General features: G+C 39.3%; 1 protein-coding gene and 2 long non-coding RNA genes across 7 annotated transcripts; 1 reads left to right on the top strand and 2 right to left on the bottom strand.

Annotated features, from left to right (window-relative positions):
* Positions 1-17,346: 17,346 nt before the first annotated feature.
* LOC119702372 lies at positions 17,347-30,839 on the bottom strand. 5 transcript variants are annotated; one of them, XR_005257341.1, is made up of 5 exons: positions 30,704-30,839; positions 25,412-25,570; positions 25,180-25,323; positions 23,742-23,902; positions 17,347-22,559 (listed from the first exon to the last, which is right to left on the bottom strand). It is a non-coding gene; the product is annotated as an uncharacterized LOC119702372 (long non-coding RNA). The 5 variants fall into 5 exon arrangements; XR_005257340.1 differs by having other exon boundaries at positions 30,672-30,807; XR_005257342.1 differs by having other exon boundaries at positions 17,347-20,356; positions 30,672-30,807.
* Positions 30,808-72,148, top strand: LOC119702373. The gene is made up of 3 exons (XR_005257345.1): positions 30,808-30,900; positions 71,194-71,272; positions 72,025-72,148. It is a non-coding gene; the product is annotated as an uncharacterized LOC119702373 (long non-coding RNA).
* An 18,249-nt stretch (positions 72,149-90,397) lies between these two features.
* TMEM26 (transmembrane protein 26) lies at positions 90,398-108,903 on the bottom strand. Its single transcript, XM_038140322.1, has 6 exons — positions 108,536-108,903; positions 105,367-105,445; positions 100,060-100,173; positions 99,283-99,503; positions 98,216-98,292; positions 90,398-95,973 (listed from the first exon to the last, which is right to left on the bottom strand). The coding sequence occupies exons 1-6, from the start codon at positions 108,724-108,726 to the stop codon at positions 95,558-95,560; spliced, it is 1,098 nt and encodes a 365-aa protein (XP_037996250.1). The 5' UTR covers positions 108,727-108,903; the 3' UTR covers positions 90,398-95,557.
* Positions 108,904-112,853: the final 3,950 nt, after the last annotated feature.

Here is a 112,853-nt window from a genome sequence, read left to right as displayed (position 1 = left end):
AGCTTCACTTGGGCTTAAGATATGTGTCTTGATAACCACAGAAAAGTTGTCTTCTGGATACATTACTAGCTCCTGTAGCTCAAAAAAAGAAACATGTGAAGACAATTTTAGTACATACAGAACATTTTGGCAATGTCCTGTGCTTTGTTACCAATTACTTACTCTTTTCAGACTGAGTGCATATGGCACTAAACCCAAGGAAATTTTTCATCGTCTCTAACATGATAAATCACTGTCAGCGATCCATCACTGTTTCTAGATACTGATTGTTCTTTTGCTAGAACTTTCAGAAAACACCAGAGCATTTGAAGAATCATAGTTTGAAATATTTAAGGAAAGTCCAAATGTCTTGAAACCTGAGAAAGGAGTTGACCAGTTGGTGTAGGCAATGTTGTTACTTGTTACTTGAACGACTTGCTCTTAAGCAGGTGCTTTCACCGGTTCATAAAGAGTTGATAGACATCTTTACAAGTATTTGATAGTCTATTTAAGCCTTTAAAGGATAATACTTTGTCCATGACATGTTTAGGACATATGTAAATAATTCAAAGAACTTTTAAGTATTGTATTGGAATTTCTATATAGTTCATAGACTATGAACTATTTTTTTTTCCATTTAGGGACTTCTATAAATTTAGTGGTAAATGTCTAAGTATTTTTTACCCCTTCAGTTAGAGTCTATTATGGAGAATGTGAGTTTTGAAAACTTCTTGACAACTTCCATAAAGAGTTCTTGGCTGTATTTTCGTGTTATGATGATGCAGAACACTGTCTGTGATGCGACTCACTCTTTGTAGCCTGGCATTTGTCAGTGTTTAGGGTTAACCCAATCCACTGGCATAAAAACCATAAATGGACATTTGTGCCTCTCAATATAAGAGTGCATCATTTTATAGAGTTGGGAGTGTACACTAACCAATCCACAGAAGATACAGGGCAAAAAAAGAATTAGATCTGGGCAGAAATGCTGAAACAGCAAAATAATAATAGAATCATAGAATAGTTTGTGTTAGAAGTGACCTTTAAAGTTGCAACCCACCTGCAGTGAGCAGGGACATCTTGAAATAGATTAGGATGTTCAGAGCTCTCTCCAGCCTGACCATGAATGTTTCCAGGGATGGCACAGCCATCACCTGTGGCAGCATTTGACCACCCTCATTGTAAAAAATATCTTCCTTGTACGTAGTCCAAATCTTCCGTCTTTCAGTTTAAAAACATTACCCCTTGTCCTCTCATACAAGCCCTAATAAAATGTTTCTCCCCATTTTTCTTATAAGTTCCATGTAAGTTTTCAAAAGCTACAATAGGGTGTCCCCAAAACCATTTCTTCTCCAGACCAAACAACAACAACTCCCTCAGCTTTTCCTCATAGGAGAGGTGTTCCATCCTTCTGATTATTTTTGTGGCCCTCTTCTGGACCCACTCGAGCACATCCATGTCTTTCCTGTGCTGAAAAACCTAAAAGAAGCGTCCTACCTACCAGTTTAGATGGCAGCACCTAGAGTTGCTGTGAGAAACTTACAAATTATCTGCATAGATGTCAGTTATCCTGCCGTCCCTAAATAAACTGAGTCACAGAGACAAAGGGCTTTTAAGGCTGCCAGTGAACCTTCAACACAGTCAGATTCCAAGCTTCAAGGACCAGGCATCTCTGGTGCTACAGTCACCAGCAGCACCTACAGGGCATCAAGATTCAGTTCTATAGAAAGGGATTTGAACTTGCAGTGATATGCACTTTCCCTACCTACTACAGACAAGCAGCACTTCTTCAGGGTCTCATGTTGAGACTCCTCATTTCATCTCATCAGCAGGTCAGAGACCCTGTTACTGGTAGCAAATCAGTTGCAAGGTCCTAGCCTGGCAAGTAAGGCAGAAGCAGGAAGTCAGTGTCAATACTTCAGACTACAGAAATTTCCTTCCTTTCTAACCCTGAATCTATTTTGGCTTTTGAAAAATAACATGGTAATCTGTCCTGTCATCTGTTTATCACAGCACTTGTACTGTTACATATTGTGGCTCCTAATACCAGAATAGAAAGTGGAAAAACTTGACAAAATCTATAGTTAAAAGCCAGGCTATTTTTAAATTTGGGATTTGTTCTGTGGAAAATAGATGACTTCATATTTTCTTAGTCCAAAGTTGATCTGTGAGGCATAAAAAAAGAAAAAAAAAAAAGGTGTAGCCTTACTGATGTGACTGACTTTCTGAATTACCCGGCAAGGGCATTTGTATTTTGGTATAAGTCTGGTCCATTAGAGAAGTAAACAGCAGTTTGTGACTGGTGACTGCAAAATTTGATTCAGAGTTCATGCATTCATCTGAAAATATTTTAGTTCTTAGGCTGTATTTCTGAGCTTTCAAGCACTCTTAATATTTTTTTCATTGATATTTGATCCTGTCAGGAAATAAAAGCAAAGACACTGCTGCCCAGATAGTGAGAATGAAAGGGATTCATATCTACTTTTCAGTGGCAGAATAAAGCAATGAAAGTGAAAAATCCCGTAGCACAAATGGGTGTAAATCTGATAAATTCTGGAACATGGGGATTTTTTTGTCTGGAATGACTCTCCTTGATCAACTCAATGTCTTCAGAAGTTGCTGTATCTAGCACCTGGAGAACTGTAGTTTTTGAAACTAGAAGGCTACCAAGGGAGAAAGTTGGTGAGAACTTTGGTGGATCTGCCAGGGTAACTTGTCTAGTTTATGTCTCTTGGATTACAAATAGATCTGCGAGTAGCAGAGCTGAGGAAGATCCAATTTCATGTTAGCATGTTCTGGGGATCTAAAAGTGTCCGTACCATGGCTAAACTTTACTCAGCAGTTGGCATAGGCTGAAATGGTGAGATATTTGGGTAGGACAAGGTATGTGCATATAAAGCAATCCTCATGCCACAAGAGTGATTGTTTATTAAGGAGTTCTTTTCTTTCTAGCCTGGTTTTCTGTGAAATACACTATGTCTTACTTCTCTGCTGCATAATGGATTTGGGCATCTGGGATAAAGCTTTTTTTTTTTCCTTCTGTCCCCTCTTAGAATGCAGCAGCAGCAGCCTGCCAAGTAGTTTAGGTATTAATAAGGGTACTGCCATAGGCTCCATTTGCCATTAGTTCAAATGCTGTCTTGGGCCAATGGAGTTACATTGCTTTTGGTTCTGGAACAGTGTAGCCTTCCTGGAAATGTGTGGTGCTGATTTCCTGTCCAGGTTCTGTGGGGAAAACTGGCCTGTTCTTAAGGCTTTTTTTTTTTTTTTTTCAGTTGGTGCACAATTGCAGGCATTGTTTCAGCCCTAAAAGATTTAGCAGGACAACTTTCTTAAGGAAAGATTTACCAATATGAATAAATGAAATACATTGGGTTTGTAAGAATTTATGTCCAGAGTTTACAAATGAAGTGTGATAAAGTCACTGTGGGTTGAAGGTAAAATAAGGTGTATCATAAACAAGGACTTTACTGTTCAGCAATGCCTGCATATATGAAACATTTCATTTCAGTTCATTTTAAGCTCTGCACTTTGCTGCCTCAGTGTTCACTTTTTGCTGACCTGTAAATCATATGGTGAGTGTTTGAAGAAGATCATATGTCTCAGAGCATGCAGGTGAATGGAAGGTTAAACATTGTGACTGGCGTTCAGGTGACTCTTGTGCAATCAATCCCAGTGATATGATACTCAGTCAAAAGAACTGACAGTCATGGGGAGAAAATAAGGGAGGAGGAAGATGAAGACAAGGCTCTTGAATATGTTTTCAAACATTGCATTGAAATTAAAAAAAAATAGCTGGTTTTAATTCTTGGCTGCAGCTAGGTCTCTGGCAGGTATTAGGTTGTGCTGAGTGCTTGCCCAAATGTTCAGGAACGCAGGGAACAGGGCTGCAGTCCAGGATCCCCCTGTTCCCATTCTTCCTGAGGTGGAAGGCCAAGGAGGAGGGAGCCAGGACCATGGCTGTATCCTATGAAACAGTGACTGTTTCTTTGCATGGTCACAGAAGAGCCAAATGTATTTGCTTTATGCATCTTGTGCTATCTGGCAAAGCAAAACAGTATAACACGAAAGAAAACATGGTATTTTTTCTGCAGTAAGGTGCTGAAATGCATCAAAGATTTTGATCTTCATAAATACACAAGGAAGCCAATGTTTAAATAGTCCAAGGAAGATTCTAAGTGGGATTTATAAATTTGGCTCAGCATGGAGCTCAGGGTTTAATGGGCCAGTTCTAGCAATGGTATCCACACAGGTATCTTTGTACAGTAGTGGAAAGAAATTAGTTTAAACCTTAACCTGAGACACAGAAAATCCCTTTACATTCTTTTCCAGTTACTGTTTCAGTGAAGTGCTCTCAGCATATTGGTAGCTTCCTGATGATTAGCACAGATTTCATATTCTTGCCATTATGTTCACAAATGTATACTTGATTGGGAAAAAGTCTTTCTGAAAGAGAAGAGGTAGTCGAGGGTGTTAATAGAGGAGGCATGAAACTTCATATTTCCGTAGGCCTTTGGAGGGATACCAAGAGGGATTTAAAATCTGAGTAAAGGTAGGACACAGAGACAGAGGCAGCTGTGGATGACAATGCACTCCTAAGCAGTTTCACAGTTCTGTACAAGAAGTAAGAGGTACAAACATAAAGGCATGGACGCAAAGTGATGGATCATCAAGTATATTGTCCTCTTAAAAGTGAAGGATGGCCTATGCCCTCCTTTGCTTTCTATCTTGCTGCACCAGTGAGTGCAGCTATCTGAGTACCTCTGCTGTCACACATGACACAGTTACTGTGAGAACAGTCAGGCTTCAAGGTCACTGCACACCAGACACTGGGGAAATGTAAATACAGTTTATCTTAGAAAGATGGTAGAGTGGCTTGTACCCCTCAACCTGCCCTGCCTATCCCCACCCTCCAGTAATCCACTTACCTTTTTAGCACCATCACAGAGGAAGTCTTTGATTGCATTTATTTTATCTAGTTGAACATGATCGCTAGGCACAGCACAGCAGAAAGGACACACAAACTAGCTAGGGGAATGACAGTATTCTCCTCTATGTAGGTCTTGTGACACCTACTGTAGCTGTTGCTGTAGCTGTTTTAAGGCAGCTTTATGAAAAGTTCTGTCTACTTCAATGGACCCAGCAAGGGAGAGTGTCCTCTAAATACAGAAGTTTCCACCTATTAATAAAGGTACTTTATGTAAAATTTACTTTTGGATTTCATAGCTGTCCATTTCCTTACAGCTGCCTCTCCTCATACAATCATTAAATCATGTAAGCTTTGCAAATGCTGGCAAGGTTTTCAAGTGCATAATGCAAAATGGAAAAAGGACATTTGTCCTTAAAAATTTTTACTTCTTGGAATAAAGCGTTTATTTTCCAAGATTTACTGGCTCATTGCTTTTGGTGGCACTCAAGCTACCTTCTTTTTGAAAACAGTGGATCACTTGTCCTTTTAAACCCCAGGCTTTTATGATGTGTCTAATTTGACATCCCAAAATAAGGCTACCCTACATAATCCTGGCTGTTATCTTTACTCAGCCCAGGTGACCTCACATTGCACCATGGGGAATTTCCTTATCAGGAATTTCTAGTTAAGTCTTGAATCTCTCAGGCAGAGCTGATACATTATTGTTAAAATACAAAACCACGTTAACCAAACCTAAGGCAATGCTTATGAATCCAGAATGAACATGGCAAGTTGACTCCATAAGCTTGAAATTACATATCAAATCAAATTTTTCCAAGTGCTGCTCTATAAAACAGCATGTAATTTCCTCTCTTACACATTTGATACTTCGTGAGCTTGGACAGAAATAACATTACCTGTTATAAGTATAACATAAGGAACCTTGTTCAAAATAATGAGGAAGGGAACTCTTGCAGTAGTAGGTCAGAAAGCACTTGTGGCTGCGGGGATCTCTGATCAACCTTATTTTTTTCTCAACATTATTAATATGTATGAAGCTAATTAAATATCTTTGGTGCACTGGAGATATATAGAACTACAGGTACATGTTTTGTACCTGTAGTAGCCTTCTCCTCACTTGCTTCATCACTGATACTAAAGTATAATTGTTCAGACTCACAAAGTCCATTTTTACGCAAAATAGCAAATTACTTTGAGCCCAGGAGCAGAACAAGTGAAATATAGTCCTATTCCAATAAAATATGGCCTTTGGGATCCACTGGAAACAGGAATGTCAAACTAAGAACATAGCTTGTACTTTCCTTGAGATGCAGGTCTTGCATCTAATTCTGTTAGAAGTTAAGATGACCATTTTCTACTTCTGTCATAGTGAAGAGGCCATTTCAAGGAAGAAATTGAATGTGGTCTCCTCCACCACAAAGCGTGGCTGTGGGATCCCTCGATACTGACACAATCACTAATTCCTGGCTGAGATTCTTAGGGCTGATCTTCTGTGCCTGGTTCTGCCATTTGCATATGAACACATGTGTTCTATGTATGCCTGTATGGAATCTCCTGCTGTACTCATTTGAGGTTCTACTACCTACACTGTTATGTAGAAATAGACATACTGTAAGATCACAAGTGCATTAAGCCTTTAAGAGAAATTATATGGAAAGACATAGTTCAGTGAACAGGCAGTGGAAAATGGAGCAAAATTATCAGATCAGAATGTGAGTTTTGTGAAACACAGTGTGTAGCTGCAGTATCTAGCAACTTCTTCCAAAAAACTACATTTGAAGTAATTATGTAAAAGAAAATATATTCAGACACAGAGAATCCAGAGCTTGCTGGAAAGAAACACCTGCAATGCCGCCTTTTCCTTTGCCAGTTTTAGTCACTGTATTCTGGCTGTGCAGGTGTGCCATAAGTCATTCCTGACATTCCCACCTGCCACAATTAATATTGACCGAGTATAAAGGCAAACTGGCTGTTTGGCAGCTTGCACAAACGTTGCAGCAGGGCAGTCCAGAGTCTGGCTGCAGCTGGCAGAAAGCTCCACTCTGTGGCTGCAGAGCTGTGCCTGTCCCAGTGTCACCAGCACACGTGGTAATAGCCATGGCCCTTGGGATCTGTGCCAGCAGGGAGTGCACACTCTCTGCTCCTAGCTGGGCCTCTTGCTAGAAAAGAGGCCCATTGGAGGAGATGGTGAAAGAAGCTACTCTTTGGCAGCTCGATGCCTTCTTGGGGATTTCCTCCATACGACAGAGACCACTCAGTCAAATTCAGCAGACTTCAGGATGTTTTGAGCATCCCAGATAACAAATTGTTCAGTAACCCAGTTCTTACATTCCATTCGATTGCTTTATTGAGCTGGGATTCCTGATGCCAAAGGGATCCCTGAGGTCTGATAAATTTGGTGTGAAAAGAGATGTTTGAATTAAGCACTTCATGGATGAAGAGGGCACAACAGATCTATTTAGAAACTGCAGTAGTAGATTCTGCCTGCAGGTTTTAAATGGAAGGATCGCCTTTCTCTGCTGTAGTGTAACATTTAATACCTATATATAGTCAGCATATGATGCAGTTATGATACTGTTATGTGTAATTCACCTCTGTAAGCAAAGATAAAGAAAGCAAGCTCCTACTTCTGTCATGTTTGTTATTCAAAGTGTATCAAAAACCTAGCAGCAAAAAAAAATTTGCAGGCCTATGAGTAAAAGTGGCTGTAGGAGTGTGTCCTCCACGTGCGGGGTGGAATGTGAGAAATTTTCAGTGTTTTCAAAAGAAGTGATTGATAAAGCTTTGCACTTTTATTAGTGGTGCCCATATTTGCTGAACGGTATGTTTACTGGCTTTATTTGTGATAGCAAATATTTGTATCTTGCAATCATATTCCTCAAGTGTGGATCATTCTCCCTCAGTTCATAAACAATCCTCTATCCAGAGGCCCTCTGACACAACCCCTGCAATGGGGAAATTTTGTTTTTCGTTTGTCTACCTCTGTACTGTTCCCATACACTAAACTTCATGAAGTGTAGACTGTTGCTGGTATGCTTAGGAAGTAGCTGCAGTATTATGAATGTCACTGCAAACTACTGATTTCAATGAAATCTTCAATCATCCAAATGCATTAGCAGCCTTACATATACAAGAGTAGTCCCAGTTGAGTGAGAATAAGAGTCTAATGAGACCATTCACGTGTACATAGTGATGGTGATCATGATTATGCAGAACACTAGCTTTTCCAGAAATTCATTGTTCTGCCATCAAAAGATATTAATACTTTCGTAGTAATTTTCTGCAGCAAGCACTAACAAGAAAGCAGTTTGAAAAAAAATGGCTAAAAGGCCCATTTTACAACTTGGGAATGTGAGAGATTACATCTGTCTGGAAGTTTCTGATGATTACACATAGCAGTTGAAAACCCAAAATGTAAAGGTTAATACCAAGTCATTAACAAATCACAAATGCTCATTGTTTTCAGGCTTTCCTGTGAATTGCTTACAGCTTCTTCTAATTCTTCAGGACTTACTCATGGATGACTTATAACTCACGTTGGAATGAATACTGTGTACAGTAAATTATGTAAGAAGATTGCACAAGGTGCCTCTCCCATGATGTAACTAGCATTAAATTGTTAATCATAAACCTAGACCTTCTCAGCTTTCACGGAAATGCAGCTGTTATACAGCCAGGTGAAACACTCTCCGAGGAGTCTGGTGAAGTTGTTCTGTTCTTGCTGACATTTATTGAAAGCATATGGCTGCACATAAACCAACAAGACAGCGCAGCCTTGCTACAAAAAATAAAACCTTTGTGTATGGAAAGGATGCTGAATTTTGAAAAACTGCTTTATTTTAGCAAGGACATGTTTTTATTTGGTCTTTTCCGGACACATGGCAAAAACAAACCCTAAGGGAAATCATTTGCTACAGCTTAGTGGTGTGTTGTATTATTCTCTGACAAGATTTGTTTGTCAGTTTTTAAAAGCAGTTTATAAACCAGTCATGTAGATCAAATGCAGAAAACTGAAACGTTCTTAAACATTCATCGTGCAAGAGGTTTTTTTCCCTTAAAACAAATCCTCTTTCCTTTTTGCTAGCTTGGCTAACATAAACTTTTACTCTAATGATGACTGGGGAAAAAAAAGGTAATCTTTTAAGCTGGAGTTGTGCATGTCAGCTGGAGTGTACCATTCCTGGAGTGCTATTAATCATAAGCCAGTCTATAAAACAATGTTTCTCTGCATGGGGTATGCTAACTAGCTTGCAATGTCACTGGGTCTAGCCTAGCTTTATTCTCTAGTGATCAAAATCTACAAATAATGCCTATTTCACCTTGAGAGGTGTTTTTCACATCCCATCTTCCATTTTACTGCATGTTTTTTTGGTGCTCTGACATTCTTGTCCTTCTGTAGATACCTGTTATATCATGTTTATGGAAGGCAAATGCAGAAACTGGGAAAGTACCAGCATGTTGCAAATTACCAAATAATAACACGGTACCTTACACTATAGGGAATCATGAGAAATATGTAGGAGTGGTCTGGATCAGTTGCTAACAACCTGAATGTTCTGATAAGAAACTCATTAGATAGTAACTGTGTCTCTATTTACTGCTACAGTCACTGGATGAATAAAATACTGTTCCATTAAATCTGTAGACCCAAGGTTTTAGGGCTTGCCAGTGAAAATGTAATGAAGAATAAGACAGTTACTTGTTAAAGACAGTTACTTGTTATGGTAACAGTTTCTTGTTATGGTGCTCATAACGATGAACAAGGCATTTCCACAATTCATGCACTGAATTATACTGAAGGGAGCAAGGGTCATGTGTCTCAGTGATTAGCATAACACCTTAAGAAAGGAAGAGGATAATTCCATTTTGGAGTGTAATGACTATTTCTGACTACCGTGTCATCTTTGAGTTACAAATAGTAAAAGAGTGAATCCACCTCTATGGAGTTTATTTTGTGTAGGGTCCAGGTTCTCCAGTCCAGATGCCTCATAATGCTTCAGTGACAGAAAATTTGTTCTTTACTCCTGTGAATTTTCTAAATTTCACTTCTATTTCCACAGTATGTCTTCCCAAGATGAGCTGTTTACCCCACAGGACTAGAGGAAAGAGTATGAAGTAGCCCATGAACCAAATATTTTTGGCTGTATTTCTCTGAAAGAGACTGACAATAATTGATGAAGCAGTAGATTTTTTATGTCTGCTCTTGTGTTTTGTAAGGCCTGATAGAGAGTTTGGAATTCTGCTTTCAGGATGAGGATATGAGGAGTGGGATAAATCACTTCCTCCTCTGTGCTCACATAACCTGACAGAAAGCTGAGCACTGTTCTCTTTCTACTCTGGTGGTACCCAAACTACCTAAATTGAGAAATTTACGTTTTTAGAGAATAATTAAAATCTCTCATGCAATATATCTGCTTTAAGAATCCATTAGCAAAGAGAGGATTATACGCAAGTTTCTATCAGCAGTAAACTATGGTTGAAACTTGCTGTTTCTCCTTTCTGTATCCTGCTGGGTGTTGAGTTTTCTTTGGTAGCACATCCTTACCTGTCAGTCCCTTGCCCAGGCAGAGCTGAGTCAGACCTCAGCTCACAAGTTCATGTCTAGAGTTGCCCCCAGTGTCCCAGTCCTCTTTGTCTGGCACTGGCACTGGCACATTTTGCCTGGGGCTGCTGATGGCTGAACTCTGTACTTGATGACATGGTGGAAAGAGGCTTAAAATATTGCCGTAGGTGCAAAAGCCAATGTGTCACTGTGGCTGCCTGTAATGGCCTTACGTCAGTGCAATGTTATGACACGCCACACTGTTTTCTTCCACTGCAGGCCATATATAGCCAGTTACACTTTGATCTGCTCAGCAAAACAGAGTGGATTCCTTTTGTCTGTAAACAGCAGCTGGGTGAAAGGAAAGGGTAATGGAGCCTGAAGGTATTTGATGGATTGGCATTAACTCTGAATATATTTGCTGACCAGACAACAACCCATATGTGTATTGCCAGAGTCAGTTTGTAGTTGTTACTGCTTCTAGAGCACAGTTGTGGTGTAAGACAATCTGCTCTGATTTCACCTTGGGAGGTGTGATTCTGGAGGAAAAATGTGGCCTGGCTAAACTGGTATGCTGTGCCTTCCTGTGACCCTCTTGTCACTTGAGCTATTTCAAATAAGACTCTCCTTGTTCTTGGCAAAAAGGACATATTCTTTGGTGGGTGGCTTGCAAGTCCTGTTACTGCTCAATATGGATATTCACATTTCAGACGTTCCAACTATGCAAATGGAGTGTCTGTACTGTTCATCAGATGCAAAGCTAACTTAAAATGAGCATATGGAGGCATATGAAAGGTTTGCACTGCAGTTAAATCAGTCTGAGGATCAAGAAGCACCAAATAATTTAGAATAAACACTTGCATTTTAAAACATCTATTCTTAATCTGGGCAAGCGTGCCTGAATCTTTACAGATAGCATCATCTTATCCTGCCTCATCTCACATTTTCTAAGCAAGTGATCATGGTTCACATCTGCTTTACTTGCTTCCTGTTAGATTTAATGCATTCTTATATATTAGAAAATGAATATATCTTCAGATAAACATGATTTTAAAATGGGATTATAATCCCAGGGGCCTCAAACACTCATGTTTCAGTGAGTAAAAGCAGACTTTTCTGATACAGTTGGGGCAGAAATGCTTATTATATGGCTCATACTGTGTAAAATGATATAAAGCAGTTCTCTCAGTATTAAATCACATACTTAGTTACAAGCATGGATTTTGAGTGTGGAATTTGTTAACTCTTACAGTAAAGTGTAGAATGTGAGACATATTAAAATTCTTATCATACCAAAGGGTGTGAACCAGATTTGGAAACAGGACAGTGGTTTTTAGCACCTCTTTTAAAATGAGGCAGATGCAGAATAATCTAATCAAGATGTGTATCCAGAGTATGAAATATAATCTCTTCTGAACCCAACTTGCTGCAGTCAGGAAGTGTACATCTATGAAACTCTCAAATAAAGCAATGTGCAACCCATGCTTCTTCCTCTTAGAGAGCAGAGAAAATGTGAACTATTTATTATTCAACTGTACTCCTTTTTGTGTGTGTACTGTGAACACAATCCTGTGGTTTTTGCAAAATCCTGCTCTAAAAGTAAACCTTGAAAGCAATTGCAAGTGCAGAGGCAAATGTGCCATCTCATGTGCATTCACATCAGGTCAGCTGATTACATGTGATTATAAACATGCTGTTGATTGTGGTGGAGGGGCCAGGCCTCAGGAAGGCTTCGTGTGGAGTTGTGGATTTGCAAATGCAAATTGTCTGAAACCACTTGAAGTGACAGAGAGACTGCTGCAGGACACAAACACAAATTTTGTCCTACTGCTGCGAAATTGCAGGCATTCCTCTCTTTGGTTTGACCCTGGTTAAAGCAGGTTGAAACAAGGAAAGCTCTTTCCTTAGCATCCAAAGTAGGGAGTGCTGGGGTGAAAGGCAGGTTTAAGCCTAGAAGTGGTAGGGGAAAAAGGCCTTTTGCCTTAGCAGGAAGAGAAGGAGCCACCTCTATTGCTTTCTATGCTTTTATCTGTCTCATCTTTGTACCATTTACTTGAAGATCTTTCAACATCACTAAATTCACTAATTTTTCCTGTTGCTGAAATTTTATTTAATTTAGCTTCTTTTAGTTAGATATCTGTAGCAGTAATCAATTGCCTAAACAGAGACCTGTATTGCCATTTGAAATGCCCTATGGTCCTGCCATAGGACTGGCAGGTATGACACAGGATCTAAAGGCAGATTGTTGCTCTTCTGGGGCAGCAGTGGTTAAATTAAGGCATCTCACATGGAACCAGACCCTTGCATTTAGTCCATAGCCTACACAATTTTCTTGGCTTCTTGTGTGGTCACAGAAGAGAGAGGCTCTTTCAGCAGATGGTTGTGAGTGCCTGCCTTAGGCGTGGAGACAAGGTAGTCATCCCTGCAAAGTAGTTGTCTGTTCTTTTACCAGGGAGTCCAGGCAATGAGGTGAGTTTAGGATTTCTAATTTGTGGAAGACAGAAGTCAGTTATAGTTAATCTTGTCCTTTCAGAACAAAAAAAAAAAAAAAAAAATAGAAATTAGGGGCCTTTAAAATGAAGAGCTTGATTTCATAGTATTACTATGATTTTTTGCTATAGATGAACTGTGGGAAGTCCGAAGGATGAAACTAGCTAAATCTCATCTTTAATTAAAGGTGCAACTGAAAACTGAATTATTATTTTTCCTAGAATTAGTTGGTACTTAAAGAATTATGGAAAGGCTTTTACTGCAGTGTAGCTGGAAGATAAAGATATTTCTTTATATTAAGCCATTGCTCTCTGTTTTAAACTGGCTTCTCAGCTGTCACCTTTCTAAAGTAGATTTTTTGCAGTTGTGATGATCTAGGGATACAAATGAAGCATAGTTTGTGAGTGGTAACATTATATTATCTTTTTATTAAACTGCTACTGTAGCAGGAGAAAACAGAGCCGTATTCAGCACACAACCCACTCCTTTAGGGTCTGCAAGCTTCTCTGTTTTCTTCCATTATTTCAGTACAGCTATTAAAAGATACTACTCTCCTTACAAGACTAGCCTCATTTATTACTGTCTTAAGGAATGTAAATCTATTAATAGTGGAAATGAGGTAAGGAGGTCAGGGTTGTGAACAGAACACAAGATATGACCTTTAGAGTTCTCCCTGTCTCATTTCAATTAGACACAAAATGATAAAAAGATTCCTTTGACATTCTAAAGCAGCTCAGGAAACACAGCAGTGCAGTTTAGTGTGATATGGTTTTCAGTGCCATTTGAATGCCAACAGCAGGATTCTGAGGTTCAGCCAAGTTGTTCAGCACAAAGCTCCAAGAGGTAGGAAAGGACTGTTTATGTCCCTGTCATATATCACAACAGGTTCACACAGGGTGGACAGGCACATCCTGTGCCAGCGAAAAGTCCCTTCAATGTCTTATGCTGCAAGTGAAGGCCTGTGGAGTGCAAAGCATAATGCAGTCCAAAGCTGGAACTTTCCCAGTTGTATAAATGTAACTCATAGCTTTATTTCATATCGCCTTGGTTTACCCTTTGAAATAGACATCATTGCTTATACAGAACCCTGTATTGCTGTAGATTTAGGGTATGCTGGCATTTTGAAACAAAACAAGACTGGAAGCAATGTATTTCTTGGCTTTGATTTTAAAAGCTTAGGGACCCTTTTAAAAACAAATTTTACAGTGACCAGCTTTTGAGTTAGCTCTGCCAACAAAGAATTTACAAGTAAGGAGACTGAAGGCATTACCTGGTGAGGCTCATCCTGCAACACTGAGAGAAGCCTGTACAAAGCCATCTGTAGGATGTTAGACATTAAGATGAGATTTAATCAACATGTAATGGCTTAATAACTGTCTTTTGGGCATGGGAACTAAAGTGATTTTCTGCCCTTTGGCTGTTTTGACATTGGTATTTTGATGCTGGTATTTTAAATGTGTGCAACGATAACGTTATTCTCTTCATACTGGAAAATCTTCTGTATAATGGCCACAACCTGCTGAACTATGAATATTTATTATGTTTCTTCCCTGTGCTTCTTTGCTTGCTTTCTTGTACATGTGAGAATATGTATGTATAGTTTCTTTTGTAGTCTTTTCATAAACTCCTTTAGGGCAAGTTCTGGTCTGCCAGTGATTTCTGGCTCACAGGGTGAAGAAGATTTTGAACCATGAATACTGTCTTGTTGTGCTGTGAAAGTTCTGAAAAATGTAACTTTTTTTTTGTTAAAGTGAATTCACAAGGTTATTTGCTGTTGAAAAAATAATTTCAACTAATAATAGTATGGCATGTTAAAGAAAATACACCTTCCCTAAAATGTGCCACATAATAAAACATAATTTATTATTTTTAGCTGGCTCATATATGGCTATTTATGTTTATTTCTATTTATTTGTATTGCTGTTTCTTCTCTAGAAAAGAGCTTGTCACCGTGTCTTGATATTCTTCAAGTACAACCCTTAGATAATAAAGGAAACAATTTGAGAAAAGTGACATATCTTTTAAGTGTAACCATTTCAGCTGAGATCAGTGCTGTGCACCTGGAAAATCTTAAAGATTTCTTGATAACAGTAATGTAAAAAAAAGTTTAGGTAAAATAATATATAGCATTATGAATAATATAATAATGATGTAAGCATTCTGCTGTTATTTGCCTCCTTGCTTTCTCAAGCAGGAGCATCTGAATATTTTGATTTCTTAAACAATGTTGCCTTTCTGGAGAAGTCTTTCCTTGACCACTGTAGCTGTGGGGCTTCATGATTCCATTAGAAACCATATCAGGGCATGAGAGTTTATATACAGCCAGTCTAAAAGGTCACTTCACAAAAATCTCTCTCGCATGAGGTCAATATAGTAGAGACTTGCTGTGGCAGGAAGAGTACAAACCACTGAGTAGTGATTGTGCTCATGCATTTTCTCTTATAAAAGTCAGTAAGTTTTGATCTAAGATTGGTAGGACTATTTCCCTTATGTGTGTGTGTGTGTATGTATATATATATATATATATATATATATATATATATAAAATTTTATTTTTGTGCGTATATATATATAGATAGATAGATATAGATATGTAATAATCCTGGTGAATCTGCTTCTTGTATTTGAATGTGCTAAACAAGCAGTTCAAGCCAACTATAAGTAATCAGAATAGCAGGTTTGTATTGCATGTCCATATGAAAACCTTCATCAGATTTTTTGTGCTCACTCAGATGACACAGTGAAATCTGAAGAAATATTGATGTTGGTTGTGTATTGCTTAGGTAAAGTTAACTTATTGTCTTTTGGAGAAATTGTCTAATCAATATATTTAATAATAGACCAATGACCAAATGATCCTAACACATAATTTGCTCAAAACCTCTGAAGAGTTAAATTGGCACTTGCCTAACACACTTACCTTCTAATCCATGATCGGCGATATAATTGAGCAGAAAGTTTAAGTTTCTGCAGAATCAGTAAAGTGATATAAATATAATGGCTATTTGTAGTTTTTGTGTCAAAAATATTGGCACAAATAAAATCTTCCTTTATTATTGCAATTTCTTGGTAGCAAATGTATCAATTAAAGCTTAGGAATCTTCAAGAAAAGTCATCTCCTGGATAATGAGAATACATTTCTCTGTCTCCTGGCATAGAAGACAGCTCAGCAGTGACATGGAAGCTATTGTTATCCCACATCTTCATCCAGCTCTGATGAGGATAGATGGAACAATCAATGACTTGGTGAGCTGGAAACAAACTTTAAAAACTAAAGTGAGCCAAATACAGTAAAATACTGAGTAAAGTGATGGGTTCTCTATATCTTGGCAAATTTAATCAATCTGAATGCCTTCTGGGATATATTTGAGCAAACACCAGTGTTCATAGCAACATAGAGGTAGGAGGGGAACTGTATGATTATTTCAGTTTATTTCAGTTACGTATTAACTGATCTTTGACACTGCAGTCATGAACATTATGTACGTCAGAAAAAAGAAAAGCTCAGCTGCTTCTGGAAATCCATCTGTAAAATGCACAGTAGTACAGCAGATAATATCTCAGTATGGGGCACCTTGTTCTCATTCACAATTGACTGTTCCCATGTATCATCCTCAAAATCTCATGGGCATAATAGAAATAGCAGGAGTCAGAACTTATCATAGCATAAAACCATGGTCTTGTGGTCATGACTAATAAACTACCTGTATGAGAGCACTGAGTCATAACCTCTGCAAGGCTCTGCAAGACAAGTGGTTGTTTGCATCATAGCAACTGCCATGTAGCCAGCACAAAACAGAACAACACAGTTGTCATCTTAACTGCCACCAGAATAACTTTTTTTGATGTGCTGAAGGTGCCAGCAGAGCTGTGTTTAGGGGAAAAGTAATAGATTGTGTCATGGAAGACAAGCCTGGCTGTAATTACTTTATTTAAACCTATGAAAATATGAAAGGTAGCATCAAAGCTGTTCATTTTTTACAAAAAGAAAACACAGTCTGCTCTCATCAAAACTTTCATAGGCTCAGTGACAACTGCTTGGCTACTGGACTGGTTCTAGCAAAAGCTTTGTCTTTTTCTTTAATGTATGATCCGTAATATCCAGGAGTTTTTCTAGGGAATTCATGGTGGCATGGGTGGTTTAGTGCTTTTGACCTTTGTGGCATTGCCAATGAGATAAACACTGCTTAGGCAGACTTCAGATAGAGCTTTGTATCCCATTTTATGGCTTTTTTGTCTCCAGTCATTATGTATTTTTTGTTTTGTTTTTCTTGCCACTGGCTGGGGAACCTGAACTCCTCTAGTGACAGCTATGTCAGCTGCAGGTTGTTGGCTACACCTGCCGAGATACTTGCATAGAGGGACAGGAACTCAACATTGTGTCAAAATCTCATCGGTACTTTAAGAGAAATACCTCTATCTGGAAAATCAGATATTTATCCCAATTTTACGTGCTCCAGGAGAGTCCCTGGAGAGGGAATGAAGGTCTGCAAGATTGCAGCAGTACTTGATTTGCTTTCATTATCTACAGGAGTGCAGACTTTTTCAGAACAACCAAACGCCAGCTACATAACTGCCCGTGGTGCAGGTTCTTAGGGCATCCCCTGAATTATTACTTATCCTGTAATAGTACCCAGTCTCCTTCCACAGCACTGTTCTTTTGATCAAAGAAATCATATGCTAGTAGAGAAACAGTTCCAGGAGCTTACTAGAAGTGGCACATTTTTGATGGCTTTAATAGAGTGTTCATGCGTTACATATCTATGCAGTGCTTTACTCAGAGGTTTTTCTTGGTGCAGCTTGCAGAAGTAGTGATTGTTTAAAACTGTGCCAAGTATGTTTGAATTAATTTCTTCTCTAAGGAAGCCACTCTGTAGTTGTACAAAAGAACTGAACTTTCCCATAATACCTCAATAAGAAAAAATGCTGTTTCTCTACTTATTACCCAGCTGTAAGTTGCTAAAGATGTTATTTGCAATTTTGTGTATAACTCTTGCCTTTAGGAAAATTTTCCCATCTTTCTTCTGTTACACAGCTGAGAAGCATGGAAAAAAATGAAGAATACATTTGGTATCAATTCCCTGCTACTAAGATATTAGTTTTGTAACATACTCTATTTACTTCTCAAAGTTTAGCATTCATTGAGCTAGCAAGAGTGGTTATAAATATGCTTTACTGAGTATTTATGATCTCATGGATGGATTTCATATGTATAGATGCATATGCAATATGCCTATGTATAAATTTTGACTGAAATATAGATGCTCTGGTATTTGTTCAGATACTTAAAAATCCGAGAAAATTCATATATTCCTGTTAATATTGTTTCATCTGTTTCTATACCTTACTGTAGATTGTTCTATTGATGTTGTTCCACATTGTGAAAGCAGCATATATTGCTTAGACAGCTGCTGCAGCAATCATCTAAATGTGGATCAAACAATGACTGCCCTATCTAAGTGCTAAATAGAAAATTATTACTCACACGCAGCCTAGCGTGTGAAGTTGACCCAGGCTGGATACCAGGAGCCCACCAAAGCTGCTCTATCCTCCCCTCAGAAAATATAATGAAACACACATGGGTCAAGATGTGGGGAGAGATCTCTCAGCAGTTACTGACACAGGCAAAACAGACTTGACTTGGGAAATAATTTTAATTGATTACCAATCAAACCAGAGCAGGATAATGATAAATAGAACCTGAATCTGTTATCACCTCTTCCCCATCCCTCCCTTCATCCTCACGTCAGCTTCATCTCTGAATTTTCTAATCTACTGCTGCCCCAGTGGCAGAGTGGGATAGGTAATGGGGGTTGTGGTCAACTCGTTACACATTGCTTCTGCTGCTTCTTCCTTCTCAGGGGGACAACTCCTCACACTCTTCCCCTGCTCCAGCATGGGTCCCCTACGGGGTCACAAGTCCTAGCAGCAAACCTAATCCAGGGTCGGCTCCTTTCTCCATGGAGCCACGGGTCCTGCCAGGAACCTCCCCCAGCATGGGCTTCCTATGGGGTCACAGCCTCCTCTGGGCATCCCCTTGCTCTGACCTGGGGTCCTCCAAGGGCTGTTTCACCATGGAGCTCCATGGACTGTAGGGGGACAGCCGGTCACCACAGGCTGCTGGAGAAGCTCAGCTCTGACACCTGGAGCATCTCCTCCACCTCCTTTTCCACAACTCTTGTGTCAGGGTTGTTTCTTTCACATATTCTCGTTCCTCTCTCTGCCTGCAGTTGCTGCTGCAGTTTTTCTTCTCAAATTTGTTATCCCAGAGGTGCTACCACCATGGCTGATGGGCTTGGGGTTGGCCAGGAGTGGGTCCATCTTGAAGCTGGCTGGCATGGCAGGTAAGGGAGAAGATCCTGGCAGCTCCTCATGGAGCCACCCCTGCAGACTCTGTCACTGGTAGCCATAGCTACCAAAACCTTGACACGCAAACCCAAGACACTGAGTTAAGCTGTATTTTGATAGAAGACAATTTTAGTGTTGGCCTCTGGTCTTTAATTTATTTATTCTTGTTTTTCCAAGACATTACACATCAGAGAGGTTCCCTCCATGTGCCATCTGTTTCCTTGCAATTGGGAATGGTAGAATAATTTTCTGAAGAATTGCTGACAAGATGTGGCAGGGGAACGGTAATCCATAAGAACGAGATTTCTCATTAAAGTCACTCAGCTCATCTGTGATACAGTAAGCTCTTGATTTACACTGGTCACCTCTGGAGCAGGGAGGACAGTGACTGCTAAGTTACATTTTTTATTGCACAGGCTTATGGTGACATTCTTGACAGTAACTGGGATTGCTGTCAGATCAGTTTTCATGGCATAGACACTCTTATCTAAGTGAGATTATTCTAGTTAGACAGTTTCTCATAATAACAGATGTCATCATAAATGCCTCTTGACCTTAGTTACTTCATGATGTCTTAATGTTGGCTGGCTGTTGTCATATCATTCCTTAGGCTTCTGCTAGGAAGAGCAGGTGGACTGCACGAGATCCCTCATGAATTATAGCAGACCTCTTTTTTTGGCCTCTTAAATTTCTTTCCTGTGTATGCCTTCTGGTCTTCTCTCATGAACAGAACCTTAGTGCAGATCACTGCTGCTATTCTTGCTGAGCAGCCAGTTTATGACATACTGGCACACTGGACATGTGTGATGATATTAGTTGCAAGATGATAAAAGTTGCAAGCAGACAAAGGAAATTGCTCTAGGACAATTTAAAAATTAAATATCTGCCATAGAAGCTTGGGTGGGGTGAAGAGGGTAAGGAATAATATGATAGAAATGAGAGACAAGGTCGCAGAGCTGGTGGTCAGAAGGGGTGTTGCAGGTCACTTTGTTTGGCTTCTTGCTTAAAGCAGCACCCTGGAGGCCTCAGACCACAGGGAGCATACATGGATAGGAAGTATACCTGGACTTAAACAGGAAACAGAGGAGTCCTCTTCCAATTGCAGAACCAGGCCTTTCCACGGTACCATGAGATCTACTTTTAAGTCATGATCAGCTCTTCCCAGCCCCTCTATTTATGTACATTATTTCATAATAAATGCCACCTCTCTTTTCAAGAGAGTCCTCAAAGTATTTGAAAATACAGAGAAAGTTAAGCCTCTATATAATGTGAAAAAAGAAGAATCTTATGCAATATGAAAACAAGAAAGAAGAATCCATGATTATTGTCAACCCATCAGCTGGAAGAAAGAATTTAATTTTCTGATAAATGGCAACTCCTATTCCATTTTTTTTATTCTTAGTGAATACTGAGCCTTGAGGTAAATATCTTTTCCTATCTTACACAAATCTGAGTAAAGAAGTGTAGAAGCTCATCAGCTTTCAAGCAGAATCATGTTTAGTCTTGAGCTGCCAGTATTGTCAGGTGAATTTCAGAATGTAAGTCTATGTGCCTTCTGGCTTAGCCACTGTTAATGGGAGAAAAATGAAAAATCTAAAGTTGGACTTCTATCCCAAGCCCTGAAGAGACTAAGAGATGTGCTTAGTTTCATATAGAAATGTAGTTAAATGATCTCAGGACATTATTTCAGCTGAATTCATGTGTTTGGAGTAGCTCTTCCCTAATTATCCATGCCAAGGTTTGGTAATGGTGTGCTACACAGGTTTTAACAAGAGTGAGTGTCTGTTTAAGGTAAGATAGTCTGTCTTACCCGTCAGATCTGAAAAATAAAATTTTCTTCATAATGTTTCACTCCAAATTTTGCCTTTAAAGTTGGTTATATTACCCCTTCCTTCTCACAAATGCTTCAAGGAAAATGTGAAAATACATCTGGAGACTATTAAGTAAATGAAGATCACAGCACAAGGTAGAATGTCTAATCAGAGTAGCTGTTTGGTAGATAAAAGGGTACACACCTTAAAGCAGTGAGAGCTCCAGCTCTGTCATGAGGTGGTGGATGTACCGACCCATATTAGGATGTTCTGCTTTGCATCCTGGCATGGAGATGTGCTTTGGTTTTGTTGCACACCCTCTAGTTGGGATCCTCTGGAAACAGGAGCCTAGAGGATCAGCATGATTGGCTTCAAAGATTATTTTGTTGTGATTGCTAAACCAGCTGCATTTTTCCACTAGCTCACCATGTCAGATTCACATAAGCATGCTCCAGTGCCTAAGCACACTTGTAAGATGCTAAGTTCAGCCAACCATCTCTTCACTCCTGAGGGGCTGAAAGAGGAGTGTGAATGGCAGACTGTGGAGGAAAAGACTAGCAGATCACACAAAGCCAGACTGACTGCTGAGTTTCCAGTCACTTAGTCAGAACCCCTTAGAACCACCTTAATAATTCAATAAGGCAGATCATATTTTGAACTAGGTGAATAGTAGTGAAAGATTCTATAGTAGTCACCTCATTAGCCTTTTTTGACAAGTATGAAACATTAGAGCAAACTGTGGTTTTGTAACTCCAAGTAACTCCCAATGAAGCAACTTGAGAAAATGCTCCCAGAGAAAGTTCTGTGGTCCACCTACGCAGCATAGTCTTGCTGCTGGCTAATAACTTCTTGCTGGCTCTTCCTCTAAGCAAAGTGCCCATATGTGTGACCTCAGTCTGAATCTATGCTCTCAGTTTTCCAGTGTACAAGCACCTTGAATTGACATCCATAACTCTCTCAAAAGATAATAATACAAAAATCTGAGTCATCCCAATAACTTCACTTGGATAACACCATGTAAACAGAAAAATACTTCTTTTTTGGCTGAAATATTTCCTAGAATCATTAGAGTCAGTGCACACACACTTGAATATGCTGTTAACATGTGGCTTTGAAAGACTAGTAATTTTTTTAACAAAAAATATGCAAAACACTTAAGATATTGTATATGAAAATGAAAGATGTGTGGTTTAACTTGAAAGCTATGGGAGTAACACTGGAATGAAGGTACTGTGTCTAAAGAATGAATTAATCAAATGATTTTTGCCAACTGTTGACTTTTTTCCAGAAATAAAAAGCAAAACTATCTACTTGCAAACAGACAATTCTAACTTGTCCATAAATGCTATTTGTGTAAATTACATATGGGCTGTTCAAAACCAAATTCTTCTTGTGTCTTTGTTCACTTGCTTTTTCAATCCTCAGTATTTCCAATGAGTCTGCTAAGGAAGCCTCCGGCCTGAAAGAATATGAGTTTTAACTCATAATTGTGAAAGAAGAATAAATTTAAAACTATCTTCAGCTTTTTTTTTCATCATGAACATAATGTGAAAATTTACTACTTCTTATGTGATCACAGCTATGTGGATATTTGCAAGTTACATGAGGTCTCAGCAGCCTTGAAATCATCATACATGTGAAATTGTAAGAAAAAAGCAGTGGTCATTGACAATATATTTATCACCATGAATCCTTTTACTATTTCTTACATTGCATATTGTCTTGCATAGGCAATGACAAGGCTGAGAAGAGCAGTTGGTGATTTCTCTTCATCTCTGTACCTGGGCCTCTCATCATGACAGAATTGTTTTCTACACAAACAGAGGGAAAGCTACTGCTGTTACAAATGTGCTCATTAAATCAGAATTATGCTTTCATTCAAAAAAATATTTGCATTTATTTGGATGCTTTTCTTGATGCATTTTTTTCTGTCTATGTTGGTGGATGCATACACTTCAATACTTGCAAAACATAAATGGACTGAGTGGAAGCCCTCAAAAATGCAAATCTTACACTTTTTGAAGCTAGATGTTAGTCTCATATTTGACAGTGAGTATTTAGATACATACCCAACAGGAACACATTCACATTGCCTTTTGTCTTAATAAACATGGTCATTCTTATCCTGTGATTTGTGACGATTATAAAATGATAAGACAAATGTCTGCATCCTGAGAACATACTGAATAGCTGATGCAAGAAAAAGCAGTTTTGGAGAGATTTGCAACTGGAAGGTCACCTGGCAGTATGGCAACATGTTTAACGAACCAAGAGTAAGATAGTTTAACATGCTATTCAAGGATTCAGAAAAAAGGCCTAGAGTTCCTCTATGCCTGGTATCATGGCACTGTATTTGGAGGCCTTTTAAAACAGACAAAGCCCAAGCATTATTAAAGCAAAACTGCCCCATCCTGGTGTTCTTCACAAAGATAACTAACAGGATTACATCACAAATGGACATGGACTAGAACAAGCATTTAAGGTTTATGTAGAAAGCTTTGCCTCATACCAAGCATGTACAGTGACAAATACATTGTGGCATCAGCATATTACCATATCTAGGAGTTTGGACTTTGATAGCTGCTGGAGAGAAGGACTCTGGCTTTTATACCCTAAACAGCAGAAGGATTTTGAGTGTTACCTTTGGCACTTGCTAAAGCATTGACTGCCTCCTGCTTTGATAGCCCATGGAAGAGAGAAGGTGTTCATCCCATGCTGCAGCTTCATTTAGATTCTTCCAGTCCTTCAGTTTTCAACTCAGGGGCTTAAAGGGAGCCTCTCTTTCCTTTTACCAGGACATGCCTGCAAGAGATTTATAATGCTTTCTCAGGTATTTTTTTTCTCAAATGGGTGAGGCAAAGAATGTCTTGCTAAATAATAGACTAAGAAAAGGCTTTGTCACAAGTGCAAGCTAAGTATTATTCACTTAAGTTGTTGTCCCAAGGAGAGACTTTTATCCGAAATGCACCTCCTTAGACTGATGTTGCTAGACATCCTTTATGAGTGTTTCCTTATCAGATAGGCACCCTGTGCTGGTTTGATTATTGGATATGGGGACTGGGATTGCTTGCACTTTGCATAATGCAACTACAGTTACTTGCTGAAACCAGTGCTATTGTCTTTGCTCACTGGCTTCTTGTTGTCAGCCTTAATAAAACTCTTGCAGAAATACTCCATAGAAATTAATCTACTGGCTGAGGCAGAACATTTTAATTCATTGCAAAGAAATCTTTCAGAAATCAAATCTTTATACAACCATGAAAGATACACAACAAAAGGTAAAGGATCACACCTCCTTAAAATCCCGCTTTAAATTGTATTTTCTATGCTTAGCCAAAGAAGTATTGATAGCTTCTGATGAGTTTTCAGAAGAACAACAAATAAAAAGTTGAATTAACAACCATGGTCCAAATGATGCCACGGAAAATATTTGCAGTTTGAGCACTGTAGAACTTTCTGTATTCAGTATTTTCTTCTTAGTTGTTCCACTGGGTGGCACAACTCCTACATTGCCTTTTTCAAAGATATCACTCAATACTTGAGTATGTTAAATTATTATACTGTATTATTTTGTGTTGACAGCTGCAGCCTTGAGTTGTGATCACATTGCCTAGCCAGAGGAAATAGGGAATTAAAGTAATTGGGAGGCAATTGCTACTGTACTGTCTTTAATCCAAGACATAACCTACACCCCCTCATCCTCTCTCTCCTCCCATCCCCCCTCTTCCCTCTTCCAAATTGTGGTTATCTGACTTGGAACAATATCCAATGTGTTAGGAAAACACACAGATCAGACCTTAGGAGCAACTAAAGCTTTCCACAAAGTGCATTGGTTTCCACACAGAAAACAAAAATGTTTGCCCCCTTAATTAGAACTGTTTGTCAACCTGTATTTTAAAAATTTCTCCTGAGACCCTCATGCTTCCAGGGTGGAAGGATAAGGAAATTGTCCTGCATTCTGGATGCATCGACCCACAGTCTTTTATTTAATCCTCACTAATGGCAAGGAAGAATTCTAGACTTCCAAATCCTGTCTGCTCAGAGAAATGGCACTTAGGACTCATGACAGCATTTCTCACCACGTGGTTGCCTTGCTGATGCAGATTATCTGGGTTTGGCCTTCAATGTTATAAAATGTTCTGACAGACTCACAAGACTCTGTTGCTTCACAGCTTCTCTGATTGTTATTTGCTCTCCAGTTCTTCATCTCCTTAAGGCTTTTCCTCAAAAATAAAATTTTAAAAATCAGTGTATTCCTCACCAATGAGCCCACTGCAATTCCCATTTCTAACCCCATGAAGGACTTCAAACCTTTGAACTGGATGACTCCTGACGTGGCCAGGCTATCCTGTTACCACAGCTTGTCCTCAGGCAGGGGACGTGCAGTGGCACCAGCAGCACAAGCAACACTTTTGTAGTTACACATTTGCTGCCTCTCTTTATGGTTGAGTGTGATTAAGGACAGAAATCCTGCAGTGTTTAAATGAAGCATTTTGTTGTAGTGACAGGGATTCTGAGGTATTTCCACATGTTATCTTTTATATTTGTTCATCAGGTGCCCAAGGAAAACCCTTCCATTGTGCAGTGATTGTCTCTCTGTCAGTTGTGCCTCCTCCACCTGTATTGAGCCCAGGGGTTAATTTCAGTGAAAACTGAAAGAGGAATAGGTAGGATACAAAGGTGTCTAAATGGATAAAAAATCTGGGAGACTGTGACTAGAAAAGAGCTGTCCAAAGAAAGATAGCCCTGACAGAATTCCCATTATGTATAACATTTGGCTGTAGCTAATCAGTCAAAAGGTACCTGACCATCCAATTAGCATTTGTGCACTGTCAGATTAACTATAACTCTGCTTTCTAGCTGTCTCCTGCAGGATGCAGCTGGAAATATTGCTGCAGGAACTGGGTCATGACAGTAGGGGACAAATCTATAAGAAAACCATTTCATTAGTTATGCTACTCATGCAGCAGCTAATTTTAAATGAAGAAAATGTCTTGCTAGTCAGGTTTATGTAAATCTTTTGTGCAGGAGGTTTATGCTTTTATCTTTAAATACACTGTGTTTAAATTTTCAAATAAATATGTTTGGGCTTTGTAGATTTAATTTTCATTTGCTGAAATCCCACTACAGTAGGGTTAGCTCCTTTGTAACTATAAGACAAGCAAGGCTGTAAGGATATTCTATATGGCAGGTGACAGCTCCAGAGCAGTAAATCAGGATTATATACTGAAGCTCATTAATTTACCCATTTAAGAAAACTTCTAAAATTCATTTTTGTGTCTAGAGTGCTTTAAATTTTCTGCTTTCTTTTTAAGCTACAGCTGTGCCCCCAGATCTTTATACGCATGGGATAAATTCCTCTTGACTTCAGTGGAGTTCTACCAGCCAGAAATTTTGCTTCTGGCCTTCTTTGGGATTTAAATGGTGTGTGTTTGGAAGAAAATGTCAGATTAGACTCAGGAGAAAAAGAAATATGAAGAATACCCACATGTCTAAGCTATGAACAAAAAAAAAAGGAAAGTAGAAACTGGTGCTGAATTATTTTAACTTAAGTTACATTTTATATTTGCTTGGAAATTCAAATGTGTCTTTAGCTTTCCCAGGTTAGATAACATATCTGAAGCATTGTTTAGGAGAGCAGATATTTATGAGAAAGCTGATTGGAATAGAAATTTTTATCATCTTTTGTGGTATGTGTGGGTTTTTTTGTCCTAAAATAAAACATGGCACTTTTAGGAGAAATAAGGAGATTATTTTTTAAAAAAATCCAGTAAGAAAGTATTTTTCTTTCTTTTCAGTGAGAAAGTCTCAAAGGACAGTTTTGCTTTCCTTTTACGGAAAAAAAAATTTGCTACAAATGTGAATTTTCTTGGCAAAGATCTTTGTTTCCTTAATTGTATTTAATATCTGTGTTGCTCCTGCAGTTCCAATCATACCGATGTATGCTGATGCAATGTCTGTTAATCAATGTCCTTGCTAGTTCTTACATAATTAGTTCCCAGTTCCTTATTAGTGTTATTCACAGTTCATTATTAGTGCTGCAGCTCCTGCTGAAGAGCTGGGGCTCTGGAGGACTTGCACTTGGTCAGGTTGCCCTTGCAGATGCCAGGCAGAAATGTGGCTCTGTGAGGGCTCTGAGAAATGACAGAAATGAAGTTGTTAGGACATGTGTGTCTGTGCAGTGGTGAATGATTAAAGGTGACCAAGGGGTGGGGCAGATGGCACCCTAGCTCACAATGCATGTCTGTGGAACAGGAGTGTGGCTGGGTTGCCAAGGGACTGTAGTAAGGGGAAGAGTATTTCCCCCGTGAGCACACCAAGGCTGTAGATACTCTGGACAACCTTGTTTCTCTTTTAAAAGCAGGACTTGTAACAGTGAGAAACAAGGATATGTGTATGAAAGGAGAAGTTCTGGATGAATGAGAACCAGCAGGTAACATGAGAGTTCCTCTCGCTCACAGAGGAAAACAGGAGATAAAGTTGCTTGCCACATGTTTTCTTTGATCTATTCTGGTCTGGATTTTTCTCTCTTATTCTTTCTGAGAGAGAACAGAGCTTTCTCATCCCCTTTGTTTTTCAAAACACATTTTTCCTGCTGGCAAGTACCAACTGTGAGCATGATTATACCAGTAGAATCCCCTTTTAGTGATAGCTTTTCATGATGTTTACAGAAAAGATCAAAACTATGCTGGCCAAAACACTCTTTCCAAGGAAAAGTATGTCTCTACTAATTGATCTTCTGAGCACTATCTGCAGCTTAGTTTCTTCCTTTAGAATCTTTGTTGGTTTGGAAAGGAGGATCGGGCTTTTGCTCAGTGCATACAGCAATCCTAATGACTGTAACTTGGAGCTTTTTTTCTGCTCCTAAGAAAATGAAACACTTTGTTTTATTTACTACACAAGACATTTTCTTTATGAACTATTATATAAAATAGCACATATCTTATCCAACAGAACAGCAATGAATGCTCATAAAACAAAGTGAGAGTTCATGATTATTTGCAGCTTCTCATTAGGGTGTGAATCAAATCCTTTAAACCCTAAATTGTTGATTTATTTCTTCAAGCTGTTTCTCTGATACTCACACGCCTAGCTAGATGCATCCTTGGCTTCAGCATAAGAAGGACTTAAAATAAGGCAGTGCTCTGAACTGGGTTGTCTGGTTCCTTCTAAATGCTTGTCTACTTCAAAACACAGAAAGTGTAGGGGTTTTCCTTCAGATTTTCACTTTACACTCTGAGTTGCACAGGTGGCTTTAGTATCAGTAGTAACAAAGAAAAGCATTAGATGATTAAAAATTATTTTTAAAGAGAAAATTGCACAGAATCAAACTCTGTTTAAGAATAGTTATTGAAGTGCTTCTGCTACGTAGTTCCAAGTATGCAATATTCAACAGCAGAATTTTTATCAATTACAGAGGAAGGAGCAAGTAATGAAAATTTCATACAATTAAGAATAACTTTTTAGAGAATTTTCTGTGTGGAACTGAGCCATTGGCTTACGTTCTCTTGGGCTGCTCTAGAATCATCCATAAGGAAGGAGGGTTCAGGGTCTAAGAATGTCTGTCATGAAAAGTGAGAGTTTAGGGTATGTTGGGTATGTTATGTCTATAGGCTATGTTGGGTTTGCAGTTAAATATAGAAATTTCTGCTATTTTCTCATTAATACTGTTGTTCTTCAGGTGATCTACCTCAAAGCTAATTTTATCTACACCGTGTCTTTGATGGCAAGCATTTCCAAGCAGAAAGTCTATTTCTCAATTTAAGTAAGTGAAATTATAAAGCAAAGATACAGAAGGCACATGGTAAACCTTAGAATAAATCCAGCCTCTGTTGCAGCAAACATGTGGTATCTAGATGTCTTATCTGCTGTATTGTCCTGTAGAAGGCTTTTAATGCCTACATCTTCACAAAGTACAAAGTGAAGACTGAAACAGGGCTGTGGCAAAAAGTCCAGCAAACAAACAGAGGTGTTAATGCCAGCCATAAATGATAAGGAATATGGAGGTTGTAGTGATTCAGGTCATGTAAGGACTTGCAGACAGAGATACAGGGAGGAACTTCATAAATGTCAAGCATCAGAATGTGCTGAAGAGAAAATAAGCTTTGATTGATTTTGAATGATGGATTTGATGTCAATGACACCAGAAGAGCAGAAACACTTAGCTTTTCCTGTATTGGTGTTTTTATTGTTTTTAATTAAAAAGACAAATAAAAGTAGTAGAGGTGTTGAGAAAAGCAACTGACATGGCAAGATATCTGATTAGTTACTGGAGAGGAGATGTGAAACCAATACTTGAAGGAACAAGAGGCATCTTTGTTAAGGTATATGTAATTTTTTTTAAATGTATTTTTTTAAATGAATGGTACTTCCACAGTATTCACATTGGCTTGTGGTTACTACCAGAGGTAAAAAAAAACCAACAAAACAGACTGCTAAAGGATACAAGGATGACTGAAAGAAAAATACTAAACTGTAAACCTGTCTCTAGAGGAATAGACAGTAAATGAAGTGGGACAAAAAAAAATTTGCTGGAGAAAACTCCTTTAGTCCTACATTTAGTAATGTAATTGGTGCTGCATGTGGATTCAGTGTTTTTCCTGTACATATCTGCTTGAAAAATGGGGAAGAGAATGATCTAATGCATGTCTTCTATTTCCATATTTTCACATCAGTTTAACTACCCCATAACTCGCAGAAACATTTTTTCCAGTACTGTTCCCCAGTGGCACAAGACACATGACTTTAAATGCACCAAGGACTATCTTTTTGAATCAGTATATTAGGTGAACCTGATACTTTATTTAAAGAAAAAAAAAAGTGTGGATGAAAGAACTATGAATTCAAGATGTTAGGTTAATAGGTCACAATCTAACCTAAATAGAACTCTCAATGAGAATTTAGCCTGGGCAAGGACTGTGGGATTTAGCCTTAAGAGAATTAACAAGGTACATCAAGTCTCGTCACTGTTCTGATTGCCAGAAGCCTGTCTGGACAGTGTCCAGAAATGCATTCTCAATCACAGCAGGTTAAAGCAGCTAATGCAGGAAATTATGTGTGCTGTTTTACATTGTCTGTTCTGTTATCTGGACAGGTACAGTAATAATCATACAGAGAAAATAAGAGGGAAAAATCCTGAATTATTTTAATCAGCTGATGTTTTCCTCATATATTTCTTTTCTGGGAAAGTAATTATTTTCATGTAATTGTTAGCTGAGCTTTAAAAATCCCACTGTAGTTCTTTCTTCACCTTGGGAATCCTTTTTGATTTTTTTAAAGCTGTTGTGGATCCCTCCCACTTTAAAAAAAAACCCTCATAAAATGTTTACAAGTCTTGTTTATATTCCCATAACATTTTTCATTATGCTGTGACAGCTTCACTGAAAAATTATTTTAATTATCTCAAAATGAATCGCACAAAGAGGGAATATGAAAATATAAATCTTATGTCTGACTGTACTTTAATTGCTTCAGCTAATGAAAGAGGCATGAGATATCTACACAATGCAAAAGCTAAATTGCATGAACAATATAACCAGTATTTGAAATGTGCTGAATTCATAGTACTCACTCTGCTTCAGTGGGAAGATACGGGGGCTGTACCTGGTTTGCAGTGCTTGTTTTCTGCTTCCGGTATGGCAAACTAATTTCAGTGGGAAATGGTGCTGAAAACACCTAATAATTATCTCTTCTGCTCTCTAGGTCAGCAGCATGGAGACATTAATGAACAGTATGAAGTAAATTTATGTTCCAGAAGCTGGGGGTCCTCTCCTGCAACCTGTCCATGAGAGTTCAGTAATGTGAGTGGTTTTTATACAGCTGTAATGTGAGATGGTGCTTGTATATGGTATTAAACCACATCCATAAAATGTCCATTGATTATAGTAAGTAACCTAATTCTACAAATAAATTGACAAAGCAACAGAAAATGGGCACCAGGAGGCAATATAATGATTTAAAATATATACACATAATGGGTCAAATCTGTAGGTCTAATTAGGTATTGTTTGTTCCCATAGGAGAAATTTTTGCATCATCAGATTCTAACCTTGTGATCTTTGACAGAATTTCATCCAAGACATTGTACATAGGTATTTTTTTTTACAGACTTCTGAACTTTCAGCTGTTAGAAGCTCTTGGTTGAAGGTGATGAATTTAACAAAGAACAAGAGTATGACAGAAAAGCAGTGCTTGAACTGTTACTTTGTCAGTGACTCTTCCACCAACATAATGCAGGAATGCTGCAAGGTTATTAGCCAACAAATCTCTCCTCTGTAGTCTAAAAATATCTCCCAATTGGGTGCCTCAGTGAAATGCCATGTGTTATAAATGGCAAAGCTGATTTCCAACTTACAGGGATAGTGAGGAAGGACTGCAGGAGCTTTGATATTTAGCAGAAAGGTAACGGACATGTTGCCACACACGTAGCCAGCCCTAAGTAATTGTTTTCCTCCCTTAGATTAGATGCTTCTTATCTTATGATAATGTCATAAGTCAAAGTCCTGCCATTGCTCACCATTGTCTTTAAAGGGTTATGGGGTTTTTTTCTGGGGTTTTTTTTTAGTGTTGGGATAATAGTCTTTAATAATCCTTCAATCTCAGAGGGTTTTCCTTTGGTACACAAATATTGCACTGAGTTGTAAATCTGTGTGATTAGTGGCAGGCATTAACAGAACACGCTGACTCAGGAAATTAGTAATGATTAGGAGAGGCTTTCTCTTAGGTCAAATCAGCAGTGACAGGACATTTTCCATCTGATGGCTGGTTTAGGTTCATGCAGCTGGGGATGCTTTGAATTCGTGCAGCACATTGCCTCTGCCACTAGGAAGTTTTACCTGCTGTGTTTCCTACAGTAACAGTTTTAGCCAGTGTAGCAGTGGTCCAGATTTGTCAGTAGTGTAAATGAGAATAATACAACACTCACTTCTGCCAGCAGTTCTTCTGATTGCCTCTGTCTCTAATACCATGACTCTGAGGCATTGAGCCAAAACTGGCAGACTTTTTCTGGAAAAGCTAATTTATGTGTTTTTCATGGGAGAAAAGATGTGGGCATTTGTAATAAATGCTCTCTCTCACATCCAATAAAAACATGCAACACAATATTAATTTTTCACAGTACATAATCGAGCAAGATGAACTATGTAACTGGGATATAAAGTGTTTTAATACCCAGATATGTTATTTATAACCCTTAAATTTTCTCCCAAGAATGTCTTTTCTAGTTCAGATTTTTTTTTTTTGTCTCTACTTCCCACCTTGCAGTCAGTATTGTGTCACTTTACTGTATTGCCTTAACCAGAGTGATAATCTGGCTATTTGTCAGTGTGAACCCCCTTGCTACAGGGAGCATCATTAGCTTCCTCTCTTCCATGGTAATGTGATCCCTTGGGAGTAACCTCTCATGTGCTATTGAAGCAATGCTTAGGCTGCTAATGGATCTTCCTGTTATTTTGTTGGTTTCATTTAAATAGCGAGTATTATAAATACACAGTTCATATATAAGTCAAATGAACAGGCAGTAATTTCAGGAGTTATATTGCAGACAACAGTTACATATACATGTCAGATTAACCAGCTGATTTTACAATCTCATTGAATGAATATGAGTAGATTTTCTTCACTTGGACATCTACCTCATAAATTTGTTTCAAGTTGTTGATTCACCTAAGGAATGTGCCACCAGTGAGCAGCAACATCTGTATTCTTCTTTCTAAATATTTAAACTAGCTAGATATTATTTTCTGTTCGTCAAGCCTTTCAGGACTTTATAGTCTTTCTAGGCTGTAGCTTGGAACAAATAGTTTAGAATCTGTTATTGTGTACTCTTGCTGCTAATTCTGTTTAACTATAATTGATGTGTTTACTTAGCTCCCTCCAGTGACTTGATGAGCAAATAAGTCCATGGTGTGCTATCATTCTAGATATTGCAAAACAGAAAGTTACCAGAAAAGGCAAGATCAGTTCTTTAAGATGATATTATGCGTAGCATTCTGCAGCATGATGACTAAATACTATGTGCTAAATCCATTTTAGAATATAATAAACAGAACATCTAAGATTTACCACATAATTCTACTGTTATATATTGTCAATACTTTTTTATCCTTGGCAGAATTAATGCATGAATTTCAACATAAAGTGGGAGTGTAGAAGCTCCACAGTTCTGAAGGAGGATTAGTATTTGTAGGAGAAAAAGGAGGAGGTTCAGTATCTGAATTCATTTTATGAGCTGTGTTGAAGATGCTCCTTCAATCTTTGTAATGATATGCAGAAAAACACTAGCTATGGAAACAAAAAGTATTATGAACTGTATCCTGAGGAAAATCTGTCTGCTTTTACTAATGTTAGACAGAACAAATTTTACTGAGCTGGGGTCCATTTGTGAAAATGGTATCATTATGAGAAATATATAGGAAGAACAAAAAATACAGTTGTTTATGAGCTAAATTGAATCAGGAATGCTCTTGGAGCTGAAAAGCTACGGAGAAGTCTGTGCAGACAAATTGCAGCAGTGTTCATAATAGGAGCAGGAAAAAATGACAGTATAAAGAAAACTGATTAGATTCTCAGAGGGAACTTTTAGTCCCATTGAAGCAAATAGAAATTTTGCAGCTGATTTCAGCTGTACCACAATTGAAATATGTGAGGATGAAGATTTGGGAGACTTTCTTTAGGTTTGTGTCTCCCTCATTGAAAGTACATCCATAAAGACTGTCATTTTAAAGGGTTGTGCTTTCAGTGTGAAAAAAGGTTTTGTGGTTTTTTTAAGATTTCTTAATACCCCACCCCAATTCCTTAGGTGCATCAATAAAACCAAACCCAACCAAACTCAAACAAAAAGTAGCCAAATGGCACATGCTGAGACACATTCTCAAGAGTTATAATTTGTTATTTGATTTACTATAGAATCTAGGAGGTCTCCCTCAGGACCAAGTTATCACCATATTAGGCCAAAACCCTCTTAACATAGTGCTGGTCCAAAGAATTCAGAGACTATGAGAAGTCAATGTAATACTTCATGAACTGCAGTCAGTCTAAAGGCAATAGCAGCAATTGAAATTCTGGCTAAGGCTGTTAGCATCTCATTTTCATTCAAAATAAAGGGAAAAAACCAACAAAGCCAAGAAATTTTTGTTTTCTTGCTTACTTCTCTTTTCTACACTTGGTTTTTCTCCTCTGCCTTATAACTTCCTGTATTTTCAGTGGAAAAAAACAAAGAAAGCAGAAAAAAAGAATGAGGAGGAGATAATATGAAATATGAATAATATTAAAACAAATTTACATTATCTTGAAATGATAAAAAGGTGCAAAAATTGCTAAAAAGCAGAAATCATGCTTCCATAGGGATACAACCTGTAGGAAAAGAGTTTCAAACAACTCCAACACGTAGAGGGTGATCTACACCTGATGTGTACCACTGTAGAGCTTGTACAATCATAGTTCAGAGTACAGTAATACAGGAGGCAGAACAAGGTCTATTCCCTGACCACTATTTTTTTTATAATTTACAAGTACCAAAGCCAGTTTTAGAAAGTGGGTAAAAAGCTAGTGAACATCTTTAACAAAAAATATGAACTTTTTTTGAGGAGATTAGATAAAATAAATTCAAACAAGCAATTGTCAGGAAATAGAATGTCCTGAAGTCTTGGGACTGGATATTTGTTTTTTAAGCTTAATGATAACATTTTACTAATTATCCATACTAGGAATTTTATAGCATAAATTATTTCCTTATGAGCCACACAATTTTTCAGTGGGCAATAAAGTAATACAAAATACATTGTATTCTTATTACAACTGTCAGTGAAAGAGTATGACCATCTCATGAACTTTAAACCATTCAGTGGGAATTTTTGTCTATTCCTGCATGGGGGAATTTTTGTGTGTATGTGTGTGTGTGTCTGTGTCTATAAAGTGTAACATCTAATTCTGCAGGAAATATATGTATTCATCATTTCACTGGAATTGCCACGGACCTGCATAATTTTACCCAAAGTGCAACACTGTCTATAATTTCTATGCTTTTATGCAATCTGTAATAAATTTGGCAGGAAAAGCTGGGGCAGAAAGGTTGGCTTTGTGCTGTGCTGTGCTGTGCTGTGGTGACGACAAGAGCACTGCTCATTCTTAACTCTGGTTCCAGAGGGAATGTTTTGTGTTTTGTGTCATTGTTCCCAGAGCTGGGGAGTCACTGCCATGCTCAGAATATCTTGCAGCTTCAAGCTTCCTACAGTTGCTGCTCCTGCAGCTCAGGCCTTCTTACAGCTGTACAGGCCAATGGCAGCCACCATCAGTGTGACCTGACCTATCTGCTGGCCTTAGGGGGATATTTGGAACCTCTTTCTCCTTTGCTTTCTGGCTCCTGCTCTTCTCCTATCAATTTAATTGTTCAGGCAGGACAGAGCTGGTGCTGGGCATTGTACTTGGGCACTGAATGCCAGGCCAGGGCCACAGAGGGCTTGGGAGAGCATGGCTCTAATCCATGAGACACAAGTCATCGGGCAATAAAGTGGAAATCAGATCAGCAATGAAGTAATGGTACACCATTACATCACTTGTGCCTTAAGAAGGAAACTTGTCTTTTGTACTAGTTCACACTGAATCCCCAGGACAGGTGGTCTTCTTCCGACTTAGAATGAGGAACTTCACAGCAAACTTTGTGGGCAGGAGCACCCTGTTACGTATAGCCAGATGATGCAAGAGCATAACCTTTTCATCAGCAAGTGAAGAAAAATAAAAATGGGCCTCTACTTTGTAGACCAAACGACATCTGCGTATAAACAGCATAAATTCTTTATTTTATTTGGCCAGTGAGACAGAAGAATTGTTTATACTAGAGTTGTCACAGGTAAGACTTTAGGTTTTGTTTTTTTTAAGGCTGACAAATCAGAAATGTCACCCATCTGGACTATTACATTTTGATCACCGAGTCAGAATGCTGGAGTCCCTTTGCTAGGTCCTCTGAAATTAGAATGTTGCTCTGTTGCTAAGCTAGGTGTCTCTGAATCAGAGTTTCTGCTTTTATGTTATAGTTTGCTCATGATTAATAAAATATTGTCTCTCTTTCTGGGCAGAAATGAACAGATGGTGGAATCAACTGATCTGATTAACTGTGTGTACATATACTCAGTCAACAAATGCAAAAGTAGGAAGGATCGTGCTCAGATGTTACCTATTTAAAAATATTGCACAATCACATACTATCTATGCTGCCAAAGGGGTAGATTGACTAAGGAAAGATTATTGTTGTATGCATTATTTATCTGCTTTTTCATTCACAACAGGTTTAATTTTAAAAATGTAGTTTTTATAAATATTTATTCAGGATGCTGCTATTAAATGTAAATGTGGCATTTTGAATAATGTCAGTGTTAACATTTTGGATTAAGATTTTAAAGAGAAGTAAACAAATCATGAGTATTTCTTAGGAAGCATTTATGTGCTTTTCTTTCAATAACACCAAGTCAGCTGGTAAAATTGTGTAGAAAATAAGTCTCTGTGACGTGTAAGAAATGGCTCTGTAGCATATTCAGAGTGTCTTTGACACGTTTGGGGTTGCAAAATCCAGCAAACACTTCACATAAAGTAGGCTGAACACAACAAAAGATTAAAAGCAAAATAATCCTTGGCTGGTAAAGTAAACTGTATAATTATCTAGTTCACCCTATGCCATTGTTAGAGGGAAAATGTCTCACAGAACAGAGTCCAGCACCTGAAGCTCAGTTTTCAGCCTTGGGGATAGAGAATGACCCGAGGGAGGTGTGAGAAAACAGAGGCATTGGGAGGGTTGCACGCTCAGCCATGGCTGCCAGACCAGCAGTGACAGAGTCATTAATCCTGGGTAGGTCTCATGCAAGTCAGGGCACTTTAGGTTGGTGGCTCTGCTGAGAAAGCAGGCCCAGACAGGGTTCTTTGTCACAGGACTGCATGCACAGAAAAGTACAAGGCAAAAAGATGCCTAAAAGGAGGCACAATGGCTCGGTGCTACGCAAATGCCTGCAAAAAGTGATGACAAACATGCTTGGCTGTTTCTCCTGTATGCAAGGAGGCAAAAACTGCACCTGAAAAGGTGTCTACTGATACATGGATGTTTTTGAATTTCCCAAAACATAGATATTTCATGATATCTCTTTGTCATAATTGCAGGGTCTGCAATCCTCATGGATTGCCAGCTCCTGTGGATACAGGAGGTTGCACAAGCTGACAGTCAGGGCAAGCATCTATGACTGCTTTTGCTTGATCTTTGGAGATATGAACCATTTGTGGGAGTGCCTGTGTATTTTGATGAAGAAAATGCATGACTCAAGTTTTGCTTTCTCAAAGATGTTTGCAGCCCACTTTGAGCTCACAGGAGCTTGGCTGGATGTTCCCACCAATTTGGTAATAGGGGTCTCAACACCCAGGTTTGCCCCTAAGGTCCCCATATGCTGGCACAGGCAGTTCTAAAGCTTGACCTTGTGGGGGCCTCAAGGACACAACAAGCACAGCCCTGTTAAGTATCAAGAAGTAGAAAAAGGCACATTTCCAAAGGAAGACAATTCCTTAGGTACCACTAGGTAAACTATGTTTGGAGGACTATGACTGAAAGAGGGAATGCTCTGTTCAGAGGGCAGTTCTGAAAACGGGATTTACACAGCCTAAACTGCCCATTATATTGTTTCTAACCTTGAGCAAGAACGACCCACAATTGATTTAACACTGAGCACAGCTGGAGTCATAAAAGACATTTTGCTTATCTATTTCTAACTTCTTTGCATCAGCCCTGCAGAAAGGTGATTTCCCTATTGAATGACAATCAGGCTACATTGCTATTAATAGAATTGAAGAAGAACACATCTGCTCTGCCCTCCCCTCTCGCTGTCAAGGCTAAGCACCTGGGAGACAGCAAATGTTTCTGTTTACTAATGGAAATGTACCTGGACAGACCTCACTTGCCCTAGGAAGACTAAAAAGTGGGCCACAGGCTCTTTATAGATACAAAAGAACGCCTAGATAGAAGGCAAACAAAGCCAGCTATGAATCAATACAGAGAAAATAAAGAAAAAAATTGTATTATCTCTACTCATCCTTACGAATGCTAGACAAGATGAACTTTCTGGACAGCTTTCCTTTGTTCCTCAGAAGGTCTGTGTAGAGGAAATGCACAATTTTCCCAGTCTTAAGCTTTCTAAGAGGACAAGAGTTTCTGGGGTTGAGAAGTTGCCTCTCCTGTCTAGCCTGTCTCTCTCCAGGTACTGTCTGTACTACACAACCCCAAATCATTGACGAAACTCCTCTGTTTGTGTATGCAAGGAGACAGTAGCCATTTGGAAAAAGCATGGTATAACAAAAACTGAATCTCATTTCATGATAAACGTCTCTTTCAGTAGCTCTTTCCAGAAGCAGCCTTCAGAGCATGCAGTTGGTGAGGTCATAATCATTTGGAACAGGGAAACTGAGGCAGCACTTTGCAGTCCTTTCATATAAAGTTGTAAGCAAAATCACAGAGGCATCATTAAAAATTACCAAACATGATAATTGCTGTTTATTCTTTGGGTGGCCTCAGAGCTATAGTGATGAACAGAGCTCTGCTTGTGTCTGTGCAAACACTGTGTGATCTTACAAACACGTTTTGAATGCACTAGGCACAATGATTTGGTTCAAGGACAATTTAAAGCTTTCACCAGCTTCTTCAGCAGGCTTGACTAAAGGTTCCCTGACCTCCCTGGGATAAGTAGGATTGCAAAGATGGTCAGAAATTATATGTAAAATAACAGTCTCGTGCACAGTTTCCGAAGGCTTCTATATAATGTCTCACTTGGATAGAATAGAGTTTGAATTCAATATGCTGCTGATCTTTGACAGGGCTCAGATTAATGCCCAAAATGTCTCTTCATGAAGAGGGACCTTGTGTAAATAGTAAAAAATATTTACCTCATACAGCAATTGTTGGACTTTCCCAACAAAAGAAGGGAAGTGTAGGAATATAAATATTAAAAAATACTTTCATAAAATAGCATCTCATCTGCAACTGTATTCTTAGTATGTAAATTATTTTATTAGAATATTCATAAAAGTTAGTAAAACAGATCTCATATTTGTAAAGTATAATCTATCTCTGGGAAGTTCTGTTTTTGAAAACTGCTCTAACTCTGAGGAAAAATGTGATCCAATGAATTTATGAGTATCTCTGTGGAACAGATCCAATACCACTTCACCTGGTGTCTCTTTATTTGGAATAGCACAGTACCATCATAGCCCTGGCTTTTGTAATAACTTTGGTTGTTACAGTAGTCAGAAAATGAAATTTGCTGAAATAGGAAGGTTTCATTTGATGGTGCACTCAAAGTAGTTTGCTCTCAGTCTTACTGCTGCTGGCTTTGTGGAGCCACTCAGTGTCCAGAGCTGTCTCACGTGCTGTACAGGCTGTGAAACATGGCTTGATAAAGACTAGGCGAGACCATATCTTGGACTACTTAAGCACAACTGAAACTGTGCCCATACATTGTTGCTATTGTGTCTGGAGCTGAGAACTGAACCTTCTGATGGAGATGTGAAGGTTTTATTTCCTTATCAACTCCGTGATTTGTGCATGGTCACTCTTTTGGGCCAGGTATTATCAACATGAACTGGTTTTGACTGGATTTCTGCTGGATAAAAACCATTAGAAAGATGTGTTTGCATCCAAGTATTATCAAATGCTTGGAAAGATCTTAGGATATGGGAATGACTTCAGTCCTTCTGTGAACTTGTGCTTGTACTTTGACAAGGCGCCTCAGCATTTTCTGCACATTGCTGGGGAACAGAACCCTTGAAATGGTTGGAATTGTGCCTGTGAGTTCAGCACAGGTCTCCTCCTCTAAATAACATGCTTTATACTCTGGAAAAACTTAGCACTGTTGTAGTCAGCCTAGTGCATCCCAAAACAAGTCTCTGTAAATTACAGAGTATAAAAGCTGTAATTGCCCCTACTCTCCGTGGGCAAAGGGTAATTCATACATAACATTATTTTAATGGAATCTCCTGCTCTATTCCTTGGTGTGGAGGAAATAGGTAGAAAGTATCAAAGTGGCTAAATATTTCTCCTAGGATACTCATACGGATGTTTAAGTTGATTTTTCATTTGATTTAACACAAATACTTTACAATCCCAGGGGAAATTATTTTACTTCATATTTTCAGTGTTCCTGTCTTTCAAGGACTAATTTGTTACATGCAGCTGTTCCAAGGTGGAGGTGAAAAAGGAATGAAAGGAGAAGAAAAAAAAGAAACTTCAGTAAGAGTCTCTCTTCAGTAAGAGAGAAAAAAACCAAAAACCCGTGGAGAATCATAGAACTTAGCCAAGTCTTCTCTACTGCCCACTAGGCTAAATTACAGCTGTTCTGCATGCTTGACTCATCTGGGAAACATTTGTATTTGAATAATTTTCACAGTATTTACAAATCCTTCTCAGAAAAAAAAAATCCCATTTTAGTTGCCTATGTCAAAATACCATTTCATCGCAGCATCCTCAGCTCTGTGCAATTTCAAAGGAGAGCAGAGTCTAACTTAGTGAGGATATTACAGCGATCTTCATCAGACTTTTTGGGGGAGAGTTGTTGCCATTAGGGATTACATCACTGTTTTAGGCAAATTGTCCCAGATGTGCTGCTCATTAAGAACATGAATCTTTTTAGAAGAATAGGAGAAGTTATTCTTTAGAAATCATAGTGAACTGACAGACAATGATTATTTCTAAATGTAGGTTTCATGTAACTTTCAGCTCCTGAAGTGGAGTAAAGCAGGGAAATGAAAGGAAAATGTCTCATTTTGGTAGGCAGGAAAAAGTCGAGCAGTAAATCACTTATTGCTCTCACTACAACTTAGGCTGAAGACCTTGCCTTTTCTCAGTGGAGGGGGGAAAATGTGTTTTAAAAAGGTTTAATTTATCCTTTTATATCACTGATTGGAATTTGTCTAATATGTATGCCTAATCAGGTTTTGTAAGGACAAAGCTGAACAGATGCTTAAGAAATGAGAATTTTCACTGCATGACAGTGAAAGACAGTCCTTAAAATCACTGGTATGTATGAATGGTTTTGTTGGAGCTGAAATGTTGTTTAAGGGTATTAAAATTCAGAAGACTGTACGTGCGAGAAACCAATTCTTTCAAGCCCTGCTATGGCTTGCAGTATTGTGCTTACAAGCACATCTTCCTTTCTTAACATTCAGCATCTGCTAGAAATGACCCGAGAAGCCATAATGTGATGTATGCAAATTCATAAATAAAGCACAAGACTCCCAAATGTGAACATAAATATTGTTCTCAATTATGCACCAAGAAGAGCTGCTCTTCACGGAGATCCTTCAGAAACTATGCCGTGACTGTCCAGACCCTTGTTTACACCAAAATCATAGTGAACGCTGATGACTTCTAGCTAACAAAAACTACTCTTTTTTCCAGATAATTATCTTACTCTAGTTACAGATCTTATGAGAGTAACAGCTTCCACAAACTAAGCACAACTAGTCCTTTTTAAAGAACATAAGACTTTTCTGATGAAGGACCATGTTAAATAGTCTTTTGTGTTAGGAAGAGAAGACGTACAGAAATGGAAATCTTTGGTGTTACTGTGTTTTTATATTCTCACAGCTGTATTCCTAGAAAACATTTGTACTTCCAAGTACTTCAGAGTCAGCAGTGTGATAGTTCAGATAATTTATTTCATGGAATGTATTTTAGTTGCTTATTTACAGGCACATGCACTCAATAGGTCTGGTCAAAGTTTTTTAAACGTGGGTAATTTTTCCTTATTTTTTTCCCAGTGTTTTGACCGTCTTGAGATACTAATTAAGCTTTTGGTGGATTGGAGCAGAAAATAGGTAATTGAAAATTGTATGCTACAGAAACGTAGGACAGCAGAGAAGAATGTGTAAGATCTACAAAAACTATGGTTTGTGGGTGGAAAAGGAGAGTGGGAGGGAAGGGGGAAAAACAAAGAAAAAGAAAGGACAGATTTATCATGTGTGCTATTAACATTAAGAGAAGAAATAAATAATATAATCTGTCTGCAGAGGTTATGTGATTCATTGTGATTTTTTGGCTATACATAATAATACTTCACTATCTTCCTGAGTAGGTACAACTACACATAAATGCTAGTTCTAACTTTGACATGGCTTTAATAAAAACAAAATTAAATCCAGCCTTTATGACAACATTTGGTTTTGGAATCCTGGAGAGATGAATTCCATGAGCTAAAATCATATTTTGAGAAGCAATGTGATCAAAATGAGTGAGGTGCCTTAGAACCATTGAATGTTTGTAACCTTCAGTACCGAGACATCTGGCCCTCATTACGCACAGGGCAATTAGCATAACTTGTTATTAGTGAAATCAGTGATGCCTGGGAGATTTACAGGGGTGTTTAACACGTTTCAGAATCTGAGCATTCAATGTCATTTATCCTTACAGTGCTTGAAGAGTAATGAAGAAATTAGTGCACTGTGTGGAGCTACACTTCTTTTGTACATTCTACATTTACAGCTATTAATTCCAGCTGAATTCCTGTCAGCAGATATAAAAGCAGATCTATCAGATAGCAAAAGAAATACCTCTGCAGCTATTTCAATTATGATATAGAACTCAGAGGATAATAGCCTTGATGTATTTCCTGCTTAATGAAGTAACATTCCTGTCAGATGGGTAATTGCTGCAGCAGGGCTCTGTTCAAAGAGATTTCTTCTATCTGCTCTCATTCCACTTTCACTGCTGTGAAACTTCACCTTCTTGAAGTTTAGGATGCTACTTTCCTTTTGTGAGCTGCAGTCTTAATGAGGGCAATTGCTCTGTGTCGGCCAGCACTGATTATTGGCAACAGGTCCTATATTGCAGGTATGCTTTGTGTGATCCCCACTGAAGACAATGGAGCTGTAGGCAGAGAGCTTGTTGAAAAGCACTCACAGTTAAATGAAGAGACTGATCTTCCATATATTGAGATTAAAGACAGAATCTCCACTGCATTTGGTGGGAGCAGGGCAGTAAAGAGTCAGTGGCATAAAATATGTCTTAAACCCGGAATCTGAGGTTCTGAGAGCACTGGCCCAGCAGAATTTCTCTGTGTTTGTACTTGTACTAAGTAAATATCATTATTGCCAAGTGTGTATCAGGAGCCCTCCTACTTGCAAAGTTCAGTGACCCCTCCACTGGGGAACTGATATTGTTCCTCATTAGTTGAAGCTGAAATGAGAACCAGCATGAAGAGAACAGATTTTGGAAAAAGAACACCCAGAACACAAGCAAAACCCCAAACTTATGCCAGTATTCCTTCTTCTGTCAGTCTTCTGCTATCAGCCTTCAAGCTGCATCAGACCTCTGGTCTGAACTGAGTCCCCACACTGATGGTCATGGGAACTATGAAGAAAAATGGTGGCCAACATGAGCCATGGGTCTACTCAAAGGAACCGAGAAGCAGGGAACATGGATTTCAGTTTTTCCCTAATTTTCCTGGCTGCTTCTATCAGCCTGTGAGCAACTAAAATACCTTAGAGAATTGCTGCTGGCCCATTTGCTGCCTTCATAATGAAAGCAACTGTGCAGGGGAATGCTTAGCCTATGTGTTACATTGTAGCAGTGCACACAGATGAATGTTAAAAAAGCACTGGGGTTTTTGTAACTCAGAGTGATTTCCTATCAGCTTCCATAATGAAATAAATGTGAGTGCCAGAGATCTGTAAAGACCTGTGGGTTATAGTCTGCACTCATGTTAAAATATCATGATTAAACCAGCTGAACAGAGGGTGTCTATATTCTTTGAGCACCTACGTATATATCCATATAAATATCTATATAGGTGATAAAGCACAGGGAACAGATTACAAACATCCTGCATTGCTGTCAGGTTTGGAAATCACATTATGCTTTGGTTGATATGGCTTGCTCACTTTCCTCTTACACTCTTTCCCAGTACGTTCTGGGTAGCCGCATCTTGAGGCAAACACTGGCAGAATTTATTGAGCTGAATCAGCTCCATAATAAAGGTATTTTTGCAGAATATTTCCAATTGGATGTTAGAAATATAGAGGTCATTGGCATTTACATAAGCAAATCACATTCTTTTAACAGACAGGCGAGGGTTAACCTTTTTGTGCAGTTAGATTGAATCCAGTGGAGATTTTGCTCAGAACAGAGGAAAAAATTGAAGTGCATTCCAAGAAAATGAGTTCCCTTCTTTTCCTTTTTTTTTTTAAATTCAAATTGGTTCATACTTGTAGAATATGATGTTATAGCCAATTCCAATGACCTTTAATGGCATGGGGAGCTTTGTTTGATTACACATCTAAAGAGACAATGCCAATTTCCCTTTGATTCAATTGCTTGCTGCAATAATACTTGGGCTTGCGAATCATGAGCTGGATCTCTGCAATTTACAATGGTTTTAGTAATTTCACTGATGATGAGGACAATGTGTTCTACTATTTGAAGAAAGAAAACCACTATGTGCTTTAATGCTGTGTGCATTTTAGATGATGTAGGGACCTGAGCTCATTTTTCCTCCAGGATCATCTGCCACGGCACACATCTCCACAGCAGCACTAGTTCACTGGAACCAGGAGGCTTGTCCTAGTAGAACTTGTGGTTTCCACAGAAATGGGCATGATGGCAATGTGAAAGAGTGATTTTCCTCCTTTTCTGGGCCTTTTCCTGCTAGCCTCACAGAAGTCTGGTCACTGCAGAATATAAACAAAAGTAAGGAACTTGTGTTTAAATGATCCTTAGAGAAACTGATTGGTAAACATGAATTTTCAGGATCAAAATACATACTAGAGAATGTCATTAAGAGAGACTGGACAGCAAAAAACAACAACAAAAAAGGCCATAAATGTGCAAGTAATTCAGCTTTCTCTTCATCTGCCCCTTGTTTAATTCTGTCAATCATTGCATGCTCTATATTTCCATTTCAATGCATTATTTAATGAATAAAGGGAGTTTGTGGGAAGGCAGGAAGATTTGATTTGGACAGACATTAGAATTTCTGTAAACATCTGGTTCTGTTTAAGAGGGTTTTTTAAGCATTTAATATGAGATGATATTAGAAGGTAGCAAATGAATGCTGAGTGTTCTCACTGTGCAAGAAGGGTAGTTTTGCCCTCCTGGAAGTTTGCATACAAGTGAACTTGAGTCAAGTTTGTAGATAGGTTTTGCAAAGACAACCTTGCATTATCTAGTGTGAGTGAGAGGATTTGCAAGAACAACAGTTAAAGTCATTAAAGACCTCATTGAAAAAGAAGTTCAAAAGATGATAAAGCGCAACTGGATATGTTTCAACCAGCTGGATTTCAGTAATTGAATGAACATAGTTGAACAAGTAGTTAGAGATGAAAAGAGTGTAGAGAATAAAAATGGAGACAATGAAAAATTCATGTCACAATGGTCTCGTCTTTTTCTCATTTGGACAGGACTCAGATAACTTGGAGGATTGCCTGTGTCTTTGATATTCTCATATTAAGTGATATGCTCGTATGATAACAATGAAGAGTATGTTTTTAGCACAATTCATTATTAGTAGCATGTTTTTTATTGTCTTGAAACACTTCAATCACATTTTTTATCCAGTAAAAATAAATGCTCCAGAAGATATAAATAGGATTAGTGTCACATCTGCAAGTAAATGTGCTTGATTCAGAGATTATATTGAGTAATTGCAAGTTTAAAAGTGTTAATTCGGAGAGGAAATAACGTAGTCCAGGAATGAAAATGATGCTTTTGGACCCTACTACTCAGGCCTTCCTATTTTGCAGGTCAGCTGCTGTTGATGCATGCTGAGCAGGCTGTAGTCAAGGATGTCCTTCCTATAAGTGTTATCCTTGGGTCAGGTTTTCATTTTAGAACAGAAACTCTAAATATATCAAAATAGACTAAAGACAGCCAAATTCCTCTCATTTTCAAAGCAAGGATCTCAGAAAGGTACCTGAGGCCTGAGTAAGCATTTTGGGACGACTTTAGGTATGTGAAGTGTAGATAACATTCGGTACAAATCTGAACAAAGCTCTGAAAGGGGTTGAGCTTAGAGAGAGGACATTTTTAAATCTATTTCACCCTTAGGACTACTGTTAGCTTGCTGCTAGCTTTTTATGAAGAATCTCCCCTCAGACTTGCTGGTTTGTGCTTCTGCCCTAAATTTCATGTATGTGGTAGAGTTCAACCCAGATCAAAGTACAGGATTGCAAACAAAACAGATTTGTTTAACATTTATTTTTAATCAGCCACTGTAAATAAGATTGTTTGTGAAAAGAATACTCAGAAAAAAAGTTTAGCTTTTTCTTCAAGTTTAGATGCACCTTCATCCTGTCTGTAAATGGCCTACCAGTCTTCCTCTTTCACACAGACTTTCTGACAGTTGCTTCTTTGATCAATTCTCATCCTCCTGAGGTGTTTCATTTAGAATTAATTAAAATCTAAAAGTGGCCTAAATGAAGGTCCAGCTTTTGGATTTATTTATGCTGGTGGAATTGCACTTCAGGAATAAACAGCTGCTTCCTGCTTAGCTAGATGGGAAACGTAGGGCTAGGGTTTTGCTGTTGAAGTACAGTCTTGGTTACATATACTTAGCACTTCCTCATCTATTTTAATTCAGGTTTTCTTTCATGGTTACTCAAAACCCGAAGTCCCAAATCATGACTTTGTCACACAATCCAGTAATTTGGCAAGAAAATACTGCAACAGCTGTTAGCATTCTGAGCTGAAAAGAACTCTCAAAATCAAAGAACAATGGTAAAAGACAAAAGAGAACTTGTATTCCAAGCCTCAAAATGTAGATACATCACAACTGTCTACCCTTAACAAGGACATCCTGTGTTTTCAGAGTGCTTGCACAATACAGCAACACCATCTTTCACTGGGGAGGAAAAGGATTCTGTATGCCACTGGCACCAAGAGCCCTGAGAGCAATACATTTGTAACACAAGAAACATTTGATAAGATAAATGACCTAGCTTGGTCTATTTAAATTTTACAATCATGAATACTGGGAACAGCACTTTTTTACATTTAGAGGTAGGGCCAGAGGGAGAACACAGACAGAACAGTTTGCCTAATTCATAACATGACAGATTTTGGGCCTAGTTGGGCTCACAATGATAAATCTTCCAGGGACAGTTTAAGATATGTCTCTGTTCTCCACCTCACCTTCTGATGGAGGTTACTGAACTTGAAGCAGGAAAAGCGGGATGAGGATCATGTGTCTTAACTCCCAGTGCAAAACAAATTTCATGGTCTGGAAGGCAGAGATTCAGCCACATAGTCCCTTCTGCTGCCTTTGCTCTGGGAACAGTAATGGTCATGAGCTCAGAAATGGTAGTCAGGAGCGGCGCCTTCTTAAATCAACTCAGGAAGTTATGCTGAATTCAAGGGCATTGAAACTTCCTCTGGGAGCAGTATATTTTACTTGAGTCACCTATTATACATGCTGTGTGGATGGTGAATACTAAATGGAATTTTAAAAAGTGCAGTAAGAGGAGGGTTGGACATAAACCTCTGCCCATCCCCATCCAGTGCTCCTGACTGACATCACACTTGTGCTGGGTATAATGAGATGCCATGGTGCAGCACCTGTCTCAAAAATGCCACTCACAGACTTCAGCTTTGCCCCAGTAAGGAGCTTGCATGACACCAGCTTGATTTATTAAGCAGAAGTTGCTATTTTTATTGTGAGACATTGGGTACCCACCACCAAAGAAATTAATGTGAGTTTCTCTCTCCTTTCCTGAAAATGGCCTGAAGACCAAGCAGTATGCAAAGAATCACTTTTCCCACCACTAATTTGTGTAAAGGTCATTTGGGATATGTCTTGACACTCCAATTATCTTCTAAGTTCTCCCTTAACATAAAGAGTTTAAACAGGCAGAAAATTTTGCTTTCATTACATGAAATCAAATGTTTTGTGATCATGCTTTGAATACAACTAGTGAGAGGAGCAGAGAGTAAAATCAAGCAATGGCTTCACTTAAGGACAGTTCTCAGCTTTTTAGGGTTTCTCTTCTTTCCACTTCAAAAGAAACACAAAAAAAAAAAAAGCATATTTTTACATCTGTTAAATTGCAAATGGGTTTTTTTTCTGTGCAAAACTTCTGTATTATACACATGATACACATGCAAGTACAGTACATGATTTCTGAATACAATTACGTCTTCATTAGATGGTTTTGTTGGCATGAGTCCTGCGGGGAGTTCACAGAGCTCTGATCCATTCCCAGTACAAGTATACAGGTTTTCAGGAGACTGCATCATTTGTCCCTGGGAAGAGAAGTCATGTGTTTTGGTTCTAAGAACAGTTCTGTTAGCTGACTCTGTTGGTTGTGGAGTAGAGAGAAAATTCTGCTAAACTCTCCTCAGATGTCAACTGATTTTCCCTCCTTCGATTTCAGTGAAGTCATATCCCTTTTATATTATTGCAAGTCCAGAATTAGGATATCTTGGTATTGCACCTGCTATTCTGTTTTATTATTATATTTATATTTTTCTATTCACAGAATCCTCACGCAATATGAATCACAGAATTGCACTGATATAGGAGATAGCACAGGCAGGCATATAGCCCACAAATTATAGTTTGTTCTGGCCTTTCAGTGAGGGCTGATCTTGAGTATAATGCCATGAGAACTGTATAAACCAACTGCAATTCATGGCTATGACTGTTATTTAGTTATTGTAGTAATACTTGCAGTCAAAGAACAATTCTGCATCTGACCACCAATTAGCAAGGGGTACCCAGGTGGAACACGAAGGTAATGCAATCTTTGCAACGAATTCATCATAAGATACTCCATAGATTTCCTTAAAAAGAACATTTAGGAGGTAGACAAGAGGACTGCACAGTGCATTGTGTGTGAGAAATTTAGTATTTCCCCTAAAATTATATTTTCCTTTGTCTACTGCTTACAAAGAGTAGATAATTTCTAGTAGGGAGATGCTGAATTGATACAAGTAGAAACTCTTTTCCATTTCTGGTTGTCTGAATTCATAGTGGCAGGTATGTTATCCCTGCAGGAAAATACAGAAAAAAACAATGATGTCACTCATTTTCACAATGCAGTTCTGGAAAAATAACTGCTTAACCAGTGAGAGCACAGAAGCATTTCTTCTAAACCACACTGACAGTCCTGCTGCAGCTACATCTTCATCACCTGTGCCTTGCCCTTGATGAGAGAAAAGCTCAGCATCTCTCTTCCTGAACATGTTGCATAACATGTGTTTATGTTCTGGCTTACATGCACTCTGGATCATAAGGAAAATTTAGAAGATAATACTTTCAAGCAATTGTTAGTGTGTTATATGGATATATAATTTGCTTGCCACATACTTACAACTGTAAATATATAATTAAAAAAAACAACTTAGAAGCATAAAGAATAAGGCAATGACAGTAGCTATTATAGTTGAATAATGGGTTTGGAGTTCTTTTGGTTGGTTGGTTGGTTTTATGAAAAAGTCTTTCTTAGGATGTTTTCTAAATTCATAATTTCTTTCAATATGTTATGTGCAAAAAACTTGGGTATCATGCACAGCTGGGATTGAGCAGGGAAAAAGGGCCTGACTTTTCCAGCATTCACTGCTGTCGGATGAGTGTGTGAACAGGAGATTATTAAAAACTATTTATTTTCTATTTAAGCCTGATCCCATAAGACTCTGGATGGCTCTTTTCAGTTTTTTCCCTGCAAGTCATGTTTACCTCAATTTTTAACAGGGCAAAGCACAATCTCTTGGAAATAAAATGCACAAGAAACATATGTATTGGGAGATGCCATAAATATGATTATTTTGCAACTGGTTATTGTCCTCAATACACTGTGATTGAGAGATCTGTCTCTGAAATTTGGAAACTTTTGCAAATTGTCACCTCTCAAATTCTGAGTAGTGCATTTAAAGGGTGTTAAAAGACTCCAAGCTACACATTTCAAAGCTGTACTGAGGAGCAAGGGCTGTACAAATGCTTACACTCCTCATCATGATCAGAATGTCCACACCGCTGCCAACCTTGTGACAGCCAACTTGGAAGCCTGACCTCCACGTCTGTCCTGGAGCCAGAAATCTTTGCTATCCCTGGCTAATTGTTGTGGCCCTAGGGAGGATTTGTATGAAGTCTGTATTGGATTCATTGGAAATTTGCAAATCATGGATGTTCAGGGAGAAATAGTATGCATTTGCCCAGTTGACTCCACTTCATGCGTCTATTTTGCTAATTTTCAGATTTTTTTCCTGGAATTCCTAATATACCATACAAGTTCAATAGTAGGACTGAGAAATGCCAGCAGGTCTCTTTCCTGTTTCTACCCACAGGTGCCCCACGCTGTGCCAGCCGTGTGCAGATTGCTGTTGTGATTAGGTTGTGATTGTGCAGCATTTCCATTTACACTGGTTCTGCACCTCCCCATGGTTTAACTCCTCAGTATTAATTCTCTAAAATAATTAAGGAGATGTTTTCAGTGATACTTTCCAGTTCTTTTCTTCCCAGGAGATCCCCTTATTTAAAGGTTTGGTGTAAGTCTTTGGGGGTAGTGGCACAAACTAAGGATATGTTTCACAGCTCTGTATACATGGCAGTCAGAAAAAGTGACTTTATTTAGCTTTTCTGAAAAGCTAAATTAATTTCTGAGTTACTTGAACTGATGTCTTCTTACAGTCTGACTAGCAGACATAGTCTTGGGCCTTTAAAAATGTCAAAGCATTGTCAGTCAGGCTTTAATGGCAGAAAAGAAGAGTTATTTATTTTTAGTTCAGATCCAGCAAGTTTCTGTAGAAGCCACAAGAGGAGCTTTGATTTTTTAAAAATTATTCTCAGTTTGAGACTGCTTGCACTTTATTATAGTGCTGATTTTTGAAATAATAGTTAATCATTAATCAGAACTCCTTGCAGTTTTGGGTAGCTTCTACAAACAGAGTTTTTTTACATTTTAGTAAGTTTCTAATCTAATTTCCACATCCTGTTTTTCTGTGGCACTTACCTGCTCCAGTGAAATTGTTCAAGGAAATTTCATCATCATGAACTCTCTAGCTGCATTTCCATGATGACTCTTCTTTCCTAGAAATTGAAAGAGGACCACAAAACTGGTTCAGTGCTGGGGATTCCTCATTTTCTTTTGGTTACAGAAAATTGTGTAGAAACATAAATCCTAGCACTGGTATGTACACCCTGGAAAGAAAGCAACGGTGTTAGCACACCTCCAGCTTATCCCTGATTTCATTGTCACCTGCTTTTGTATCTGCTACCAAAATGGAGTGAGACACTCTTAAAGATTACCTCAGACTGGTGTGACATGCCATTCATAGCACATTGTCATGTCAGGGGTGGTATCTCATATGATAATAAAATATCAGATAATGACGCTTGGCAGCTGGAAGACTTCCTGCATTAAAGAGCTGTCATCCAAGTCTGTTTCACAAAAAGCAAAGTATTGCCTATTAAGCCTCCTCAAGTAGTGTTATTCACAAGAGTCAGCAAAGCCATGGAAAATTTATTTTCTCACCATCGCCACTCTTTATTTGTTTTTATCTCTCACCTGCCTCCCTCATGCTTTCCATGGATTACTGCATGCTCTTGTTTCTGATTCAGGCAGATTGGAAGCTCCCTGTATGAAAAGGTTGCTCTGCAAAACTTTATTACCTGTCTGTAAAACTGGTGATGATCAAGAGTTATGAAATTTTGCTTCTGATTTACTGCAGGAATTTCTCCCCTTATGTTCTCATCACAAAGAAAATCCTGCATGTTTATTATGATGCTTATGTTATTTTCTGTTCGTGCTGAGGCTTTCTCTAAAGTTGTGTATAAAGATATATGTGGCATTTATGCTTTAGAGAGGCAGAAATTTTTGGTAGTTCTTATGACTGACAAGAGAGTGTTAGATCTGGAACAGTAATTGAAATAAATACATTAGTATTTAATTTAACGTATGAAAGGGCACCTGGTTCCTGTTCCTGAAGTAATAGGAGCACTTGAATTGGATTACATTTAGACTTTTGTTTAAAAGGTTTGTAAACTAAGTAATGGAGATATTTTATGATTAGCTATCCTTACACAACATTTACGAAGCCAGACTTGTTTTCCAAGACAGTTTCAGTGTTAATCTTTAACAACTCTGTAACTCTGTAATTTGGATAATATAGTAATAGAAACATGATGTTAACCAATAGAATGAAAGCACTGGGGATATTTTGAAGACCTTAACTGATATTTATAAATAAACCTTAGGAATTATCTAGTTTGAAATTATTTTCAGCTGAGATTTCTGTATATCACCTTATCTTGTATCCAAAGATTTAGGGGAAAAAAAAAAAAAGAAAAAGAAAAAAAAGTGTAAGTTCCAGAAAAGTGTTTGGTTTTGTGTTGGAAAGTGTTGGAAAGTGTTGGAAAGTGTTTGGTTTTGCTTGAAGGTCTATGAAATAAATAGACCTTACAGGCTTTAAGCAGGTATATCTCATTGATTTTATTGTGAATGATATTTTTTATAATACTTTCCATTTGATTCTTCACAGGTATAAACAAATTTTTAAAAAAGAGATTTGACTGGACTCTTTATCCAAAAGTTTATAGTTGAAGGATGGCTTTTGAAAGATTGTATATCCTCCAATTAATACACTGGAAATTATGTAAAATTTATAAATTAGAATGAACCTCATGGTTCCAGTTTCTGAAGTTGTTCTCATCAGAAAAAAAAAATCAGAAATTGTAATCATATCAAAAGTCAGTTTTAGCAAGTGAAGCCTGCAGACTTTCAGGTAGCATTTTTCCAGTTGACTAGTCTGTCCATTCAAGAGTAAACAGAAACAAAGGTGCTATTTAAAAGGGAATAATTTAGACAAATAATCAACAGCTTTGGATAGATATTTTTCACTTCATAAACTTCAAATTGGTGTATTTTAACAGAAGATTTCTCTTTTATGCTTCTTACAATGAGTTTAAAGTTAATCTAACTAATAAAACAAAGGATGTCTCCTGAAAAAATTGCCTTTGTTCCTTGCTGATCTAATAGCTATTATTCAAATAACTAGTCTAAGTAGGGTCTGCCTAGACATGTTAGCACATGGCAGTTTTTGCATAGAAGTGATTGCAGATCTTACAGTTTGTATTTTGTTCTAGGGATGAGTGGAAATTTTTGTAAATTCCCTGCTAATCTGAGTGAAGTGCAATGCTGGATTTGCAGTATACAGTAGTGACCTGATTAGGAGGACAGCACATCTTAAAAATAGGACCTGTCACTCTTAACCTGCCATCCAGAAAATATCCCCTTTATTTGATCTAGACAAAATGTTTTCTACTTTTCCTGAGTGAACCTTGTGTTTATCTATTTTAGATACCTTAGAGAGTCTTCCTTAATAGTAATGCAAGAAGACCCATCAGGTATAGCTAACATTTAACCAGGTTTGTTCAAGGGAGAAATATGGTACAGCTCCTGTACAAAAGTGGCAGATGTTGGTAGAAATATGGGTCATTCCTGAGTTCCAAGTGATCATCTTTTTAGAGCTGGAAAACATTTATGCATGGTGTTACTATTCAAGAATGGACAGGATTTATCATTTGTATTATCAAAGGCTTTTAAAGGGGGTGTTTTGCTGGCTTTTTTGTTTGGTTGGTTTTGGTTGTTTTGGGTTTTTTTTGGTCCAGGTTTGCAGTGATTGAAACACCATTTGTAGTAGAGATTCCTGGAAATGTCCCCAAGGATTCTGTGTGTGGGCACTTCTCAGCTGAAAACAAGCCAGAGTGGTCTCCGTGGCCAAGGCATGGAACCAATCTGTTTGTTTCAAAGAACCTAAGTTTGTTCTTTCCACAACTTTTGATACAGGTCAGTGATTCCATTAATGTCACCTGATAAGCAAACCACGGCCTTTATAAATTAATGATCACATGCCCTTGGAAACCTAGCCCTTGTTTTAATTTAAAACAGAAGTTCTTTAATTCTGGGAGTTTTTTCCCCCCTGTTTGGAAGCAGTCAACTGTGTATTATCTTTCTGCCATGGCAGTTCCTGAGTATGCCCTGAAAAAAATCAAAGTCATGTGTTAATCCCTATATATGATACACTTATTAATTTTACTGTGATCTGTTGGATGGAAATATATGGTATATTATTCCAAGAACAAAAAAGCCAACACATAAGGAAGCAGGGCATTAGAATCCCTTACTTTTAGAATAGCAGTTCTGGTATTAAACAGTGAAACTGCTACTTCTTCCCATTGTTTCCCATGTTTTATCCTGGATATTGATAGGATTGACAGACACAGCCACCTAAGAGAATGTAAATATGGAGCTTTTTATTATTTCTGCATTATAGGAAAAAAAAACCCAGTACAAATAATAATAATTGAAAGTGGCTTGATCCTTTCAGGAGAAATAGCAGCTTTTCTAACATCTCTCAAAGCATTAGCCTTCCAGTGCACTTGAGGCACACACACAGTCATGCAGCCCCGATGACTTTTGCTTGTACTTAAAAACATATCAGCCTCACTAGGCTTATCTGTTCTTAAAGGAACACTATAAAGCTGCTTTAAAGGGAAAACCTGAGTTATAATGCGTGAATTCATTTAGCAAATCTACAACCTCAAATCCTTAGTGATTATGGCAAATTAATTTTCATGAGATCTGTCTTCTGCATAAAGAGAAAGTTAAGACATCCAATAGATTGGGGTGGGAAAGTGAGCTTAATGTTCCCAAAAGGAAAACCCAGGCACAGGGATTGTTCCGTTCTTATCATGTAGGAATTCAGTCAGAGTATTTCACACATACATGTAATGTACAATCAACTACCCCAAACCTGAAATTTGGGCTGTTTTGGATACAGCTTATGAATGGAGGGGTCAAATTCAGCTTTTTGATACAAACCAGAATACTGTTCAACTCAAAAGGAGTCAAAGGTATAATGGATGAATGCAACATAATATTGATGCATACTGAGAACTCTGAGCTTACTCTGAAGTGAGCTTACTCTAGGAGACTCACTGTCTCCTTGCAAGATTCCTAGTCCATTTTACATATCAAAAAAAAAAAAATTGTCAAGAAAAGAACTGACACTTTAGCTGAGAAGTTGCCACGGACACTAAAATCCAGTACATTCAGATTAATCCCAACCTTTTAAGGTGGTAAATGTGCTATTTTAAATCTTCCCTGAAGTGGGAGCTTTTGAGTTTGAAAAGTCTTTCTTTCAGTTAGTGAGGGGGCTAGGAATACTTTTCTTGATTCTGACTTGGTACACAACTTTGAGGATATTGGAAAGTCTCTGTAAAGCCCAACCCCTCTGTCTCTTTCTCTTCCTCTCAGCTGGGGCTTTTTTTCCCAGGGCCTGTGGCTATTTTTTGATATTACTCACCTAGATCTTAGGGCTGTAAGAGATGTGGTAGTGTGACTTTTTGCTGGCTGTATGCTCTTCTGCTCAGCATGAATAGCCTAAAAAGGAAAAGCATTGTGCAGTTAGCATGAATCTGGTAGCTTTTTCTGCCTGAAACATTTAATATCCTGGACAATTCTAAATATGTATTCAATCTCATTCATTTTGCTGATTGTTTGTGAAAAATGAGCATTGCAGGAGCTGAACTTCCCAGCTTGAAGTAATAAGTAATGTTCTATTATATGTTTACAGGCTCATAAAAAAAAATAAATAACCCCCTGACTGCTCTGAGAATGGAACAAACCTGAGGAGGAAATGGTGAAATTGAGCCTCGTGCTTTTCAGGGTAGCCTTATTTACTGAGCAGACTTTCTAATCCTTCATTGTATTTATATTTATTTATGCCTGACAGTATTTATTAAAAACTTGAAACTTATTCAAGTTAGACTCACAACAGAAATCTGCTCTGTAGGCAAGGAAAACAGCTGTACTATGGAAGGCCAGCCTTGTAGCCTGTGTTGAACAGGCAGGGTAAAAATGGTGCACAACCAAGTGTGTACAACTATCTCACAATTGCTGAACCTGACTGCAGATTTAAAAACAGTCAAGTCTCATACCAAAGAGTTAAGGTGCAAAATATTCTTTCTTAGCAAGCAGGTGGATCCTTATTACAGCCGTGCTACTCATCACTCCTGCTCCTGAGGTGTCCAGAGTCCTCCTAGGTCTCACTGAAACTGAGCTCTGCAAACCTTGTGCACTGGAGTCTATACACAGATGTTTTCAGACTGTACAGGCAAGTTCAAAATAGAGCAATTTCCTGTGGAAGGCATTGATGAGACAATAGATTCCTTTATGAGGCTCTGTTTGACTACAGAAATGAGCAATTGTTCACATTATCTTTAATAAACCCCTTGGCACTCTGTTAAAAGGACCTATGTTTAGCTGAAGTCTTGCCATGAATGTACTTCCAGAGGTTTAATGACCTTTCACTTTTCGAGGTGTTCTTTATTTAAACTAATGAAAATGAGCTCCACTTAAAAGGCTTTTAAATGCTGATTAAAAATTAAATCAGCTGTTCATTATCCCCAGGTGGCCTTGTTCTAAGAACAGTAATTCAGAGTGAGTCAAAAAAGTAGTCTTTTTTTTTTTTTCTGTAGCTAGATCTTGATTTGGGAGAACTTTATTATAGCTGTTTATGAATCATCATCAGCCTTTCAACTTTCAATGAAAATGGATTCTCCCCTCCATTTCTGTCCCATTTGTTAGAAATAAGGAAAAAAATCAAGCACATTTCCAAAGATTCCATGTGGCATGTCTAGCAGATATTTAAATAGCTGCAGTATTTTCAAACATGCCAAATACTGATGTAGTCAGTGCCATCACATTAATAACAAAATAAACAATATTAATAACAATATAAATGGAAACATTAGCTATAGAATGTCTTACTTTACCTATTTACTAAATTTTCTCCAGGGTTGGAAAAGCTTCAGAAACATTTACACACAAATTAACAATGATAAAACCTCAGTGGATTAGCTTTCTTTTGGTTGGGTGGTGGTGTTGTTGTTGTTTGTTTTTTTGGTTTTGGTGGGTTTGGGGTTTTTTTCCATTATGGATGCTGAGAGCACTGGTGAGGGATTTAAGTAGTTAAACATTATTTAAAATGCTGGGAGAACAAAGTTTTCAAGTTTATAAAGGATAACTTATCTGAGAAGCATGAACACTCACTGCCTGAACGCTAAGATAATTTTACAGAACTTTTCCTGTGCTTTTCAGTTGCAAAATTTCACTTTAGATAAAGAACTTCCTGATCATGGAATGTAAGTTTAACTAGTATGAGATACACTTGGACAGTGCAAAATATTTGTGATCACTTTGAGAAAAGATAAGGCAGCACATTTTTGAGAACAGTTAGATACAATAAGAAAGAAAATACTGTTATTCCATGCAAACCCCTGTGTTCCACCACAGATAACATTTTCCTTGTTGTTTTTTACAGCCCATATGACTCTTTGCTTATTATTACTTGCAGCAAAACGAATGCCCAAAGCTTGCTGGGTGAAATATGTTGCAAAGTATTAGGGGAGCCACGCAGCATTGTTCCTTTGGTCCTGCTGCAGCAGTAAATATGGAAAAAACAAGCCCTTGTTGGCTCAAGTGTTTGAAATTACCTTTCTTGAACAGGTTTTGGCCTTGAATCCTGTACCTGTCTACAGTTATCTGTTAGCTCCTGTTACAGTGGCTGCTCTGGGCATGCTCCAGGAGCACATCCTTATATTCACACATTGCTTGAAAAGCCTGGCAGAGCTGAACAAAGCTGTGTATCCCAAAGAGCTGCAAGGAAAGCTGGTTCAGTGCTCATGGCCAGCTGGTCCTTCTCTGACCCCCACTCCTGAGTGCTTTGTCTGGCAAAACTTGTAGGTGACCAGGGCACTTCTGTCCCCAGTCTTACGGCCAGAGGCAGAAGAGACTGCTCAGGGATGTTATGAAGACAGGGCTGCAGAGACATGAAGGTGTCCTACCAGCTTGGGTGGGGGTTATGCAGTCACACTCACGCGCCTTTTACCTCGTGACTTTCTAATGGCTTCTGGAATTGGGCACATGACACCAGGGAATGCAGCGTGTGTGTCTGAGGTAATGAGCAAACATCCCTAAATAGGATGCCTGGCTGGAGAAGTATTCAGACTTTGGTCAGTGAAACACTAATGTGCCCTCCCACCCACCAGGTTAAAAGAGGTTTATATTTTTTTTCTGTCCTTATTGGAGAAAGAATAATAATTTAATTGTAGAGTAAGATTCCACTTTAAATGTCAAATTCTAGGAATCCTTTCTATGCCAATGCTAATGTAGAGCAGATTGTAATGCAGTGGCAAGTGCATGCCTAAAACAACGAGAACACTGATGTTTTGAAGAATGTCCTTGGCTCATAGATGATTTAATTTTCCAAAGTAATTAGAAAAAAGTTATTTTCCAAGGTAATGAGATTTTTCCTAAAATCTCCTACTTTTCTACTGCTGAGGAATCTTCACTATGACTGTGAAGAAAATGCATTTGTAGAAAGTATAATGCCTTGAATGGAAAAAGCAAAAACTTATACATTTGGAAAAGGGTATTAAAAACTACATGGACAGCATAACCCTAGCTGTCTGCTATATTGGTGTATTAGTATTGCATGCAGTGTTGCACGCAGCAGAGCTGAGATTCCATTCTTCTACCTGTCATGTACTATTATTCTTTAGCACAAGTGTAGCAGCCTATATGAAAAGCCATGCCTTTTGGGAAAAAGATAGAGAAATAGCAGCTATGCAAACACCAATAAATAAAGAGCATAGCATAGATGTTTCACCTTGAAACTCATTCCCTCCTTCCTGACTGTTTCTGATTTCAGAAAACCCTATAGGTGTTTAGTCTTTTTTTTTTTTCCTTTATTATTTCTTTTGAGTGGTTGTAAGAAATTGTCACTTTCTGTGCAAAGAAATTATCACTTCCTGTTCTGTTTCATATTCTCTCTGCAAACAAAATGATTACTTTCCAGGAGAAGGAATATCTCTATGGAGAGGTCAGATCTATGTGAGCAGAAGAAAGAGATTTAACAATCTCAAAAAGACTGGGAATGAGAATTTATTACTGCCAAGATGTTTGTTTTGCATAGCAAATCTCTAATCAGACATCAAAGGTGTGGTGCTCCTTTTCACCAGCAGGTTTGGTGCTTTTTTTCACACTTGGAGGGCACTGTGGTTCTCATTATTAGCAAAAGTTTATAAATTCTCCAGTACGGATGGAGTTACCCCTCCAAAAATGGTTTTCCCCTCCCCAGTCGTCAAGACTTTTGTAATTACTTCCTCTGTGTGTCCTTAGCTTTCCTGCATGAGAGCATTGCTAAATGAAAACCTTTCCTGGCCCCTGGGCTAGATCCAAAGGTCTTGTGTTTTCAAGTGTTCATTGTTGCTGTGTCCTGCTCTAATGTGCCTTGTTTACTTACAGGAATAAATCACTGGCTCATGTGAAGCATGTCAGCTCTCCAGATGATCTATCAGGGCAGTTAAGAGCTGCTCATATTTCAGTTCACTGTACTCTTAACATAAATAGAGCATTCTCAGTCTCATTTAGATGTCAGAAACTACCTAGTAAAAATAGCACAAAACTTTGATTAGATTTATTCATCCTCCTTTACAGAGTAAATTAACATAGTTGGAATGTGGGGCTGCCTTAAGGAAAATTTAAGCTGAGCTGGCATGTTTACCTGGACAATCGCTCCAGACCAGGATGTATCAGGCCAGTTTCAGCAGCTCTGTTGGCACATAGCAACGTGTTTAGTGGCTGTGACTTTACTGCTTGCAGGGAAGCATCCCTTGTATATTTAGCCTAAAATGTGATGCCACACCCTCCATAAACTTAAAATATTTTCTTGCTTCCTTCTGTTCTTTTGAGTGTATTCAGTGCTGATTTTGGAGTAGTTCTTAAATGGAAACAGTTTTGTTTAAAAGCACATTCTTAATCTGTGGGTTATGTCTTCCTTTAAACAATGTCAATTCTGTAACATGAAAAAAATAATTACACTTGAAAAACTGATGCAATAATTAGATCCTTGAATAATTACTTAGTTACAGCATCTAAAAGAAGCCACATGACTGAGATGTAATCCTAGTCAAGCCTTCTGTTTTTTACTCTTCATGCTATTGAAGTAAGGTTTACTGAACAAGAGGATTCTGAGGTGTCTGAAGATATTTGAATGCGTGCTATGAAATAAATGAAGCTATCATTCGAATAAAATGTAGCCATCATTCAAATGCTCTCAAAGAATATTCTTTTTCCAAGAGGTTTATTACTACTGCATAAGGAGTAGTGAATTGGGCCTTGTTACTGGTACTGGGAAAAGTAATAAAGAATCATTGCTAGTGGTTTTATAATAAAACCTTAGGGAGAATTATTATTATTTTGGGCAGACCTTAAGTTTAACTTTATTTAGCAGCAAGGAAAATGTATGTCAGAAGAGGACATCCTTATTCCCTTTTTTAATTCATCTAAAAGTCAGGAATCTTTTGAGGAATGGCACAAACACAATTGTTATTCTAAAGTGATAGAATCTACATTTACAGCTCTGATTTTGCTGAAAGGTGTATGAAACCTTACCTATTGGAATTCTGTGTGTCTGAGTAGTCTTCAGCAGAAAAATTATTGTTTCCATTTTGACTTAATCTCAGATGATTGCCTTTGGATCAGTCTGTCTTCCATGCCAGAATTAGAAAAATAGGTTAACTTTGCCAGGACCACCTATTGTGCCAAATCAGTGGCATTCTGTTTATTTTGCCATTCTCAGCATGGAGGATAAGGGCCTTATTATAGAAGCTGTTGTTGGTGTTAAAAAAAAAAATTACCCTGAGAGTACAGAGAGGATGTTGTGATGAAACTCCCCAAGTGAAGGTATGTGTACTTGTGCCTGGAAGAACTGAAAAATGGTATTTGAAATAGGTCAGGCTATTTATATAACTGTGGGCAAACACACCCTCAAGTTTTCCTTTGGGAAACTACAGAGAACTCTATCTTGTTGCTGTGGAATAAGTTTAGTCTCATGAAGTAATTATGAAGTCAAAGTCAGGACACTGAAAGCAAAGAGGTTGTGGGAGGCAGCTGCAAGCTTCATTCTGCAGGGCAGAAACAGGGGGAAGTGCTGATGGGACTGCTGGCAACCCTTAGGCCACAGAGTCAGACTAGAAATTGTCTGAAATAACTTTGCCATAACACATGCTATGGTCATCAAGTCTTCAGCACTGCTTTGTTCTTGCCTTCTGTCTTGGTTTGAGATACTCCTGTCTGGATGCAAACAGGCTGAGAGAGATGTCTCCTTAGCTGACCATTTTAAAACCAAGCTGGAGTGCTCCTGCAAGCTCCAGTGAACACCTTACAGAGTCCTTTGGCTTCTCCTATCTACTTGAGATCAACCAGAATTTAGGAAAGCCTTAGAAAATAATTCTTTCTTTCTATCTATCTATCTATCTATCTATCTATCTATCTATCTATCTATCTATCTATCTATTTCTGGTACTGCCCGAATGTTTCTCCAATGCTTGGAAGGGAGTGCCCAGCTTAGGTCTACCTTGAGAAGATTCCAGACATTTTAGAAAGACAGCTAATGGACAAGATACAGTAAATATCCAACACTTCAACAAATTCACTATTTTATTTCAGCTTATGCTACAAAACCTGTAATTGTTTCTACAAGCTCATGGACTTATGATTCTCATTCAGAGACTGGCTTGTTCACTGTCTTTGTGTTTGCTACTCAGTCAGTGTCAAAATAAATTTCTAATACTGCTGTAGAAGCATCTCTAAACTAACCTGCAAAGGCAGAAGAATGAATCACTAAATAATATTCTTTCACTCATCAATCTAGTCATAAGGTCAGAAGATGTATTGTTGGTATCTTAAGGATTGTCAAGGTGTTATTTTAATGAGAAGATAATTCCTATCACACATCAAATATAAGGATACAATGTGTCTGTACAAATGCAATATGGGGTATTGTTATAAGGGACTAACAAAAAAATCATACAGACTTGAGTAAGCAATTGAAGACTAATTCCTTTTGCTGCTTATTCAGAACAAACCAAGCAAAGACATGGAGAGTGAGCTGGCCTTAAGGATTGCTCAGGGTTGTCTTAAACCTCATAAAATGGGGTTGATTTACAGTAATGAAGCATTTTTAAAGTTATTTTCCCTTCCTTTTTATAAACTGGGAGATGTGTTGGCAGCTCAGATATGATCAACAAGTCTTTTCACATTCGACTTTCTCTGTTACACTTAAAGCCAATATCCCATTTCATTTTTCTGCTACATAGTTTGCCTTCATAAATTAGGTGCAGATCTTTTGGATTAAATCCCTGAGCTCATCTCCTCTTTTGAAAACACTAGAGCAGCTGATGCTCTTCTCTATTTTAGCCAGCTTGCACACCCAGGCCAAGAAAGCCAAAGGCATAAAGGAATGTGGATGTTTACTTGATCACTGGTAATCTGCAATTCAAAGCTTTGCAACTGAGGTTTCTCCAACAGTTCCGATGCAGGCAGAATTGATTCCATGGCAGAAGAATACAGATGTTAATTCATCTCACATTATTTCCTAGTATTGTTTTTAACAATCACCCTTGAATGTTTAAACCTTCTTGAGAATATTCTTTAGGCATGGAAAAACCCACAATATGAAAGAAAGAATTTGATGTTTCCAAAGTCTTATGGAAATATATGAGCCCTGCAAGTATGGCATTTAAAAGTAGTTTCTAAGTAGTGCTGAACATACTTTGTGTTAAATCTTTTCGCTGAGATTTATTACACTACATTTATGACCTCTTAAACATGATGTAAAAGTCTATGCCTGCATAATTAGACAGGCAGAGTGTTAATGCTCACATATTTAAAAAAACATCTGTACCTAAGTGTGGTAAAACAGCATTAGGGTAATGTCTTGGCTGAAGTCTTTCAAGGTACCTAATGTTCCCTGCACTCTCTCCCTAATAACAAAATGTAAACCTGTTGTTCAACCAAAGGTTTGTCAAGATGCGGTTTCACAGTAATTTCTAACCTATCACAGGAATTCAATGTAGTTTTACTAAATCTCCACTGGAAGTTCTTCATGTTTGTCCTTAGTTGCCTGTCCTTCTCTTTAGCTAGACGATTACTCGGGAATGTAGCTCCTTCTTTTTCCCTTGGTGGCAGACGTTCTGGCCTCAAATATATTCACCCCTCCCCTTCCCCTGCTGCTGTCTACAGTGAACAGAAATCCGCACTGGGGAGCCCAGCTGGAAAGGGGAGCCAAGAGCCAGCAGAACTAATTTGTGACTGGGGATGATTCTGGATCCCTATGGCTAATGCTTCCCTATGACTTCCATGCAATCATGCTGATTTCTACCATCTTCCCTACGCACTCAAGGAGTCAACACTTTAGATGTTTATAGAATCATAGAATTCTTTAGGTTGGAAAAGACCTTTGAGATCATTTGAGTCCAACCATTGAGTCCACCAGTCCCGCCAATATCAAGCCCACTGCATGGCCTTGTGCTCCATCTGCACATCTTTTAAATACCTTGAGGGACAGTGGCTCCACCACTTCCCTGGGCAGCCTGTGCCACTGCTTGACAATCCTTTCAATTAAGAATTTTTCCCTACTATTTTATCTAAACCTCACCTGGTGTAACTTGAGTCTGCTTCTTCTTGCTCTACTGAGCAGGACCTGGCACTTTGACTTGTCGAACCTCATGCAACTGGCCTTGACCCATTGATCCAGCCTGCAGAAGATCACTTTCCAAAACCTTCCTGCACTCCAGCAAATCAACACTCCCACCCAAGTTGGTGTCATCTGCTAACTCACGGGGGGTGTAATTCACCGGGTCATTCAAGCACAACCTGCCTTTCCTAATCCCATGCTGGCTGGGCCTGATTCCCTGGCTGTCCTGTAAATGCCATGTGGTAGTACTAGAGATCATCATACCCTACTGTGGCACTGAGGTCAGACTGGCAGGCCTGTGGTTCCCCAAATCTTCCCTCCAGCTGTTCTTGTAGATGGGCATCACATTTGCCAGCTTCCACTCAATTTTGACCTCAGTTAATCACAGCTGCTGGTAAATGATGAAAAGTGACTCAGTGAGCACTTTCACCAGCTCTCTCCATATCCTCGGGTGGAGTCTATCCCGTAGTGTTTTACGTGTCTAGGTGGTGTAACAGGTTGCTAACCATTTCCCTTGGATTATGGAGGCTTCTTTCTGCTCCCCATCCCTCTCTTCCTGCTCAGGGGTCTGGGTACCTGGAGAACAACTGGTCCTACTATTACTGACTGAGGCAAAGATGGCATTAAGTACTTCAGCTTTTTCCTCATCTTTTGCCAGTGTTTCTCCCCACATCCAATAAAGGAGGGAGATTCTCAGCCCTCCTTTTTTGCAACTGTATTCATAGAAATGTTTTTGTTGTCTTTTACAGCAGTAGTCAAATTAAGTTCTAGCTGGATTTCATCCCTTTTAATTTTCATCCTGCACAACCTCACAGCATCCTTGTAGTCCTCCTGAGTGGCCCACCCCTTCTTCCAAAGGTCATAAACTCTGCTTTTTTTTCCTGAGTTCAAGCCAAAAATCCTTGCTCAGCCAGGCCAGTCTTCTTCCCTGCCAGCTCATCTTTTGGAATGGCCTGCTTCCACACCTTTGAGATTTCCTTCCTGAAGCACATCCAGCCTTCCTGGATTCCTTACCCCCTCAGGACTGGCTATCAAGTGACTCTCTCAATTAGTCTCCTAAACTGGCCAAAATTTCCCTTTGGAATGTGACAGTTCTGCTGACCCCCTTCTTACTTCCCCAGGAAACAAGAACTACCATTTCGGGATCGCTGTGCCCAAGAAAGCCTCTGACCATCAGCTCACCTCCAGCCCTACTCTGTTACAAACACAGGTCCAGCAGGAGCCTTCCCTAGCTGACTCCCTCATCAGCTGCGTTGGGAAGTTCTCTTCCACAAACTCCAGGGACCTTCCAAACTCTGTTGTGTTGGACTTCCAGCAGACACCTGGTAAGTTGAAGCCTCCAGGAGAACAAGGGCCATGGATTGTGAGATTTCTCCCAGCTGCTCAGAGAATGTTTCATTTGGCTCTTCATCCTGGTCCTGTAACAGACTCACACCATGATATCTGCCTTGCTGGCCTTCCCCAGTTCTTAACTATAAATGCTCAACCGTGTCATCACCACTGTTAAGCTCTCAACAAGTGCAACTCTCCCTGACATACAGGGATACCCCCTGCTTATCCATTCTGCAGAGTTGTCCTCTATTCTCTCTAATTAATTATTTAAGTTACTGCTTGATGTGAAAGCATAGACTATTACTGTATTGGCAGTGTTAATATTTAATGACCTAAAGCATAGGGAGGAAGAAGGAAATCAATATTTGTGCAGTGTTTTCCATCCCTTTAGAGAGGTACAAAATTTTTGCTCTCTTCTGTGTATCCATGGATGGTACTAATGTTAATTGGAGCAAGTATATTTGCTGGGAACTGAAACTGGGCTTTCAGACTCATAGTTATTTTATTCTAGTTGTTCTTACTGGTAGCAGGAAGCCAGAAGCTGCCTGACTTCTGTAGCATAAGCATGTTAAAAATGTCAAAAATCCTCTTCTCTGAAAAGGGGAAGTTTTTCTCTCAAGAAAATTCCTGGTCTTGATAAACTCTCAAGACTTTCAGCATTAAAAATGAGGGTTCCATTTCTAGTATACACATATTTAAGGGAAATCAGTTTATAAAGGTACAGAAAGAAAAGGCTGGAAATCAAATAACATATGGGGAAAATGCTGAGGCTGAAAGCAGATGTGTTTATTTTCAGCAACTCAGTAATCATTGGTCTATCTCGAGACTGGTCCACATAGACAAGGTGTTCATTTTTCAGACACTCAATTTCACAATAGTGTAGCTGTTGTACAAGAATTCTCTCTTTCTGTTCTTAAGAATTCGAAGTGTAGAGCAAGATGGATATGGAGGAACTTTGTGTTTCCTTCAGTGCTGGGGAACTTTGGAGTTAATTTGGAATGAAATTCTGCAAATGTACTTCATTCTAGCAAATAGAATTGGAAACAGATGTTACTACTTGACAAAGCAAAAATACAACAAACTTTTATCTTTGCAGCACGCTTTTGGATGTCTTTGGGATAGGAACCATCTCCTAAGAAAAAAGAGAATTATTTTTCAGGCTGTATCCTTGTAAATGATGAGCATAAACCTCAGAACAACTGAAAAAGGGGACAATCATCTATCTACTATGCCTTGTGGATTAGTTGTCTGTGTAAGCAAAAAATTGATTGATGTACACCTTTCTGCTAGGGTGCTACAAATATTCATGAGACTGCAACTGATGACAAGACTGAGCAAAGTCTACTTTTTAAAAGGGACATACATAAAGATGTTCATAATCTGAAAGAAGTGACAATTAGCCTACAGGCTCAAAATTTTCCAAATTTATTCAAAGTCCTGCAAACTGTGAAGTCAGTAATTCTGTTAAGCTGGTTTGGATCTGTGTTTGCTGCAATCCACAGCTGGACTACCTACATCTCACTGCCTATTTAGCATCTAGAAATTTAGCCAAACACCTCTGGGAATAGACATTATCTGGGTTCTGGTTTGTTGCACTCTGGGTTTGGGGAATTCTGAATGAGCAGTGGCTTTACCAGCTCATTTGTGGGAAGTCACTCAGGACCTATGGAAGAGCTGTCCAAGTACTTCTGCTGGCCAGATTTATAGACAGCAGCTAGAGACTGTGTGTGTTGATTTTGTTTCGGTTCATGATGGATCTTTGGAGTGGCAAAGAACTAGTTCATTGTACACCAGTGGAAGATTTATGTCTGTATCAATTGCACTCAGAATGGCACTAATGCACCTTCTAAAACTTGAGGTTTAATATTCCTAATAATTAAAACCAGAAGATGAATATTGCAAACAAAAAAATTGATTCAGGTCGGTATTAGAGAGAGTTATGCTTCACAGGAGCAAAAGAACTTTTCCTCTGATCAGAGCTGGTAAATTACTCTGAGTACTGCTGTGGTAGGCTGCTACGGTGGAGATGTGGAGCTGGATTATTCTTTTCCTTCTCTCAATTTTGGGATCATTAAATCTTGGGAATACTGGCAATGCTCAGTGAATGGTTCTGTCTTTTCCTCTCAAAGCTAGAGTGAAAAGTCAGATATCAAAGCAAAATACTTTAATGGTCAGAAAAAAAATTTTGCTTCCAGAAGTTTTTCACTTCTCTGTGTAGCTCGTCAAGGATCTGTGTCCACCAGCCTACCAGACTTTCTCTCTGGAGAAAGTGCCTTTATTTCTCTGTGGAGTGGCTTCTTATGTATTGCTTTGTAGATCTCTGGTAACCTTTAGAACAATTGCTTTGCATCAGTCTCCTCTCAGAGACATTGTCAGCATTTCCCAACTACATTGTCACCTGCTCAGGAATGACTTGCAGTTACAAATGGTTAGACCTGTGACACGGGTGTAACATATTGCCTGATGCTTCAGAGAATTCTGAATAGCAGCATATGGGAAACTACTTATTTTCATTACTCTGAGTCTTGATTAAATTCCAAAGGAACTTTTCACAGTCTCTTAAAATACATCTGGTTTCTTAATTTTTGGGTGTCTTACTTTGCTATCATGGAATGATTAAAAAATTACCTCCTGGGATTTTCAGTGTGTGATGATACTGAACGGAATAATTTGGCTACACACCTAAGAAATATTTCTGCTTAAAGAATTGTCTTTATAGAGGTCAAACTTCTACATCAGATTTCCCCTAGCCCCCAGAAAACCCACAATCTTCTTCACTCTTTGTGACCTACCTGTGAAATTTTTCAGTGACTGTCCTGCTGAACTGATTCAAGATGGGGAAATAATAATGCTCAAACTGTTAATCCTTAATATTTCATCAGGAAACAGTTGGAGGAAGGAACTTGAGCACAGTATGTATTAATGGAATTGAAGTTAGGCTGAAGGGAGCTTCCGAGACATGAAACCCAGTTTTCTTAAGGGTAATCTTCATTGGTACAGAGGGTCCTTTGTCCTGTTGGCTCTGGGACAATGAGGGAAGACAAGCGAATCACAAATTCTTAGTAAAAAGATTTCTCTAGACGGTGCATATCAGAATAAGGAATATAAATATGTGTTTGGTGCTGGAGGCATTGGCCCACTGGCACCAAGGAAGTCATATGAAGATTGAACAGGCAGCAAATACTGAGGTGCAGAGCACCTGAGCTCTTTTTAACCTGTAAATAAGTATTTCTTTCACACAGAGACTAGCTCTCCAATGGGGAAACAGAGCCATAAAGATCAATTTTTTTTTCTTTTTTTTGACCTTGGATGTTTTTGCCTATCTCTGCCAAACCCACTGGTTGGTTCCTTGGCTTGCAAGTTCTGTTCAGCGCTCCCAGTGCATTCAAGGCAGAGAGGTTAGGCCGAGAGAGGATCCTTGTAGTCCCAGCTTGGCTAACTCAGGGTACTATGCAGCATTAAAGCAACCACTCTCAGAGCTATGCCCTCATTCTGGGAGTGAATGAGTGCAGCTGGAATTAATGGATCTTCACATGTGTGGAACTGCAGAATTGCATGTTCATGTGAAGATTTTCTGCTTAGAGACAGAAATTGTGCCAGTTTCTCACACAGAGAGAAGGGGAGGGGAAGATCTCTAACATATGCTCTACAAGTAGCATATGTTTTATATATTGGATTTAGGATGATTAATGCATTCTTTTGTGTGTGTTGGCAGGACTTTCTTTTGGACACGTGATGTATGGGATCTCAAATATTACATGACTGGATGTAAAAATACCATGTACTGACAATTAGGACCACAAACTTGTTATATATGCTCTCTCAATTATACTAATTGCACATATGTAGGCAGTACATGTATGTATGTATATATGTAAGGGAGACACTTGTTCAAATGTATTTTCATGCAGTTTCACAGGAAATTTTTTTGTCCTCTAGAAACTATACAGCTTTATGCAAAATACAGTTGCTCTCTGGTTTTGTCAGGCCTGTTAATGAGGTTGGGATACGTTACTAACTCAGTGTTCCTCACCATGCCCACATTTGAAAGAATTGAAAACAATGTAGCTCATAATGTGAATATAACATTAGTCCCTGATTATTTTATCATCCCTTTAATAGCATCTGGAGCCATTTCACTAGACAGCTGATACAATTTCGAGTGTGGTTTAAGGGGCAGTCAAATACTGATCATTCAGTTTTATTCTGATATGAAGAACTGAGACTGTCATGCAAATGCAGTGTCCAAAGCAGGGCGGCGAGTTCAGCAGCAGCAGCCCTTGCTGCACTCCCGCTGCCGCCCTTACAGGTAAGGCTGCAGCTCCATACAGGGTGGTGACAGTTCCCAGTGCCACCTAGTGGTGTTCTTGCTGAAAATAACTGGAGAAGAGACATGAAAAGACTGTCATTTCCCTGTATAATTTCCCGCTAGCCTGGTGAATTCTTCCTAGGGGAAGTGGTTAAGAAACTGTAATAGGTATTGGTCTAAGCTCAGGGACAACCTCAAAAAGCCTTCCTTTTTATGGCCCAATGCTCCTTTGCCCTTGCATGGGCCCTGGGATTAGGGAAAGGCTGAAGGAATGAGAAACAGGAAGAATCAGAAATACCTCATCTCATTTTCTGCACAGTGCTGTGATGTTTCCATACACTGCCCTTCTGCCTCATCTCAATTTTTGGGGGGGTTAGAAGGAAGGCTAGCAGGAAAAAAAAAAGTCTGGGTGTTGCCTGTTTTCCTTTACTGGAAAATTTCAGTGCATTCATTTTACCTGATGTAGCAAACAGCAAGAAAAGCTCTATTCTTCTCGCCCTGTTCTTACTCCTCCCTCACACCCATTCTGCCAAGGCCTCTTGTAAAATCTCCCTTTTATATCTCACAGGCATATGTTTCAATTTTCACTTGCTGGGTGTGATATTTGGTAACATACGGATGAGTCATATTAATAACTTACTGAATCAAAACATAAACTGCCCTCAATCATTGTGAGATGTGCTCTAGCCTTTGTTTTTGTGGTAGCACCTGTCCAAGTCTTAATCCCATGGTGCTGTTTACTGCACCTGGGCTTTTCTCAAATGTGTTAGACCAAGAAACCTCATCAGTTCTAGCTCTAGCAGAAATATCTCTCCACTCTGATTTCCTGATGTGAATTTTCATTTTAGGCCAAGAAAGGGCCATGAAAATCCTTTAACACAAACCATCTGATGAGTCTCTTTTTAGAGCAACAAGCAATGAAAACTGTGGAAATCATTTAAGTAATATTTTCACTTTTAAAATAAATTATTGGCAAAATATAATCAAAATGTTAAGAAAACAAACCCTGAGACTGTATGTCAACATAACCACATCTGCTATGAGCAATATGGGAGTATTTATTTGCTGTACATTGTTATAATTTTCCGTGCAATAGAACATCACAAAATCTGCCTTGAGACTGGAGTAATCTTATTCCATATGAACAAGTCAGAAATCTCATCCTAAAGTAAACTCTATAATTTTTCCTACATAAAAATTTTCCTATTAGAATACAGTGATCACAGATCTTACTGAGAATGAGATTTCTAAGGCTCCCCTCATCGTTTCATGGCCAAAATGGCACAGAACTTCTTGTCCAGTAGGAAAAATATTAGATTCAATTATGAATTCCTGGGGGTGTATTAAGAGAAAAAGAGTTCATTTTCCACAGAACCACTTCACTTTTTCTGGATTTTGAATTCCCTCACTGTCCAGGCAAACATCCTTAGTCCATATCCCCATTGTGGTTACTTTCTTCTTATGGGGCCAGATGGTTCTCACAAGTTTTCCAGCTGCACTGGAAACCCTGCAGCACTTGTCCTGCCAATGTTGAGAGACAGGCAGGAGCCAGGTGGTTTGAGCATTAACGCTTACAGGTGTATTGCACGTGATTTTCCACCAACAAGCAAATACTAAATCATCATTCTAGGACACACTGAGGTTTGTGAGAGGATATATGAGTGCTTGAGAACACAGAGGGGGGCAAACATCTCTCTTGGGAATAGATTCCTAAACCCCCGAGTCAGCCTGGAGCCAGATTCACAGTTGGCAACTCAGAAAGGCCCAGGAGATACAAAAGAGAGATCAAACATGGCATTGTTTAGATCAAGGAAGCTGCTTTCCTGAGAGGAACAGGATGACACTCCTGTTGAGTATGAAATAGGCAGTTCAGGTTACTTCTGTCCTGATTTTTTGCAGGGTGAATTTGCCATGTTGATGATGACTTGTACAAAATCATCCTGCAAGTAAGAGGCAGAGCCAGCATCGTTCAATGCAGGTAATTTTACAGTTCTTCACTAGCTGTGCCTAACCAAACATGTAAGAGACTGTTCTAACCAGGATTAACATTACCTTTGCTCCTGTGTCCATTTTTTAATATTTCATTTGAAAATACTGGTGGTTTTGTTTTTTGTTTTTTGTTTTTTTTTCTTTTGGGTATTCTAAAGCTTTTTAATCTGTGGGAAATAGACATTATAGTATCTTGTTGAAATATTCCTGGGAATATATATTAAGAAAAAAAATCTTATTAATTTCTACTGTACCAACGTTTCTTTGTATTTACACTACCAGAGCCATTTCTTGTTTTTATAATGATATTGCTACAGTTCAGAACATAGAGTCAATGGCGTTTAGTCTAGATTTCCATTTTTAGGGTTTTCTGTAAAGCTTTCATTTACATAAAGGGAAGAGGCTTCTTATTGGGCAGCAAAGGCATTTTACCTTAGAATGGGCTGGTCCCAGCCTTAGTCTGTAAACTACAACCTTCCCTGATGAGCAGTGCATCGCCTTCCTTTTGGGTAGACGTGCACTCACCCCTGAGATTTGGATACATTTCTGTTCTCTTTCAGCAGAGTAGACATCTAAACCTTATGCTGATTTAACAGTACTAGACAGATTAGTCCCATCCCTATTCTGCAAGAGTCACTACAGATATTTCTGTTTATTTTTAAAAAGTCTGTTTTAATGATAAAAATCTCACAACATTCCTCTTCTTCTTCTCTACTTTGAACTGGTTCTTCCATGATAAAGTACTGAGCATAAAACGTGCAAAAATATCAAGCCCAGGCAACTGCTGTGACAGAATAAAAGTCCAAGAAATCAGTTCCCCTATGTACCCACCCACTCCGTGGGTGGTGAGAAGGCATGGCCTGTACACTTGGAAAATGCTTTTCTCCCCAAGACAGCCTCCAATACAAGAAGGTAAGTGATTGCCATTGAGGGAACTGGAGGGATGCTTTGTACCATCTATCAATTGAGATGTCATTCTGAAAGGTAAAAGATGAAGTAGGCCTGGAAAGGAAAGGATTGTCCATGGGAGCCACAGAACCAGTTTCTGAAAGAATTGCTGCTGTGGTCCTGCTGTGAACCACAGCTCCAGCTGGAAGGAAGTTAGTATAGGGTTAAACCCCAGTATATATCATCATTCTTGAATGCTGCCCAGAAGCATTACCCCGTGGAGCAGTATCAATTCAGCCCACAAAAAGGCATATCAACTGCAAAGGAATAACCAAGCTCAATCTAGGAGATGCAGTGCTGTCTTAGTGAGAGTTTAATGCTGAGGTCACCCTGGAGTGACTACAGCAGGTTCTGATGGGGTCTGAACCCCTCAGTGACAAGTAGGTTTCAACTGATCATTTCAATTGGCTAAGTTCAGCTAGATTCACTCCAGAAATTTCCCTTCAGAAGGCTCAATCATAAAGGCAAAATGCAGCCCCTGAAAGCAAAGTTTCCAAATGCCTTTTAACATTATTTTTATCTAGCACATACTAGTTCATGAAGAAAGAAATTATGTGCTTTCCCTGGGCTCTCTTGATACAGAATTTTATTCTATGATAAAGATTATGGTTATCAGTGCCTGTTGTGGAGGATGCTCATTAGACATTATCAGCTTCAAATACAAGAAACAACCTTTGCTCCTACTTATTTTTGTGGGGAAAATGATAGCACACAATGATTTCTAGGCATCAGCCTGCTTCTCTGACTATTTGGTCAGGCAGCATGCTTTAAAGAGATGTTTTTGCTTAAAGGAGAATTGGAGTGTACATATCTAAGTGTGATCTATGGCATGGTAAAAAGTAAACAAGAATTCAAACAAAGAGGTAGGACTTTCTGATTTGTGTTATCCCTGAATGCTGTATGGATGATTAGGGCTTTTTCAGAAATTGTACATGGAGGTTGGTTTATATCCAATGAAATTTGTTTAAACTAAAATTTTTTAGTAATACAAGAGATTAACTGTCTAGTAGTTGAGAGGAAGATTCTGTCAACTGTAAATGTAGGTACTGAGTGATGCAATACTGCCAAACTACCTCTGTGTTTAAATCAGTCTTGATTTACACTTTCTAAGAGTTTGTGTATTCTGAATTTTATGCTGCTAGTTTGAAAAGAAGAAGAAAAAGATAGTAAAAAATAGAACCTTTATTGTTCTTGTTTAATGTGCTAAGGAAACTAATAGCTGAATGTTAGACATACTGATTTTGCATTTAGAAGATGAGTGGATGCAGTTTCAAATCAACATCTCCAGTTACTGTTGATTTGTTGTCAGTTTGTTTAATATGTACCATATAAAACATCAGTAACAATCAACAGGGTGTGGTTTAGGACACGGTAAGTGTATTTCCCAAGGGCCTTGGAAAATACTGCCAAAGTCTGCAATTCAGTACACATCTTAGAGCCTATAACTGTGCTAAGGCAATGAAGCCTTCAGTATTATTTGGGAAATCTGATACTTAATTTTGTGTGTTTGGTTTTTGGAATGTGGGTTTTTTTTTGTGGGTAATTAGTAAGCTAGCTCCTGTCTTTTCTAAATTCCAGTTATTTGTTCCACTGAATTTAGGTTATTTGCTTCAGAACCACATTTTACTAACTATTGAACTGTGTAGGGAGTTAAGTTGTTGGCAACTTTCCTGAAACAACTTCCCTTCAAATCCTGGTAACACTGGTGATTGTCCTAAATGCATTTGGCTCCTTTGGCCAGTCTGTCTTCTTTTGTAGATAGAACATGAGATGATAGAGAGACAAATCAGATGGATCTGTGTAATGTACAGAAGAAATATTCCTACCTGGAGAGTATGGGGCTTCTCCTAACCTTCTGAGTGAAGACATTGCTTCAGTTCCCCCCAGAACCCTATTCTTCACCTAAGCCTCCTGCTGTAATGTTACCTCAGCATTTTTACGGTCCATTCCCTCCTCCAAGGAGAGATGAATGGGAATAGATACCAAGCCCTTTCTAATTTAAATAGATTTCATCAGACAGCATAAATTTACTCATGGATTAACGTTTCATGGAAACTATTTGAGTTTCAGGAAACTTGGAGCAAAATGCCAAGTTTCTGGACAAAGAGCTGCATACCAGTTTGTTTGCTTCTGCTACTGGAGATCTTCTGGTGCTCTGATATTGTTGCTCCAAGGAGCCTTGCACCAGGGTTCATGATATTCCTGTCTTCATGCTGAATACTCTGAGAGGACTCTGAGGACTTCTAGGTCATCCTTACCACAGTATGGGAAAGGAACTAAAATGTTCCTCCTGTCCCAAGTTGTTCCTAGTATAGTGCAGCATAAGGAGCATCTGAAGATAGACAAACACATCCTCTTTTTCCCCTACATGAAAACCCCCTTCTCAGAATTAGTGATTTTACACTTTAAAAGTTACGTTTCAGCTTGTTTTATATCCACAAGAACCTTTAAAATGCTAAAATTTTCATACTTCACTGGAATTTAGACTTGGGAGAATTTTAAGCTCTAGTGGTTTCTTGAAAAATACCACATTCTCAGCACTGAGACATGATAATGTCTACTTTTCATGACTGGTTATCTGACCAGAACTTTCCACTCCTTGATGCTTATTTCTAAGGACCCACACTAAATAACAGCCATCTTTTCAGCTTCCATGAAACAAGATGTTTTTTACAGCTGGGAAACTGAGGGCCAAGAGGAATGTCATTTGCAATGTCATGCAAAACTCAGCGGAAATCTTGGCAAGAAAGAGCTTGATCTGACTCACAACGCCTTCTACTTGCTCTTCCATGCACTCTCCAAACAAAAAAAAAAAGACTACTCCTTCTCTCTAAGGAATAATGCTAGTAAAAGCTGGAAAAAAAAACACTCTAGCCTCTACTCTTTCCTTTCTTCCAATGCTAATATCTGGAGCCTTTTAGTGTCTCCATATTGCCACCATTCCTGGGCACATGGAAAACCTCTCACTGTTCTAAGGCAGTAAGAAATGGGAGGAAGTTGCAACCATAATCTCCCTATTAGAATGAAGGAACTCTGCCTTTGGCCAAGATCCTTTTACCCTCTTTCCCATACAGAATTATATTTTTCTGGGAAATTCCCTTTTGAGTGCAACTGGCAGCAGTTTTTTGCCTTTCAGCTCCTTTTCAAGAGGTGAGTCTCAGTGTACAGCCAGGCCCTAAGTCCTCAGTGTCTAATGAGCCTGTCCTAAGCTCAGGCTTTGTGCCCTCATGCATCCAGCTCTGCAGCGCTGATGTGCAGGCAGGTTAAGAAAGTTGAGAGTATAGCTCTGTAACACAAGCAGAGTGCTTAAACAGAGGGCTCTTTTGTCTTTTATTGTCTTGGTAAAAATGTTCAAGTGAAGGTATGATAAAAAAGAAGAGTGGCTCTATTAAAAGAGAAAAAATAAATTTTTAGAGTGTTCCAAAATCTCCCTAAGACTCATCAAATTACCTGAAGGCAGATGATTGAAATAAATGTAAAAGTAACTGAAATTCAGAGGTACTTATACAGAGAAAAAAGTACTTCTGTGCATTAAAAGAATAAAATACTTGTTTTCTTTGCTGGAAAATGTACTGCAGTTTGGTGTTCAGTCAGTAGCTGATCAGGACCAGCTGTTGGGTGATGCAGTGGCTTGAGCAAAGAGTAACACATGAGCTGTGCTCTGTGGACATTCTGTGTCAATAAGACACCTCTGAGTCACATCTCTTCTTTGGCTGATCCTGAATGGGGCGGGATAACAATTTTCCTTCTGAGTTAAGTTAGAGTGATGAGTAAAATGCCTTTCCTTCATCATCCACCACTGACTACATCAGGCAGAACTCACAGGACTCATTGCTCTGGGTTTTGCTGTAAAACATACCGTGAGTTGTGATAAAAGCAATGCAACTGCTCTTGCTGATGTGCAGCTGTTGGTACGCACCAGTGGAGCCCATGTCAAAGGCATCCCCTTAGTAAGGGCACTAACAGGATCTCCTTCCTTCAGCTTGCTTGTTGTTTTCATGGAACTGGTAGGAATTTTTCTGTTCAATTGCTGTTGCTGTGCCAAGTTTAAATAACATTGGCTACTGGGTGTCCAAGCTATTAGGGCAAGAAAATGGTGGCAGCAAGGGATGAAAACATTTGCATAGTATGATCACACAAGGCTTGTTCTCGTGTGTGTTCCTTTTTCCTTTTTCTAAAGCCAAAATATTTCTGAATTTGGCATGAATTTCTGGAGAGTTGGCCTGAGACTTCAATTTCTTTGTCAAATCAACTATTAAAATATTTTCTTGAAGTTCCATCCAGCAGCCTTGGTTACTCTTCAGTGTAGGCTGGTAAACAGTTTGGAGAAGAGTGGGTTTGTTTTTATATCACCACTTAGACACACAGGTCATTTTATAGTGTAATTGAAAGAGTCTTTCATATTGCAGGATGGAGAAAATGGTACCAAGGTAGCAGGTATCTTAAAAGAAGACTCAGTGTCAGCTTCTAGTGCCTCCTGCAATATTATCATTATTTTTTTGTTTTGTTTTGTTTTTGTTGTTTAAGCTGAAGAGGCATACCATAGAGCAGCATGACAAAGAAACAGGACAAAGAATTTGTTTAATTAAAAATCTGCATTAGGATCATAAATGTATAGTGAAAACAAATCCTCCTTTGTTCTTACTTAGAATATGTGAACTTAAAGAGAATAGATATGAATCCAATAAACAGAAATACTACCTTTATTCAGTGTCTGGTAAATCTGTTAAATTCATTGTCAAGGCAGGTTACCTAGACTAATATTGGAGCAGGACTGCTGCAATAAAGGTGCTGAATCATTTTATGACCACTAACACTTCTAACTCCTTAAGCTATGTGAAATCTCATGCTTCAAATTGTACATAGACAGCAAACCACTTTTCACTGCTCTTTTCTTCCTTTACATCAGTGGCTACAGTTTGGCTTCAAGGTGCTTTCTTTTCTTTTCTTTTTCTTTTCTTCAAGAGCAGTAAAACACTAAGTAGTGACAGGATTTTCAGGATGAAAATCTTACTGCAACTTGGTAGTCCCATAGTTACGGCATATTTTACATGCACAAAAATTCAGCCATATTGTGAATTCTGTTATAGCAACAGAGAGATAATAAGGGTTTGTTTTTTTTTTTTAATTCAGACATTTTGACATTGTTAGTTTGAGCTTCAGTGTTGTATCAAACTTTGTAGAGGGTTGGTCCAAGTAGGCTTCTCTCCAGTAAAATACAGTCTTCTTCTGGACTACAATGGCACTTTCAGCTTCCCCGAGAACTGCAGCCCTCCAAAATACAATTTTCAGCAGTGTTTGATATGAAGTAAAAAAGGAAGTTTTTGTACTACTTCTCACACAACCACTTCCAGATAAAGTCAGGGCTTCTTGCTTCTATCAACTTCTAAAAATTTTAAGTTCATCTGAAGACCTTCTCCTCTGTCAATCTTAAGTCACTTCTTCTCCTACAGTCTTATGTGCATCAGACTTCTAAATTCTTCATTTCTTTCTAAATAGTCTTTTAAATGCATAGTTGCTATAGAAATATTGTCATGTTCTCATGTCCAGCCATGGAGGCACATAGTCATATTTCCTGTAGTAGAAGTTCTGAAAAATTGCATTCCAAGATTGTATTTTGTATTAGGAATATGATTTTTTTTTTTTTGAAGGGGGCAATTACTATGGGGGGAACAGCATATAACTGTATTCTGTACAATTAGGTCACTTCACAATTGTCACTTGCATTTGCCTCTTCCTCTCCTTGCCCCATAAACCAATCTACAACAGAGACATAAGTAAAATTAGATGCATCTCAGAAGACGTAGAGATCTTTAAAGAATGGGGTAAAAGGAGGGTCCTGTCACTGTGTTATTTTTTGTCACAGGCATGGGAATCCCAGGATGGGATTCATGGCAAATGAAGATGAGGAAGACAACTGTTAAGGAGAGTAAAGCTTGTGACAGTAGAATAGCTTGATAGCAATTCTGGACGCATTGTAATCATCTGTAATTGCAGCTTTCAAAGAAGGGTTCCTGTGCCTACATCTGTCTTTCACTTTTCTTTGCTGTCCAGAGTGCTTGCAAGAGAAGTAATTTGGGTGTTGTTTTGTGTGCCCTATTGATTATACCCTTCAAGACTGGTCCATTTCTAAAAGGTTCACCATTGGTGTGCAATATTGTTATGTCAGATATGTCCAGAAAAGGCTGCAATCTACTGCAGTCAGCAGAAATGTAAAATTAGCTGTGATTTTCAATAAGTAATGTCAATTTCTGTAGGTATTTAGGACCTTATTTTTCATTAAAGTCCTATATTTTTATATTTTTTTTTTTGTGCTCATGTCTCTAGGACTTTTCAAGTAGCAGTTGCAAGCTTTGGATAGACATCTAGAATTACAGAAATTGTTTTGTTGCAATCAGTTACTCTCTGATTTAAAAGTGCAGACAGTTGGGGACAAAACAACATATGACTTTGTCAGGGTTGGCTTTCAACACAAATAGGAACAGTAACTGACTTGGTTGTAATTCATAATACTCAGAAATGTTTGTCCTCTGCTTGTTCATTTTAAGCGAGTGGATTGATTTGTGGCCATGGTGTTAACTGAGAAAAGGGTAACTTTGCAATGGATTTGGCTCAGCTGCTCTGGTTTACCTGAGGTGAATGAAGTGTTGTGCTGAGGTATCTAATTTTCTGTAAGGTAGGCCAAGATTTTTTTAGATGGGGGAACAGAATTTCACTTTGTTACCATTTCGTAGGAAATTCAGTCAGCATTGCTTTTCCCAGATTAATTTAAATCTAACATCCAGGATTTTTTATTGTGTTTGTATAAATTCAATATGAAATTAGGTTTAAAAACCCCACAAGTGTGTACAGCAACCCACAGGACTTTTCTTTGCAATTTATCACTGCTCTCCCCTGATGATCTGGACTGTTCAGTGATCAGAACACCCACACAACCCGATGGTCCATTGATCTAATTCATCTGAGTGCATCTCCTTCCCACCCTGCTTAGCAAGGAGCAGTTCCATGTCACGTAGTGCACACGTGAGCTGGCACTGCAGCAGCACTCCTGGGAGAAGCTGCCACTTTGGTTCCAAAGTATGGGTGCAGGGATATTCTTTGTTGCTCCCTTAAAGAGATGACTGTTTTAAATAATAAAACGACAATGCAAAGACTAGAGGGAAGAGCTGTCACAGCCTAATTGAAAGTTCGTTATGCTGCTTATACCATTATCGTAAAACTCTTTATCATGTGTCTGTAAATGTGCAAATTAAAAACCCAGAGGTAATTTTGTATTTTATCTGCATTAAAAAAGATGGTGAAATTATCATCTCTTTCATAGTTAAATAACTTTAACCTGTATGGTGACCTTTGAATATGCAAATAACATAGCTTTGTTGGATGGAATACATTTTGTTAATTGTAACAGGATAAGTGGAGAAAATCTGAAGAAAACAGGAATTCATTTTGAAGTCATCATAGTGGAAGGTTTATGAGATAAGGAGAAAGGAAACATTTTATATTTATGTGCAGGCTCAGAAGAATGATTGTCTACTGGTGTTCAAATCTGTGACTCTGCAGCTGTAATCAAAACCAGCAGGAGAATTTCTAACTTACATCACCAGCAGCAAACTTGGTGAATACATAATGCATGCCCAGAGACTTGAAAAATTCCAATAGGTTCTTAGATAACAGGGTGCTTTTTTTTGCTTTTTTTTCCCCCCCTCAGTTTGTAAGGCATCTGTGAAAAAACTTGATGCTGTGACCATGAAACTGAGTAATAATTAAACATTTTTCTGCAGGTCAGAATGATAATTTCCACATAAAGAGGAGAGAGAATGTAATGAACACAAGGAGAGAATAAGTTGCTCTTAGGCATAGTACAAGTTGGTTTTGAACAAATCTGTCTTGTCTCCTGTGCACACAAGCATGCTGCCATGCTGTCATGCTGTCTCCAGGCCTGCTCCCTTCCCTGTGCACGTATGCCCAGGGACATTTTGAGTGACCACGTCTTGATTTGGTGATCTCTGGAATGAAGTGGGCTTGCATTTCCCTTTATACCTGTGACCTGCATGAGAGATGCCAGTTTACCTCTCCAGAGGACTCCAGTGGGAGTCAAGAGCTTCTACATTGCTGTAGCCACTCTGAAGCGCACCCATATCCCACACACCATTACACAGAAGCAGCAAAGTTTAAGCAAATTTCACCACTGATCTCAACAGGAACAGTTGCAAACTCGCCATGTTATTTATGGCTGACTTGCAAGCAAAGGTTTGGAAAGAGCTGGTAATTTGCAGAATACAAAGCTTTACTCAAGGGATCCTGGCTTGGAGGTGTGCTTGGTGGTTAAGGCAGAGGAGGCCTGTGCTCCTAGGTCACTTGCTGCTGGACCCCCATTCACTGGCAGAGTGGCAATTCGTGACTAGGCAGAGCAGACATCAGTGTTACTGTAATAATGGTGCTTTTTCAGGCAGCTTGAGCTCTGTTGGATTATATATATGAGAAATAATGACAGAATCAAATTCCAACTGTAAATCTGAGTGAATTCCATTAATGTATTTTTTAAAGCATTTACTTATTTTCATAATTTCCATATTAACAAATGTAAATTACAGCCAAGTCTTTCTTTCATCTCTCATTTACTTTTTCGAGTGTATTTATTCTCCATTGAGCTATACCATAACCAATTCAGATTCATTGCTTTGAGGCTGAACTGTTTGTTTTGCAATTCTGCCGCGTAAAAACAGAAGATAACCTCCTTTTGTCTCACTGGATCCTGCAAAACTGGCTCTTTCTCACAGTAGATCTTTCTGATTACTGCTTACTCTGTAAGTTTTGACAGGAAGTTAGACAGACTTGGAATTAAGGTTCCAAGGGGCTGCAAGCATGCTATGTTTTGACTACTGCATATGGATATTTTTAAAGGCTGAAAACTATGCTGTCAGTCAAAAATACATCATATTAGCAAAATGTGGATTCTCTGGCTAAAGTGTGAATGGCTTTATCAAGGGGCAAGGACATTTTTAACAAGGAAAATCCTGAAAGACAGGGTTAGTCAAAATGTCTCAAAAGAGCTGGTGGTAATGTAAATAATTCTTGATGATATTTTGCTGTAAACATTTCTTATAACATTCATATGCTCAACATCATAAAGAGAAACCTCTTGTTGTGTAGCAAGAAAGTATATGAAAGTGTAGAAAATTGAATTTTAACATGTAGGTAAGTTATGGACCACTGGTTGAAACAGTCTAATATTTCACCTGCCCTGGTAATGTTTCATGAAGAAACTTCAGCACTGCCATCATGCAAGTCACAGCAGTTGAATTTTCTGTCATTGTCTCACAAACTCCTCCCTGTGGGTTTTCATTCCGGAGTTCAGTACTTCTGTTGTTATCTGGTTTTTGTAGGTATCCAAATCATAAAAATATCATGAAGAACTTGGGCAAATTCAAATGTGGGCCAGACTTATTTCCTTTCAGTCATGGAATGCAACTCATTCTTGACATCAGCTCAGAGCTGAAATCAATGGGAATTGCATAGTTTACACATTTCCTACTAAATTAAATTTCTTAGAAACTGTGAAAATATCAGGCCTTGAGGACTGCGGGCACAATACAGCAAATGATCACCCTTGAAAGCTCTCTGGGCCTCCTCCCAGCCTCATCCTGCTGGCTGGGGACAGCTCCTGGGACATCACAGCTCGAACACCCACCCTGGGGCTGTAGGGGAGAATACTGTTTTACATGGGTCAGAAACATGCCAGAAAGTGTTCTGTCTGTCTAACTCCATAGATGTTCACATTCAACTACCTGCAAGTGTTTGGGGCATTATTTAATTCATTACTGTGCTTCAGTGCAGCCATGCAGGGCTGAAGAACTTCCATAATCCAGCTACCCATCCACTGCTTTCTGCACTCCTGGGAGTACAAACAGAGTTGTCTGGGCAACAGCAAGCTGCAGGGGTTTCATGTGGTCTGAACGAGGATCCTGCAGGCATCTGCCTCAGGAACCCTTAATGGAAATTTATTTGCTGCGCTGGAAAAAGCTTTGTTAGATAAGTACCTCTGTGTCTTATCTTGTATTACAGCTTCCTTGGCAAAAAAAGGTGATTGCAAAAGAGATTGTGGTGGTGTTTGGATTACTGGTAATGGAAAAGAAATTCTGTGTACTTTTATTTATTTTTGTGTTGCAAAGATAGAAGACTGCAAAAGTTAGAAACATGACCAGAATAGTAAAAACATGCTTGCTACTGGATTCTGGGGAGTATTCATATGCCAAAATTTTCTTTGTGCCCTCATACTGATAAGACGCTTATTCCAACAGGAAAGTCAAAGTGCAGACATATGAGTCTAAAAAATTTGAATTCACTAATGTTTCTACCTGCTGATTTCTAGACATGTTGAGGGAGAAAAGTCAGCTGGGCCAGAGCAGGAACCTGTCCTAAGAATTTATGAAAGATTCAACTGCCCATAGCACTCACTTGCTCTGACATTATACTTGTAATAGGAAATCTATTTATTGTTGCTGTTCCTAAAATGGAGCTGAGCTGCTGAGGAGAGAAATGCAAGTGACAACTTCCCACACATCTTCCTGTTTCCTCTGTTACCAAAGAAAGCCAGACCTCATTTAATTATACCTACTTGAGTATTCTCATCCATTAGATTTAAAAAAAACAAAAACAAAGGAGTGCCATCCTGTGGGAAACCAGGGTTATCTCTTCCCAGAAGCTCCATTCCATCAGTGGGCTCATTTACCTTTTCACAACAGAAGAGCTATTTGTACCTCTGAAAATGTGATGTTTTAATATTTGCCATTATTAGGTATAACAGTGTAACCATATATTAACAACTCCCGTGACAGAACTGAGAAGCAAACATACTTGTCTTAGGCCGAAAGGCTGCATTAAAAATAGGAACAGATTATTACAGAAACTTAATAGAAAAAATCTTTCCCACCGCCATATGGTTGTGATATAACACAAAGTGTTTTCCTGCCAAGATATCACATTACAATGGCAGGCTGCCAGTAGCTTCTCTCTTCCTCATTTAAACAACAAAAATATCCAAAAAGAATTCTTTGGCTGAATGAGGCTGTTGCTTTTAAACATATACTATTGGCTGGTACTCAATCTACGTCTCAGTTTCTCTAGAAGCAGTCCATTTCATTGTGTTTTATTCAGAAGAGTACTGGAAAATAGTTTATCTGGCTCAGATGTTCTAGGACATTTCTTTCTGTTGCTGGCCTCAGAAAGAAGAGGTCTTACATGGCTGTAGTCATCTGTTCTGATTTCTAGTTCCTGATTGAACTAATTTTGATGATGCAAATTTCAAGCCATCCTGGTCATCTCTCCTTGTCTCTACTTCAACACCTGTGCAGCTTGAAGAGGTGTGAGGTCATTATTTTCCAGACAGTTTGGTAAGGTTCACTTGTTCAGTAGAGTTCAGACTCAGAAAAGCCTGCTGAACTATACCTTGTCTATGGCATAACATGCGTTTGTCATGGGATAGTGTAGTTGCTTCTTAAGGCTACTTCATGTGGTTAATGTATGTGGCATCAAATTGTACTTTGTGTGTGTTCAGATCAGGAGGCTGGGAACCTTCTTTCTTTCTTAATACCTACAAGCAGAAAAAGCAAAATGTTTTAATCACACATCCTAAGGTAGTCACTAATATCCCCAGCACCACAATGCATGACTAGCTGGGGATACTCCTTCCTTACACAGCGATTGCCCACAGTGGTGCTGGTGTGTGTTCAGGAAGCTCTAGATCTTTGTAACCACTGGTACCTGTTCCTCTACCTGAAATACTCACCTCTGGGTGAGCACCTGAAGTCTTTAATGAGGACATGATTATATGTTCAGCCACATCCTCAGATGGTATAAATTGCTTTTTTTTAAAAAAGAAAAAAATTTTTTTGGCCTTTTCACAGACATCTCCAATTTTCTACTTCTGAACTGTATCTATCTCTACTAAGTAAAATGCTGTTAGAACTAGTTACTTTGTGACCTGAAAGCATATCATCAGGACCACAGGACATCTGCCTTCATTACCGTTCTCTCTGTCTTTATCTGCACCTTTGTTTCTGTGTAGCTCCCTGGAGAGCATGGATAGGTATCAAACCAAATAACTGTCCTACAGGGGGCAAAACAATATTTGCAAAATATTGAACAATTTGTTTTTAGGCAAAATAATTTCTTAGTGTGTGTACTTGCTGAGCTTTCAGGCTTGTTGAGCATAAGGGTCCTATTTTTCTTACTGTCCTCACCTCTAAACCAGTGAGAAACTGAGTGCAGCCCAGAGAGATGCTCATGTTGCACTACAAATAATTTTCCTCAGTTTCATCTGCGTTAGTATTAGTCACAGATAATTTCATTTTGTGTGGACAGACTAATGTGATTAGCCACATTTAGATTTATGTGTATGCTGACTTGAGCTGCGTTACATAGCTGGTTTTTAGGTGCAAATGGTATGGTGGATGATGTAATCTCATGTTCTAAATAAGTGTCTTATTGTGACACTTTGCTGCTTTTACTAATAACTACATTGCTTTTTAGTTCAGCTCCTTTAGATGAAGACTGTTCACACGTTCTTTTTCGCAGACAACTAATGCTGGAAACCTTTGGAAAGCAATTAATGAGTCATCTTCCATATTGCATAAATCTTTGACAATCAGCTTGAACAAATCAAGAATGATGCATGGAATAATAGGCAGAGGTCCCCATGGCTGCCAGCTAACCTGAGGGGTTGCCATGTTCTTGCTGCAAAGGATTTGAAGAAGGTGTGTGACCATTTTGATTGGCTGTGAGTTATAACAGGTCTGATCCTGTCATGCTCTGATAACCTCTGAAGCAGTTTCTATTTAGCATTGCTCTTCTGTGCTTCACACTGGATCTCGTAGCCTTCTAGCACATGAACCAAGGGTGCAGAGACTCACGTGTCTGCCTGCCAGGCTCTGCCCCAGGCTCTGTCCCTTTGGTCACCTGGCTGGCTCTGCAGGTGAAGTTCTGTGCTCTGGAACGCAGAAGATGCAGTGACCATTGTGTACAGCACTTCAACAAGCATTTATGCTGGCATGCTTGCAACAGATTGGAAGAGTGCTTGCTGGTAGAGGCTCAGGAGAAGGAATAACAACACTTTTTTATTTGCACTTGTAGTTTAGTGAACACTGCGGGCCCTGGCCTAGACTTGGTCTTCTGTGATAACAGCACCAGCTGTCACAGTGAGACTGAGGGTGTTAGACCAAGTGCTAAATCTTGATTCAGTAAATTGCAAGACAAAGAAATTTTGTTAGAATAAGCACAGTAAGTGACACATCCATTTTTTGAAACTCAAGTGTATGAAGAAATTAGCAAAAAATCTGTAGCCTCCGGAGGGTGGTCTATTTGCAGAGATGAATAAAGATAATTATAATATCAAAGTCTGTCAGAACCAGAGAAGTTGGTGACTGAGACACAAAAACACCCTGTTCTTTATATAATTAATGACTGTCAGAAATTATCATTGATCTTTAGCAAAACTCATGTTTACCCAAACATGAGGGTCCACTTGATATGCTGTTGTAGTCATAGGGCAGAATGAATAGCTAACTGTCCACTACTGACTATTCTGCACCTACAGCCTGACAGACTGGGATGGTTTTAGAAAACCTTCACTACACAGCTATGTTTGTGCTCTTCATTTCTAGCCTCTATTATCTTGCTTTCACTGTGGCTGAAAATATGAATATAGACAAATAGAAAACTAGATGAATCACTTGATATTCAAGCAAGCTGTGGAACCCTTAAGAACTTTATATCTTGTAAAAATTGCCTAAGTGGGGACTGTAAGTCACTGTAGAAAAAAAATCTCTTGAGTTTCAGACCTGTCTCCAAAATGGTGATTTAATGCAATTTTTTTCTTCTTCTCACAAGCCAACTTCAGCAGTACTAGTTATTCCTTGTTAATCCTTTTTCCAGACACATTTGAGTTCAGTCAGAGCCCAAAGTGGATGAGGCCAAAGAGGTCTTCACTGTCATTACCATGTTGGATCCCAATTCTCTTTGCTATTAAGGAAATAGAGAGATGTGAGGAGAACAATGTTTTCTTTTTTTAAACACTTGTACAATTCAAGATCTTTCTTTCCATCAAACTGCTAAGAGTGACTCAATCTAGGATAAATTCCTTCATGCTCTAATTTGACTGTAATGTTTAATATTGTCTTTGCTTCTGCTTAGACCTCTGCTTTTGCAATGTGCTTATGACAGCTGTGTTGCTAACTCCTCACCACCCCGTGAAGCTGTGGACTATCTCTTGTGGGATTGGGTTATCAATTGAACAATGGGTCTGTTTTGGTTTTTTCTAGACACTGTGAGGTACTGCCCTATAAATCTGAGGTAAGGAAGAAGTGCAAGCAGAAGCAATTGTTTCTGATGACAATAAAGTAACCAGAAAAGAGCCTGAAGCCTATAAATAGGACATTACACAATAGAAATTAGATAATGGGAGCGTAGGGAGTGTAAAATACTAAAAGTGGAGAGCACATGCTGTTTTATAGCCACAGGACATGTTTTATGCTCTGTCATGGCTATACTGTATTTGAGATCCAAGAGTTGCTGATATGCTTCAGACCTTTTAAGATGTAACCATTCTGTGGGGAAAATACTGCTTTTTCTAGTTCCTAGTAGGCACCACTGTTCTCACTGAAGTATAATGAAGTTGCTTTTCTAAAAAGGTTTGGTTTTCATGTGGTGTGAATAGTTGGGGTTATGGCACATCTGTCGAAACCACAGTGGCAGGCCCTTTAAATAGCAAAATGGAAATTTGCTGAAGTTCGTTATTGGAAACACCTCCATGGAAAAGCCACTTGTCAAGGAGTAGCTTAGATGTGTAGTCAGTTCCTGTTGTGTTTCCTTACAGGCCACATGTTTTTCCATTTTCACTGCTTTAAAGAGAACCTTGGCTGCAGAGGTGGCTAAAAGGACAACTTGCTCTAACAAGGGTCTCTCTAGGATGAGCAGTGTGGAGGTAGACACAAAAAAAACATTTGTTGCAAATTAAAATGTCATCAGCTGGAGATGTTTTTTAAAGGAGGTATTAAATTAAGAGGCTTCATGTATGATATTCCATCTATCTTTAAAACATAAACCTTGAAGTTTTTCTGGGAGAAAGAATAGAAGTCTTCCCTTGTATGTCTTTCTTAGTTTCAGAAGGACAGATTTCCTGTACCCAGCTAATGAACTGAAGGGAAATACTGTAACTTCTGAACTGTGATATTGGTAGCTATGTTACATGATATTTTCTGAGGAATTGCTCTGTGGCTTTAAGGATCTCAGTAAACTTCCAAGAGGTGAGAATAAAAACTTTTCCAAGTCTAGTTTTATGATGTTGACTGTCTCTAGGCCAGTCTACCTCTTGTGTTTCATGCCCTCTTTCTGCAGTGGAAAAAGTGATGTAGCTGATCCTTTTTAGTAAGGAAATGGGCTTGAAATCATCTGATGAGTGTGCTGTTGAGGTAACACAGTTGGGAGAAAACAAAGAGCCCTTTTAAACCCCCTAATTGTGCAATTGTGAATCCTTTCCAGAGTCCTAGAAAACTGTATCCAAATGTAGTCTTAATTTCAAGTGGCTAAATGTTGACTACTGTGATGCATAAGCTGCAGGCAGAGTGTGAAGGTTGAGTGTCTTCTCCAGAAGCAAGCCAGCCTCTTAGTATGCCCCTTCATAATAGTGTGTGTAGGGCAAGCTCACTAGGCAGCCCCTCTAATTTAACAGCTTTTCCTTTGTGCAGTGCTAGGGACTGGGATTTCTGTCTGCATGTTTATCCATTACCTCAGTGTTTTTTGCCCTGTGATAGACAACTACCATTGAATTTTCCAGCTTTCACAAGGTTTGCCTAAGCTTATCTTTTGATGTAGGGTCTCTATTCAATTCTTCTCATATTTCAATGGCATTGTCCCGCTTCAAATATCTCTTTTGAATTTACATGTTATTGTGGGTTATATTTACTGCTTCTTTTAATTATAATCTACCTGGGAAGTTTTGGGGTGTGTCTTTGTTACTACAGTGAAGCTCAGAGCATTCTCATATAGGAATTAGTGTTTGTTTATAATGTAACTTTAGAGTCAGCAATATTATATGAGTGAAAATACAGTTGTATCCGAATCCTGTGGAAAAGAACCGCTATACCTTTAGTCACATAAGCTTTCAGTTTTTGGCATTGTTCATTCGGAAAAAGGGCATCAAAATCTAAACATCTCTTGGGTGCATCTATTTGTCAGAAACGCCCACTTGTAACTTCACAGTGCATATGTATGGATTCCAGGAGAAGTCAGTGAGGGCTTCAAAGTATCCTTAGACCTCTGCATTCATATGTGGCTGCTTCTCCCATCCAAAGTTGTCCCCATGCTAACTTAGGCTTCTCTCCCAACCATGTGTTTGGCTGGTTCATGCTACAATCCCTGGCCCATCTGCAGTTGTGGTGAGCTTTAATTTGTCTCACTATGTAGTCATGGCATCTCTTCCTGTCTGAGCTCTTGCAGGGAACTGCCTGCCTCTGTAGGGTTTAGGTTTCTCCTCAGCATTTGTTCTATTACCTGAAAAAGGGGTAATATCTTGAAGATGAGTAGGGGGAAAATTAAAAATGCAAAATATAAGGTGATGGAATTTTGATAAATATTTTACGGAAAGCATATGTATTTTCTCCGTGCATTTCATAAAGATTATTTGGGTCAGTTATTTTCAAACCTTTAGAAGAACCCTGGGCTCCTATTACGGTATTCTATATTTTAGAGTGAATTTTTATGCTTGTTCTCTGTGTCAGCAATACCTACAAGGTTATCGAGTGTTGTGTTCTAAGAGAATACATTCATTGTAATCAGGCTACTGCAGTGTATTGCTATTCTCTGAAAGCAATGTTAGTATGAATTGATGGTGATATAAGGGAGGCTACTCTCTAGCCCCATTATTTTAAACTTGGAGGAAAGTAATCAAAAGGATGCAGTAGTGAAATCTAGGTTTCATTATACATGATTTCAAATAAAATTCTGCAAAATCGCTGGTTGATTTGTTTTAATGTTTGTGGATTGCTCTAACCTGGCATCTATTATTGTCAGTTAAGAATTCCCAAGCCATCCTTTACAACCACACTATATTTTAACTCATTTTATTCTTCTCACCTTCTCTTCCTCACTGTTCTCTAGCTTACACACTGTATTGCAACACTGAAAAGGTGCAAAAATTTACATAACAGAGTGGTAAATGTATTTGTCCTTCTAGAACATACTCTACTGCAGCACAAGTACCTTGTAGTGTAGGAATTGCCATAGTAACTACTCATTTCTTATTGATTAGATGGATAAAAATTCTCATAATATACAAGCAGAGTAACTTGCTGGCATATGGCTTCAGGCTACCCCTGTGGCAAATCTTACTTATGCATTCTCTCATTTTTCTGCATGTAAGAGTTTTTTTAAAATGAATTAGTATTCCTTGGATTAGACCACAAAATAATTCTTTCTTTTCTGCCATAATGGAGCTTAAATTTTAAGTTAGACTTGATATGCAGCTCCCAAGGCAGAATGTTATCTTGCATTGGTTTGTTACTGGATTAAGACAACTAGATTTCACCTCAATGTGAAATCTGGATGGAGAAAGGAGATGAAAAAGCCACCTCCCAGAGTGACAGACAACTCTAACTGCTTCGGAGGTGACCTCTAAAGAGTGAAATACGGTATTTTGGTTTGGCAGTTGTGATAAATCTTACTGGAAAGTGCTTTTTGAATGTTCTAATTGGTTGCCTGAGAAAAAGAGCCCTGTCTTTATGTTTCTCTGGTAATACTGCAGCCATAGTAGCGCTGTTCAGCTGTGGCATTGTGAATGTTTACTGAAGGCAGGATGAGGCCTGCAGTGAGTTATGGTGTCTGACAGCTGTCTCGATTCATGTGCTGCGCTTGCTGAGCATCCCATTGTCGCTTGCAATCCCGAAAGATGCTCCAACAAGGCTTCCACCAAGTTTGTTGTGAAAGACAAGCTTTTTGTGAATTCTATCAGGGGAATGAATTTGTGAAGCACTTAGGCAGGATGTCAGATAAAATTAAGCCAAGCACATTCTTCAAATGTGAAACATCAGTTTATTCAGAATAATATAAAGTGAAAGAACAGCAACACTCAACCAGTTTTTACACTGTAAATCTATTCTAATGTTCTTGTGGAGTCTTCTGTGAGGCCTAGGTATTAGTTGTGATTATACTCATTCTGTCTGCCTATTTTAGGATAATATTAGTTAGATGCATTGGAGACTGAAGATTTTAGAGCAATTTTTAGTTCAGCTCTTCTAAGCTGCTATTACAGATGCTACTCATACAGACCTGTTTTACTTGGCTTGGAGGCCTTTCTCATCTCCCAAAATTAAAAATGCTGGGTGACGTCATCACTTTTATATTGTAACACCTTTCAACTCTGTTATCTTTACCTACAGCCTGACAGTCTCATTTCAAACTTTGTGTGACCTTACAGTTTGAAAGAGATAATCCATAGGGCTACAGGAAATGATGCTGCTCTTCCAATAAGTTAGTCCTTCACAGAGACACTACTCAGGAAAAGATTCTTCTCCCTATAGTAGGCTAAAAACAAATGGAGGAAATGCTTTGACAGCTGAAGATAGCTTTCATCTTTAACAGGAAGAAATAGGCTTGGCTATTCTTAATCTTTGGCCTGGATTCTTGTGTGCTTTTGTAAAGACTTTTACAGGCAGCAGTGGGAGTTGCAGTGTTTAGTGTGTTTTGTCTGTCTGCTGAGATCTGGAAGGTGGGCCCAGAAAGCAGGCAGAAATGTGGATGAGCAAAGAGCAGTATGTATAGGGTGAGGGTTTAGGTTGATAAATGAAGGGGGTTTTTATAGTTACATTGCTTTCATTCCCATGCCTTTTGCCCAATCTGAAGGGAAAAGACACAACCCAAAGGAGACCAAATTAGGAAAAATTTGCACAGAGGATTTCAGTGATACCTTCAAGAGAGACTTGGGATCACTGGAATTCCTGTCATAGCACCTTGCTGAAGATATTGGAGAGGAGCTGGCTGTTGAGAACCCTTCCTGTGCTGGCTCTGAAGGGCCAGGGAAAGTTTTCAGAACACAGCTCACGTACGGTTATCTCAGTCATTAATATCTGTTCCACTGGGGGTCTGTACTGCTGTATTTCCCTGCTGGTGCAGTGACCAATCTTGGGTAAACATCTCTGCTTCTTTTGCCTCTGTGAGCCACTTTTGTTGCCTCCCCACTACAGACTAGGAATGATCTGTTTTTTTCCTCTTCTAAGGAAGAAAAGACTTCCTTCCTCATATAACAGTGTGAAGAAAAGTGGAAAATTGAATCCAAAGACAGAGGGGCCAGGGACTATCCAACCTGATGATTTCAAATCTTGCCCATTTTCTATTGACACAGCACCAGTGAAACAGCGTTGGGAAGTTTTAAACACCTTGTGCTGGTGTTATGTTCTAATGCTCACCTGAAAAACTTTAATTTTGAGGAAAAACTTTAATTCTGAGGGGAAACTTGGGTACATTTCATTCAACTGAGGAAATCTGCATGGAAATAATATATTCCAGGGATCTTTTTTTTTTTTTTTTTTTTAACTAGTGTTTTGTTCAGAGTATGGTATGCTTAGTATTTAAGTTTCAAGATACTTGTAATGCTTAGGTATTTTCTGTGTTTTGGAGGCATTTGCAGAGTGTTCTTACCAGCAGTCTGACAGATTGTTACAGAAATAAAAGCTGTATATTGGGCATCGCCAGGTGTGTGTGAGGGTATCTAAATGCATGTATGTATTTGTGTGTGTATTTGAAATGCCTCCTGTGTGCAGATATGAAGCACATCCTCTTGGGGATTGCAGTGTGATTTGCATACTTGAAGGCAAAGGCTCTGAATAAAGAACCTAGCCAGAACAGAGTGAAATTAGCTGCAGTTGCTTGTGGGCTTTCAAAGCAACAGCAGCAGTCAGAATCTGGCCCAAGTAATTAACTTACGAAGCATGGAAAGGAAAAGCAGCATGTGGAAGATATAATTAATAGGAACATATAACAGTCAGCTCTCACATAATAAATTGGCAGCTATGCCTGAGGTAACTGCCTTTTATTTGCAAAATGCTGTTGGAATTTTTTTAAAGTAATTGCACATTTTCTTCCATTTCCACATGGTCACAGAGAACATAGTACAGTACAAATACCAACAGGAATGCAATAAAATCATCGCTGTTGTTTGTTGTTTTTCCTGCTTAGGGCTATGATCTTATTTAAGCCAATGTCCAAAAGAAAGGAGGAATACATTTTAGCTCAGGAAAAGACAAGTGGTAAAATATTTTAGTGAGGTTTAATATGGAATAATTTAGAAGGACAAGGCAGGAACAACCAGAATAAATAACAGTAAATGGTCAGATATCTATTTGCAGAACAGATTTATTAATGTGTTCTCCTGACTTGAGTAAATAATGGTTAAGATAAATGTTCTGAAGTTCTTTCATTTTGGAGGCTTGAATTTTCCCCATCTGAAGGTTTACTGCAGCTTTTCCCGCAGAGAAAGCACGACAGCTTTGGGTACACCACAGATGCTGGCAGATCTTCAGGAGAATCCAGTCTGCCCCTTGCCTAGTGCAGAGCTCTGGAAGGCTGTGGGACGGCACCAGGGCTCCCCACAGCCAGCTGCTGCTTCAGCTGCCTCCAACAGCCTGCTGCAAAACACAAAGCTGCAGTCCTGCTCCAAACATTTGCAACAGGAAATTGAGGAGGGCATGCAACTTGGGTTTGCTGCTCTGCCCAAAACATACAAGTTACTAGACTTTTTAATTGCCATTTCCAGGCTTCTCAGTGAAGTAGAGGGAGCTGCATGTCACTCCTGCTGCTACCTGGTGTATGTGATTCCCTTCTGTACCCAAGTGGGAATTTATAATACTGTTTCATTAGTCTGGATTTTCTTTTGGTTTTAAGCAAGCTGATTGCCATCACTGCAATAGTGGGGAGGAAAAGGAAGTCCAAATCTACTTCATTGCAAACATGAAGAGGATGTGGCCTATATTGTCTGTGAGTGAATGACGATGGGATCTCGTGACCACCTAACACTGGAGTGAGTTCTTAGCACCATAAATGTGATTAGAAGCTTTACTGCTGTTTAAAATTGAACAGCCTGAAGACCAGGAAATAGAGTTTGCTGTGAAATATTCCTGCTGTAACCAGTCTCTGTACTGCTGACCCCAGGGGATCTTGCATTTGCTGCAGGCTGAGTCGAGTAGGCAGTTCGTTGCTGAACGAAGACTTTAAATAGCGAGTTTTAAAAAAGTACATCCTTGCAATTTTTGTGCTGATGAATTTAGAATGATGTTCTAGCAAGCTCAGTACACTCCAAATTAATTAGCAGTGATCCTTTTAACCGGATAATTACTATATCAGCAAGTGGTAAACTCAAATGAATATGAGTAGTTCCGGCTTGCATCCACAAGGAAGAGCTGTCTTGTGGTTCTACCAAGTGATTCTAAATTCATCCCACTGTGAAAGGTTTTAGACAGCACAGATCATCATCAGGACTGTCACTTTTTTACCTCTGGACTTAATTGAAATCTGAAATGAAGTTGCAGTCCACTTTCCATATGTCTACCTCACAACACCATGGCAAGTAGTGATTGGCCTTTTAAAACTGCTGCTGGAAAAAAGGGTGAAAATAAGCAGAGAGGAAGTGTTGCACATTATTACTACTGTATAAATGATAGACAGGGCTATGAAGCATGTGATACTTCCTTGTGGCTGTGTATTTTTTTCCTTCATAATGGAAGGATCTTATCCTGCATAGAACAGTAGGAACTCAGAAGTCTAAACACATGTTCACATCTTTGGTGTTTGGGCTTTTTAAACAGATTCATCTTTCAAAGAATAAATGTGTCATTGTTTATCAGGCTGTGGACTGCTGCAATGATGGCGGAAACACTTCTGTTCATTCCTGAAACCAGACCCTGGTTTTCAGATAGCTGAGGCTTTAGAAAATAAGGCTTAATTTGGTGTTTCAATATGGGAAAATACCTTAATTAGATCACTCTATATGCTTTTCTGCTCTCTTTCAGAATGGATACAGGAATCTGTAAAAGCCCCTGCCATTTTCTGTGAGAATATAATTTTTAGGCAGACTTTCAAAAATCACTTACCTTACTTTCAGCTTCTCTAAGCTAAGTCAAGCAAATGATCTTACACTGATCTCAAGTGTGCTTTTGGGAGAAATTAGGGCCCATGTTATTAACTCCAAATGTGAAAGTAGTAAAGTATTAATTATTAGCCATTTCTTTAAAATGGATCGTGACACTCACCAGACCAGACAATCTCTGAGGTAATTTCATGGGATCTTGTGGTGCTTTACGAAACATGAAGTGCATGCCTGAATCCTTTGGCTTAGATTGCCTTGAGCAGCAGAGCCATCTTCTTTCTAGAGAGAGTCTAAGTCTGGGTCAGGCTACTTTTAAAAATCATACAAAATGAAGACATTTGAAAAACTGTCTCAACTCTAAAAACAGAACTGTAAAATCAAGAGGAAAAAAGTATTTACAAATATTTTGGTGACGTTTTGTCCATGTGTCTTGTGTGTATGTTATAACTGGTAGAAATAGAAAGGCAAGCAACTCTGTAGAAAATGCCTGTAGCAAATGCAGTTGGCTTCTAGTGATTCAAGGGACTACTTTTTTCTTTTTGTGAAGGTTTAGGTTATTCAGACCAGGCAGGTCATAAGAGTCTTTTGTATGTAGTTTCATGGTGTTGCATAGTTCTTAACTGAATCCAGCCAAAGATGAGGTAACATCTGAAGAAGGTTTCCTTAAATTTCTGGAATGAACAATGTTCTCATGTCACAGTAATAGCACTAACATGCCTGCACAGTTGTTGCTGCTGAAGTTCCTCCTGTACATGGCAAACATATTGTTCATCACACTGTAGTTATAGCCCTACCATTCTAGTAGAGCTCAATGCTTTTGTGCTTCCTATAAAGGACAAGCTTGTCCTTCCACTTGAATACATGCAAGTACATAGGTCAGCACAGTGCCACCAATGGTAATAACCAATCTTGTTAGTGCTCCCAACCCTTCTTGATACTATAAACTATGGCTACAAAATCCCTGTGAATAATATAATATTGAACTAGTCAAAACCCACCATACAAATGGATTTTAAAAAGGTCCCATTTCTGAGAATTTGCTTGAGAAAGTTCTCCTACAATTTAGAAGAAATTAATGTTCTCTTGATGGAAAAGACGACTTAGGCACTCAAGATGTACTTGATCACAGAAACTGACATAGAGCCCTTCTGAAGAAGCTGTGGGAAATGCAACCTCTTCCAAGTCAGTAACTGCTCAGTGATTTTCTAATGGAGCTTGGGCTTCCTCTTTTGGAGGAAAAGCAACAAACTCTTTCATTTCATTCTCTTGGCGACCAGTAGCATGAGCACGAGCTTCATAAGGCTCACATGGGCAGCAACAGACTTCTCCTTTCCTGCTCTTCTGCAGAACGGTGGTACGGAAGTCTAAGGTTATCACTGCCAGCCGATACAACTGCAGAGTCACAACTAAGATATTCTTAGCTGTAAAAAATACCAGCATCTGATTGAATATTCTGAAGTGGCCCATCAGAATTGAACGTACAATGAAGAAGGGGCCATCCTGTATGAAAAGGCTGACTCCAATGTTCCAGAGTTCCGCGCTGTACCTGCACAGCAGCAGGCTGGGGATCCGCCTGGCCGATGCGCTTGGTTTGCAGCCAATATGCTGTACTGCAAGGAAAACAGTCATGTTAAAACAACTTCGTGAAGTGGAGCCAGGGTGGGCCTAAAGGGCACCCACAATACAGGGTACTCTGGATTATAAATGCATTCACCTGTGAACTGTGCAACATATAGCATATCCAGTTTCTGGGATGTTTTTCGGCAAAACACACTGAACTCACCTGAGGCACTTATGTGGTCTGACAGGATTAAAAACCACTTCCCTTTTTGTATGCTTCAAACATACCAGTATTTATACACTTCTACAACGAAAAGCAGAAGTAGATCACCTAATAGTTCTTTAAAACTTCCCCAGACCTTGTATTTGGTAAATCAACATGCCAGACCAGTATGCATCCTTAAGAAAAAAACTGTGCTGGAAAGGAGCAGCCAGTGCTGTAGCACTTCACTTGCTTCCACACTAACACATTGCTTTTAAAATATTCACTAGATAACCATTGCTTTTTTCATGTGTCATAGTAAGAATAAGGCCTGTCAGTGCCAGGCAATATTGAGCACTATGTGGTTTCTGTCTGCCCTGTAAGACTTGAGGCACAGATACTTGCTCTTAGCCTTCCAGGTATCAATGTCACACAACACTGGAACTTGCATCCATGGGTTCCACGTGGCTGGAAAGGTGGTGGTGGGCTCAAATGCCCTCGGTGGTGTAGTGTCCAGAGAGGGAGCATCAGAAGGGTTTGTGGGGGTTAATTTGGCTGTGTCTAAATGGAAATACATGAAGCTTAAATAACCTCTCTTGGACAGGGAGATTTGATTGGTTTCAAAAACATCACTACTTGTGATGCAGTGACAACTACCAAACACTGCAGCTTGCCAAAAGAATTCTATTGTTTGAGTCAATGCTGGGGTGGGGGGAGAAAGAGATGAGACTCTAATGGAAAATGAGTTGTAAAATGTAGGAATTTGCTGAATCCATTAGGCAAAGCTTCAGCAGCAGCTAATTTTTTAATATGATTCTGTGCCATTGCTGTTTAATAGTCCTAACTGCACTGCTGTAGTCTAATCATAAGTGCCTAAAAATTTCTTTTACGTCATGTTTGATGTACGAATAAACATTCTGATGCTTGAACAAAAAGTACGATCTGTACAACTGTATGGAACTACCTAAAATGAACTGTACCTGTAGTAATTTCAGGGAAATATGTGTTCAGTAATTTAATTTTAACCAGTAAATGTAATTAAATAAGTGGAAAAGCAACAGCTAGAGAAAAAAATGAACAGATTGTTGAAGTGCTATTTGAAATTATTTGTATGGTGGTGATGTATATAGGATGTTTTTTATTTGGTTGGTTGAGGTTTTTTTTTTTAAACCTGACTGCTATGTGTCTTTAATAGAATATATTTTAGCAGTAGCAGGAATTTTAGCTATGATAAAGTTGAAATGTGATTGCATCTGATTTTTAAGGAGGTGAGCTACTGAGCTGAAATGCTGAAATATTTTTTTAACTTTCCTGTTGGAAACAAAGCTTAGCACTGTCCATGAAGAAAGGACTAACGAACAAAATAATATTGCAGGAATTTTAAATTTATTATTGTAGTCAGTGTGTTAGCCTAGAAATCGATTTTGTATACATGGTACTGAGGATAATGCATTTTTGGATTGCTATAGTTGTTGCAAACTTGTTGTGATTGGAGGCCAGAATGGTTGGAACAGATGATGCTCCAGACAGCTTTCTTTGTTCTTTTTGGAGAGGGAGAAGCCCTTTTTGTCCAGGAACAAACACAGCCCTGAGCTGGCTGAATAGCTGGCCCTTTTGGATTAAGATAACATCATCCAGTCCCAACATCATGTGGTCCTTTAGGTATCCAGTGAATAGGTAATTTCTCCTGTGCTTTTGGCTGCGCTGGTCTGTGGTTCACCAAGTTCGTGCCTCTCTGTAGGGTCTAGGACCTACCCACATTTGAGGCATAAGATAATAGACCAGCTCTAACGTGAGAGCTCACATAGTGAAGTTTAAGGCAGTAACAGGCAACTGGAGCAACACAATAGTGTAATCATTTTTTCCTTTTCCTGAAAGTAGACAGCTCTATCAGAGGGATCAGAGGTTAGCCAGAAACAAGTGTTTCCTCAAAAGAAACCACAATGAGCTTTCTTCAAAAGCTGCTGTCATATGAATTCCTCTCCACCAGAAGTCCTTGGTACAGCCTGTAGTGTGTGCATAGCCACAAGATGTACCAGCAAAATTTAAGAGCATTTTTTCTCTTTTCTTGTCTGTGTGCAAGTACTAACCTGCAAGATCAAGTGGAAACTGTAACATACTCCAGGTCCATACAGCAAGAATTGCATTTATGAGAGCGTAATTCTTCCTGTGGGAGGGGAAAAAGTGATAACAATGAAGATGCAGTTTCCTCATGAGATCACGAAAATGCTTCCAGTAGTGTTTGCAATGTCATTTGAAGGGTAGTTGAGTGAAACATTGATTGGTTTATTTATATGTGCTTTTACAATGCAACACAAAGGAAAACAGAAGCACCTTTTTGTATGGAATTTTTGGTGCTAAGGCTTACAGCTGTTCCAGCTGTGTAATTACACTAAATATCTGAAGCTAATGTTATAATAATAAGCATATGAGAATAGACTGTGTGGCTCAGAGGGGATATCTTTACCCTTGTAGGGATTGCATGTTCTTTGCAAGCCTGAAGCTTTTCTGCCAAGTGGAAAGGACTCTTTTCCTGCTCTAAAAGCCTTGCTATGATGTTTACAAAAAAATAAAATTCTATTTGTTAGAGAGGATGAACTTCTTCTGTGACTTTTTATGACGGATGTTCACAGCTCATCTCTCAGCAGTGTGAGGGGGAGGTGAGCTTACTTTCTCTGGGAGAGATCACAGTGTTGAAAATTCACACCAGACTGTGCCATTCCCTTTCTTCTTATCTTTGAACACTTTGTCACTCTACCATGAAGTACACATGAGATAACCAAAGAAGCAATTTGGATAATGAATCACTTAAGCCAGCTCTAGTTGCTTCCTTGCCCATCTGAAACAATTCATTAACCTGAAAGAGGCCTGCTGTGTATCCAGTGTTTGGGTTCCTGTAGCTGTAAGAACTGATGCTGCCTGGCAGTTAGGCTGCTCGTCTGGCTCCCTGAACCCTTTCATTGCGATGATGTGACATGGATCTCTGCTGGCAACGCATGAGTAATCCCCAAAAAAGCTCACAGGACTTTCACAGGGGGAAAGGCAAGAGCAGGCACACAGAGCCCTTGAATGCAGCCTTCTGTTTTCCATGGGAAAGGCAGTTTCACCAGTCTGAACACTGCACATTACACAAATATCATCAGCAAAAAATCCTTACCGAACATCCTCAATGTCCAGGGTCTCACTAGCAAATTCAAGTATATCTGCTGCTGTTCCCACAAACATAAGAAGCAGCTGAGACAGTTGATCCCGGGTGATTTCAACTCCAATGGGGAGAAGCCATCTCCCAACTACTAGTAGCAGTAGAAAAGTCTGGTGGAGGGCCAGTGTCCATACAGTCTCACAGATTGTGGAGAGCTGATTGACAAAGACTTTAGCCTGTTCAAAAGACAACAATAATGTACTGTAACTTCAGGAGACTGATGTTAGAGATACTGTCAGAGACTGTATTTGTCTTTGAGCCTGCTTTTGTTCTCTTTCACATCATATGAGAACAAATATTTTCCATCTGGCAGGCCTGGTTTAAAAAGGGACTTTATTATAAACTTTGGATAATGAATATGAAATCTTTCTCTGTGTACTACTCCTCCTGTTCTCATTTTTCAAATGAGTGTTGTGCTTTGCACAACAGTTACTCAGTTACTGAGATTTGCAAGAGAATGGTAGGGTCACCTCTTCTTTACACAGAGACTGGTCTTAGCAACAATAGTTAGTATGCAGCATGCTGTATTTTCAAAATGTGTTTTTCTAAATTACAAATATATGTAATATACATGTCCTGGGTTGTTTGCCTTTTTTTTTTTTGGTTGGTTTTTTTTTAGTTTTTTGTTGTTGTTGTTTGGTTGGTTGTTTTTTTTTTTGTTTGTTTCACTCACAAGGTGCTTATCTCTAATTGTCATAAGATCTCTACCAGAAACAGGAAAAGGTGCCCTACCGTCTGAATGATGTGGTGATCTGTTCCCTCACTTCCATGACTGCTCTCTCTGGATTGATTGAAGTCTTGATTGCTGACATTGACCTGAACAGCCCCAGGCTCATTGCCACAGTACTGTTGTGAACAAAAACATGACATGTGTAAACATCCCACCCAGGGAGCAGATGTGCTCTATGGCTGAGAGTGTCCTGCTTTGCTGAACTGCAGAAGGTTCATTTGTGAAAGATATCAGATGTTTACAAAGGTCCTCACTATTAATGTAATTCCCCTCTTCTTCAAAAGGCAGGAATTCCTCTCGTGAGGACAAGAGCAATGTGTTGGTAGGTTCCTAAGAAAGTAGAGGGTTGTACTGCAGAAGAGGATGCAAATTGAAAGGCCAATGGAGTGGCCTTCAACAAAAACTTGTTCTCAAAATATCTGCTTCTGTTTTCTACTATCAAGGAAAAGCTCTCTGAAAATGTCACTGTTTCATTTTTCTGCATGACTTCCCTCAAGGCTGAAAATGAGGTAGGATATTTGGGTTGTATCCTCTACCTCTCCTGCCCCTGCTGTGCCTTATTTTGTAAGGAAATTCATAGGGTGAGAGGTGAAAGAAAAGAGTATTTAAGAGAACTAGACCTGAATTGTTGCCTATCCCTTTGAAATAGAATAAAGGGTATTTTTACTTCCTGCAAGTGCACAGTGATCTGGGAAATTGAGTGTTGGCTAAAACACTGTTAGTCCAACTACAGTAAACCAGTGGTGGGGCTATGTTCTGGCTGCAGCACTGTCCTGCCTTTCTACCTTCACACCCAAGGCTGGCCCGGGAGCAGCTGGGGGGCACGGCTCCAAAATCTGTCTTCATAACAATCCCTAATATCTCTCTCCATTGTAATAAAAAGAGGATAATTAGAAAATCAAACCATGCTGTTACTAAAGACTTTTATCCTGTCCTATTTTTGCCAGAGAATTGCAGATGATTTGCATTTCTCCATTGGGCCCCCCACCATTTTATTGCACAGGGATTGATTTTCTGTAACAATTGGAATGTGTTCGAGAGCATACTGAGTAGTTGTGTTCAGCATAAAGCCTGCCAATATCACAGCAACATTTTTCAGGAAATTTCAGATTCTACTTTGATACTTTGCTTGGTCTCTGATGTTGTTCAGTATCTGGGTAAATGCTGCCTCTTGTCTGACCTTATGGTAGATAAATTTCCTGTGCCTTGAAAAATATGGAAAAAATGTCAGTGCTTGTTGCTTTTAGAGTTGGCACTAAAGAGTCTTAAGCTGAATGCTTGTTTTATTTGAACAGTGGGTGTGAGAGTCTTGAAAGATTGACACACAGATGTGGGGAAGATGATATTTCCATTTAGTCTAAAGTTCTGGGCATGGAAACAGTGAGATGAAGGGACTGGTACTCTCTGCCTGGCTACAGCTTTGATGGGCTAATCTCCCTGGGTTTGCCCTTCAACTAAAGGAGACGGAGAGAACAGGTTGTTCAGAGGATATTTTAGAAATGTAACTTAATTGGTGCTCTGGAGAGGCATCTGTATCTGCTGCCTACAGAAAAACCCTGAAGTTGATGGAGACCCACCCCAAGGTCAAAGTCAGGCTGAATTACTTCCACTGGCTGTGTGACACAGCTGAGGAGACCACAACCTAAAAATACTGCATAACTGTCCTAACCACCCCAGAATACTAACAAGTGAAGATCAACAAGTAGCCTGGGTAGGGCAAAGAGATGACTAATCTGTGCAGGAGGAGGAAGGCTGACTCTGACAGCCTTTGGTTTGTCATTAAGTCTGCATTGAAGCTCACCCCTCTGGCCCCTTGCCTGGTCTGGCATGGTAAAAGGAAAGCAGCCATGAACCTGTACAGAACTTCACCTCCAAGGCTGAGGAGCTGCAGGGCTCAGCACCTTGACTGCTAGAAGGAGGCAGAAGAAACCATGCCATGGCTTGTAGGGGAGCTCTTTTCCTCTTGTTCTAGTGGCACAAAGGTGCAGGAAGTACCTCTAAGAAAATGAATTCACATTATTGGTGTCTTTCCTTCTACGTCATTTTTGTGAGTACTTTCAGCTGAGAGGTGGGTTTCTGTTTCAGAGCAAGGCTCCGTGATCTTGGACTGATTGGCAAGCCCAGGGCCAGTCCATAGCTCTTTACAATTGCTTCCAGGCAGGAAATGGAAATCTGCATCTGCAAAGCCAGTCTCCTCGTTAGGTTTCTTTTTTCTTTTTTTTTTTAAGTAGGCTTCTGGTTTTTTCATTTAAGTATGTTCATATCTTGTTTGGGTTCACTCTTCTCTGAATATTTAATAAATGGTGATTGTGAAGTGATTCACTTGAAAATTTGGAGAAGAGCCTTTATTTACATCATGGATATGCATGTAAATAGGACTGTTGGTGCCAGGCATATTTACTTATTGATTTATGGATGTGCAGTGACTAAATGGGAATGTGACAAGAAGCAAGTGAATACTGTTTTACTGTTTCATGGGCATTTGATAAACATGGTTTGCCTTTTTACTATTAGACCCCAGTAAGTCCTAAATGTTGACTGTGTACCAAGCTAAATAAAAATGGTTTTGTTTTCAGGTTTTTTCTGTGCAAAGATAAAACAGGAAGAAGCTGTACACATTTTGTACCAATTCTGACTTGGCTTACTTTCTCTTGTTTCTTCTGAGACAAAGCTTACATACCCCTGATTCATAAGCCATCTAATCAAAATGGAAACGCTGTTGCATGACGTGGTGCTGTCCCTGTGCATGGCCTGCAGAGAAACTCACTGCCAGTGCATGGGAGACACCTGAAACACCAAACTAATTCAGGCAATTTCTGCTTTCATCTTACTCACAATCTATTCTTTTCAAATAAAGCTGAGGCTAGCTAATACTTTTCCTAATGGGGCCAGCATTGGGGTGTAAAATTGACACTTGAATATTAGGGTGGAGTACCCTCAACTTATTAATGTGCATGTCAGTCTGAGGACATTTTGGAAGAGTCTAGCTCTTCCCTGGAGCAGGTCCTCTGCCAAGCAACAGGTACCTGGCTTGCTGTCTGTGCTTTGCTGCAAACAGTGTGGCTGTCACTATGGAAACATATGTGATGTCAGAAATTCAAAGCACTCCTGACTGCTTCATTTTGCTCGTACAGGAAAGCTGAAATGTAAAACAGGAAAAAAAATATTATCTAAGTTGTTTTCCAAATTGAGGAATATAATGGGTATGGCAAGGAAGGAATGGTGAAAGATGCAAGATTACTTTCAGGAGCTCATTATGTATAATTTTAGCTGGTAACAGGATCCCACCTCAGAATGAGGCTGAGGGAATGGACAGTAATATTCACTACATCCCAAAAATGTTCAAGTTAAGGTGCTTAAAAATAACTCCAAGGTTTACCAAGCATCTGTCTTATTCCTGACTGGAAGCCTGCATCAATTAGACCCCTGGTAGTTGAGTAAGCCCTACAAAAGGTGGTCAGTTACTGCTTTCTGGGCAGTGGCACACCAGGCATTTGCAAAGGTAACAGAGCTCTGAGATCCTGAATGCTGTTCTGGAAGAATGTTTGGGGTTTTTAATGGATTAAATGGTTTCAATTTGCTTGACAGCAGACAACAATTTTTTCACTTTGTACAGTTCAATTGACTTTACCATCTCTCCCAAGCATATATTCCATCCCCAAATATGTTACTTTAAAGCAGTAGTTTCTATGCAGTCAGTATTTCACCCTTGATAGATGAATGGCATTATATGTCCAGTTCTGTAGTACACAGAGGCACAATTGCCTCTGTCTTCGGGAAGAGAGACTGCCTATTAGCACCTGCTTTAAATAACAACACTGACACAAGCAGCTGATGCTTCCTGGTAAAGATTCAACACGAGATCAAAGTTCTACTGCCTTAAAGACCACACACTGTTTTCATAGTGTATATATTAGAAGTGTGGATCTAGCGATCACATAATTACCCATTCTGTTTGCATTTAAATAATGAAATCCCAGGAATACTTCAGTATCAAGAGTAGTGCTAGTCTGGGAGCTGTGTTTGAGATTAATTGTTAGGAAAGCTGCTCCCCTTCTGGAGGTATTGTTTTTGAATCTGTTAGTTTGTGTGTTTCCAGAACTCTCTATCCTATCTCTCCAGGTATAAACTAAGCTGTTAACTTGATATACGCCCTCTTTAATTCACCATAGCAGTATATCAATAAGAACAAAGTATGCCATGTTCTAACATCATTTTGGGAAATAAACTGCTGCCTTTGACTACAGAATTAGCCTGTTTCTTGGACCAGATTTAACTATGACAAATGTTCTCAATATCCACATTACCTGTCTGTGACTGTTTAAGGAGATTTGGGAAAACAAGAAGACAATAAATTCCTGCTGCTGTATTTAGAAAAAGCCTGAGGCATTTTTAGTGTAAACACAATTTGGAATATTTGATTACGCTTTTGTGGACTCTAACAATGTTTCAAAGGAGATAATGAGGCACTAGGTCTTTTTAGTCTAATTTATGTCTTTTCTTCTGTTACTTTTTGTTCTTGTTCAATCAGAACATTTACTGCTAGGGTAGGGATGGATATGTGCAAATACTGGCACAGACAAAATTTCCTTTTCACTGCATAGGGTGAAGTGCTATAGGGACTTGAAACTGGCCTGCATGAGGTTGACCCAGTGAGACCTGTTGGGTGAAGTAGCTCTGTTCTGGCCCTAACTGACCCCAGAACTTGCCCTTAAAAATTTTACCATGTGCTTTAGTCCTGAATTGGAATCCAATGCCCCCTCCCCCCAGATTACTATGCAGCACAAAGAAAGGAAGGATATAAACCTTGTCAGATGTATTTCCAGCTGTGGTAACAATCTGTGTGTTCTCCTATGTTGCAGCAAACATGACGTAACCTGAGCTTAAGACCCCTTTCACTGATACCTCAATTTTGACTTGCTTGAAGTTGTGGCATTTGCTTTTAAACACTGTGAAACTCACTTTCTTTTGCAAAGGCCACTAAACCAATGACATTCTTTTTTGCTCATTCTACTGAGCAAGACTCATGCTGGTAACCTGGGAGGGAAAGGCTGTGTTTTTCAAAATTGCAGTCCTCAGTTCCTCAGATAAATATACATAAATGGTCTCATTTTTAGATAGGAAAGAGGCTCATTATCTGATAATTAGGAAGTGCACAATAGTAATAATAAAGCTGTAGCTAGATCGGGACAGCCACCAATATGAAAGAGAGAACTGGAACAAGACTTAGCAGACTTCTGTCTGCATGCTAGAAGCCAACCCATCAAATAATGCATCAATTTCAAACGAGTCCATCTTGTCTCAAATACCTGAGTCCCATGATGAATTTCTAGTAGCCATAGTGATGGTACTATGCAAATCAGATATAAAAATATTGCTGGTGAAAACCTGTGAAGAAAAGAAAAGGTATCTTAGTATTATGACACGTCATAAATACTTTCCAAAGTGGATAAAGTTTGGATATATGGCATCTTGTGCCTCTACCATATGGGATATTAAGAAATAGGGTAACTGCAAATAAGAATTGCTAGTCTTGCTGGATTGCTCATGCTGTGTGAGTATCATGAATAATAGGTTTATCTGTACATCCATTGAAGGTCATATATGGAAATTTATTTAAAATCTCTTTTTTAAGAACTGACCAAAGGCACTTTGCCGTTTGTATTTCTATCACAGCATTTTCTGTATTTAAATAGCCTTTAGCTAACATGCTCTTTCTGATTTCATGAAGAGTGAATTAATACATCGAGTCACTTCACTGAGTGATGCTGAGATAAAGGTGGTTACTCACAATCCTGTGCATTGACACAGAAAAGGTGGAAATATCATCAGCACTGCTTTAGTAGGAGATCTTTTAGTTGCAGGCTGTAAATTTAAAATAGGTTTATGAAATTGGGTCTTGGCCTTGTTTTGCCACTTGTGCAAGTCAGTGGTAGAATTTTCTCGTTCTCTCCCTGCCAGTCTTCTCTATAACCGTGATGGGTTGGTGCGGGCCAAATGCCAGAGCACCCATGAAAATCATTTATTCAAATAAAACCAGCGCAATAACTGATGCTGATGCAACTTTATTATCTTCAGCTTCTTTAGCTGGGTTTATTCAGAAGTAATGGAGAGGTTTCATGACTCCTGCAAGTAGTCTTGTGAGAGTGAGTTGCTGATGTTTTCTTATTAAACACATGACATTTGATGAGGTGGGGTTTTCTGGCAATTCTGTACTTCTGGAGTAGGAATGAGGTGCAACGTCAAACCTTTCCATCTAACACTGTATGCTGCAGTATGGACTGGGCATAACTGAAATGCCCTGGGACTGGGCAGTGGGGTCCAACTTGGGACATTTGCTTGGTTCCTTCTATCCTGCCACTGGCACATTCTGCAATGAATTTAAACTGCTTATAAGTATGTGACTGCAGCAACATTTTGGCCAAATGTCGTTGCATTTACTGGTTGTCCCTCTGTTGAACGTACCTTTATTTTGGTAATCATGACTTTTCCAGGGAAGATTAAGTATTGAGGAAAACAAAATATCCTGCTGCTTAGGGAAATTACTGGGTTGCTCAACTGCTCTGAAATGTTTCAAACTATCCCCTCTAAGATGGTTTGGGGTTTAATTGTGTTTTTTGGTTTTTCAGGGTTAAGGGGGTGTTGTTTGTTTTGGCAGTGGGTTTTGTTGTTGTCAGCTCCCCCCCCCCCCCCCCCCCCAAAAAAAAAAAAAGGCTAGTGATTGTGTGGGTTTTAGCCTGGTTATTTTGGGAGAGAACACACCTCTCATTTAAATGGAAGAACTAACATTTTACAGTATTTCCTCCTGCAGGACTTCAGCACATGAAAAATCCATCCAGCTGGCAGGTTAGCAATACTGAGCTAATGATACCGCATCAGGCCAAGAGACTTCAGGGGCTTTAACCCTGCCTTTCTTTCAGAAGGAGCAATCTAGAGGAAGTATTACATGGCCAGGCTCACAAGAAGACTTTTTTTCCACATGTGCCATTAAATGTTTTATGCTGGTGTAATAAGTAACAGTCCTCTGTCAATAATGAACAGAGAATATGAGGGTGTTGGAGGCAGGAGTCCTGCTGCACAGTCTGCCCCTTGCCTGGATTGGTGACTGTCTGTGGAATTGTTTCTACAAATGCTGATGATGTTTGTTCTGTGACTGTTTTCTACTGGAGCAGAAAACTATCCTGATGCTGGCCATTTATCTACAGTTCTCACCTATATATGTACTTTTATTTTGCTGCTTTAAGTGTTGGACCACATCCAGTTTCAAAATTTTCTTCTAGATAAATTTAGCCTAGTCTTCTATCTATGCATCTAACATAGATCTGCTTTTGGTTTCTATTTTTGTTTGGATTTTTCAAAAGCTCCATTGCAAGTGTTCCTTCGTGAAGATTCTGCTGCTGCCTCCTCTCCCAAAATAATTGGTTCTGTTAAATCTGCCTGTCTCACAACTGCATTTGGGGCTCTGCTGTTGTTCAATTTTCCAGTGTACCAGACTTTATCACTGCTTTTATTGCATTCAAATTTAGAGCATGGAACTCTTGTGTGAATTGTCACACAACACTCTTTCTGTTATAATGACTTTCACAGGTTGCAATGGGCAGGATTTTAAAACATGGAAATACTCCAGGGCTCTCTAGTACTGGATTTGTCTGAAGGCCTGCCTGCAGTTTGCGTTTTTTACAACAAAAGGTCCTAGTGAAATCTTGACAATTAGTTACATGACCGCTTTCTTTTCACAGAGCATCTTGTTTTGGCTGCCTGAGCACTGATGAGCTGTAGATGACAGCAGTAATTCTTCAGATGCATGTAAAACCCCATGTGCTTGGCCAAGCTCTGCTCTGACTAACTTTTTTTGTTCATTTCTCGGGCAGCCTTTCACGCATGAAAGTTCCTCTCTGGAACAGCCTCTCAAATCCAAACAGTTAAGCCACTCTTGCTGTATCGAGAGAGTGGTTGCTACTCATCTTTTATTTTTTTTATAAAGTTTAGGTTCGTGCAGCAGCATGGTGTTAGCACTGTTGCACGGAGGAGAGCGGGGGCATACAGTCCTAGGGAAGGAGGTGCAATGCAGGGCACGGGAGGATGGGTGTAAAGGCAGGGCACTTGCAGGGTCCCTCCGCACCCCTGTGCCCCTGCAGCCGCAGCCCCAGCCCGCTGTGGTTCAGGAGGCGCCCCGGTGCCCCCAGCCCGCTGCAGCATCCACCGCTTGACTGCAGCAAGAGACACACACCGCCTACAGAGCGGCTCCCGCCTAGTCTCTGTACAATTGCCCCTCCTGAAAGCCCTCTGCCTGGCAGTGGACTAGCCAAACTACCAGCTTTCCATCCCTGCCTCCCGGGAGCAGCCGGCGAGCAAACGCGATCCCTGAGCGCCTGGCAGCGCCGGGGCCAGGGCAGCCCCTGCTCTCGGGGGGCAACTTCGTATCTGCAGCAAGGTACATGCAAAGAAGCAAGAGGGGCTCCGGCGGGATATGCTCACCATTTGTAGCCTCTGCCTTGCTTAAACTTGAGGGTGAGCCCTGTCTCCAGGCACAGGAGAAGATTGAGCAGTGCCAGCAGCCAGTACTTGGGTTCCTTCTTCACGGCAGTCACTCTCCAAACCCCGATGAGTGAGTGCAACACGAAGAGCAGGCGAGTGACCAGGGCATTGAGCAGCACCATCAGCTCCATGCCGCAGCACCCCCTCCCTGCGCCCCGCACCGCGGGGCTCCGCCGCCTCTAGGAGCCCTGGCGAGTTACCTTGGCAGGCACCGGCAAGCCTGCGCCTCGCCGGCACACAGATCGCTTCTCCTCCTCCATCTCCACAAAGGGGCCCATTATAACAAAAAAGAAACAGCATCGCCCCTCCCCCAGACTTCCTGAAAACTTTTTGAAGGGAAAAAAAAAAAAAAAAAAAAAAAAAAGACACGCTTCCATGCTGCAGTGGTTTGCAGGCTCGGAACAGCCCTGGCCGGCCCAAGGCAGGGGTGGGGAGCGTTGTTTCTGTCTCCTCTATCGTCGGCTCAAGGACCAAGCACGGCGAGATTTTCCCTCTCGCCCAGTTACCATCGCTCTGCAGCCCCACTTGCTGCTCTCGCCTGGTGCATTTCCAGCAAAGACACAATGAAAGGCACGTTATTCATTTGAATAAGTTTTGCTGAAAGCTCCACTGCATTTCTGAGAGTGCAAACCGAACCCCTCTTTCTGCTCTCCTTGAAAGAGAATTCATGTTTAGGGAGTTTTTAAAATCGTTTAATATTTCGATATAGAAAGCAGAACTTGTACGCTTAGTTCAATACTGGAATCCCTCGTGCAGCAGAAGTCAGAACCTGAAATCTAGTCAAACCACTCTGTTGTATGATCTACACCCTGCCTCAGGAATAAGAAGCAGGCCAGGTGCAGAACTCCAGAAACAGGGATGAAATCTGGGCTAACACTAATTTTACTGAATTGGTCAACAGAGGTATATACAAAAATACACTGAAGTTTGACTGTTATGACTGTTACCTCTAGATGGACTTTTTTGTATCCTGTGGGAAAGCGTATGAAGTACAGAATCTGTTTCAAAGTTTCCTTATAATCTCATAGAGATTATAAATTGTATCAGAATTTACACTTTTCTCTACCAAAGAGAAACTTCTTCTTGATCAAAATTGGCACTGTGTTGTTCCAGTTTTGTGTTAATTTACTGCCAAAGCACTTAAATTGAGGTAGCCTGTTGTAAAATGCAAGTGGAGAATCAAGTCCATGTAAAGTACTGGAGTGTTTCAGAGGTCCTAATTTCCTAGATTTAATTTTAAACAATCCTGTTCTATTTAAACACAAGATGTTGTTCTTCTGAGAGTTGTGACCTTTTTAAGAAGGTATTTTTCCTCAATTGCTACGATCCAAATTTTCCTTACTGCAAAGCCAAGCCTCTTCCTTTATGAAGTGCTGGTGCTGGCCAGCTGATATCCTTGGGGGCGGGGGATAAGGGAAGACTACTTTACTTTAACCCTGCCTAGAAAAAAAAAGGAAAACAAAAGTCCATTCCACAGTAGAGATGACTCGCTTGGGAAATGCCTGAGTAAATAAATGGACTGTGTAGCATGCCTTTTTGAAAGAACAAAATCAAGCTCCTCATGCTCAAAGGAAAATGAATTCAAGTCAAGGACCCGCTATAGATAATCTCTGCCAATAGTCTGCCGTATCGTGCCTTGGGTGCTGCTGGTTCACAGCCCTTCCGCTGGCCTTAAGGTCAAATGTAGTTAAAGAGGAAACCAGGAACAGACAGATTGAAGAGATTGTTTAAACAAGAGATTCCTCTGGGAGAGTGCTTAATGTCAAATGACTTGGGGAACTGGTATGTCCTATTGTTCATGGAGAGCCTTACAGGGCAGACAGATGTCACAAAACTTGGAAAGACGGTCAGTGCAACATTCTCATGATACCATGCTCAGGAAGGATGCAGAGAGCTTTGCTGAGAGCTAAGTAATTCTGCACATTGAAGACACGTGGGAGCTGAACTGGTCAACAAGGTAATTTCATCAATGAACAATCCAAACTCCACATCAGAGAAAGTCCCAACCTTAAGTAGGAAGAAGATACAATATTGACTCTGCTGACTCAGTGGTGGACCATGATGGCAGCACAACAGCCTGGGTAGACGTGGAAGTACTCATGGACAGCTTAATTTCTTTGGCCTAGAAGAGGCAAATATTGCATCCAGACTTGCCAGAGTGCATTTTTAGATGTTTCAGTGGCAGTTTTGTGGAGCAGCTGGTTCAAGAACCCATGAAGGCAGTGCTTGACTTGAATCTTGAGTGGTTTATGGGATACAATGTAGGGAGTAACAGCTGAAGAGGTCCCCTGAAAGGGGGATCTTAATGTGCTTAGATTTGGCATCCTTGCAGGAGCAAGGCAAGCCAGAGCTCTCTACCATTGCTCTGCTCAGCTTCAAAAAGGAAAACTAGATGCAGATCAGCAGGCATGTTGAAAATAAGACAGATGGAACACCTAACTCTTTTCAGGGAGTGTGGATATTGCTTCTGTAAATCACATGGGAAGTGCAGAGATAATAACTGTGCATCAAGGGAAACTTGAGACAGAGTGAGAAGAAGCCAGCATTTGCAGGGTAAGTGAGATTGCAGGAGCAAGAAGGCATCCTTCAAAAAGCTGAAATGCTGTCCAGCTGAAGAAAACTGTCCATGCTAGAGTTATAGTTTTTTCAAACATGATAAGGCTGACTGAAGGAGTGTGAGGGACAATTAACAGACATTTTAATTACTATGTTTTATTGCTACCTGCTCAAACATATCGTGACTAGGAAGTCTTCCAGGGAATTGTTTGATCAGTGGAGCCAGGTGGCACAGAAGCCCTCAGGGGGTGGTATTGTTGGGGGAGTGGAGTCCCAGCATGAGTACAGATGTACACTGTAGTATGGGAAAGCACTGACTCCTGCACAGAACCTTATAGAAGGGGTTTTTTTCAGGATTTTTTTTCTCTGTGACTCTGTATGTGCTAGTGCTCCACCAATTAAATTCTTTCATAGTTTCTACTGATCTGCATCTTAGACTTGTCTGGCTAGTTGATCATGGGCTGGAGAGTTCTTGAGGGAGAAACTTTACCTTGTTTTAGTACTCTTTCCCTGAGGATGGAGTTAGGTCTAAGGCTGGATGCAGACAGTGGAATTAGATAGACCTTTGCTCTGACCTGAAATGGCTGCATTAGTAGAGACTTTCTGATGTCTGAAGAAATTGTTCTGGAGTGGGTTGTAGTGTTGGTTGGATCCAAGCTGAAAGCAAGACTTGTGTCTGTCTGTATGGAGTGCTCTACTAATGACATATCCTTTTCTCTACCTTATTTTTTTCTTTCTGTCTCTTTTTTTCTTTTTCTTTTTTTTTTTTTTTTTTTCTGGAAACTCTGGTCTGTGTCTGGGAACCCTTGAGAGTTAATGTTTGTAGGAGCTGCTGTACTCTGGCAAAGCCTGGACACAGTGGTGTTAACACGCATCACACCGTGTGGGATTTTCATCCAAGACGCCTTGGCAAGATCTGCTGCACAGCTCTGCCACATAACAGCCATTGCAGCATGTTTGGTGCATTTGGGAAATGTTAAACCTTACCGTGCCCCCAGCACCAGTGACCTTGTTTTTGCAGGAATAGGAAATCTGGCACTTTAAAGACTGTGCCACAGGATCTCTGTGCTTGAGTTGAATAATTCCTGTCTTTAGGCCAAGTCACTGTGATGATTGCACTAAGCAGACTCCATAACTGTCAGAAATGTGAAATTGCACCAGTTTGCAAAGACAAACTAGAGCTGGAGGTGGTTCCCTAGCTGAATATGAGTCAGCAGTGACAGAGGGTCACACTGGCAAGTAGGTACAGAGCTGAAACCTGCCAGTGTCCATCTTGTGTGCTTAGGAGGGCCTTAGCTGAAGTGCTGCCCTACCTTGGCTCAGTGAGGGAGGAACCAGTGGAGAAGGGCAGGAGTGTTTCTGTAGTAGGAAATTACTTGCTTAAACAAATGGTTCCATTTCAAACAGTTAAAGTGACATCCTTGTCACATTGCAGTGCTTATAGAATCACAAGACACCTGTTCAATCACCTGGAGGGACTCCAGTTTGAACTGGAATGCAGGGCTTAGGAAATCCTGTGAGGAGGAATTCCAGAACAAAAGTTCTGTGAGATTTTGTGATAATATGCAGTGGTTTTTTTGTTCTGTTTTAGGGTGTTTTGTTTTTTTTTTTTTTTCTTCATGGGAGCCCTGAACAAAGAGTGTCGGAATTTACTTCTCTTGCTCACAAAATGGGATGTTTTAGGCAGTGAAATTTGGGGGTA

Source organism: Motacilla alba, chromosome 6, assembly GCF_015832195.1.
Source record: "Motacilla alba alba isolate MOTALB_02 chromosome 6, Motacilla_alba_V1.0_pri, whole genome shotgun sequence".
NCBI classification, from domain to species: domain Eukaryota; kingdom Metazoa; phylum Chordata; class Aves; order Passeriformes; family Motacillidae; genus Motacilla; species Motacilla alba.
Note: the sequence above shows the minus strand (reverse complement) of the source record. Positions and strands in the feature narration are given on the sequence as shown.

Coding starts and splice junctions, on each gene's coding strand:
- TMEM26 (XM_038140322.1), bottom strand. CDS start 108,726: ATGGAGCTGATGGTGCTGCTCAATGCCCTGGTCACTCGCCTGCTCTTC. Junction 105,446..108,535: donor CAAGGCAGAGGCTACAAATG/GTGAGCATATCC, acceptor TTTTCTTCACAG/GTTTTCACCAGCAATATTTT. Junction 95,974..98,215: donor GTTTCCACTTGATCTTGCAG/GTTAGTACTTGC, acceptor TTTTCCTTGCAG/TACAGCATATTGGCTGCAAA.